Raw genomic sequence first — 144179 nt, 5'->3', positions numbered from 1 at the left:
TTCCTTATTTGCTTTTAAGAAAAGTAATAATGACATTATATTTTCTCCTTTTTTTGCCTTGAAGTATGTCAGTGTCTTAACCAAGCATGATTGTTGGTAGGTAGGCTAGCAAGAACTTGAACTCAGGGATTTTACTGTCATGTAAATCTATTGTTTTTCATTGATTTCTATTAATATATCCAGGTTGGCATCCATTACCTTTTAAGCATTTCACTTTCCCAATTGTGGGCACCCTGACAGCCCTCAACCTTCTGTAAGCACAGACAACTCTATAAGGAACCTGAGGATAAATTTCCCTGTGCATGTCCCCTTGTGAAACTGCTTAAGCACCACCTGGTTTACACACAGGTGGCATTTCTAGATCAAAGTGTGCATGTTTACTTCTTTGACTAAGCACTGCCAGGTGGCTCTTCTGAATAGCTCTACCTGTGGCCAGGATTGTATTATCTAGCTTTCTAACTTTTGCATGTGGAGTAGATACATAGTGGGAGCACACTGTTTTTGTTGGTATTTTTCTTGGTATCTATTCTGATGCTTTTCACTGGGGGATTTTCTCCTGTGAAAATGGGCTTCCTCTGGATGCCTCTGCCCGTTCCTCTACTTGACCTTATTTTCTTCTTTATTTTTAAAATTTTTCAATGTGACTTTTTAATTTTAGTTTTATTAAAGACATTGTCCTTTGCTTGCATAGTCTATACCTAAACACTAATCCTTGCTCCAAGGCCCAGCTTGCTCTCAGCTGCCTCAGGAGGGGAACGGTCTTTGGTGATAGCCAAGAGACACCCCTGTAGGGGGCACAAGTGCTCTGGCCCTCTGGTGTCTTGTCAGCAGTGCTTCCCATGCTCACAGAGGGTTTCAGACATTATAAAATTGAATGAGTTCATTCAGAAATTAGAAGTTCTATTGAAAGATATTTGCATGAGCCAAATAAAACCTATTTCTAGGCATCCTGGTGAAGACAAGGTTTTATCTTTATGTCTATGTTTTTTCTATGTTTTGTTGTTGTTGTTAGAATGAAATTCATATGTTGCCAGACCATTCTAGCAGATGTGTAACTAGATGCCATTTAAATTACCCACTTTTAAATGGTAGACATTTTTTTTAATGAACACTGCCTGTCTGCACCTTTTTTAAAAACAGGACTGGGCTGAGAAGCCCAAATACCAATGGTTAGCTGGAACATATTTTTCATTTGGCCTATCAGTATTCCCTGAGGTCATCTGTGCAATCAGCTTCGTTACTCCTGCTCCCTCACTGGATTTCATAGAAACCATATGCTATGTATGAATCAGAGACACCAATCCCTGATTAGATGCTACCCTACTTTCCAGAAAAGACTGGGCACACCATGAGTTGCACAATGATGGGACCAGGGTCCAAAACCTGCTGAGAGGGAAGGACTGGTTGTGAATGTATTTTTGAAGGCTCCAAGCTGGAACTCTAGAGGCACCAAGCAGGGCAGATGCTGGTGGGGGTATTTGGGTACTTGTTGGTGAACACATGCACACCTGAGATGGGTAGGCATGGAGGAGAAATCAGCAGCCCATAGGGCTTTTGAAAGTGATCTTATGTGAAAAGAGGCTCAGGTATGAGTACAGGAAATGACATCATTGCCTTGACAATGGATCAAACAGAACATGGAACCCTGGTATCCAGGCACCCACTTAAGTGACCGAGCTCATTTGGTTGGAGAAACTGGAGTGAGAAGGATGTTCCCCTGTCCTTGCAAACAATGCCGAGCCTCAGGCTCCCAGGAATCTCAGGGGGGCCAACTAGCCCTTTTGTGGATGCACTGGATGAGGCTTCAACTTAGACGCCAGATCCTCTGGCAATTGTCGCAGAGGAGCTCAAGAGTAACAGTGAGTAGCACAGGGCAGGTGAGCCCAGCAGGCCCTCTAGTCTGATCCCTGATGAATGGCCCAGGACTCCTATTCTGACTGTGTGTGTGTGTGTGTGTGTGTGTGTGGTGTGTGTTTGTACTGATGGGAACTGTCCCATTGTGCTTTGACTCTAGTGTATTGGCACAAGTCATTTTTCTGTTTGTCACCATTTCCATTTTGAACCCACCATTCTTGGTCCCAACCCAGGGTGAAAATGATGAGAACACGGAGGAGCCCTTCAGGGTACAGAGCCTTGAACATTACAGGCAGGACCAGCTTAGGAATGAGCTCCTGCCTGTCATTTGTGGGAGGAACCTACATTTCAGCAGCAACATGGGGTTAATCTCCTGGGATTCCATCCCCACCCAGCAGGTGCTGGATATCTTGTTCCCAAGGTAAGCACCAGACCACCAAGCCCAAGTGTGTAGCCCCCTCATGCCTGGGTCTTGGGGCTGCCATGTACCTCTCAGGGACCCAAAGTTTTGTGATACCTAATGAGATAGAGGACCACACTCATAGTGGAATTTCAGCCCCGAATGTGACGAGTCCTGGAGGTGCCTGCCACAGCCTTGCAAGGGGAGTGAACTTTCCTTCTTAGGCAGAGAAACCATCCTGACTCCAGCTGATCCACAGAGGTCTGTGGAGCAGTCCCCACACACCTGGCACCACAGATCAATGGTGTGCACTGAGCTCATTCCCAGGTGGACTCAGCGAGGCCAGGTGGTCTTTCTGGTGTGATATTGGCTTCTTGAAGAACGTAGATCTGTGCCAGAGGCGTTTCAAAACTCAGGCCTTGGGAAAAGCACTTTTGGGTTAATAAAGACATGTTAGTATACATAGAGGGAAAGAGCGTTCTAGCTGGGACATAGCTGGACAGGGGCTTTGGACATGGCAGCTCCCACACCCAGAGAGATGTGGGAATCAGCAGTTTGGGCTCATTCACTGATGAACATGGAGAAAGCACCCACTGTGAAAACACGTTTCCAGTCACATTTCATAATTCAGTGAAAAATGGAGTGCAAATGACCGCCATTGTGTCCCTTTTCATGGGGGTCAGCCTAAAACCGCAGGTGCCATGAGTACATATCCGACATGTGACTGCATCCCTGACTCCATGAGGCATAACTGCACGTTGTCCTCTTCAGTGACTATGGTGGACCCCTTGACCAACTTCAACATAGAATGGGCTTGGGGTCAAGAGGGTGGGCTCCTGTTTCCAGAATAGGGACCTGCAAGGTGATTTGACTTGGGAAGGCTGAGGAAAGACTGCTCTCCCCAATTCTGTGTTCTGCCTGCAGTGTAAAATGTGGGGCTTCAACAGTAGGAGGGGTAAGGCGGGGAGTTGTAGGTAGTCATGGTCCACTGGGGAAGCCCCTGGAACAATAGATCCCCCCACACCACACCTCCCTGTTCTCCCCCAGGGCCACAGAGATGTGGTCTGCACTCATGGGAAAAGAGAGGTCCACCGCTACTCAGGGGGACTCAGTGAGAGCTCACAGAGAATGAGGTAGCATTGCAGCCCTCGCCAGGGGAGGAGGTGTCTCTTGAGCCCTGAGAAGAGTGGGCAGGAGGACAGACACTCCTGGAAGGTGCATTCCAGTTTGGAGAACACATAGCCAAGAAAAAGAAAAGTGTCAGGCCTGCCCAGATGAGGGGAGAGCTGGTCATATCATGGATCTAACGCTCCTTCGTTGAAGGTTCTTTGCCTGTGGCAACCTGTCCTGTCCCTGCCTGTACAGCCACTGTGTCTGGTCTGAGGTGGACTGGTGTGTTCAGAACCAGGGACAGTTCAGAAGTGTAGGGTCAGAGGTTTTCTCTGGAGGCCATGGCGAAGGCAAGGCCAGGGTTTTGCTGACTCCATACCTGCCTCCCCACAGTGCCTCACCTTCCTTCCTGGGGACCTGGATTAACTTCTACACCGAGGCTTCCCATCAGCCTCCAGGCTCTCTGAGTCTGCAGCAGCTGCTGCCATATATGGGGCTCTTGCTGGTTGGTTTGTACCTGGAGCATCAAACATACCACCTCCTGGCCACAACTGAAGATGGCATATCAAGCCAGGCAGCGCCTGAGAGCCAGGCGGACCAGGGTGAGTACCTAAGGGTATATGAGGAGAGGTCTGACTCTTGTCCCACTGCAGGGAGTCTGTATGCCTGGTGTTGGGCTGGAAATTAGGATAAGCCTTTGTCCATTCAGGAAGTGACCCCAGTCTGCAAAGAGGTCCTGTGTGGGCTAAGGGCCTGAGTTCTTCCTGGCAGCAGGGGTATTGTCTGTCTGTGGGAAGGTCAGGGCAAGGCAGTCATGTTGGCATCTTTTCTCCTCTAGCTACAAGCTCAGTTCCTGTCACGGCTCCTCAGCCAACCCCAGAGCCAGAGCCTTCTTCCAGGGAAAGGGCAGAGCCGGAGTCCAGGACATCAGGGGTCTCCACTCGGTACTCCCCACGGCCCCAGTACAACAGGCGGGTGAGAGGCAGGTGCCTCATTCACGTCTACCTGGAAAATGAAATGACAACACAGTATAGGAGCATCCTGGTGAGTCTTCGAGCAGGGGAGTCTCCTGGGAGCCCACAGTGGGGAAGACCGAGTCAACAGCAAACACCTTGGACTAGGCCTGTCTTCTTGAACTAGAGCTTCTGGAAGGTCAGGAAGGAGAGCATAAAATGAGGAAGAGGGAGGCGGGAGAGCAGCAGCATGCCAGGTCTGGGTGTGAGTGGGCCTGCGTGTTTTGGGGTGTGCAGGTCAGAAGTGCAGGAGTGAGTGCTGGGTTCAGAGGAGGTCAGAGAAATATCGAGGGTACAGGCCATCCTCTACTGACCTTGGTATTGAGGAGGAGTATATTGAACCGTGGAGGTTGAAGCAGAGGAGTTGGCAGTCATTTTCTTGTGTGTGGGAGGGGATATGTTGCTGGTTGAAGGGAAGGGAGCGATTGTAGAATGATTAGGGTGGATAGGTGTGGGTCACAGACAACTGGGGGTCTTGGAAGGGCCCATTAGTGTCCTAGTTTGCATGTATGTGAATAGAGATTTAGCGGCTCTCTCTGCAGAATTTTCCTGGGTGTGGAGTATCCATCATGAGACTCTGGTGTCCACCTCCAGGGGAGCCATGTTGAACCACGGCACCTGCTGAGTCCAAACCTCCTGACACCCCAGCAAGCACTGACACTCTTGAGCCCAGCAGCTTCCATGCCTATCATTAAAGAGTCCTAGTGTGTGTTGTGCCCTGGCTGTCAGGACCAAAACACCTAGGGTTTGTGCCTGGTCCACACAAAAATGCAGCTGCATCCCAGACCAGAGCAGGGATATGGAAGTCCACTGGACCATTCCTCCCATCTTGATGGGAGTAGAGTGTGTCTGTACAAAGCCTTTTGGTCCTTATTCCCTTGTCCCTGTAGGGCATAGCAGGTTGAAGCAAACTCTTGTACCAAGATTGGACTAGAGGCTCATAGGAAGACCCCACATGATCACATGAAGGCCTCAGGTAGCAGGGTAACAAGATGGTGCCCTTGTGTTGAGAGCTCTCTTGTCTCTGATTGTCCTTGAGCACTGTCCTCTGGGTAGCTACTCCCAAATTCCCTCTCTGATGAGCCTTCTCTAACCCTGCTCAGGTGACCTGCCAGGACAGCACTCAAGTCATCATCCGCAGGGCCTTAGATGCACACTTGCTCCAGCAGGAGGATCCAGAAAACTATGAACTTCTGCAAATTGTCTCGAACCATCAGAGTAAGTCGAACCATCAGAGGATAGGGAGCAGTGAGTCACAGTGGGCTCACGATAACTGGGAGCCAAAACACAGTGTGCATTGACCCAATGCCCAGGAAGAGTATGGTGGGACTTGTGCACAAAACAAAGTGTAATGATGGGGCATAAATCTGCAGGTTCTTCATATTCTCCAGGGGCTGTGGACCTGCCTATCATGTGTTCTTTCCTTGGCCTGAGGAGGCATTGCAAAGCTATTATCCACAAGGGGCCAAGAACACAGGCTTCTTTGTCTTGTGTTAAAGAAGACAGACAACCACAGGATGCCTACTTTGGCAGCCTTTCCTGACCTAGACGAGTACATGAGAAAAGCAGTTCAATGAACAATCATTTCTGGCTTCCAATCTTTCTATTCCTTGCAAACTGAGTCCACTTAGGACCAGAGGCCATTTCTAGAGAGAAGTGTGTGGTAGAATAGAACCCTTCACAACTTGTAAACCCTTCTTGGAGAGAGAGAGGGGGGGAGGGAGGGAGGAAAGAAGAAGGAGGAGGAAGAGGATGAGGAGGGGGAGGAAGAGGAGGACGAGAAGGAGGACGAGGAGGAGGACGAGGAGGAGGAGAAGGAGGAATAGAAAAATGAAAATAAGTTGAAGGAAGAGACCATGAATAAGAAGGTCAAGATGACTATTAGAAGAAGCATGAGGAGAAGATGAAGAAGAACAAGAACAACAAGGAGAAACACAAGCCAAACAAGAAGTATAACAATAAATTGATTAAAAATGTGAATGAGAATTATACTCATGAGGAGGAAATGCAGAAGTGGGGAACTCAAGAGAAATATATTGCTCTGGATGGCACAGCCCTGCTGTGGACATCCTCCACCCACGCTCAACACACCTGCAAACCACACCCTCAAATTAGTGTAGCTTTGTATGAGTGGATGAATCCACTGGCAAGGTGGAGGCACCCACCATCAAGTGCTTTTCCCCAAACCCACCTGTGATCATTGCTGCAGTGGGGAGAAAACCTTGAACACATGAGTCTTTGGGGACCAATCCAGATACAAAGTCTAGCTGTTTGTCTTTGGTGGGTCCAACATGAACTAAGAGGGTCTGGGGTACAAGGGGCTATTTCCTTGAAAGGTGTTTCTGTAGTGGACCTCCTGTGCATAGAGGGTCCTCAGGGAGGAATCAGTGGGGAGTCTTTGGTGGAACAGTAGCTGGATTCGGGGGCTCTCAGGTCTGTGTGTGAGATCTGAGCTGGCAGAGGTTCTCAGTTGTGGGGGATGTTGGGTAGTATATTCCTTGATTGTCACCTACCACGCCTCTGTCCCTGCCTCTCCAGAGCTGAGGATCCCTGCTGATGGGAAAGTATATTACGACCTGGATGGAGGAGTGGATTATAACTTTATTCTTCGGGAAACAGCTGCCAGCAAGTCGTTGACGGTCAAGCCAAATGAGGTAAACAGCCACCTTCTTCAGTCTTTATTCCTGGGGCCACTCCACATCCTCCAAGGGGACAAGAACCTCAGGTTCTGGATGGATGTTGTAGAATGCCCACAGAACCAACTGCCAGGCTGGGTGGGGTGCAGTTGCTGGGCTTTGCTGATGTTGTCATCCCCCACAGTTCTTGGAGCCTTCTGTGGCAGTGGCATCCAGGACCCCAGCAGCTATGAGCAGCAGCTCTACAGTGGCTGCAGGATCATTGCCCCAGGCCACCCAAAGCAATGAGTGCTGCATGAGAAAAGTCACCAGTAGCAGCTCCTCACTGCTTCACTCCAGCGAGCAGGTGGAAGACAGCCACTTTGTTCACGTCCTCCTAGAGGGACAGAGCCTGAGGGAGACAAAGTGCATCCTGGTAAGCCCGACAGCAGGGCTGCCTCTGGGTGTCCACACAGTGGAAGGCAGGAGACACAGCCAACCCTGGGACTATGGTGGGAAATAAAGAAGAGAGAGGTCTGTCTTAAGGGCTTGACCTGAGGAGGGAGAGCATCAGCATGCCCAGCTCCAGTGGTGAGTGGGCCTGTGTATTGTGGGTTTTGCATTTGCAGGCCAGAAATGCAGATGGAAGTGCTGTGGACAGATGAAGGCAGATATATGTCTAGGGTGTAGGCTGCAGTGCCTAGAACTTGGTATTCTCAATGAGTGAGGTTGGAGCAGAGGAGGTGGCAGTGATTTGTCACATGTGTAGGAGGGGATGTGTTCCTGGTGGCAGGGAAGAGAACCTCCATAGCATGACTAGGTGTAGGAATTTGGGGTCGGGATCACCTGGGGGGTCATGCCAAAGCTTCAGAATGTTAGCCTGTGCATGTATGTAAATATGGAGCTAAAGGGGTTCTGGGCAGAATTTCTATGGATGTGCAGTAGACACACTAATGCTGCAGGTGTCCAGCTGCAGAGGAGACATGTTCAGTGACTGCCAGTGCTGAGTCAAGTACATCATTACAACCAGACCCGCACCGAGCTTCTAGAGGCCAGGGCCTCTCAAAGCTGTCATGAAGCACTCAAGTGCACACTCTTGTATCTGAGTCTGTTTTGTGTAGTGGCAGTCAGGACCAAAATTTTCAGTGCATCTGCCTCTTTTTCTCCTGAATGTTTGACCACAGTCTTCTGGGTAGCTCCTCTAAAAGCCATTCTCTGATAACATTTGTCCCACCCTGATCCAGGTGACTTGTCAGGAGATGGTGACAAGCCTCATCCGCAGGGCCTTGGACCAAAATTTGTTGCAGCATGAGGATGTGGACAACTTTGAGCTGCTGAGTATGATGTCTGAGGATGAGAGTAAGTAGGACAATCAGACAGTGGGGATACATGATCCACAGTGGGCTCAGGATAACTCACAGCCAAGAGAAAGTGGGCCTTGTCCCCAAAATACCAAAGTGTGGTGGGCCTGGCAGAGACTCTCAGGGGTTGTGGATGTTTAGAGGTATAATCCTTGAGTACCACCTAACAATTCTCTCCACTTCGCTCTGCAGAAATCAAGGTCTCTGACCACTCACTCCTGTGTCTGTCCATGAATCCGGGAATAAAATATTTCATCGTGAGGAAACGCCCCCAGGTCAAGGGAAAGGAGGTAAACACCTACCTTATTCAAGCTGTACTTGTGCTGCCATTCCACTCCCACCTGGGGAAATAAGAAGCCTGAGCACCTGGACATATGTGCTAGAAGCCCATAGAGCCAACTGACAGGCTGGGGTGGCTTTCTGTTTCTGGGTTTGCTGATGTTCCATCCCCCACAGTTCTCAGAATCAACCTGCAAGTCCTCCAGGCTGCTTTCCCACAAGCAGGTGGGAGACACCTGCTTAATTCGTGTTCACTTAGAAACACAAAGTCCAAAGATGGCCAAGACTGTTTTGGTAAGCCTGGGAGCAGGGGTGTCCCCTGGTGCTTACACCTGGGTGGGGAACAGACACTGGTCCAATACCATGGACTACTCATGCCCTCTTAAATTTGGAGCTTCTGGATGATCAGGAGGATAGAGGGGAATCAAGAAAGGAGAGGTCAGTGTGAAGGGCTGGAGCTGAGATGAGGGAGAGCAGCAGCTTGTCCACTGCCATGTCTGAGGGAGTCTGTGTGTCAGGTGGCAGCATGCAGTCCAGAAGGGCAGGGGCAGGTATGGGTGACAGATGAGAATAGGATAGGACCTAGGTTGCAGGTTCCCTTGTATGGGATGCTGACATCTATGGAGGAGGACAGCAGTGTGAGGTTCTGCATGTTCCTTGAACAAGGAGCTGAGAGAATCTCTCTGCAGAGTCGATATGGATGTGGAGCAAGCACACTAAATGTCCAGGTAACTCAATGACCACCCTTGCCGGATGAGGTGCCCTCCTACATCCCAGCCAGCACTGAGCCTCTGGAGGCCAGGAGCTCTTGTGGCTATGTTTCAGCACTCCTGTGTGTGGTCATGTTCCTGGGTCTGTTTTTGGCCCTGGCAATCCAGACCAAAGCCTCTAGGTTTTGTGCCTAGGCCATTCCCAATGCTGCCTGCATCCTCGGGCAGACCTGGGATCTTGGAGGCTATTGTCCCATTCCTCCCAACTTGTGGGATGAGATTGCATCTGTAATCAAGTAGTTGAGTCCTTTCACTTCGAGAGGAGTGCAGCTCCACAAAGAGCAATGGCAAGCCCAGGAAGTCCTATGTACAAGGATTGGGCTAGTAGCCTATGGGAAGAGCCTACACGATGCGCAGGAGGTCACCCTCAGGTAGTAGGGTCATGGATGTTGCCCTTGTATTTAGAGTGGAGGTGCCTCCAGAATGACCCTGCCCACTGCCCTTGAGTAGTCACTTCAAGGCCCATTTCCTGAAGGCCTGTCTCCCATGCTGCTCCAGGTGACCTGCCAGGATAGGGCTCCTGTCGTCATCCGCAGCGCCCTCGACCTACACTTGCTTACTCAGGAGAAACCGGAGGATTATGAGCTGGGCCAAATCATCTCTCACCGTCAGAGTAAGTGAGACAATCAGATGGCAGAGAGTAAGGGTCAGGATGTGGACTCAGGTCAACTCTTAGCACCAAAGAGTAGTCTCTTACCCCCAAGAATACTCCAACAGGGTGTGTTGGGTTCTTGCACAAAGACAACTGCACTTCTGCTGGTGGAAGTTCTTGAGGTCTAATAGTGTACCCCAGTGGATATTGCGGCTCCCCACCAGGTGACCTGCCCAGGACATAAACAAGCATACAAAGCTGACATCATTGAGGAGTGAGGAGGAAAGCCTCTTTCCAGGAGCAGTATACTTTCATGGTCTGGGATAGGAGTGGTTTCAAAGAAACGTGGGAATGCATGGGCTAACGATGGAACTGGCATTTTGTGGACTGAAGCAGGACTATTGAAAGCCTTCTGTGTGACCAGAAATCCACTGCCTGGGCAGAGCATTGCCAGGATTCTAGCAAGCAGTAACAGGATGAAATTGGGAAGAAAACACAGCCTGGGAGACAGCCTGAATCATTTGTTTTTGCATAAATTCCATGGTCTTCCGCACCTGAGTCCACTTGCCAAGGAGTGATCACAATAGCCGTGTTGTGATCCCTAACTAAAGTCAGATGAGGGCTTCCTGAGCACGTAGCCACAGAGCTCATCTGATAATAATGCCAGTGCTTTTTTCTTGGTTGGTTGGTTGGTTTTTGTGAGCCAAACACCACAGCATCCATTATCCCAGCCTATGTACACTGAAGACCACCATCCCAATGAGTTCTAGGATCACTTGTCTCCTATCTTAACCTTCTGTTAGGTTAGTAGAGTCTATGGAAGAGGAAGTCTGTGTGGGGCCTTGGTAGCCTAAGAAATTCATAGCAGAGATCCCCACATCCAACCCAGAAGGGATGGAGAACAGGCTCTAGGTTAGAGGAGGGTGACAGGAAAGAGGTGTTCAGAGGAAGGAGAAGCGGGCTGTTGTATTCCCCCTCTCGGGGTCATGGCACCACTGGGCCATACACCATGTTGGAGGGAAGCAGTCCCTTTGCTGGTCTTTGGAACCATTGTTCTCAGTAGGGCAGCATTTGGAATGTGGCCTCCATTCTCAGAAGCCTGGTTCACATGAAGGCAGGCTCCACCAACACAGAAGCATGGCTCTAATGTGGTATCCATGCTGGTCAGCCTGTCCTCACTGTGGCCATACTTGAGGAAAATAACTCAGAGGAGGAATCCTAGGCCTTTTCTCTGGGTTTCATAGCTTTCTCTTTGGTTGTGCACTGAGGCTGTCCATAAAGCTCTAGTGTGTGGCAGTGGAGAGCTCCTCAGCCCTTGCCACAAAGGCATAGACTGGGAGAGAGAGAATGAGGGTGGCAGAGAGGGAGAGAGAGAAAGATGGAGAGGAGGAGGAGGACCTCTACTTGGAGAATGAGGATTCAGTGGAGCTAACAGGAACAAGGTACTGTTGCCCAGGGCGCAACCCTGTTTAGGTCTTCCTCCAACCATGCTCAACCTTTCTTCCAGTCCCTCCCACCTCCCAGTAGTGTATTCATCTTGAATGAGAATTTCATGTTGACATCAGAGCACTCACCATCCAATGCTTCCCTCCAAACCCACCTATGAAGATGGCTCATGTGGGGACTGAATCTTCGGCACAGGAGCCTTTTGTGGGAGATTTCAGATGTAAATCTAGTGGTGTGCTTTGGCAGATGCAAGAGGACCTGAGATGTTCTGGATTCCAAAGCCTTTGGTAGGACAGACATTAGGTGTGTTGAAGTGCTCTGCCTAGTTCTTCCTCAGGGAGGACTGTGGAGGCTGTCTTGTTGGTATTGGTGCTGAATTGGAGAGCTCTCAGGTGTGTGGCTCTGGCCTTTTCTGGCACAGGCTCTCAGATGTTGGGGTGTCCTAGGGAGCACCTCCTGAGTGCCACCTTCTTTTTGTACACCCCTCTCTCCCCAGAGCTGAGGATTCCAGCGCAGGCCAACGTATTTTATGCCAAGAATCCTCACAAAAAATCCAACTTCGTGCTGAGGAAAAGGAGCCTCTCCCAAAAGAATGATGAATGGATCCAGCCTCAACCTCCCTCTCGTCCTGCAAAGAAGGCTCCAGCCCTCCTGAGGATGCTTGCAAAAATCTGCTGCTGTGTGCCTGGGCAGCGCTGAGGCAGCCCAGGAATATTTACATTGATTACTATTTGCTTCAAAGTTTGAATCTATAGTTTGCCATTGTCTTTGACCTTGTTAGTAACACAGTTGTTACTCTATCCTGTATTTTTTGTTTCCATTAATATATTATTATTTTAAAATATATATGTTTTTGTTACCTAATCTACTCTGATGATTTGAGTATACTAAATGTAGCAGTGTTTCCTAATGGACACATCCAAACCAACAGGAAGGAATGTTTCATTCTATCAGCAAGAACTTCGGTATTTAGGAGTTTGGTAGATGGCATTATCTGAGTCAGTTTTCCAATGGGGGCAATGAAGTATCAGCTATCATGGTACAAACACAAACAAAAACACACAAACACACACAAGAGCGCACACACTCACTGAGAGATAGATAGACAGATGGAGTTGGTTCCTGCTGAAATACTTTGGAGACGTGGTTCTGATTTCTCCTATTTTGGGGTATTTTCAATTGCCCAAGGTATCTTGCAAATGAACCCATGTCTGAGGAAGACATGCATGTGTACTTCACATGCCACTTTTCACATAGCAGAGAGGTCATGTCATGTAATATTTTTCATGCAGCTGTGTTTTGACTGTGAACCATCCCATGAGGTCAGCTGTGGAATTTTCCACTGGTAGCATCACAATGGGGATTCACTCTTTGGATTTGAGGATATTTCCAATTTTCTTGATTCAGATTGGAATATATATATATATATATATATATATATATATATATATATATATATATAGTTTTTGATGAAAATTCTGCATTTGATGGCAATGAATGCCATGCATCTAGGAATCTGTAGACTGCAGACAATGAATGGATGCCTACTATTGCCTGGACTGGTCTGAAAAGTCCTGTAGCATCTGAGCATGTGTGAGGGCTGTACAGGTCTTGCAAAAAGGCCAGGTCAGATGATCCTGCACAAAGCTGAACTCCTAGTGGTCTCCACAACAGTGTAAGGGCCAAGGAGAAACACACTTCCACACAGAAGTTGGGAAGCTACCTTATGAAGGTGATCATAGGTACGGGATCCTCTTGGTAGGACCCATTTTCCATGGGGCCAGAACTGTGCTCTGAATGTGGTTGCTGAGAATTGGAATTTTCTAACTGAAGCAGTTCGTGCAAGCTGCTTCCACTTGCAGGAACAAAGTGTGTTCTCGTTGAGCACTTTAGGCTGTCCCTGGTTGAACTAGAGTGTCAGAAGCACTTGTAATGATTGGCATTCACAGTTTCACATTGAAGCCTCTGTGCCATCTGTAAACCACTGATGGCTGCAAGTGGGGAATGGAAGCCATTTGCTGCAAGCAGTTTTAACTTGCAGGACTAACTTTGTTGTAAGTGAGCACATGGTGTTTTTCCTGTGTGAGCTAGAAGAAAGCAAAACTGCTTCTTACAGGTGACAGGCATACTTTCACATTGAAGCTTTTGTGCAATTGATCTAAAACAGTTCACTCATATGGGCACCTGCACTTCAACTGTATGTGGTAAACAAGTGTGACAAATGGATGTCAGTGAGACTTTGGAGAACGGACCTTCTCAGCTGGTCCTCTTTCCTCCTGCAAGTTGGTGATCTCTTTCTGTCACACTTTGTGTTTCATGCCTGAACTGTGCTCTGAATGTGCTTGATGAGAACAGTTTAGAAGTGCAGAAGTGAGGCTGTTTGCAGAAGCAGCTTCAAGTAGCACAAGCTAACTTGTTCTCAGTGAGCACATAGAGATTTTTCCCTGGTTGAAGCACTGTGAATGAGAATGGCTTCTCAGAGCTGGTAGGCATGTTTGCATTTGGCAAACATTGCCATCTATCACCAAGAGTTCCTTGCATGCAGAAACCTTCTTTTTAAGTGTTCTCAGAAAGGTCTGATGAGTGGATTTCCATGGAATTCTGTGGAATTGATCTTTTCAACAGTCCTCATTGGCTTCTCAAAATTGGTGATCCTGGGCGCAAGGACTCTCTTGCTAGCCAACATTGTATTTTGGGCCTGACCTCGGCTCTGAATGTGCTTGCTGAGAGTAGTTTGGGAGTGCAAAAGTAAAGCAGTCTCTCAGCAGCTTCAACATTCAGGAGCTCATTTTGTTCTCAGTGAGCACATTGGGGTTTGTCACTACTTAAACTAGCATGAAGAACCACCGCTTCTCAGAGGTGGCAGTTTCCCTCTGAACTATCTGTACAGTTGGTCAATGCGAGTTCAATGCAGGCAGGCACTTGGATTTCAAGTGAATTCTGTGACAAACAATTGAGCAATGGATTTCAATCAACCTTGGGCAATTGCTCTTCCCAGTGGGCCCACAGTTCTCCTCCAGTTGCTGAACCTAGGTCCAAGGGCTCTCGTGCTAGCACTCTTTGCATATGGGCTGAAACTGTGCTCTGAGTGTGCTTCCTGAAAATATTTTGGAAGTGCAAAACAGAAGAATTTTTGCAAGCAGCTTTCATATTAGGAAATGACTTTTTTCTCTTCATGCCCATTGAGCTTTGTACCTGGCTGGAGTAGCCTTAAATCCAATGGCTTCTGAGAGCTGGCAGGCCCAGTTTCCATTGGAAGCAACTGTGCTCTTGGTCAATGGCAAGTTGGTTACTGTCAGGTACCTGCAGTTTCAATGAGTTTTTAGAAGAAGGAGACCAAGGGGATAAGATGAAACTTGTGCAATTCATTTCCTAATCAATGTTGGTGATGCTAGACCAGGGTGGACTTTTGCAATGATACTTTCTCATGTTTTTTGCAGGAAATGTGTTCTGAATGTGCATCCTGAGATGCATTTGTAGGGGGCAAACAGAAAAAGTTTGTGCACAAAGTAGATTTGTTCTCAGTGAACACGTGGCGGGTTTTCCTTGGTTGAACATGCAGGAAGCAGAACCTCTTGTCAGAGCTGATGGCACCATTTCACTTGGAACCATCTATGCACTCAATATTAAGCAGAGGTCATTGCAGACAGGCTCATGCAACTTCAAGATAGTTTTCAGAATCCGTTTGAGGAATGGATTCCAAAGAATCTTTGAGGTATTGACCCACCCATCAGTCCTATCACTTCCTCTCTGAGCAAGTGCTCCAAGGTACAAGGGCTCTCCTGCTAGCACACTTTGGATATTGAGCCTGAACTGTTCTCTGAATGTGCTCAATGAGAAGAGTGTGAAGTGCAGAAGAGAAGCAGGGTGTACAAACAGCTTCAATTGCAGGATGTAAATGTGTTTCTAGAGAGCATATTGGGGTTTGGGCTTGGTTGAACTAGTAGGAATTGGAATCCTTCTTAGAGCCAGCAGTTACGGGCTTTACTTAGAAGTTTCTGTGTCTTGTATAAAGCAGAGTTTGTTGCTCATGGGTACCTTCGTTTCCAGTGAGTTTTCAAAAAATTTGAGAAAAATATTTCAATGAAACTCTGGGCCATTAATCTTGTCAACCGTCCAATGTTCCACGTGAATATTGGTGATGTCCCAAGGGATCTCTGGGTAGCACAATTTGCACTTTCACGTCGTCTGAACGTGCTGGCTGAGAAAAGCTTGGAAGTGCAGAACAGAAGCATTTTGTGCAGGCAGCTTCCAATTGAAGGAACCGTCTTGTTCCCTGTAAGCACATTGAGGTTTGTTTCTGGTTGAAGCTGCATGAAGTGGAACCGCTTCTCAGAGCCGGCACTCTCAGTTTCTCTCTGAAGCATCTGTTCCATTGGAAATGTAGATTCCCTTCAATAGGGCCTCATCTAGGGAGCCTGCCCAAGTGTCTCCCACTTGATTCAAACTTCTCCAGTGCACTTGTTGTCAAAGCAGGGACTCTAGGAGAGAGGGGCTCTACATTCTCCACACTGAAATCTCTCAGCAGGGAGGACTCCTCCATGCTTGGATGGCAGGGCTTTGATCACCTGGAAGGTGGAAATAGGAGGCTTCCAGGGGGCTGGTGGTGTTCCTAGCCAGGGTGCTGGTCACTGCAGTGCATTTAATCTATGGATCTCAAGGAGACTTATGCTGCAGATTTGTGTAATTCTGCATCTGTATGCACACAGTTCTTCATGTGGGGAAAAAGCAATGTTCTCAAAGTTTGCTTTACATTATACTCAACTGGTAATTTACAAACCCCAGTGTCCCATCTTAGCCCAGAGCCATTCCATCAGCCCAGGGCCAGTGGGTAGTCCAGTGGTCAGTACTATGCAAAGCTCCCAGGTGGCTCCAGTGTGTAGCTGAATTTGACAGCCAGTGTACTGTAGGATTTGCCCTTGAGGTTAGAATTTATTGACTTCCTCTTATGTCATTTGACTAGTCAGGATGTCTCATTAACTATCTGTGAAATCTTCAAGTTAGCAATCTCTGGTCATTTCTACCCTCTGAGGCACTGGTTCAACAGTTGGTCATGGTCATGGGTAGTCCTGGGTCACAATGAGGGAGAAGAAGACAATAATGTAGAATGGTGGTGTAGAGAGTCAGGGTGGGGCCAGAGCCCACACTGTGGTTTGGGTAGGGAAAGGATCTGAAGAGACTACCTTGAAAGTGAGCTCTGGCTGCAGTTAACCAGGAATCAGGGCCTGGAACTGGAAGCCATGACATGGCTTCTGACTAGAAAGGACACATCTTTCTGGGCTGAGTTGGAGGTCCATCCAGGCAGAGGCAAACAGAGAGGATGCAGGAGAGGGGGATGGTCTAGATCACAGAGCAGCTCCATCATCATATAACACAGAGTGAATTTTTTTCTTCCAGTTGTTGGTAAATGCTGATTTATTCACGTGATACATTCACATCTACCTTGTGCATTGGAAAGGCCGCTCAACCACCACAGGTGATGATATCTTGCTGGATGTGTGCATTCTAAAAGGAGGTGAGGTTGGCGCCAATAGAGTGTGTGGGCACTCAGGCATTGGCAAGCTTGCTTTGGAGAGTGAATCCTCTAAATGTTATTGGGCTGGCTTTTGAGAGCTCCTGTGGTTTGGCTAGACATAGAATTCTTTCACACAATTTAGCATGGTGTATATTTTAGAGAGCATGATCACTGAGGGGCAGCTTGCTGGTTTGAAGCCATGAGCATTAACATCTATCAAGTTTCTCACTTGGAGTTGGCTACCTACAACTGGTGACAGTGTTTTACTACTGCTGAGCAATACTGAACAAGTCTCTGGGCCAGTAATTCATTGCTGAACTACATCACCAACAAAAAGACACTGAGTGAAGGTGAGGACCAGAAGAGCCCGGGAACCACCAGACAGCAGCCTTGAAGTCCTGAGCTCTGGCACATCATATGCCAACTCAACTGGGTATCAACCTCTTCCTGGGCTCATTAGAACTGTGTGCTTCAACCTTCAGAAGCAAATGCAGAATGATAGAATCTTCTCTGAGGACACTTTTCTAAGTCTTGTTTGCAGCACATCTTCTAAGTCTTATTTGCAGCATGTCTTCACTGGAATGAGTAGGCATTCGGCATTCTGTTGTACTTAAAATTCATTCTACCCCTACTTGGTAGGTCGTGTGAAAGTGATTCGGCCTGAATGCATTTTACATGCCAAAATATGGCTTGTCTTTTCTCCTAAACTTATCAGGGCAGTCAGAGCAGCCAAGGAGTACTATAAATTCAGGCATAAAATGGCCAGATAGACTTGGATCACTGTACATCTTTCTAGAATTTTCTTTCATGCTCTGGCTTCCCTGAGTGTGGGGACTCTGTGATCCAGATTTGTTAGCAAGTAGTTTCTTGGAAGGCAATGCTAGAAAACTCCAGGTGGGAACAGGAAGTGATTATGAACTGGAAGACAGGGTGTACCAGCCAGTTGTTGTCACTAAGTGAGTAAACACAGTTCTGATAAGGAGTGCTGGAGGTTCATGTAAATCATGTTATTAATAGAACCCTTCCTACAGGTGAGAGAGCTAGGGGTTCTCCAACCACTCCTGCCAGCCATGGCAGGATTCTGCTGCTGGCCTTCACTGTAAGCAAATGGGCCATGGTGCTGGGAGCTCTAGGTCAGCTGGGGTGTGAAGAAATGGCATAGTGATGGACAATGTCATCCAGCTCTGAATCCCCAGACTGGGATCTTTAGCAGGGCAAGGTCAGAGACTGTACTCAATGCAGCATCTACTTCTCAGCATAGTGCCAGGCACACAGCAGAACTTCATCAATACCCGTGGAATGCGCTGGCTCGCCCCAGCCCTGCTCCAGGCCTCTCTCAGCTCAGCTCTTTCTGCTGGTCCTGTCTGTTCTAGTATATTCAGCTCTTGCTTCTTTGTATTTCACTTTCCTGAATTATGTCCTCCTTTTCCACACTCCTGTGGTCACTCTTTCTCCACACTCCTCTGGTTCCAAATGGCTGTCTGGCGGGGCTGTGGCAGAGAGATCTCATTACTACCAGAGATGGAGTTTTTAAACCAAATAAGACACGTGCTCTGCTGCTTAGGATTGTCTTCAGCATAACGTGAGGTAGAAGGTTTGAAATTAGGATTGTCCTCCCAATCTTAAGGCATGTCATCCCTGTGTGCACACCAGGAAGTACCCTGGGAAGAAAGGCAGGTGTGGGTTTGGAATCAGAGACCAGCATGAGAAGAACACTTTCACTGCTTACTAGACAATGAGCTTGGGCTTGTTCTGTAACCTCTTGGGACCTCAGTGTTTGCATATCTGAAATGGGGATAGTTGTATGCCTGACTTCAGGAGGTGGGTAGAGAGAATCCTAGAAGTAGAGGAAGAAAACACACAGCATATGTGAAACACCCCGCCCCCATCTTTAGTCTTTCCATGATTTTCTAAGCGTATGTTGATTGACTGTTGTTTACAACAGCCTGCAGATCTACCTGAGGTCCCATCTAATCCACACGGAAGGAGAAGCTCACCTTTGCTCAGTTGCCACATTTGCAAGGACACCTTCTAATAGAATCGGATCTAGGAAGCTGGGGTCCCTTTGCAGAACATACAGGATCCACAGCAAAGTTCAAGCCCCTGAGACAGAGGGCTTCTGCTGGTGTCCTCATGTCCTCATGGGCACTGCAATGCCTTTCTCCACAGATGTTCATTGAGAGCCTGGTCCAGGCCAGGCAGGGCTTCCTGCTGAGGATGTGGCAGAGAATGAAGCACATGCCTGGCTGGCTTGTAGGGGAACAGTCGGGGGCAAGACAGGCCAGTGATGGTGAAGACAAGACCAGTTAGTTGACTTGTCCAAAGGTCTTGGAGCCAAGCACTCTTCTAAGCACCTTATCATAAAAGCTTCCTCATCCCTCAATAGTTGCAAGAGGAACAGTGCTTTGGTTGTCCCCATTTTCCATAGGTGACAACTGAGGCACTGAAAGATCAGGTCACTTGGCCAAGGTCATGGAGATAGCACAGGGGGAAGTGTTGGCTGCAAACCCTCCCAGGTGGCTACTGCTTTGGGCTCTTTATCACCTGCAGCCTGCAACCTCTTGGTCATGCTGTGGCCCCTGTGACTGGTCTGTCACCAAACAGTGATTCACTGCAGGGCCTTTCCCGAGTCCTCTTCCATCTCAGAGTGCCTGTGTCTCACAGAGAGTTAACCAATTTCCTGGGCCCCACTGGAGTTCCTGGTTTTGCCAATCTGGTGCGGAGTCTGAGAATGTGTGTTTGTAACAAGGTCTCAGGTGACCCTGAAGATGATGGGTCTCAACACAGGTGACTTTCCCCCTCCCCTTGGGTCATTTTACAATGCCTGGAGACCTTTTATGTTATCACAAGTCAGGGGTGCTGGTGCAAAACTCAGGTAGAGGCCATGGGTGCTGCTGAATGTCTACACTGCACGAGGAAGACCTCTACAGACTAAGAAGGATATGGCCTGATGGGCCAAGGGCGCCCAGGTGAGGAATCCAGTGTGGAGTACAAGCACATGAACTTGGGTGTGTGAAGGTATGGTCTTGGGGCTTGTTTCAAAGATGGCTTCTATCAGTGCAAATCTCCAGCACCTCTGAGTGGCAGCATTTCTGACAAGCTCTGAGTGGGGATGCTGGTGCTGCTGACCAAGCAACCCCACTTTGAGTAGCCAAAGTGAAGTGGAGTTCTTAGGACACCATGAACTTCTCAGAAATGCAAAGGGGACATCTCCTGTGTTAGATCAAAAGAAAAGAAACTCTGAGTTGGAATAAACCCTTTCAACTCACCTAGTTGCAAGTTTGCCCCTAAAGCAGCGCTGAGACAGCGGGGCCAGGTGGGGGACAGAGCTCCACTCCTCTCCTAGCCACAGGCAGAGGCCTGCTAAAAATTAGGAGGGTGCAGAGGTGGGTGAGAACTGCCTTGCTTCAGTCCCCAAGCATCCAGTCAAGTCTATTGTCACCTGGAGTGTTAGCTTCTTCTCCAGGGCCCATGCTAGCATTGGGGTTTGCATCTGCCTGACTTTCAGTTCTGTGAATGGAAGGTGGGAACTGGCTGCTTGAGACATGGTTGCTATTTTGGGAGAGGGTATGGGAGAAATGACAGGACGCCCAGCCCTCCAGAGCCCGCACCCCTGCCCCTGTGATAAATGGCAGCATTAACAAGGTTTGGTTGAGAAGGTCCCCCAGATTTGTGATTTCCCATGTCCGCCAGCAGATGTCACTATGGCTGGCAGAACAGAAGGCCTTTCAAGAGTGAGCTGGGGGGAGCAGAGAGGGGAAAATAATCATCAAATAGAAGGCAGAAGCCAAAAGTACCCTTGGCCTAGCGGGATATGGTCCATAATATCATTTTAGGAATGGGGGACATTCTGCAATAAACCCACTATCAGATCGTGTCATTGAGGTTTAGCTTCTGAGATTTAGGCAGAAACTCTCCAATGAAACACAAAGTTCCTGGCTTCTCTTAACTGAGAAAGTCTCCAGGTTTTGGCTCCTGGCCTATATGTATCAGGAAACATTTTCTTGAAGGAAACAAACACGTTGCACTGAATAAACATATATTTGTTGTAGCTTACCCTGATACATCATATTGACGGGATTTAAAAATTGATTCATTTTACAAATTCAGCAGCTTATTCTGAAGTTACATTGCCCTCAAAATCCCTTATGATTGGCACATTAGCCAACAAGCAGAATTCTCTGAAGCCCCAGCAAGAAAAAAATAAAGTCAAATTCCTATTTGTTGACATTTGAGGAAAACAAGGGAGAAGCAAGGGGCCCCACTCACTGGTGACAAGGTCTGGTTGAACATCTTTTATCTAATGCTAACCAAGAACGGTAGCAGAAACAGCACCGGTTCCTCAAACAGGGCAAGAGAGAGGTTGACACAGATGAAGAAGTACGTGGCCATCCGCATGGCCCAGTGATTATAAAAATTGTAAAGTCTGGAGAGGAAAAACAGTAAAGGTGGTTACAACCACTGAGCAGGAGTTATATAACACTCAAACTTCTGTGCTAAGATGAACAGGGGCCGGGGCTGGGACGGCAGCTCAGTGGTAGAGCAGTACCCAGCACGCACCAGGTCCTGGGTTCCATCCCCAGCACTGCCAAATAAATGGGTAAATAAACAAATAAATAAATAAGACTCTTGATGGGTCACATGCCCTTTAGGTTCTCAGGAGCAGGGGTGATATCACTTTAGCTCAAACTATAAAACACTAACAGAAAACATCAAGACGATGATCATATCTCAAAGCACACTTGGTGGACAGCCAGCTTTGGCACCTTCTTCACGGAGTTGTTGTGACAGTAATAAGAGAACACTCTGAACCAGAGACTGACAAGGTGAACCCTCAGTTACAGTGACCTAATGCCATGTGGGCGTGGCTGAGTCCAATGTGAAAATGTGCACAGCCCGTCTCAACGCGGTATACTCAGGACAGATGTGGCTGCCACACACCAGATCCCTGCAGGGTGGGACAGTCCCCCACTCCTGCTTGGCAGTCTGGGCACATGAGGTGTTTGTTGCTTTTGGAGACCCTGACACCGAGCGCTGATGTAAGAGAGGGTTTTTCCTTACTCTAGCCAAGGGCTTGGTCTTAGTTAAAACTTTAGGGGGAGATAGAAAAGGCTGGATTCCCAGGAAAGGAGAGAATGTGTGGGTAGCATTAGGATGTGACAGAAGGGAAAAGAGAAGCCCTCTTTTGCAGTCCAGGTAACGCTGGCTAGGAAGAAAGGTGGCCATGTGCGTCCAGCTTGGGCACTCCATCTCCTGGCCCTGGTGGTGTCCATTACCCCCGATCTGCTCTTAACTGACCGGATGCTCCCTGCATGTGGGACACTGTGCTCTTAGAACTTAACCCAAACCACCAGGCTCAGGGGCTGGGCTGCATCTCCGTGGTGGAGCGCTTGCCTAGCACAGGCTCGTCTCTGGGTCGGCTCCCAGCACCGCAGAACAAAACACTCTTGGGTTTTACCCAAATTATGTGCCGTACCTAGACCCCTCTGAAAAGTTTCTGTAGAAAGAATGCCTCCAGGTTTGTCTCAACCTCTAGAACTTAAGGTGGACAAGTGGACAGCTAGATGATTAAATTACCTGATAGCCTGAGGGGAAGTTTGGAATGAAACGTTCCTGTTGTACTGGGCATCAGAAACATAGGCAGCTCCAAGAGAAGGTTCTGGAAGGGAGAAAACGTCAGCACAGGAACTAAACTGCTTTTTCCTTGTGGGAATGCATCAGGCACGGAGGGGAGCCCTGCCCCTCCACCTCCAGCCCGGCTCCCTAGAGGTTGCCACCATCAGCAGAGCCATAGGTGCCTTTACTGGTGGGTCCCCTGGGACCAAGGATCCTGCAGCAGAGCTGGCCACGTGCACACTGCATTTTCTAGAACTCAAATACAGGTTCTCATTTGAGGAAGGATAATAAGAAAGCACTGAACAGAATATGTACATGGCTTACGTGGCATATTTACACATAAATAAAGGTTCCGTCTGTCCAAATATACATATGAGTATATGCACACAAACCCAAGTATAGAAACCCCAAATTATATTTAAGCCACTTGGTGGGTGATTGAAGGGATTTTTGAGGTGAAATCTGACAAGTGAATTATCCATGTCTTCCAAATCTACTTAAGGTAGATCTCTATACATACATGGAACTGAAAACCAGTCACAAGGCTTTCATGTAACTCATGGTGGACACATTTCAGCCAATATATTCTGGACTTTACCCCCTGTCAGGACACAGAGTTGTATTCTTCTTAACAAGCAACTTATTCTGATAGTACTCATTTTTTTTCTATTCAAACATAGTTGCATTACATATTCTTATGGAGGTGGGTACAACGGAACTCAGGAAGCTTAGCCACTTTGCAACATCCCCAGTCCCCCCTCCCCCCACCCCCCACCCCCTGCCTTGAGACAGGGGCTTGCTAAGTTGCTGAGGCTGGCTTTGAACTTGCAATCCTCCTACCCCAGCCTCCAAGTGCTGGGATTACAGGCGTGTGCCAATGTGCTCAGCTCAACATTCTTTTGTATATCACACACACACACACACACACACACACACACACACACACACACACACAAGAATATCACACGTGCACACATAAATATCTTGGAGCCCTATGAGTGTTTTTGTAGGATTAAAAAAGTGCATTACTTCTTGATGAAAGAAGACATAGATATCCCACAGGCTTCCAAATGGTATGGGAAAGAAGACTTGTGCAGGTAAGCATGCGCGCGCGCCCAAACACATACACACGTGGGTGCACGTTCTTCTGCTTGTCACTAAGGGTGATGTGATTTTAAACAGTGTCTAACACCGACCAGCCAAAGGGGCTTCTAGAGACTTTTTTTGCCTTTCCTTAGGACCAAGACTGCTGCCTCCCTGTGTGATGATTCACATTCTGATTCTGCATCGATGAGATAAGAACATACACACACTGACCAGCTATTTAGCCCTTTCCATAGACTTCAGAAAGAAAAATAGTCTGATAAGCTAATTGACTGCCTGAGCTATCCACTGTAAACAGAAGCCATCTTCCGGCCTGTTTTGAATGGGTGTCTCTTACTGGTCAGGCAAGTTAATCTTAAAAATGCATCACGTATTCATAGGGTCAAAAGATTGCCAACTGTATGCAGATGGTCAATCATAGTTCTATAAAGCTGTTAAAAATTATCCAAACAGAAAAGAAATGCTTGAATTAAAAGTTGATGCAGAACCACATCCTTAGAGATGGATTCACTGTTGTAAGAATGGATCGCTTTTGGAGTCTCACGCATTCCAGGGCAGGAGGACACTTCACAAGGGCACATTACCAAAACCTAAGATGCACTATCTATGTTTTTGACACATTATACATTTTTCTTTAACATGTCTAATAAAATATTAATAGAAAAACTATTAATATCAATTATTTTTCCATCAAGCATCTTTAATATTGAGCAATAAATAGTTTCCCAGTATACTCTTAGAATTCTGTTTTAGGTAAAAACATCTTGTATCAATAAGAGTTGATTTGTTTCTAGCTTTTTCAGTGCATGCACATCAACTTTAAGAAAATTCTTTGCCTTATATAAATGTTAAAATAGATTCTACTGTCTTTTATGCCTAAAGAAGAAAAAGAAAAAAAAATAAATATATGTTTTAAAAAAATAAAGTCCTATTAAACCTCAGAAAGATCATACTGGGGCAGCAAAGAATTCTGACTTTTTAAAAAAGTATTCACAGCAATATCTTTTTAAAGTTCTGCTGTTCCTGGTTTGAGAAGATGACGCAGGGTTTGGTGTAGAGTGTGTGCTCAGCGTGTACAAAGCCTGGATTTGATTGACACCCAGGAAAAAAAATTTAAAAAATGAAACTATTAACATCCTTATGACTGGACCCTGAGACAGGAGCCCTTTGACACTCACAAGCTTGAGGTAGACCATTCACAGGCCCTCCAGAGGGAGGATGGGGAAAACCACTCCCACCAACCCTGGGAGCCAGGCCAGGGGGTTATCTCCCTGAGACATCACCCAGACACAGACCTTAATGAGACCAGCACAGGTTTCCCTCCAGTGCCCCTGGCCATGCGGACACCCCTGGTTGTCAAGATCTGCTCAGGCTCTGTAACACCAAGCCTGCTCCAGGACAGCCCACAGAAGTGCTCTCGAGGCTTTCCCTGCCTTAAGAGGAGGTACATTTCTGACATCTGTCTCCACTTGCAGTCTCCTCTACTCTACCTTCTGGGCCTACTTCCCTCCTTCCCGTTACTGTGCAACTTCTTTCTCCTGCCCATTTCACTTGGGAGATGTTGTTCTCAGCAGATGAACTGTAGTAAGCATGCTTACTTGTACTAAAGCCATTTGTGTCTTCCCAGAAAACAAATTCTTTTCATCCAACCCAAGAATGTGACCTATCTTAGACACCCCATTCTAATACTTTATACTTTTCAAGTTGATATGGTGTATTAGTTGGCTTTCTGCCACTCTAAGACCTGAGGTTGCTCATTTATAAAGAGAAAAAAGTTTATTTGGCTCACAGTTTCTATATCCAGTTCACATTTGATTGACCCTGTTGCTTTAGACCTGTAGTGAGGCAGCACAGTCTGGCAGGCAGTGCATGGCAGAGCTACCCACTCACCTCACGGCAGCTGGGAAGCAGAAAGAGAAAGCCAGGAAGGGACCAGGGTCCCAACATGCCCTTCAGAGGCACACCCTTAATGACCTAAGATTCCCCAATGGACCCCACCTCTTAAACATTCCACTACCTCCCAGGAGAGTCACAGGCTGAGGATGGAGCCTTTAATATATGGGACTTTGGGGAACATTCTAGATACAAATGATAGCCTTTGGGAACCACTGTCAGTATCTACCATGAAAATGGCAACCACCAAATACAGATGCTCCCCTGGAGGCACCTCCTACAGGCTGCACTAGCCCACAGAGGGCCCTGGTGGACACAGGGGTTCTCAGTCCTCATGGCAGGGGTCCACTCCCTGGGGAGCTCTCAAAGACCCTGGTGCCAAGAACACCCCACACTGGCCATGTCAGACCCCACAGGAGGCGGGACCTGGGATCCGCTTTTTAAAGTTCAAATGTGACTTGACGGTCCAGTGACAGTGGGAAGCAGGGTCTACACTGGCCTTTCCCTGCAGCTTCCCTCCTGAGGTCGGTTCTCACTGCACCGTGAGGGATGCACCTCCCCGACTCCCTTGCCTCCTCTTCTCATAGCTGTGACGTTTCGTCTTCTCGAGATTGAAAACTGGATTTTGAACAGTTGTGTTTTCTCCCTCCCCTCCTGTCCCAACTTTGTAAGCCTTAGAAGGGAGGGGAGAGCACAGAAAGGAGGCACAGATGATTCCAGAGGTTCTCAGGGGAGAGCAAGGACGTTCCTTCCAAACGCCCAGCAGACACCCTCTTTCGTCTCCCCTGCCCTAGGAGTGACCACCGCCAGCCCCAGATTCCATCAGGCAGGCAGGCGACAGGAGCGGGAAATCTGAAGCTGCTGATGGAAGTGCTTTGAAAACACACTAACATGTCTTGATGATATAGATAAGAAAATCAGCAAAACTAGCCCTATCTCAAGGTCAAGAGAAGTCCCCACATGTCTTAACTTACATTCTTCCACTCGGGTTTTTCCTCCCAATGCCAATGCTCCGTCTGTCACTACAAACAGTCTTGCCCCCGTCTTGCCTGACTCCAGTCCTGCCATAAACTCATCCTGCACGTGGATAAACAGAGCAGGCCCCTGTTTCCCAGGGCCCCCTGTGCAAAGCTGCCAGTGACTTTTCTTCCCTTAGAGCTACTCTCCTTTGCCCAGATAACCAAGTGGGAAATCCTTGGCTTGGCCTTTAGGGGCCCCACAATCCCCTCTCTCCAACTTTCTCTCCCTGGCTTTCCCTCCAGGAACAACATTCTCTGGAAAAAACAGATGGGATTCCTTGTCCACTGCCCTCCATGGGCTCCCCCTCCACGCCTGATCTCATGCTCAGGCGCTACCCTCGCACTGTCCTTCCTTGGACTCCATCTCACACTGCAGTCTCTCCAGGAGGACGAGCGATCCCACATTTCCACATGGAGAGACCACCCGGAGAAACTGGGGAAGTGCCCGTGCAGTGCGCACCCCGCACAGACAGCAGCCACAGGTGGAGGGCACCAGCCACTCTGGCAAGAAGGGTGAGTGAGTGAGTGACGGCAAACAGGCATTAGGACAAACACCTCGTGTCCCTCAGCATAGCCACTTGCAAACCAACAACCCACAGGCCAAGTGCAGTCTAAAGGTATGTTTTGTTTGGCCTGTAGAATGTGTTTACAATGTTGGCTACTAAATCAATTTTTTTTAAAAAACTGGAACTTACACAAAAATTTGAAATTATGATTTCTATTTAAAAGATTGATAACATCTGGCAAAGTGGGGCTGTGTTATGGTTAGTTATTGCCGTTTGCCCCAATACTTCATCACCTGAACTTCATATTTTCCCGGGTTCTGTGGGTCAGCTGAGCAGTCCTTTTGGAGTCCACTTAGCTGATTCTGAAGGTCATGAGCACTGGGTGTTCTAGGAGGATCTTGCTCACATCTCTTGGCCATGTGCGTCCAGAGCATCGAGAGAGCAAGCACCAACACTCATGGGCTTCCCACACCTCTGCTTGTGGACATCTGCTAATGTCCCATTGGCTAAAGCAAGTCCCATGGCCAACTGCAGATTCAAGGGCTGCAGAAATGGACCCTAACTGTATGGAAAGGAATGGCAAAGTCACCTTGCAAAGGCGCCTGCATTCAAAAGACTTGGTGAGCATTTTTGCAATCTATGATCAACCCCATGACACAGCTGGAGGTGGGTGACTGTGCTTTTCTTAGGGCAAGGGATATGCCTTCCAGATCATCAGAAGCCCTGTCCCCTCTGTCACTGAATTATTCCCACCTAGCTGGCTGGTTTTATGGTGCTCTTGACGGCACTGCAGATTAAACCCACACTGTTCTCTGGTGAGCCCAGGGAGCCCTGGCCAGCCCTCTGCAGGCTTCTGGAAACTGCCATCTTCCCCTGACATGAACTTCTCTGCAAATGGCTATAAGGTAACACCAGGGACCCAAGAGCTTGAAGACAGAGTAATCACAGACCTGCATGAAAAAGTTGAAGAATGAGAACATTCAAATAGAAGCACACAAAATATCAAGAGGTGACCACAGAGGACAGTTGACAAGAAACAGCATGGGGAACAGGCTCTCATCCCTGGCTGCACCTCAGAATCCCCTAGCAGCCTTAAAGTTACTGGTGACATGAGCCACATCCTGACCAGTAAAATCAGAATCTCAGGGGCAAAGCTGAACAAAGTACCTTCCTAAAAACTTCCCAATGAGTCTGACCAACAGTGAGGTTGGGAATCCATAGCATTGGGATATTTCTATTTCAACTTTGAAAGTGAGGGATGCTGATGCATTTTTCAGGAACTATGCAGTTTCCTGTTCTGTGACCCAAAGCTAACTTACAAAAGATTAACCCAGCCAACTGGCCACCCACCTCCCCTGATCTAGATGTTCTGCCACCTCAGAAAATATGGGGCTCTGCTGAGGACTGTCTGTTGGTACCAGGTGCATTACCCTTAGTACCTGCTGCCTGGAGGAGGTCTCTGAAAGACCTGGAGTGGCAAAATCTCTGGCTTCTGTCGACATGCATTAAACAAAACGGCTCACACTGGAGTCAGCCAGGACTCTGACTTATTTTCTGTTCTTCTATTTGCTAAGTTGCTGAGGCTGGCTTTGAACTTGAGATCCTCCTGCCTCAGCCTCCCTAGCTACTGTGATTTCAGGCCAGTGCCACCATGCCCAGCTGTATTTCTTGATCTCTCAAAGTATTAGTCATTTGCATGTGTCTCTTATCTAGACAAAGAAATATGAAACACACAGAGGAAGGGCATCGAGCATCTCTGGCTAAAATGATTTTCTCTCCACTGAAGGCTCTCATGATCACAACGAAGCCTGTCATTTTGTAGATGCTGGGACTGAGGGCAAGACTGGGAACCAAGAAACCATCTCCTCCTCCTGTCCTTTGCCTGATCACTCATTCATTCACCCACTCACTCACAGAGAGGACTTAGTAGAATCCACCTGTTGGAAGGAGCCTGACTTATGTGGGAGAACAGCAGGCCAGATGAAAAGCCCAATGTTCCTCCCCACAAATAAGGGCGCTGTGGACTCTCTCCAGCAGGCTACTAGCCCACTGGGAAGCAAGGGAGCAGGGGATACCATTCAGCCCAGAGTTGAATGGCAGGGCCAGCCCAGGAAAGATGGGAAGCAGGACTAAAATACTCTGACCTCCTACACACTTGCATGGCCTGAAGGAAATGCCCAGCGTCACTGTGTGCCAGACACTGGGCTGGACCCAACCTGCGTGGTCATCCCACAAAGTGACTGTGATTTACCAATCCCACCTTACAGAGGCTCAAGGAGGAGACCAGCCCGTGATCTGAAAACTGCTCCATCAGAACAGGGGTTCTTGCCTCTCTCTCCACCCTCTATTTCTTATCCCTCCAAAGGACGCAGCCTAAGAGCAGCTGCTTGGAAGCTCCAAGTCATCCAGAAGAGCCTGTCTGTCACAGCAAACACACAGAGCCCACTGTGGAGCTGGGTCCCATAGGCCCAGGAAAAGCCAGGGCTGCAAACCCCATTCTGCGTTGGGACCCTTGGTTGTTTTCCTTGTGGTCCACAGCGCAGTGTGAGGCTCTGGAGCCAGGCCAGCAAGACCTGGAATCAGGTCTCCATGCAATCCAGCTCAGTCCCCGCAGATGGAAGGCCTCTCCTGTGGCACAGGCTTGACAGCTCCACGTGACCCCAACTCAAAGGGCTGCCCTCCAGCCCACTGTGCGCTTCTTGGCTTCGCAGCTCTCCAGAGCAGCCAGGGCTCTCTGGGCGCAGAGGGGCTCCCTGCCTCATGTCCCCACAGAGGCCCTGGTTCGCAGCAGCTGGTGCTGGCTTTTAGCTGGTTCATTTTCTTCCGGGGCTTTTCTCTGGGGAGGTGTCTGGTGCGGGGAGGGCGACTGGACGCGCTGGGATCCGGGCGCCATCGGGCACCAGGGACAGCGTCCCTCACCTTTTGGGCGAGAGGCTAATCGCGGGGCTCCAGACATAAGCGAGTCACTCCAGCGGCTGGGCCGGTCAGGGCATCCCGGCTGCGGTGCACCAGATGCTCCTGTGTCTGGGCCGCGCCAGGGGACTCTGCCCCAGCAGGCTGGCAGAAGGCCCCAGTTGCGCTGGGCTGTCCACGTGACACAGCGAATTGGCCCAGGGGTGAAGGACCTGCTGTGGCGGGAGGATCTGAGGCGGGTTTAATTAAAGGATGACTTATAAAAGGACAGGGGCTCTAGAATAATCTTTAGGGCTAGCCAGGCTGATCTGGAACCCTCCTCAGCCCCTCCCCAGGTCAAAGGGAGAGGGAGACGCTGCTGCTTCCGCAAGGAGGAGCAGGGAGGATGGAGACATGTCTGTGTTCAGAGGGGCCAGAGCAGAGTAAGAAGGCAAAGCCCTCTGTCCAAAAGGCACGGTCACCTGAGAGGTATTACAGTGTCTTCAGGGGTTCCTCCTCCTCCCCTCTTCCTCTCTCGCGTTTTCCGTTCTCCTTCTCTCTCTCTGTCATGTTGCTTTTCATTGACTATTTAGAGTCGCACTCCCTCCAGAGAGGTTACAGACCCTCGCAGGCATCTGCTCTGGATCTTAGCAGACCCTTCCTCCCCACTGCAGGGTTCTGCTGCCTCCAGCCACAGGACTGGGTGAATGGGTCACGCCCCAGCAGGAGGCGAGCAAGTGGAGCCAAGCATCCTCCATTCCCAAGAGCTGCCACCCCAGCCAACATGGCAGGAAAAGCAACCCCCCAGGAATTAAAACCTTCACCCCAGGATGCACCAGGCACCCGCAGGAGCTGGGGAAAAGGCTCAACCCTTCAAGAGGTGCCTATGGAAATGGCCAGGGTGCTGCCGACTTGTGGGATGGTGGAGAACGGCCACAGCCATGCCCCAGGTGTGGGCACCCTACCCTAACCCCCCATGCACCCACACCTTACCTGGGGGGTAGCATGGCAGCAGTTGCTGCACCAGGGGAGAAGGGAAGGCCATGTGAGGCCAGGGCACTCAGTGGGAAAGCAGGTGGCTGAGAGCCCACCTTGGGAGATGGGCCTCTCCTGAGGCAAGGCTCCAGGTCCTGGCACATGCTCTGCTATCCCGATTGAACTTCCTTTAAAATGCAAACTCAAAGCAAATTATTAAGAATTTCAGGATGGCCACTGCAGAGCCAGGGCCATTCTGAATGTGGGACCCTGTGTAGCTGTGCCAGTCCTACACCTATGAAGCCATCCCTGAGAGGAGAGGGACAAGACCAGCTGGAGATGACACCCTAGAAAGGCAGTCAGGGAATAAGACCCCACCTTCGCTTTCCTCCCCATTTCTGGGTGGGTCTCTTCAATGGGAGAACCCAGATGCCAGCCAGAAGGCAAGATTGCCAGTGGAACAGAATCCACAGAGGTCAGCCTCCTGGGGCCGATGGAAGGACCAACGATGTGGAGAGTCTAATCCCACCCAGTCTGCACCTTCGCGCCTCAATATTCACTCTTTAATATGGGTGGGAAAAAGCTACCATATCACTGGAAGCTAATGTCAGCTTGGTCATTGGTATAGTCTGAATGATTGTGTCCCCCAGATTCATGTGTGGATCCCTAACCCCCCATATGATGGTCTTAAGAGGTGAAGCCTCAGTGACATGAGGGTGGGGCTTTCAGGAATGCAACTGGTGTCCTTATAAATTTCCATTGTTTATAAGCTACCCTACCTATGGTAGTTTGTTACAGTCAAACTCCCACCTGAAACAGAAAGGGAGCCACCAGCGACATCCTCTATATAAAGTAGTGGGACTGCAGGCAACAATGAAGTAACAGCAGCATGACTGCAGAAACCCTGCTTCTGTAGCTGGTCCCAGGACCCACGGGGTAATGACATCCCTTCACCTGCTCCATGATCCCCTCAGCCTTTGCTAAACAGGGATCTTTAGCTGGCAGAGTGATCCCACCTTCCTCTCCTATGGGAACTCCACTGGCAGTCCCGTCTTACTTGGGTTGCTATAGTTTTTTCCATAAACTTGTACAGTGGGACATGGAAATATAATAAGAGATGTCCAATGCACCTCCAAGACTCCAGACCTGGCTCTCCCTGCCCCACTGTAGAGCAGATCTTCCCTTGGCCATTGGGACTGCTAGCATAGGCAACATAGCACCCCTCCCCGTGCATGTGGTTTGGCAGCACGAGGAGCCCAGAATAGGCAGGGATATTCCACTTGCAGTGCTTTGGTACCTGGTAGAGAGAGTCTCCCTTAAGTTCCAACACTGCTTTGGTTTGGAAGAGTGTATCCCTCAGGTCCATGAGTTGGAAGATGGGTCTGCAGGGTGATGCTATGGGGAGGTCCTACGGGCCTTTAGGAAGTAGGGCCTAGGTCACTGAAAAAGCACCCCAAGGTACATTCTGGGACCTCATGCCCATCCTCTCTTTTTCTTTGCTTCCTAGCTCATGATGTCAGCAGTTTGTTCCATTGTGCACTCCAAAGCCCCAAAGTAGTGGGGGAGTCACAAGGTCTAGGGATGGATCCCCCAGAACCATGAGCCCAAATAAGCCTTTGGGCTATTATTACCTTCTATCCCTGGCTAAAGGACCACCTTGCACAGCTCCGTGTGGGAGGAGCCTGGAAGTAGCGCCCTGGAGGCGGGGCTGCAGCTCCGGGTGTGGTGGGTCAGGCTCCTGGGATCCAGGAGCTGAGAAGGTGAGCTGACCCAGAGCGGCCCCGATCTAGGCGCCCACACGAGGGTGGGACCCGGGAGGACTCTGCCGCCACCCTGGAGCCTCCGTCCCGGGCTGCCTGTCCCCTGGAGCCGCCGGGGCGGTCCCCACAGCGCCCACCGCCCGACCCTGCTGTCCCGGTTCTCACCTGAGGGCTCTCCTCAGCGGAGCTGCTGGTCACAGCGGGTGGGTTTTGATTTGCAGGGTCCTGTTCAGGATGCGGTGGCCTCAGCAGTGTGGCCTGCGCCGTGGACCTCAGAGAAGAGGTGGCCTGACCCGCAGGCCCCCTGGAGAGGGGAGGGCGACGGAGGAGCCCAGGTGACCTGGGGGCAGGAGGCGGCTTAAAAGACAGACCCGCCCAGGTATTTCAGGTGTCACTGACTCTGTGTCCTTTTGTTTTCCTGTCGCACCTGTGGATTCTGGGGTTTAAGTCCTCGCTTTAAAAACCCTCTCCTGGTTCCTTCTGTGTACCTGACCCATCATTTTAAACTATGTTCCAAGGTCACTTTTTGGTGTATGTGTGGTTCTGGGGATTGAACCCAGGTCCTTGAGCCTGTTAGGCAAGTGACCTACCTGAGCTCCACCCTCAGAGACCCTTGTAATTTTTTCCCCCTTGGCCACAAGGTCTAATTGCCAAGGCTGACCTCAAAGGTTCCTCTTCCTCAGCCTCCCTGGTGGCTGGCATGACAGGCATGCACCTGGGACTGCCACACTCTAGCCTGTGATGGGAACTCATGTGCCTCTGTCCAGGGCTGAGCATGGTTCTGCAGAGCTGTGCTCCAGGCTCCCTGCAGGGCTGTGGAGGCTTCTGCTGCCCAGCAGCCCTGGTGCCATGGCCAATGCTCCTCCCAGCCTGGGGCATCAGCTGCCCATTGCTGTAGGCTAACCGTATTTTCTTCTTATGGCACTCGTACATTCTCTGGAGTATGTTGGATGGTTTGTCCATTAGGAGTCTAAAGTTTAACAGTCCACTGTTTTAATGAGTGTCTAGTGGGAGTATAGTTACATTGCTGGTAAGAGAATTAAATTGATTTAACACATAAGAAGGTTAGTTTGGTAACACTGATTAGTAATGCAAACACACTGACCCAACAATTCTGATTCTGGATATTTACCCTCCAGTATCCTGCAAATATGTATTCATAAGCTGTGGCATGCACTAGATAATCTTTGTGCATACATAATTAGACATAAAAATGTTAGATGATGAAACACTGTCATGAGAACGAGATAAGCCATAGACTGGGAAAAAATATTTGCAAAAGAAATGTGATGTGTCAATATTGGATCATTGATTTCAACAAGTGCAAGACTCTGATGTGTGCGATATTGATGGCATAGGGGTTTTGTGTATGTGAAAGGGTCTATGTCAGTGTGGTAGCCATCTTGGGATGCCATAGCAAAATGCCACAGACTGGACGGCTTAACCAACAAACTTTTTCTTCCCAGGTTTGAAGGCTTGGGGGACTAAGATCAAAGTGCTGGCCAATTCAGTTCCTGATGAAGGCCCTTTTTCAAATGGGTATCTTCTTGCTGTGTCCTCACACAGGAGAGAGAAAATGGAGGAGGAGGACATTCATTCAGTCCATGGCAGGGAACCCTGTTTACATTCCATTTAGTTTTGCTGTGACCCTAAAACTTCCCTACAAAATTAAAAAAAAATGGTGATGACAATGAAGAGACCATCAGGGTGACAAGGTAGAGTGTGCTGATGGAATGAGTGGGCTTCTTGTCTACTATGAGATAACTAACTGTCTTGATGTGAATTTGTCTCTGTGTCTTCTATTCTATACCATTGCCCTACATGTCTGTTTTGGTGCTAATATCATGCCATTTTTTGTTACTATAGCTTTGTAGTATAGTTTAAGGCCCGGTATTGTGTTGTCTCCTACTTCACTCTTCTTGCTAAGGATTGCTTTGGCTATTCTGGGTCTTTTATTTTTTTAAATGAATGTCATGATTGCTTTTTCTATTTCTATAAGGAATGATAGGATTTTAATTGGAATTACATTGAATCTGAATAGCACTTTGGGTAGTATGGCCATTTTGACAATATTAATTTTGCATTTCAAAGAGCATGGAGATTGTTCCATCTTCTAAGGTGTTCTTCAATTTCTTTTTTTAGTGTTCTGTAGTTTTCATTGTACAGGTCTTTCACCTCTTTTGTTGATTCCCAAGGTTTTTTTTTTTTTTGAGGTTATTGTGAATGGAGTAGTTTTTCTAATTTCGTTTTCAGAAGATTCATCACTGATGTATAGAAATGCATTTGATTTATGGGTATTGATTTTATATCCTGCTATTTTGCTGAATTCATTTATTAATTATAGAAGTTTTCTGGTGGAGTTTCTTGGTTCCTCTATAGAATCATGTTGTCAGCAAATAATGATAGTTTGAGTTCTTCTTTTCCTATTTCCTATTTTCATATTTCTTTAATTTCTTTCATCTGTCTAATTGCTCTGGCTAGAATTTAAGGACAATGTTGAATAGGAGTGGTGAAAGAGAGCATCCCTGTATTGTTCCAGTTTTTAGAGAGAGTGCTTCCAATTTTTATTATAATTCTTGGAATTGAGTAGATTAGTTCCTCTGCTTTATTTGCAAAATTATTTTAGTTTGGGTTAGTTAGCTGCTCAGCACATGCTGAGTGTGTGTGTATACACACACACACACACACACACACACACACAGAGAAGAAAAAGTAGTTTTGGTTATTCTAATTCCTTTGCCTTTTAAAATAAAATTTACAGAAACAATCTTGACAGGCCTTTGATAGAATTGTGTGAAACCTGTGTGTCAGTTTGGAGGAGAATTGCCATCTGAACTATTTTGAATATTCCAATCTGTGAACATGATATGTCTCTCCATTTATTTAAGTCTTTTTTAGTTTTTCACATCAACATTGAAAACTTTTCTCCATATCAATCCTGATATATTTTGTTGGATTTGCATTCATGCATTTCACTGTTTTTTTGAGTGATTGTAGTTTTAATTTCTATGTGTAAATCTTCATTGCTAATCTATGGAAATATGATTAATTTTTGTTTATCTTATGTCTTTCAAACTTACTTGGAATATCAAGAATTGTTTTTGTTCTTGTTTTATTCCATGGGATTTTCTATATATGCTATTATATCATCTGTAAATTGAGGGAGTTTTACTCCTTCCTTTCTAATCTGTATTTTTTTATTCTTTTGCATTCCTTAATACAGTGACTAGAATTTCTAGTATTCTGTTGAATAAGAGTGGTGAGAGTGGAAATCCTTGCCTATTCTTGTTCTTAGTGGGGAAGAATTCAGTCTCTTACTATGTTGCTAAAATCATAGCTGTAGACTTTCTGTGGATGGTCTTTCTCAAGTTCACATAAACTCTTTGCTCTTTTTAATTGAAGAGAGACTTTGTTTTGTTTTAATCATGTATGAGTGTTAGGTTTTATAAATACATTTTCTGTGTCAACTGAAAAGATGTGGTTTTTCTTCTTTAGTTTATTGACATGGTGGATTGCACTAGTTGATTTTTAAATGTTGAACCACCTTTGCATACCTGGAAAAAATCCTACTTGGTCATAATTTTTATACATTATTAGATTTGGATTACTAATATTTTATTGATTTTTTTGCACCTAAGTTTGTAAAAACACTTATGCAAGTTATTTTTGTTTGGGTTGGGGCTGTATCTCAGTGGTAGAGAATTTGCCTAGCACATACAAGACTCTGTGTTCAATCTCCAGCATTGTAAACAAACAAACAAAATATAAATTATCTTTGTCTGGTTTTGCCATCAGGGTAATACTAGCCTCATAAAATAAGTTGGAAAGTTTTCTTTCCTCTTCTATGTATTGAAATAGTGTGTGTAAAGTTTGTGTTAATTCTTCTGTAAATGTTTGATAGCATTCTCTAGTGAAACCACCTGGGTCTGAAGACTTAATTTTTGAGGGCTTTTAAAGTATATAATTGAAGTATATTAATGAATAAATTATATTAATACTTAATTTTTATTATATGAAATGTAGCCTTACATTTATACAGCTTCAAATTTCCAAAATTTTTTTAAAAATTTTCCCAGAGGAAGGATGTCAGAGGAGACCATGCTTCACCCTCCTGTCCCACCCCCACCCCCACATGGCCTTTTTCCTTTCCATCTCTTTGATGATTTCAAAGTGAGAAATTATGAGGTCAGGAAGCCTCCTTGTGGGTGCCCCAGGTGTTTCCTCATAGGGCTGACTGTGGCTAGTACGTGTGAGATGAAGGTGTATCACTAGTGTTCTACATTAGAGAAGAGGCAAGGGAATCAGATGGGGTGTCCCCAGAAGCCGCCTGGCCCCATTTCTTTGTGGTAAGAGGGCTTGATAACAAACAGCAGGTGCCAATATGGAGATAGGCACAGAGGGCCCCAGCTGTCCCCTCACTTCACTGTGCTGTTGATGTTATCACTGTGATTATAACAACAAAGAGAAGCAGGTGTTGAGCATTAAAATAGGAGCATGTAAAATGGAGAAGAGAGGATTTCAGTAGAGGGTCAAGATCACTCTGGGGTTACCTGCAAGGTTACGCTTTGGGGTACCCAAAGTACTTATGAGAGTAGATTCAGCTTCACAGGCTTCTTTCATTCTGAGCAAACCATTCTGGGTGTACCACACACATCTATGTGAGCAGATACTTATGTCCCAGGTTGGCTCATGGCCTTGCAATTGCCCTGGGGTGGAGTCTCTAAGATGGCTTAGCACCTCTTATGACTGGACTCACTTCATAGCTGACCCGAGCCTGCACTCCCCACCTGGAGCTGATGGCCCATTTTGCACTGTTAGAGGTCATAAAGGGATGTGCTTCCATACCAAATGTTGGCATGAGCAGGAGAGGAATATGACAAGAAGCTGGCAAGAGCCTGCATGGGTTTGCCACAAAGGAGTGGGAGGCTCAGGTTAATTCAAGTTGCTTAAGGTGACATAGCACATGACTGCATCAAAGCCTGGAATAAGGGCCTGTCATAAGCAATGTCATTCATATATAAGGAATTCAAATAGCAAAACAAACAAAACACCCAAATAATCTGATTGAAAAAAATGGATAATAGATCTAAATAGACATTTATTTTTAAAAAGACACACAAATGGCTAACAAGTATATGAAAAATGTTCAATATCATTAATCATAAGGTAAATGCAAATCAAAACCACAATGATTTAACACCTCACCCCAGTAAGAGTGACTTATCAGGGTTGGGTTGTAGCTCAATGGCAGAATGCTTGCCTAGCATGTTTAAGACTCTGGGTTTAATTTCCAGGACAGACCAAAAACAAATGTCTATTATCAAAGAGATTAAAGATAACAAGTACTGACAAGTATGGGAATATTTGCACACTATTGTTAGGAATATAAATTAATATAGTGACTATTGAAAACTGGAGCTTTCTCAAAAAATTAAAAAATAAGACTACCATATGATCCAGCAATCATACTACTGGGTATATATCCAAAGGAAATGAAATCAGTATGTTGAAGAGATATCTACATCCCTGTGTTCATTGCAGCACTATTCACAATAGACAAGAGATGGAAATAACCTAAATGATTAATTTATAAAAAGACAAAACTGTGGTACATGTACAGTGGAATACTGTTTGTCCATAAAAAAGATGAAATTATTTCATTTGCAACATCGTGGATGTAACTGGAGGATATTACATTAAATGAAACCAGGCAGAATCAGAGATATTACATGATCTCATTCAGATGTGGGATCCCAAAACGTGGATCTCATAGAGATTTAGAACAGAGTGGTGATTACCAGAGCATGGGGGGAGTAGGAGAGAGGGAGGGAAGAGGAAACAGTTTGGCCAACAGGTACTAAATTATATTTAGATTTGAGAAATTCTGATATTCTGAATGGCAGCTATTATGAAGACAACAACCATAAGTGTAGGGGAGGATGTAGGGGAAAAGGCACACTCATACATTGCTGGTGGGACTGCAAATTGGTGCAGCCAATATGGAAAGCAGTATGGAGATTCCTTGGAAATCTGGGAATGGAACCACCATTTGACCCAGCTATCTCTCTCCTCTGGCTATACCCAAAGGACTTAAAATCAGCATACTACAGGGACATAGCCACATCAATGTTTATAGCAGCACAATTCATAATAGCTAAACTGTGGAGCCAACCTAGATGTCCTTCAGTGGATGAATGGATATAAAAAAAAATGTGGCATATATACTCAATGGAATTTTACTCAGCAATATGAAAGAATAAAATCATGGTATTTGCAGGTAAATGGATGGTGTTGGAGAAGATGATACTAAGTGAAATTAGCCAATTCCCCCCCAAAAAATGCCGAATGTTTTCTCTGATGTAAGGAGGTTGACTCATAATGGGGTAGGGAAGAGGAGCATGGGAGGAATAGATGAATTCTAGATAGGAAAGAGGGGTGAAAAGGTAAGAGAGGGGGCAGGGGATTATCAAGGATGGTGGAAATGATGGACATCATTAACCAAAGTACATGTATGAAGACACAAATTGGGTGTCAATATACTTTATATACAAACAGAGATATGAAAAATTGTGATATATATGTGTAATAAGAATTTTACTATATAAAGACATGAATTGGTGTGAAAAAAAATTCTGATATTGCACAGTAGAGTGAGTATAGATAATGTATTAGATATTTCTAAAAGGTTGGAAGAAAGGACTTTGGATGTTTTTTCCCCACAAAGCAATAATACATGTTTGAGGAGATAGATACTGATTTGAACATTAGACAATATGTGTGTGTATCAAAGCACCATGTGGTAGGTGTACCATAAATATGTACAATTTTTATATGTTTGTTAAAATAAGTACATACATATCATGCCTATATAATAGGGTTTGGTTTTCTCATTTGTATAGTGGATGAACCAATGGTCCTTATTCCCAGTAGGGTAATGAGGATTAAAAGAACAATCTAGCACATAGCTTAATAGAATATAAGATCTTGCTTAAGATTACCTATTATTATTGTTAATATGCCTTTTTATCACAAAGGCAGAATTATAACTATGGTAGCCAAAACTTAGCATTAACACAAGTATGATAAAATTGGAGTTGTCATCATTCATAAACCTGTGTGGCCTTTCACTGGATGCTACCAGTCTGAAGCTGTGGCATTCCCCCATGTCAGCCACCCCTCAGCCTTCCTCTCTGCCTTCACTCAGATGGAGTGGCCAGTCTGCCTGCCCCTCAGATCCTCTCTGTGAACTCAACCAACATAAAGCATCTCTTGACATGGAGCCCAGTAATCCTGCCTGGAGAAACAGTACACTGTTCTGTTGAGTATCAGGGGTGAGTGATTGGTTTTTGTTTGAATAATTTTTCCTCCCTCAGACAGCAATTAGTTTCTGGAGGCACAGCCCCTTCCTTCTTGGCTCAAGGAGGCCTTGTGAGCCCAGGGATAGATTATCTCCAATGATCTGCCCCCTCTGTGTGAGTGGGCATTGAAAGAGTCAAGAAAGAAAGGAACTGCCCTTTGGTTTTGACAGTGAACTCTCTAGAAACATGAATGTGTAGACATACATTTTGTTGTGGCTTCTTTTCAACAGTGAGTCAGCTGTCCAAAGAGTTTGACCCTGACTTGAGATGGACAAATCATTGGAGACCCAGATCCTTTGGGAGGAGAGAGAGATCTCAGTTTTCTTGACTATATATAGTCTTGTACTTAGAAGCCAAAACAAATATTCACCCTAAAGATCAGCTGGCCCTGGGGCCTACCAGGCTCTAGTCTTCTCCAGGAATTTGCAACTGTTGAGTAGTGACAGCAGCAGAGAAAGTGCTCAATGTATTTCATTGGCAGTAAATACAAACTGATCACATTATTTAGAAGTGTGTAAGTATTGTAGGCTCAAGACACAGCTGACAACATTTCTGGATATAGGGAACTTAATATATGAAGGAGGAGATGGGCAGAAAATATACTAGGTCCATTCTTTTTCAATATGGTATCCTTTAGCTACAGGGAGTTATTTAAGTTTAAATTAATTTAAATTAAACTCAAATATCTGCTTCCCAGTCACACCGGTCACATTTTGGATGCTCCAGGGCCATATGTGGCTAGTGGCTGCCATATTGAGCACTACCAGTACTGAACATTTCCATCAATTCAGAAAGTTCTACTGGGTAGCAATACTTGAGGCAATTTCAGAGAGTGATTTGTGCTAGAACAACTGTAAGGCTGAGGCAAAAGGGCTGACTCTGCAGCTGCTTTATAATAGGTGGTTGGAAAGGCCTCTCTGCGGTGGTGATCCTTACATCAGATCTGCAAGGAACCATCCCTGTGAACAGCAGGGACAGATCATTTGAGAGAGTGAACAGCTGGTCAAAGGTCCTTTGGAATTAAGAGATCAGCATTCTGGGAGAAATGACCAGGAGGTCAGTGTGGCAAGAATATCTCTCTTCTGAGCAGGGTGAGAGAGAAGGCCAGAATCTTATAGCAATGGGGATGAGTTTGGATTCCATTCTAAGTGCTGTAAACAGCCATGGAAGACAGAAATGTCATGGTATGCTGAGGGTGGTGAATGGCTTGAAGAACAGCAAGAGCGGAGGCTGGAAGACCTCAGCAAGGCAGGACATGAGGGTGGCTGAGATAAGGGTGCTGACTGTGGACATGGAGAGAAATACACAGATTGGGGTTCATGCCTAGGTTTCCCTTGGCTGGTGACAAAAGGAGTGAAGAATGGATGGTTGGTCAGGGAAGAGAGTGGAGGAGCTGGGGGTGGGGAGCAAATGCTATGAAGAGTGGGAGAATGGAGACAGTTCCCATCACCTTTGCGCCTGGGTCAAGGGGTTGGTGTGACACTGCATCTTCTTTTCTTTTGCCAGAGAGTACGAGAGCCTGTACATAAGCTGGATCTGGATCCCCACCAGCTGGTGCACAGTCATTGAAGAACCCAAGTGTGACGTCACGGATGACATCACTGCCACAGTCCCTTACAAACTCCGCGTCAGGGCCACATTGGGCTCCCAGACTTCTGCCTGGAGCACCCTGAAGCACCCCTTTAATCAAAACTCAAGTAAGGCACTTTTTTCCTTACTCTCTGCTCTACCATGCTCCCCTTCTCATGTTCACCAAGACTTTCAGGATCCTTTTTATCATCAAAATAATCTTGCAAAGCCAGAGTATGGTGGATGTAAACCACTCTTACTGATACATTTTTGAAAAATATTTTTAGTTATAGATGGACATGATACCTTTGTTTTTATTTGTTTGTTGATTTATTTAATGAGGTGCTGAGGATCAAACCCAGTGCCTCACATGGGCTAGGCAAGCGCGCAACCACTGAGCTAAACTCCCAGCTCGCTGATATATTTTTAAAATTGCTGATCACTTCCCTCTCTTTGGTTCTTTGACTTTGGATGTATTTGCTGACTGTCTTGGTCAGGGTTTGTGGATGGTGGAGACCCTGGCATTGGGAACCTGGCTATTCCGGAAATAGGGAGATAGCTCTAAGATTGCCTCTGATTACACCACTCGTACCTCCATAAATCTTATACTGCCTCCCTTCTGGTGCCTCCTGAATTCCATATTTACTGACTGTAAGCAACTTTGTTGTTTAAAAAGATCTATTTCTTTAATGGCCATGAGAATTAGTACCCTTCTGTGGTTGCTGGGAAATGACTCTTCTAATTGCTATAGTACCTGGAAAATGATTGAAAAAGAAGACAAGAATCCGGGTAGGTGTTCACATATAGCTGAGTGCAAGCAATGGCCAGAGTATGACAGGATGTGCAGAGGTGGAAAACAGTAGAAGCCAGGACTTGATGGATGGCAGGGGGTAGAGAAGCAGCTATCCATGTGGCTTTGATATGAAGCTTGTCAAGTCAACAGAAGGTAGCCATGAAAGAGAGAGTGTCTAGGCAAGGTCTGTCTCACAGCACAATCCTTCTGGCTGCTGTGTGGAAAGTGACCTGGAATGAACAAGCCTGTCCAGAGCAGCGGAAGAGCGAGGAGAGGGTTGTAACACTCCAGCTGATTCAAGATGGAGCCCAGTCCCAAGCATGGAGGAGGAGGAGGAAAGGATGAATTCAAGAGACATGATGAGTTAGAAAGGACGGGGCTTGGAGACCAGTTATTAGGGGATAGGGCTGGGAGAGATGGTGATGGTGTCCAGCTTCTGATCAGAGTCAGAGAGAATGCCATCCAAAGCAGAGACACTGGGAGAAGCAACTGGTCTTGAGCAATGAGAGACATCTGTGTCTCTGTGCCCTTTGTGATGGAGATTCCAGCAGAATAGCATGCCATGGATGCCTGACTGGCAGCTGGACATCAGGATCTGGGCCTCAGAGAGGTCAAAGCCAGAGACACACAACACCAGAGTTGGTAGCTAAAGATTTGGGAGAGTATAAGATTATCCAGGGAGAAGATATGGGAGACAAAGAGATCCTGGGGTCTTGGGGAACCTCAGGGTTTAACATGTCTATGGAGAGAAGATGGATGGGCTGGAAGGTCATGGAGAGAGAAAAGGCTGAAGGAGGCCGCTGCACGGGTCCTCAAGAAAGTGACCTCATGGAATGGAGGGGATGACAGTGTGGTTGCCGGGGTGGAAGACTAATGGAGGTGGGAAGCAACAGGGCAGCTCTTCCCCTAAGCAGGTGTGGGTGAGAATGCAGATGGTTGAAAGCAGCAGGAAGTACAAGGGCAAGGGCCTTTGGTAGCCTTTTATTCAGAGGTGGCAGAAGATTCTCTGCTGTGAGTGAGGGCAGAGGAAGTAATGGGACAAGGTCAGGGTGGTCAAGGAACTTGTGACATTGGGTGGACCTTAGAAGGTGGGGGCTTAGAAGGTGGGGGCATCCAAGCAAGAGGCTGAGGAAGATGAAGACAGCTTTGAAAGGGAAGTTGGCTCCATGGAACTTGAGGGATGTGGTTCAAATCCCAGTTCAGTCACTTGATGCTTTGGTCCCTGCCTTTTCCTCTGTAAAAGGGGCAACAGGTTGCTTCACTGGATAGTTGTAGGGACCACATGAGAAGAAATGTGTAAATTACTCAGCGGAGTGCTATCCTACCATAGCACTCAACTGTGGGTAGGTGTTATCACTTTTTGCTCTAGGGATGCCTGGAGTCGAGAGCCAGAGAACAGAGGAGTGCAGGGGTGGGGCAGGAACAGGATTGTTGGAATGAAATACCAGTAGGAATTGTGGTGCCAAAAATGGATTCCTCCCTCTGGCCTCCTTCCCAGGCAATGGGAGGACTTAGTGGAAATGGCAGGATCCTAGGCACTGGGGGAGGGCACTGCAGCTCTGCCTCTGCCTGCAGTATCCTGGTAGCACCCAGCACCACCTCCCTCTGGCACCTGGGAGATGCCAAGACTATTGCTGGGGATTGGCAGCTGTTGGAAGGAAGACTGGGGTCAAATAGATAAGGGAGTGCCTTCCAAACTATGTGGGCAGGGCTGTGCTGTCAAACATGGGCTGAGAAGGCCAGAATAAACAGGAAAAGGTCTTGTTGCAGGGGAAGCTGAAGAAAGGAGCCTGTACTTGCATCAGAAGGTTGAAGATGTGTTCTTGAGCTATCCCTGCACAGTGGAATCAGCAACTGGGCTGGGTGGCTTGGTGATCTCTTAAAGGCATTCCATCTGTCCTTTTCTGTTTGTAAAAGGCCACTCTGACTTTTCCCCAGGAATGTGAAAGATCCTTCTTTAAGGCTCCCCTATAGAGGATCTTCTACCCTTAACCTTGTTGGGAGCAGAGGTGCTTAGCCTCAACTGCATGCTGGAGTCGAGGAGGAGCTTGAGAACCACACTCCTGGGGCCCATTTCTGGAGGGTCTGATTTGACTGATTTGTGTGCATCCTGGTCATTGGGAGTTCAAAATTCTTCCTAGTTATTTTAATTATAGCTGGACTTGGGATTGCCTAGTACAAAGAATAAACACCCCTCATGGGGGAGCTAGAAACATAGACATGGGCTCAAATTCTGGTCATTAACTGTGATTCTGGGAAAGTCCCTTAACATTTCCATACAAACAGAATAATATGTACCCTCTTAGGTTTCCTGGGTGGATTAAATGAGACAAGTATGCAGAATGCTTAGACAGAGGTTCCTGGCCCAACACTGTCAAAAAATTCTTCTCTGAACTTTGGGTCATTTTCTCTAATAATATCTATCCTCCATAAAGATGGAGGTCAGAGGACCTGGATCTGCAAGGCACATATGGATTCATCATCAGTAGTGAAGGGGTGGGAGCTGCCTCTGTGACCCCTTCTGTTCTTGGCCTGCTGGTGGGGATTCCTCTCTCTTTGGGATCCAAGTAATGTAAAAGATGATATTTATATTTAAATTGTAATTTCTAGAGTCAATGTTAAAATTTGTAAAAAGCCTTTGACTTGCCAATAATATCCCTCTGTCAGGATGTGAGATGAGGCCTAGAACAGAATAGCTAACCTATCCACAGGCCTCTGGTGGTTTGCAGATGTCTGAAAGTATTCAGATGCCTGTACATGCTACTGTCTATGAGAACTATAGGGGTGCACATGCCCTGCTAGGTATGTTCATTCCTAAGGGGAAAAGATGGGGCCCAGCTATGCTCCACATAGATCCAAGTTCAGGCAGGTGTTTGACAAGCATTAAGAAACGGCATCTGCTCATTAGATGAGCCAAGGTGAAGAGCAATGTCTACTAAAATATTAGGTTAGTGGAACCTGGAGCACACAATTTTAGAAGGGAAAGTAATAATGTCTACTTGAGTATGTAATCCCTTTTCCTCTTTTCTTGAGTATATATATTTCTGGAAAAGAATAGAAGACTTTATCGAAGTTAAGAGGCCAAAAAAAAAAACAGAATCATAATAAATCTTTGCCATTTGGGTTTCATTCATTCATCATTAAAAAAGTGGTCCTGCCTGGGACTGGCTTTGATTCTGCCCTTGTCTTGCCAACAGCCATCCTCACCCCACCCAGGATGGAGGTGTCCAAGGATGGCTTCCACCTGGTCATTGAACTGGAAGACCTGGGGCCACAGTTTGAGTTCCTCGTGGCCTACTGGATGAGGGAGCCTGGTGCCAAGGTGAGTCGGGCTTTGCGGGGAGATGGCACAGCTCTCTGAGGGTGGGTGAGGAGAGCCAGGTCCTGCAGTGCTCACTGTCTGGGCAGCCTGAGAATGAGCAGCTCTGGGTGAAGCCTGTGGAGGGAGAGATGACTAGATGCTGACCATTCCGTGGGCCTCTTTAAAAAATAAAAATGCCTTAGTCCACGTTGGTCTTGGCTGGGAACATTTTCAGGCAGATCTGCTGAAGTTTGGGGGACAGCCTCATGCCCCAAACCAAGCTAGATTGACCTGGAACATCTTTTGAATGGACTTTTCCCCTCTCTCATCAGCTGATCTCCTCTGCCAGTTAAGGGAAGCAGGCCAGGGTGTTCCAGATCAACTGGATGATTTCAAGAGCCTACAAGGCTGGTACAAGCCTCTTGAGGGTGTGGATCTTGGCAGGGAACAGAAGGGGGCAGCCAGCCAGGAGCTGGCTTATGAATAAGCCCATTTAATTAGGAGCAGGTAGGCCATGCAGAAAGCCCGGGAGGGAGCTGCCCCTCCCCGTGGGAAGGCTGCTGTAGTCCAGGTGAGTGGAGTCCAGCCCTCACAAAACAGCAGCAGCAGAAGGGGTGGGGCATCAATGGAAAGTGAGGGGACACTCAAATCCATGGAGCCCCTGTCCAAGCTTAGAGGGAGACAGGGCCTAGAGGCCCGCTCCCATCAGCACCAGGAAGTAATGGGCTTTCTCAGAGTATTAATATGAGCTCTCACAGAATCCCTGAACAGAGCTGGCAGAGTCTCCTTTCTCCAGGGACCCCAACCTGTGGTGACCTTGCTTCCTTCTGCTGAGTCCTCTTCCTGTGGCTCCCTGCCCAGCTTACTCCCAGGCCCTGCCCTTCATCACACCTTCCAACATACGCCTCTGATGGTGCCTTCCCAGCCACTCAAGGCCTCTGAGCCTGAGGCCTCTCACAGTATCCTCTCCCCTTTATCCCTACTTCCAGATCTAGGTATTCAGTTTCCCAAGACCAAAGTCTTTGGAGAGGAATCCCATTGTTCATGCTCATCGGGCCAAGCTTAGTGGTTGCAGGGAGCTAGTTGGTCTCTGATAGGACCCTTCTCAGACCGGAGGTATCCCAGATCACTTAGTGGTGTCTGAGTGCAGTGCATATGCCCTGCCACACACTCAATAGGGGCTTTAGGTTGGGAAGTGTCCCCTGGAAGGTGGGTGGGGGCAGGTAGGGCAGGCAATAATACCAGCCCTTATCCCCATGAGGTCAGAGCCAACTGATAGGACATGGCATTGCCAACCAGACAGGTGGAGTGGTGCTGGGGACAGGGTCAGCACCTGGAAGGAGGCAGCACACAGCTCCCTCAGATTCTTTGGGACAGAGTGGCTCCCCACCCTTGTAACTGGCAGGGCCAGTGCTCAGAGAAGTATGTGCTCTGAGTCACCTAGGCTCAGCCTACACAAGCCTCTGCAGGCTCAGATGCAGAGCACAGGCCCGGGGCAGGCGGTAGATGTGGAAAGGTGGACAGCGGAGTGCATAGACAGAAGGATGGATGGGCAAGTGGGGAGGCATGGCCCACAAGCTCTCTGATTTTATGCACTGATCTCTGTGGCAGCAGTGACCATGCCAAATCCTTGCCCAGTCAGATTTACAAATTTCCAGTCTCTGCTCAAGTATCATCCTTTCAGAAAGGTTTCCGCTAACCACATTGTCTAAACTAGTGCCTCCCTGTCACTCTCTAGCCCTTTGCCTTTTCTCTGCACAGCTTTTATGGCCACCTGACATGTATGTATATATTGTTGGTCTTCCCCACGAAAGCTCTACAACAGCAGAGACTTTGCCTCCTTTGTTGTATGCTCTGTCCCTGTTCCTGGAACAGTGCCTGATACTTATTAGGTGCCTAATAAACGTGAGTGGATAAAAGAGCAAGTGAGTGCAAACATGCGTGAGTTAACAGGAAACATTCTGTACGTACCCCAGATAGGAAATTTCTGCAGTGTTCCCTTCCTGGCTCTCCTCAACCTTTCCAGTCCTGCTACCCTCAGAGAATAACTGTGTTTTCTATTCTCCCAAAGGAACAGACCAAAGTGGTGAGGAGTAGGGGCGTTCCTGTGCACCTGGAAACCATGGACCCAGGAGCCACATACTGTGTGAAGGCCCAGTCTCTGGTGAAAGTCATCGGGAGGCACAGTGCCTTCAACCAGGCAGAGTGTGTGGAGGTGTAAGGTAAAGAAGATCTGCCTGTCCCTTGGGCCCCTGCAGAGGTGACAGCCCCTCTCGGTGCATGCTCAGGTGCCTTTGATTCTGAGCCTTCCCTTGATTTCACAGACCTGGGTGGGTTCTGGTGGTGAATGTGTGCAGGAGGCCATCCTAGTGCTGGGTGGGGATTTTTAAGCAGCTGTCACTCTCCCCGTGAGAGCTTCCTCCTCCCTGGGCCAGATGTGTCAAGGCTGATGAATACTGCCTGTGATTAGAGGTGGCTGCAGGAGAGGCCACCAGGTTCCTTGGCGAGCCTGGGAAAGAGGTCATACACCATACAATGCCACAGTTTCTTTTATTGGAAGGGGCTTTATGGAGTGTCTCCAGAAGCCTCTTTTTTTTTCCCCCCTTGACACTAAAAAAAAAAAATTTTTTTTTTTTTTTTAGTTGTAGATGGACACAATACCTTTAATTAATTAATTAATTTTTTTATGTGGTGCTAAGGATTGAACTCATTGCCTCACAGGTGCGAGGCAAGTTTTCTACCACTGAGCTACACCTCCAGACCCCCCTTGAAATGTTATGGTCTAAAAACTTGAATAACTTGAAAACCATTTTGGAAAAAATAAACCCAACAAAATTCTACATCCTATGATCCTACAATTCAAATATCACCACTTGTGTGTGTGTGTGAATGATCTTTTAGTGTTGAATATATAGTACATTCATATGGTGCAAAAAATATAAGAGACACATGGAAATTTTATTTTCCATATCCATTTTCCCCACCCATAAAATTCCTATACCCTCTACCATAGATACGGACTTCTTGCATATACTTCTGAAGACTTTTTAATGCATATACAAATAAATGAGAATATGTTTACATATATTGCCTTTCCTTTTCTTTGTAAGGTGGGTAATAGGGATTGAACTCAGGGGCACTTGACCCCTGAGCCACATCCCTAGCCCTATTTTGTATTTTATTTAGAGTCAGGGGTCTGTCTGAGTTGCTTAGCATCTCTCTGTTGCTGAGGCTAGCAAAAATGGTGGCATGTTCTATACATTTTTCTGGATCTTGTCTTTTTCATTTTATGTATCTTATAGATTTTGCCATATTAATAAAGTAGTTCCTTTATCCTTCTTTATTGCTACATAATATTTCATTATATGTATATGAAATAACTGATTTAACTGGTCCCCTATTAATGGGCACTTAGTTTTTTCAAAAATATTTTGCTATTACAGCCAATGCTCTGATTAATTTCCGCTAATACATTGATTATTTTGCCAGGCATGGGTGTGTAGCTCAGTGGTAGAGGGCTTGTCTAGCATGCATAAGACCTTAAGTTTGACCCTCCCAACATTGTGAGAAAAAAAAAAGATAATTTTTCTGGTATACATTTATTTGAAGAATAAATTATTCGAGGTAGATTGACTTGGTTGAAGATATAGACCTTTAATTTTGATTACTGTTTTCAAATTGCCCTCCAAAGGAGCGTAGCCTTCAGTCATTACCTACACGTCGGAGTTCTATAGCATATAAACACTGTGCCTATTTTTCTGTTTTTCCCCAATAACTAACATATATATAACTGTTCCCATGTAAATGTTCTAATTATTATTTTATTCACTTTCAAAAAAATCATGTCTTGTTTAAAAAATCCAATCAACACAGAAATTTTAAAAAGGGTCAGAGTTAAATATTGTCCACTCTTCCCCATATACCACTCAGGAGGTTTCCTTTGGTGAGTCTGGCATTTAATCCTCCCAGTACTGTCTGTGTGATTCCAGTGCTCACACACACAAAGGGGCCTATCCCATACCTAGTGTTCTGTGCCTGGCTCGTCTTCACTTGGCAATATATCATGAGCATCATTTTATGTCGGTATCTTTGGGTCCACCTCAGTTTTTTTAAATGCTGCATAGTAAACCAGTATATTTAATATCTCCTTATTAATGAGAATATTTTGTGTTTTCTAGTCCTTTGCCACTATAAACCATGCTGTAGTAACCAAGTGTGTATCTGTCCCAATTCTCATTTTAATAGCTGAATGACTAGCCTACCATTCTGGTGAATCCCCTTTATTGGGTATTTGAATCACTTCTGTTTGCTTTTGGGGGGAGGGGAGGTACCAGGGATTGAACTTAGGGTCACACAACCACTGAGTCATGTCTCCAGTCCTATTTTACATTTTACTTAGAGACAGGGTCTTACTGAGTTGCTTAGCACCTTGCTTTTACTGAGGCTGGCTTTGAACTTGTGATTCTCCTGCATCAGCCTCCCGATCCACTGGGATTACAGGCAGGCGCCACCACACCCAGCTTTCATTTGCTTTTGAAGATGATATTCATTCTTTTATTAAATGAATATTTACTGAGTATTCACTGTGTGCCAAATCCTGGCCTGTGCACTTGGATACAGCAGGGAAATCCCTGCTCTCAAGAACCTCCCCTCTAGTGGAGACAGACTCCCAACAAGCAAAAGATGGGATGGTATCAGTGGGTTCCATGAGAAAAATCTACCAGAAGATGCCTGGAGGGGTGGGAGGGGCAGGGACCACTCTGGGCAGAGAAGGGGGTTCTGTTGCTGTATTCCAGAAGTTTCCATGAACAGACCAATGCATATAATTGTTTCCTTTCTTGGAATTATTTTTTTGGAATTGAAATCATAGGAGTGGATTGAAAGGGTATGAACATTTGTGTATCTCTCAATGTACACTGCTAAAATAATTTTCAAAATCTTTGAAACAATATGCATGGTCCCAGCCACTTGTGTGACTACCAGCTTCTCCACAACCTCCCTGGCTAAGTTACCCTTCACATTGTGAGCTAACTACCCGACCGGGGGGGGGCTTAAATAAGCTACTCCAGGTTACACAGAACAGAGATGGGAAAATACTGCATTCCCCTTCTGCATCTCCAGATGCCCAGATCTGGTCCTTTCTGCTACATTTACAATTACAATAATTATGGGCTTTGGAGCTAACCCTATCTGTGTGACCTGGGATAAATTGCCTATCCATTCTGAGCATAGAATCATCTTATAAAAGCAGAGAAACAGGGATTTACCACCCAGCCCCCAGCATAGAGCTGGAAGGAGGAGCCACATAACAGGGGCTTGATATATCATAGTTATTATGTGACTGTTTTCCGGACTTAATATTCTCCTCCATAAGATGGATCAGTGCCAAGAGCAAATTGCAAAACACTTTGTTTTCGGTTACCACCCAGCCAGTTCTGGGGCATGGCTGGGTGCCTTCCTCTGGCAGCTGTGCCAGGTATGTGCTAACACCACTCTTGCCTTCACACACAATGCTCCTCCCTTCCCCTTCCTGAGAAAGATATTTTAATCTTTTCTGGAGCTTTCTGGAAAGCATACCTTAATCTAGATTTTCTAGATTAAATCTAAAATTCAGATTTTAGAAAAATGGCGGCAATTTTGGTCACCAGGGCACATTATCAAATCTCAGATTTCTGGCTTCTGCTGTCTTGATTGACATTCGGCGTCAACTCCAGGGGTCAGGGGAGGCCTGGGTTTGGAGGCTTCCCCTTCATTGTGGTTTCTAAGCGTCTTCTTGTCTTTCTGTCTCCAGAAGAGGCTCTCCCGCTGGCCCTGGCCCTGTTTGCCTTCCTTGGCTTCATGCTGATCCTCGTGATTGTGCCGTTCTCCATCTGGAAAATGGGTCAGCTGCTCCAGTACTCCTGCTGCCCTGTAGTGGTCCTCCCAGACACCTTGGTAAATAAGCTTCCTCTTTCCTTGCAGCATGACGCTGATCAGAGGGCTGTACCTTAGGCCTTAGGTGGGCATGGCATGCTTTTTGTGGGTTTTTTGTTTTTGGAGAAGAGCACTGTCTCAGTCTGTATTGCTAGAATAGAATATCACAGATTGGGTAATTCATAAACAATAGAAGTTCATTTGGTTCTGAGAAAAATATGACCTTTGACCTTTGGGTTTGACTTATTTTGCTTAACATAATATTCTTAAGTTCCATTCTTTATGACTGGCTGAAACTCCATTGTGTATATATACCACATTTTCTTTATCCATTCATCCATCGAAGGACACCTAGGCTGGTTCCACAGTTTGGCTATTGTGAATTGTACTGCTATAAACATGGATGTGCATGGATCACTACAGTATAACAACTAATTCTTCAGGATAAATACTGAGGAGTGGTATAGCTGGGTCATATGGTGGTTACATTCTTAGTCTTTTGAGGAATCTCCATGCTGATTTCCATAGTGGCTGTAGTAATATACAATCCTACAAACAGTATAGAAGTGTTCCTTTCTCTCCATGTCCTCTTCAGCATTTATTATTGTTTGTGTGCTTGATGTTGCCATTCTAACTGGAGTGAGATGAAATCTCATTTTAGTTTTGGTTTGCATTTCTCCAATTGCTAATTATGTTGAACATTTTTTAATGTATTTGTTGGCCATTTGCATTTCTTCATTTGAGACATCTGTTTAATTCATTTGCTCATTAATAAATTGAGGGTTTTTTTTGGGGGGGGGAATACCAGGGATTGAACTCAGGGACACTCAACCACTGAGCCACATCCCCAGCCCTGTTTTGCATTTTATTTAGAGACAGGGTCTCACTGAGTTGCTTCACACCATGCTTTTGCTGAGCTGGCTTTAAACTTGGGATCCTTCTGCCTCAGCATTCCCAGCTGCTGGGATTACAGGCGTGCACCACAGACCCTGGCTGAGTTTTTTTGATGCTGAATTTTTTGAGTTCTTTATATATTCTGGCTATTAATCCTCTGTCAGAAGAAGCAGCACAGTTTTTCTCCTATTCTGTAGGTTCTTTCTTCCCATTCTCAAGTCCTTTTACGATCTACATCAATCCATTGGTGAAAGTAGAGCCCTAAGCTAATCATCTCTCAAAGGTCCCACCTTAAGGCTGTTGCCTCGGGAATTCAGTTTGCAATACATGCTTTTGGGAGAACATATTCAAATCACAGCAATTTCTAATCAGAGGGTCTAGGAGAGATCTCCCTTCTCCAGGGTATAGGCACCTCCCTGAGGCCACCTCTGCTTTCTCCCAGGACCTGGCATGAACAAAACCTGGTGTTTGCCCAGCCCAGGATGCTTGCCATTTCAGGAGTCATACACAGTTTTTCTCTTCTGAACTGTCCTGCTGAACCTTCTTGGTCCCTTTCTACAGTTCCAACAGTGGCTACATTCAATAACATACTCCAACACAATATATTCAACTGATCTGCTAAGGGCATCAGGGTAAAGAGCATGTGTGGGAACATGGGAAGTCTGGACTATGCTTTGTCTTTGGTGGGGATGGCGTGGGGACATGGGGGGCAATTTGGACTTCATAGTGACTCCCAAAGACTAGGGGTCCCTGCCTGTGTTCCTAGCTCTGCACTAGCCTAGGATTCTTATTCTACTCCAGGGAACACAGAGCACAGGAGTGAGTGTGCCCGGGGCCATGGTGGGGAGAAGCAGAAGCCAGCAGTTCCCACACGGTGCATCTGGCCACCTCTCTAGATGCCTCCCTGGATATTCCAACTTCTATTCTGTTTTCTCCCCTGGATTTCTAAAGTGGACAAATTCTCTGAGTCAATGCATTTCCCCACGGTGCTGTGTGAGAGATAGATCATTAGTGTCCATTAAATCCCAAACACATTCTGGAGCCAGGTGTCACTACCACCATCCCCCTTCTCTCAGCAGAGCCTAGCTTCTCTGACAGTTGCATTGTTTATACATAATCCTCCAAACTGTTAAAAAAAAAGCGATTTCCAGCCAGCCTTGCAAAATCCACTCATCTTGCCAATTAAACTGTAGAAAATTACCAATCGGAAATCCTTGGCAATTCTCCAAAATGTCCTTCCAGGTTTGTGCTTATTTTATCTGTGTGGGTAAAATGTTACATGTCTATATCTACAATTTTACAATTGGGATGGCTGCACTCTGAAATGTGCCATGAAGAATTCCTTTCCATTAAAGTTTATATCACCATGTAACAGTCAAAGCAAAAGTACCAATGCAAGGACAATCATGTTAATTCGGTCCAGTGTATATTCTCTATTTAAAAATATAATTTTTCCCCATGTCTTTCATCCATAGTTGCTTCCCAGGGATGGGGCTTTGGTGCTAAAGGGTCTTTCTTTCCTTTCTGTGACTGACTTCATTCTTTCTTTTCTTGCTGTCATATTCTACTATAAGGTGGGTGGCAAGCATAGAGATGGCCTCAAGTTAGTAACAATGGACCACCCCAAATGTGGCCTTGTGTGCTTCACAGAAAGTGGCATTTGTGAGTTCAGATGCTTTTGGGGATCAAATAGGTACTGGAAAAAAATGTCAATGCAGTACAATGACCATCACTCAATGAGAAGAGGTGATGGACCCAGGGAAAATCATTCCATCTAAAGAAAGCAGCTGCTTTTTAGTTCCAGAAGGTTGCCACAAAGGTTTGAGCCAGTGCTGCCAGACCTCCAAGATTCATTTATTTATTTTTTGCAGTGCTGGCAATCAAACCCAACTAGACATGCATTTTCCCACCAAGCTACACCCCAGTCTGAGATCTCCAAGTTGTAAATAGGAAACCTCAAAGTCCAGATCCTTATGAGAAATCTCATGATTTTTAAATATTGAAAACATATTTTGGAGGACCTGGGTTGTGGCTCAGTGATAGAGCACTCGCCTAGCATGCATAAGGCACTGGGTTTGATCTGGCACCACATAAAAATAAAAACAAATAAAATAAATAAAATACAACTAAATTAAAAAAAAATGATAACACATATTTTTAAAATATCATTGGAACCTTGCTTGAAAGTTAGTTCTAATTGTGCAACAATGTTTAATTTTTTTTTTGAGGGGTACCGGAGACTGAACTCAGTGGCACTTGACCACTGAGCCACATCCCCAGCCCTATTTTGAATTTTATTTAGAGTCAGATTCTCCCTTAGTTGCTTAGCACACTGCTTTTGCTGAGGCTGGCCTTGAACTCGCAATCCTCCTGCTTCAGCCTTCTGAGCTGCTGGGATTATTTAATTTAAATGTTTTAGAATTGTGCTGTCCTTTAAAGTCATATGTGATAGATTGGGAGGAAAGTACAAAAGATTTGAAAAATTTTAGTAATTTTTTACTGCATGTTAAATGACAATATTTTGGTGTATCTGTTAAATAAAGTATATCACTAACAATAACTCCACCTATTTCTTTTTACTTTTTAAAATGTGCTGCTAGATTTTAAAAATTGCATATGCGGCTCTCATTGCTTTCACTGGACAGCACTGCTCTAGGATTTAAAAATAATCAAGCAAACCACTACAGGTTTGGCAGTCAGGGTCCTGAGAATCTGACTAGGACCAGCAGCAGTGAATTAATGGCCGCTCCAGGCTAACACTCCTGCTCAGAGAGCCCTTCTTATGTGATATCTTTTCTTATTGTCAGTTGGACACCAAGAGTAAACCCCTGAAGCTGCCTCTTTAGAAACAGGATCAAGGGTGATTGGCTGGATGATGCTGATGTCTAGGGGACCAAGGTGGTGGAAACCATCATGCCTGTTCATTTGTGTGCATGTACTTTAGGAGTGATGACCAGGAGGTTAGTGGAAGGTAACTATAGAAGAACACAGAGAATTTGTGGAGGTGAGCATACTAGCAATGAAGTCCCTTTGAATAAATGGGTATCTGCATGTTTGCAACTAGCAATGATTATGCACCAGGGTCTCAGGAAAAAAAAATATGACTAAGAAAGAGACTGCATTTATGAGCACCTTCTCTGGACTTGGCACTGTGATAGTTGCTGTTCATGAAGCATCTTAGACTAGTTCATTGTTCTTCAGCTCTTGGTGGAAAATGGTTAGTTCCCCCCACCCCTGCCCCCCGAATTCTGGAATTTTGGAGCACTGACGCATCAGGGCCTTGAGGGAATAGCTTGGCAGTTAACTGGGAGATGACCTCAGCAAATGCTGGAAGTCACTGATCTAGGGGTTGGAATTGTCTTTGGGATTTTTTTAACAGCTTGAAATTTCATCAAATAATTGGGATTTTTGTGACATTCTTTACTCTCACTACTTTCTACTAGTTACATCTAATCATCGATGAAAATTAATTTTCAGAAAGTAACCAATTCACCCCAGAAGTTAATCAGCTGCAGAAGGGAAGAGGTGGATGTCTGTGCCACAACTGTGCTGTCTTCTGAGGAACTCTTCAAGGCCTGGATCTAGACCTGAGGAAGGGCCCACAGACTGGCCTGCAGGACACAGGACTCATGAGGGGTGAGGCTGTGTTCCTGTTTTCCTCCACGGATGAAGGACAAGAGAAGTCTGAAGAGCCTGCAGTGTCCATGTGCGGGAGCAACTGTCAGAGGCTGAGTGTCGTGCCAGTGGCACTGGTGAGAGTTCAGGAGATGTGACTTCCAGACCCAGAGCTGACATTTGCTAGCTGAGTGACCCTGGGGAAAGTGACTTCATCCCTCTGGTTCTCAGGTTTCTCTTCTGCAATGGGGATTAACTACGCACCTGTCTCTGCTCTCTGTCTCTCTTTCTATGTATGTAAATACATTCAGCCCTCGCAGATCTGTGGGGGTGGCATTCATGCCGGGAAAGGCCAGCGCTTCTGGAGAGCAGGATATAAATGTGGAGTAAGAAGGACCAAAGGCCATACGTGAGTTGGCTTGGGCTCCCTGCTTTCCCAGAGGAAATGGAAGAGGAAAGGAAGGATGGGAGCAAGTGTTGATCTCACTTCAAGCCAAATGCTTATGCAGAGGTGGAGGGCTCAGCAAGCCATGGTGGGTGACCTGGAAGGCCACAGCCCCCCAACGTAGGCAGTGCACCAGTGCTGGGGATCCACAGAACCCCATCAAGTGTGGACTGAGTGCACATCCTGAGGACGGCCGGTAAAATGTGTGTGTGGTGTGATGAGAGGGCAGGAGGTGGTCGGTTCCAAGTGTAACGTTTGCAGCGTCTGTTTTTCCTGTGGCATTGTCAAAGTGCAGAAGTAAAAATCAAAAGGGGTGGTCTTTTTGGTTCCTGCAAAAAAAGTGGGCTTTGGGGTTTTAGTTACATCACCAGCCTTGGGTCCAGAGAAGCGTAAAATACACACAGTTCTGTCTTCATGCTTCAGCCCATAGTCACAGGCTGCCTGCTTTGGGGACAGCTTTTGCTGCACAAGAGCTCCAACTGACTCAGGTGGCAACAAGATCACCTGACCAGGGCGCTCTTGGTTTTTCCCAGAGGCCCCTTTCCATAGGATTTATGTGGGGACTTCCTTTTCCTTTAGGCATTCTACTCAGAGATCCAGACTCTGCCTCTTCTACTCTGCTTTTCCTGTTCTCAACTCTGGAAGCCACTACTCTCTCCTCTCCCCAACCAGGTGAGAGAGCCTAAGACTAGAGAAGGAGTGGAGGGAGGAAGTTTCTTGAGGAGTGAAGGATTGATTGTTGATCAAGACCTGTACCTTTTTATTCCCCACTCCCTCCCAGGTCTGGAGCCTCTGAGTGGGTTCCTCTCTACCCCCACTTCCTGGCCCTTCCAGCCAACCTGTGGTGGGGACAGTCTAACTGCCTCAACTAGTTGTCTTCCCCTTTGTAACACCACCACCCCACCATCCTCTCTCCACCTGGCAGGGTCTCAAGTAGATTGGGGAGGGCTGTGTCCAAGAGTGAGATATCCTAAGTGCTTTGCCTTTATGTTCTTCTTGTTGGTTTGACTCCTTTATGGAGAGTATGTGTGAATTTTATACTGTGCCTGAACTGGAATCATGTTCATTTTATAAAAAATAAAGACCACATGACTACATGGGTCATACTTGATCCTTCCTCTTCCCTGCCTCTTTAATCTGTATCGTTCCTCCATCACCTGACCAAGCCCAGAACCAAGAAATGACCCCTGACCTCCTCTGCTTGAATCTCTCACAGGATTCCATCCATTTTTGCTAGTCTGTATAGGTACATGGAAATTTCTCTCAATTCTTTGTTGTCTCCCCATGTCCCCAACACATGTGTTTATTGAGCCCCAACCATGCACCAGGCACTGAACTAGTTCTTGATCATAGAGGGGCTGCCTCCTCTGTAGCTGAAGATTTCCTCCCTCCTGGAGCCTCTCCCTTCAACTAATTTATGCCTGTCACTTGGTCCTTTAAGTTAGGACGTTCTAATAAGTGGACGTGGAGTGCATTTAATGATAACAGGACAAGAGCTATCAACTGGGATTACTCTGGTGAGCCAGGAGTGAGGTCACCCTAGTTATAAGGCATAGGTCTGACTTCATGCTTCTTCTGGAAGCTTTAGCCTTCCAGATGCTCAGTTACCATGCCCAGGAGCAGGCTCAGCACTAATGCTGGCTTTCCTCTCACAGCTGTCATTGAGACCTACAGACTTCTGGGGAAGAGTTGGAGGGCACTGGGTGTCTGTGAGTAGCCCAGGGTGGCTTCTTTGGTTTCAGTGATGTCTCTTGCAGCTTTTGCCACTGCCCTCCTAGGAGCTGTCCCTAGGATGCCCCAGAGTCAAGCCTAGCTGTCCTGATTTTGCCTTCAGGGAACATCTTCTAGTGTCCAATGAAGAAACCCTATTCCATGAGGCTTATGTTCCAACAGGACAAGGGAAGAATACTAATAATGCGATAATAAAGAAGTATATTATTTAGTGAATTAGTATATTGGGAGTTTATGAGGCTTATGGAAAAATGAAAGGTAGAGTAGAAAATGGGGCCTGGCAGCCGGTTGAAGCTTTCTCAAAATGAAAGTGAACTCAAACAATGGAACCTAAGATATCTGTTGGGTAAGTTTTTTTCATAGCCATACAGTGTGACAAATTACCAGTGATTCAATAACAAAGCAATTTGGCAACAAATGTTTGGAGGTATGTAGACTAATGCAAAAATGTTGTTCAGTATTTACATTGTTAATATTATTGATAGTTCATTTAAAAATGTTATTCTCCTAAATTATCAGTTAGAGCAAGAAATAATTGTTTATTTTGTTGGGAACCAAGCTTTCAGGATTAGTGAAAAGGAGGGCCAGTTGTTGATCTCACAGTTTGAAAAAGAACTGTATGTGGTTATGACTGAATCAAACAGGTTAATATGTAGTCATGCTTGCTTAAAACAGTAAATCAAACGTATTTTGGCTTTTTATTCCCCACTGAAACAGCCCGTTAGAAATGTCACTGCCAAAATGCACCAAAACCCAGATTTTTGGTTTCCGATGCTATTTTTCTACAAGTCTGGGGACTGAAAGGTACAAGGTAATTCTAGAACACCTATAATTTGTTGGATCATAAAACAAAGCTTTAAATGATTGAGTCATTCAAACTTATCCACAACCCATCTATACAAAATGCTCCTACTAGCTAAAGGTTTGGCAGTGGGAACATCAGGAGAGGGTTGGCTGGCATCAATTGGTACAATACATTTGAATTCATCAGTCCCTAATAATATCCAACAAGAGCTGACAAGATAAATTTTCAAAAAAATAATTGAATAGAATGTATTTCAGTTGGGTTGGGCTTATTAACTCATTTATTGTGTCAATAAAAACTACTAGTAAATGTAAATGCACAATTCAGAACGTGTTTTCTCCTTCACCACCAATCTCTGGCCCCAGTCACTGCCCTCTTCCACCTGAAGGTCTGTACAGCCTCTCCAGAGGCCATCTCTAGTCTGCCCACGCCTACATCGTGTCCTGCCAAGAGGTTCTATGGCAAAGTTCTTTTGAGTTCCTTTTGTAGACACTCTCTGCCACTCCTCCCCATCTCTTTAAAAAGGGTGTCTTTTCTTATTTCCTCCATGCCTTATTTCATCCTTTGGCCTTTGACTATGTAAGTGCTGATCTCTTTGAGTTTCCAGCGTCAGCTTCTGGGGCCACCTGGACGGGAGGACCTCATGACGTCCATGGGTGTCTGGCGCCACTTTGTGGTGAGTCCTGGAAAATTCCTTCTGCTGTTCCCAAGCGCAGTGAAACTCCCTGGGCCTCCAGGATAAAGGAAGACTGACTATTTTTCCAAATGAGGACTCAGTTGGAAAACTCCCACGGGCTCTGCCTTTAACAAACTTCCATTGTCAGTTGTGGAATTGAGACGTTAGTGGCCTATCTCTTCCCTCTGTGTCTGTGTTCTATCTGTCCCTGGCACATTGGTGGCTTCACAGAGTGCCTGGCTCACCCTCTGTACTGTGACCATTCCCAACTTCTTTAAAAAAGAAGAAGAAGGAGGAAAAATAAGACTTCTTTTGATGTCTTTCTTGCTGTGTGTCCTATTTCCAACCATCCTGGGCCAGGCTGACTTTCTTGGGGGTGTTCCTCTGGCTACGGATCACTAGGGGGCGCCACTGTGACACCTAGTCTGTGAAATTGGGACCAGAAACATCAGAGCTGATCCCAAACTATGGCCTTCTTTTTCTGGATCCTGGGACCTTCAGGTCCTCAAATCCTGGACAAACCAAGTGAGCCTGGAAAACCCACGCCTGCCTGAGGTGGAGAATGAGGCTCGCAACTGGAGGACAGCGCTTCCTCTCTGCCTCCTTCAGTGAGAGGCTGGAAAAACTGAGCAGGCTGCCCTCTCCCGCATCTAGAAGCGAAGTCCACGCCCCCAGGCTGTGGAGGAGGTTCCTGGTCTCTCCACTGCACCCCATGGAGGACAATTTTAAAACGACTTTTGAAAAACCTGGAACCTTGGAATAAGGAGTGCCCCAGCAGACCTCATTAGGTCCTGCATTTTGCTCTTGTACTGAAGACTGCTCATCCACCAAGAGGCCACGTGCCTCCAAATACCACTGGCGACACCAGCTGAGTCTTTCATCAAATCGCCTCAGTGTAAGATGACGCCCACAAACTATGTGCAGGCCTTGGTTAGATGCCTGGCACCTCAAAACCAAACCAAACCAAACCACCACCAACAACAACCCAAAACAACAGTAAAAAAGATTAAGCCTAGGAAACATGCTCTCGGATCTCCAGCCTTAGGAGATCACATCCCGGAAAGGGGTCCCTGGTGGGGTGACACCTACTTCCAACCTACCAACTACGTCATCCTGAGGGCTTTCGGATTATGGGGGGATAATGAAGGTATTAAATATATAAATAAATAGATTTTGCTGTACCAGAGAATGAACTCAGGGATGCTCTACCACCCAGCTACATCCCCAGTCTTTTATATATTTTATTTTGAGATTGGGTCAACACTAAATTGCTGAGACTGGTCTCAAATTTGCCACCTTCCTGCCTCAACCTTCCAAGTCACTAGGATTATAGGCTTGGGCCACTGAGCCTGGTGCAATTATTGTATTTTAATGCGTGAAGAGTTTTAATTTAGCATATGGTAGCAAGTAATGCTGAAATTTAAATATAAATATAACTTTAAGTTCAGCTTTAGTTTACGAGGTAATCTCTTTTTCAGATAAAAGGATTTTTTTACTTACAAAAAATTTGCAGGTTCTTAGCACTTGAAATTTACTAAATTAAAATTAATATTAAGAGACATCAGGGAATCATCTGCTTGGAAATATGCCCTCCCAGCAAACGGTGAGGCTGTAAGTGTAAAAAGTCTGAAATGTGTTGAATTTGCTTTTGTTTACCTTATTGATTATGGATTATTGCTCTTTAGCCCTATAGACTGATTGTGCATGTCTGTGTGGGATTAAACAGCATATACAAACTGCACCTGGGGTTGTCCAGAGTTGCTTAACCACTGAGCCACATCTTTTAGTTTTTTATTTTGAGACAAGTCTCACTAAGTTCTTTAGGACCTCACTAAATAGCTGAGGCTGGCTTTGAACTTGTGATCCTTCTGCCTCAGCCTCCTCAGCTGCTGGGATTACAGGTGAGCACCACCACTCCTGGCTACAAATTGCACTGTTTTGAAACAAGTAATTCTCTGCCTTTTCTTTTTTCTCTCCTCCTCTCCTGCCTGTCTACCTCCCTCCATCCCTCTCTTCTTTTACTCTCAAGTTTTTTTCCTTTTCTAAGAGTTTTGAAGTCTGGAGCAGTTTGACTTTGAGTTGACCAGAAGCCTCACAATGAAGAACTGATGGCCTGAGGTGTGGTTCTAAACATGCTGCTGAAAATCAAAAGCTGAATTTTGGGGGAGTGGTGGTGAGGGACATGAGGAAGAGGGGCCCATTCTTTTCTTGGCTAATGACTCATTTATTTTTAAATTTATTTTTAATTTTAATTATTTATTTTTAGTTTTTAGCGGACACAATATCTTTGTTTGTATGTGGTGCTGAGGATCGAACCCAGGCCGCACGCATGCCAGGTGAGTGCGCTACCGCTTGAGCCACATCCCCAGCCCCCTCATTACTCATTTAAATAGTCATTTCCCACCTAAATGATTTATTGCAAAATTGGGATTTTTGGGGAACTAAATCCTAATTTAAACTTTAAAAAGGCATGATATATGAATAATTAAAACCAGATGACATTAATTTGCTTCTAGTTCAAAGAAGATGATTTTATGGTTTTCTTTAAAATCACAGATGCAGCTCCTACAGAATGCTAAGTCAGGAATTTGGGGTCTGCCATAATTTATTCCAGGGAAGTATTTGGATTTCTCCACTAATACTAAATAGCTACAGCTGTGGTCTGATGGTGTGTGCTATGATTTTAAACACTGGGGTCTTTTATGAGCTGGTTCTGTTAGAACTCACATAATCTGGATGTTGTAGGATTCTATAGAAAAGCTTCCATTTTAACTTTCTGAAATGATGTAAAGGTGAAATAATCTGATACATTTTTCAGTTGATGAAAAAATTCATCATGATATAATTTGATATATCTGGTTATATATTTTTTCATTTAAACTTTAAATGTAACTAGTTATATTTTATGACATTCTTATTTGGCTTTGGGAACTTTGAATTTTCTATAAAATTAAGGTGATTGGTAATTGTGCTTTCCAAAGACTTCTGAGAATATACATTCTGCACACTGTTGATCTCTATGATCAAAATAAGGACAAAATGAAACATATATAAAGCTAAGTCTGAATTTTGATTTATAACAAAAACATCTTAGTATATTGCACTTAAAGTACATTTTTGAGCTAATTATAAAGAATATGATCTCCCTATGAGAAAATTGAAAACTTTGACTAGTTTTGGGTTCAAGATACTACTCCTAGGTGCAGTGGTGCATGCCTGTAATCCCAGTGGCTTGGAAGCCTAAACAGTAGGATCATGAGTTCAAAGCCAGCCTCAGCAAAAGTGAGGCACTAAGCAACTCAGTGAGATCCTGTCTTCAAATAAAATACAAAATAGGGCTGGGGATGTGGCTCAGTAGTTGAGTGCCCCTGGGTTTAATTCTTGGCAATCCCCCTCCCCCAAAGCTACTAATTGGGAGAACCTTTCAATTTTTCGCAATGGACCTTGATGTAACCATGCACAATACAATGTACTGGTTTATTAAGTTGAATATTACAACCGGTGGGGGAGTTTATAGTTTACAAAAGAAGCAAGATAAATTTAAAAAATTGGAAAATAAGAACAGTCCTTTAAAAAAAAAAAGACATCCCCCTCAACATGTGAAAGTAACAAAGGAAAAGATAGATTAGGTGGGGAGTGGGCAGAATTGTTCATTCAGCTAGATATTGTGTGAGCCAATCCTGATCTTATCTCTGTGTATTAGCCCCTGATGATGGACAAATGAAGTTCAATCACCATGGCAGAATTTTGGCCATTGTTCTGTTGGAGGTTTCTCTACTATCTTGCAGTAGGTAGAGTGTCCACCTTCTAAGAGCTTTGGTTGGCTAACCATTCTGATGCCAGGGCCCTCAAACTTCAATCACCAGAAAACAGTTAAACCAAATCTTGGTACCAAAGACTCATAGAGCCAGAGAATGAGAGATGATGAGTGACTCTAGGGCAAAGAGAGTTTTTCCAAATCTTTAGTAGAGTGCAGTCTGAAAACCAACAAAAATAAGAATTAGAAGAGTTGAACTTTATTTGATAACTGGAACATTTATTGGATTGTTGGGTGATGTTATCATGCTATCTTAGAACTATTTTCTTTTCAGATGATAAAGATAAATAAATAATTATGTTTACTTGGTTAGAAGTCTAGATTTTTTTTAACATAAGAGAAAAGGAACTACAATTGTAGAATGAAGAGTTTGAGTTTTTTTTTTCTTTTTTTTTAGAACTGGACTGGAAAAATCAATATGAACTCATGCTTTTAAGAGAACAAAAATAGTTCATTAAAAGCACATTGTTTTTTTTTTCCTCTTTGTCTATTGAAATGACCAGGGAGCTGTGTCACTCACAATCCATTGTGGCTCCCATCTTCTTTTCTTCCACATTCTTTCCCACTGGAAGTACCTTGGGAGAAATGGAAGTTTCCACATAATGAGATGGAAGTGAAAGGTGAACATGAACAGTGAACAAGAAGGCTAAAAATCAATAAATTAGTGAAATGCACAGGGCACAGGAGCCAGTCTAAAAGGGGGTCCTGCTGGCCAGAGTCGAGACAACTTGAGTGTCAGAAATCAAGCACTGGCTGAAGTCAACTAGCATACGGTAAATCTGAAAAGTCATGAGTCCAAAATGGTGCATGGAAAGAGAGCAAGTTGACATCAAGTATTCTAAGAGAAGGTGGGGGTGTATTTGGTGAGTCTCTTATCAATATTGGTATTACAAACTCAACCACTGTATAAATGAATAAAACAGAAACTGGAAACACAAATACAAGGGGAATATAAGTGGACCAACTTTGTAAGCTGTGACTTGGAGACAGACAGTGGGGTTGGGGATAGAGATCCGTGGTAGAGCTCACACTTGCCATGCATGTGTGAGGCCCTGGGTTCCATCCCCAGCACTGAGGATGGAGTGGAGAAAGATAGAGCAATGCCTCATAAAACATTAAAATTCAATTGGGATATATTTGATCAGACTCGTACATTAAGAAAACCCATAAAATTAATGGTTAGGGGCTGGGATTGTGGCTCAGAGGTAGAGCACTTGCCTAGCATACGTGAGGCACTTGGTTCAAACCTCAGCACCACATAAATATAAAAAAAAGACATTGTGTCCACCTATAACTAAAAAATAAATATTAAAAAAAAATAAAACTAATGCTTAGGAGTTGAGGTTCAATGGATCCTGGCTTCTGACTGGAGATCAGTCACCGTCCTTTTTTCTGTATATGAAAGACAATGAGTATCAGCAAAAGTTCTGTTGAAAACAATTTTTTGTCTGTCTCATGTCCACACCATGGATCAAAACAGAAGTTTTCTCCCAAGAAACAAGTGAATACAAACCTCATAATAAGTCCCACAAAATGACAAACTGGGTAATGAATGTCATTAGTTCAAAGAATGTTTAAATCTTTAGCTTCAGTCAGAGCACACACACATGCTAAGAATGCGAAGTGCCTTGAATACTTGCAGTAGACTTGTAAAGAAAATTTTTTAAAGGTTTTTTTTTCCTCCAAATTTGATAACAATTCTAAAAGTGTACATGATATAACCAATGTCTACTGTGGAAATAAGAGGAACTTGTCTAAGCTATCAGTATCAAATGGCAAATTTTCATCAACTAGGTTTAGAGGGAAGATTAAATTACCTTTTCATCTAAAAACAGTGACTACAGAGTCCATATATGAAGAGATCAGAAAGTGCTGTCTGGTATCAGAAAACTGATACTACAGAGGTGTGTCAAATAGTGCATCTGTACCATTATGATTTACTTTTGTATTTCTAACTAAATATTCACTTTTGAAACTAGATTTGGATCCAGCTCCCCCTGCAGGGGTGCCCTACCACTGAGCTACATCCCCAGCCTTTTTTGTTTTTTATTTTGAGACAGGTCTTGCTAAATTGCTGAGGCTGGCCTTGAACTTTCTATCCTCCTACCTTGGCCTCCCAAGTCCCTGGGATTATAGACATGTGCCACCACACCCTGCTGCATTCTTTTTCAACTTTCCTTCTCACAGGACATGGGACAGCCCTGCCTGCTGCCTTGGGTAGCCAGAGCAGCTGTGTCCTCTCTCTGTGTCCTTGTGGCCTGTCCTCTCTGTTGCTTCTTCCCTCTCTAGGACTGATTCTTTGTTCTTTCTCAGCACCTCCCAAGGCCTTCACGGACCCCTCCCAGCCTAGCTCCTGACTTTCTCAGTTTCAGGGACCATCCATGACCAAATTCCAGATCTGGGTCCTTTGGTTCAAATTCTTTTGAAAGAGAATCTGTCTGAGCCAGTGCATGGGTTGGGTGTCCATCCTGGGTCATGGGGATTTGGCTTAGGTAGGACCATGTGGGGTAACCAAGGCATGAGGGCCAGCTCCACCATGAGAGGGGGTGAGGAATCTGGAAGTATCTCTCCCAGGGAGCCCCAAGCCCCACGGTCCAGGGGAGGCAATACGAAGTGGGCAGGATGCAGCCACTTGTCCTGACCCTTCTCAGCTGTGTCGGTGCTCTCTTGGTCCTCTGGAGCAGACAGGAGGCTGAGCAGCAGCCCATGGTGGATGGGCAGGGTGGCCCCAATCAGGCTGGGCCTTAGATTCCAGGACAAGGATTACCCTAGATTCAGCTGGCAGCAGAGCCATGGACTGGAGGGGTGACCCGAGGAAGGGAGAGTGTCCGGTGGCTGCCACCATTCAGGCAAGGTGTCCCGGAGAAGTGTGGTCAGGGGCACCTTCACAGATATGTGCCAGTGTGGACCTGAGTCAGGAGGCCTCTTTCCCTCTGCAGTTCAATGCTCTTTGGTGGCTGTTTTGATATTCTTAACACTTTTACCTTTTTATTGTGTTTTCTAAGAGAAGTCCCTCATGCTCATGCCTGGGCCTGCAGCCTCAGCTCATGTGGGGTCCCCCCTGCACTGCCTCCCTGGCACAGGTTCTCAGCTCCACCCGAACCTGTCTCTTGTCCTCTTCCAACTGGCCTCCCCTTTCCTCCTTCACCCCAGAACCACCAAGGTTATCTCCACAGGGACCTCTGGGTATGGGCCTAGCAAGGGTTTGCTGGTCACACATTTGTGTCTTGGGGCATGACGATGGCATTACCATAAAGTGTCTGAACCTCTTACCACCCATGATCCAGGTACCAAGGGCCTCCCACATGGAGGTTTAGAGGTCAGATCATTCATCTGCTGTGGGTTGGGGCCTGGTCCACCAGAAGGGGAAATGCCTAGTTTGACTTTCCTTAACCCCACACCCAGGTGAGTTGAGTGGGCTAGCAGGCTGGCAGGTTGGACTGCATTAGGACAGAGCCCTTAGGTACCTGTGGCTGGGAATTCTCCCTTGCTAGTCATGCTTGGGGGAATCCTCCCTTCCTCCTTCCATACTTCCTGAATCTGCCTTGTTTTTGCCTCTGGCCAGCTCCTAGCACCCCACAGGGACAAGCCATGAAATAAGAATTGTGTGATTCCCATGGTTCTGCACACCTGCTAAATGCTCTGATGTTTGATTTCAAAATTGAAACTGCACAATGTAAAGATGAGCAGTAAAATTATTACCAGTAACTAAAAAATTCCTCTTTTTCACTTAGAACACTATAAAATATCAAATAAAAATCATGGTGACTAGCTTAGAAAGAGACCACAAAAGGAAGGGAAAACCATTCTCCAGACCTGTGGTGACACTTTTTCCACCTCATGCATGGAGGGGCTCACAAATTATCTAGTTGGTCCTGCTTTTGGTTGACATGTCAGGGAAGGAGCTGGAGCAGCCCAGGGTCGTGGGGACAAAGATGATGAGTTCATTTTGGGATGTGATTGGGGATGCGTTTTGGTTTTGCAGTACTGGGTGTCCAGAGGCGACAGCAGTAGGGGTGTGAGGACACTGGGGGTTGTCAGGGTGCTGGGTTTGCCAGGAGAGTGGTACCAACCAATGGAGGGCAGCTGAGTGTCCACTGCAGGAAGCTCTGAAGGGCTGGGGTAGTGAGGAGTGGGGTGTGTGTGGGGGGGTGACAGATAACTCCTTCCAAAACATGTACAGGAGGAAAGAACCAAAGAGAAAGTCAAGGGCAGATGAGATGGCATGGCAGAGTCACCTCGGAATGTTAAGAAGGACAGGTGCCCACACTTCACTCCAAAAACACTTCAAGTGCTTGGGGAAGGCTCTGCTAGAAGGTGTGGTAGTCTGACGTTAGAAAAAAGGGAATAAGAAGCAGCTCTGAGCTTCACAGTAGGTGTTGTCTGGGCATGGAAACACTAAAGGGCTGCTCCTGTGTAGAGATGCATCTGGTGCAGCTGGATTTTTGCAGTGTGAACGTGGGCACCTCAATGTCCCTTGTCTTACACCGGGTTCTTGCCCCAGGGAACAGAGGAGCTTGGGCCAGGTGTATGGGAGGGTCCTCCTGCTTGGACTCTGGGGTTGGGGGTCTCTTTCTCCTGGGCTGCAGGTCTTTCTCCACTCCTCCCACTGCCTGGGAGGTGTGGCCCAGAGATGGTCAGGCTCTTTCCCACCCAGAACAGCACACACCTCTCATGGGAGCCATGCAGGGTGGACCAGCTCAAGATCCTGGAGAGTCACAGAGCCACAGGCAGCAGAGCAGAGGGACTAAGAGTGCTGCTTATGGGCTCAGACTCCTGTGTTTTGAGTTCTGACTCTACCATTAAAAGCTGTGTGATCTTGGGCAAGTTATTTAACCTCTCTCTGAGCTTTAATTCCTCATCTGGAAGAGGGACTAATAATAATACCTCCTACATCAGAATGGCTAGAGGTTAAATGAGATAATATATGTAAAGTGATTAGTGCAGTGGCTGGTGTATGGTCTGTACTTGATGATTCCAATGGGTGGAACTTTCTGCTGATTGGCCAGCTGCTCTGCTTTCACATGGGGTGACCTGTGGGGTGTGGCTACATGGGCTGCTCCTGTGTCAAGCAGTACAGTTCCCGAGGCATTCATGTTGCCTCTCTGGGTCTAGGCGCCCCATTTTTCCTCTTCCTGCCCCCTGCTCCCCTGATTGGTTGTTGGGGCTTCAGGGTCTGGGCTGATGGTGCAACCAAAGGAGGGATCAAGAGCTGGTGAGCAGCACCTTTGAGGCCCAGGGCCTTCTGAGCCTGTTGGAGGAGGGTTTAGCCTGGGGGACATCAGCGTTTGCACCTGATGTTTTTATCTGAAAGTCCTGGCTCAGGTTGTTTGCTGTGAGAGCAAGGGTCTGAAGAGGGCCTGGCACTGTGGCTTTTCAGGATACTGAGCCAATTTGTCCTGTATCAGCTTTCCTGGGGAGGGAGGTCAGGCCAGGGAGGGAGCCTTTCTGCCCAAACCACTCTTGACAAATTCCTCCCAGAGCCATTGATGGAGGGGAAATGCTGGTGCTTTAGAAATGGGCTTGTCCACTCTGTGGGAAGACTGTGAAGACCTGGGCCCAGGCCACACATCTTGCTTGTCTAGCGCAGCAGTCTCAGACATGAATGGAAGACATCTGACCAGGACCGGGGAGTGGGCATGCACCCCAACCCTCTCTGTAATATCCTCCAAACCCTGAGAAATGACAGATCTCCCCCCCACCCCATACTCTTTGTATTAAGACTTAAAAATGGACCTAGGGGGTAAGCTGGTGAAGAATTGAATTACGGAACAATAAAATTTTATTATGGGGGCTGGGGTTGTGGCTCAGCAGTAGAGCAGTCACCTAGCATGTGGGAGTCCCTGGGTTCAGTCCTCAGCACCACATATAAATAAACAAAATAAAGCTATTGTGTCCAACTACAACTAAATAATATTTTTTAAAAAGTTATATTATGTACAACTGAGTTACATTGCTTGAAAAGTGTGGGTTTCTTTTTTTTTGGGGGGTCAGTACTAGGGATTGAATCCAGAAGCACGGCTACCACTGAGCTACACCCCAGCTCTTTTTATTTTTATGTTGAGACAGGGTTTCCCTAAGGTGTCCAGGCTGGCCTTGAACTTGTGATCTCCTACCTCAGCCTTCAGAGTCCTTGGGATTACAGGTGAGCACCACCACACCTGGCAATGTTTTATCTAGATTAATATATAGTGCTTTTTCTTTCTTGCTATTTCAAATACTGCGGCAGGGACTGTCTCACGAGCTTTGTGAGTATGTGTAGGACTCAATCCTGGGTCAGGGGCATGCGCGCTGGGAAGCTGAATCCAGCTTATGCTTTTGATTCTATTCCTTCCTTACCTCTTCTTCATGCCCTGGCTTTATCCTGAGACGGATTGAAGAGTTTTGACTTCATTTCTCTCCCCCCTTGCCAAGTTCATATACTTAAACATGAAGTATTGGTTCGTCTAGCCCTAAAGAGCTGGTGAATCTCAACATTTATCTCCCTTCTCTCCTCTTTTGGAATATTTGCAACCTCTGGACCAGTGGGAGTTTGACTCTTCCCAGCGCAGAATCAGCTGTCGTTCTCGGAGCGTCCACTAGGTGTCAGTGGAAGTCTGGGTTGGTGCCGGCTCCGGGCTATGGTTGACTTGGCTCATCCCCGTGGAGCCTCTGTGTCCTCTCGCGCAAAATAACAAATGTCCGTGGCGCAGGGCACTTTCTTCTGGAAGTTCTCCAGGGAGCTCAGGAGTTTGCATATGAAGCCGAGGGAGCGAGAGACTTCTGATATTCAGCGTGGAGCAGAGCCGGGTCTCTCCCAGCTTTGATATATGAGATTATTATGGCGAGGCAATGCAGGCCAGGTGACTCTCGCTGGGCATGCTGCTGAGGGTATGGAGTCCTGTGTGGGTTGCGACACCTGGCACAACAGAGATGTCGCTGCACGGCGGCGCGGATGCGGGGTTGGAGAGAGGAGTGAGGTGGGGACCTCCAGGGACCAGGACCGCAGGCTGGAAGGAGGCTCCTAAGGAGCCATTCCACCCCCCCCCACGCCCCCACGCCCAAGTTTTGCCAAACGTCCTCCAACTGTCCACTCTATTTAGACTGGAAAAACAAAAACAAACAACCCCCCCTCTCCCCTTTTTTGGTTTATTTTTCAGAATCAGCATTCTAACGTTTGAATCACATCGCAAGTTTGGAATAAAAATTCCAAACTTTTGCTTTGATGTTTACCTTACCTGTGCAAGTACCCACGGGCTTTTAATACTGGGTCAGGAGAATCACCTCTTAAGGCCTCCATACCCTGTACGTGCTCTTCCTAAACCACAGATGGTCTCCCCTGGGCACCAGTGTGGTCACTGCCACAAGGGCTGATCCTGATCCCTGCCAAAGTCTGGTCTTGGATGGGTAAATATTTCTACTCTGCGGAGTGAATTGTCAGCTAGTATCGATGTTATGTAAGCAGCTATTACTCTCAGAGCCCAGCACAAGCCCCAGCCAAGCACCCTGTTAGATTTAATTCTCCCAAATCCTCAGACCCCAGATACTCTGTTGCAGCCTGAGTCCCCACCCCACCTTAGGCTTCCCTGCCTCCAGGCCTGTCTATCCTGACAGCTTTCCTAGCCTCAAGTCTGGATCTTAATAAACTTGTTACTCCTGCAAGGCTTGAGCTGCCCCTGCAAACTGTCTACCTCTTTTCTGAGCTCAGCAGTTCTAGGAGTCTCGGGGCAGGAACATGTCTTCACAGCACAACAAAATCATGTGACAGTCCTCCAGGGCATCAATGATAAGGGATTGTTCACCTATGTCCCCGAGGGCCTCTGCATCATCTACTGAAATATATAAATATACATATTTACATAAAATGTGTAGCCTTAACTGGCATAACTAATAAGGATCTCCAAGGGTCCCAAGATGACATGCTGTCCTTACCACATTGACAGAGTCAGCCAATATAATTTACTAGCTATTGGACTCACTTTTGGACCTACTTACAGTAAACTGTTTATCTTTGTGTTTGCAGATGCTCAAAGAAAAATCTCTAAACATTGGTTCTTTATTTGTTGATTTTTATGGAAAGGCACATAGGAGGCAATTGATGTCGGTTTTTAAATTCACAAATGCAGGGTGTTTTGTCTGTGCTCTGTAGAAGAACTGGCTGGCAGCTTGACAGGCTTGGTGGGCGGATGATGGTGCTCTTGTTCATCCCTTTCACCTTCTCCCACCATCTCTCCCTCTCATCCTTTGCCCTCTCTAAACCGGAGCATTCAGTCTGTTTGGGGGGCCTTTTTGTTGGTTTCCTTGTCCTGATTTCTTAGTGTTATTTGCTGCTACTATCAACAGTGAAGAGGTCTTTAAACTTATGTTGAGAAGAAGAATTGTCATTTGGGTCCAGAGCAAAACATGGGCACCCTGGCACAGTCTGCATGATACCATTTACTATGCTGCCAACAGCAGAGGGCTAGGAAGGGGATTTGTGGGTGTGTGTGTGTGGGGGGGGATGCAGGAGCTTTTGACTGAATCATTTTATGCTCCATGTTCTGGAGAAGGCAACATAGCAACATAACTAAGGGTTCACCAGTGGGTGGAGAGTCAGCTGTGCATGGGAGCAGCAGAGGGTGGGGGATGGGGAGAGCTGGGAACACAAAGAGTTCTGGGCTGAGAAGAACTCTGTGGTCTGGATTGAGCTCTGGGAAGTGACTAAGACTCTCTCCTAGTGTCCACTCCTGTCTAGGACTCTAAAAACTGATCTCTGTTTATAGGGGGTCAAGTCTGGAGGTGGAGCACAGGAGGCCATTAGAGCGAAAGCCTAGTGCAGCCAGGAGAAGAACCCACAGAGAGAGAGAGAGCCCAGGGGAGGGAGTGGGGCGCTGAGTCTCCTCCCTTGGATTTCTGTTGTTTGAAATTTAAGCTGTCAGCTGCACTCTCTTGGGGCAAGTGATGAGCCAGAACACTCCCAGCCTCTACTGAGGCTTCCTGTTGCTTAGGAGGCCGGCCCTGCCAGTCTCACCTCCTGTCCCGGTTTCCTAACATGTGCCTTGTGCTCTTTCCTCTCAGTATCAGTGCTCATCAGGCATTTGGCCTTTTCTCAGGCCAGAAGGGTCAGCAGATCAGGGAGGATGGTAGAGGGGGCCAGATGCCAGGATCTAGTCTGGATGAGACTCACATCCAGTTCCCTGGGCACTGGGAGGCCCTGGAGGTGAGGGAGCCTGGTGAGGGTAAAATGGCAGTGGGTGGTCATGGGGTAGCCAGGGAGGAGTGGCAAGGGGGAGAGCCTCTGGTGTGAGGGTGCAGACAGATACTGCCCCAGGGATTAGCCCTGGCCAGAGCCAGTTACTGCAGCTGCAGTATCTGTGGGTCTGGCCTAACCATAACTGCGGAGAATGCATTTTCTCTTTATCTCTCATAATTTTTCTAGCACCAGATAACCGAGGACCTTTCCCATTTCCATTTCATTTAATCCACGTCTCCACAGCCTGGAGAACAGGTTTGGGGAACGAGGAACAGAAGTTTTTTGTGACTTGCCAGGGACCCATTGCCAGCAGGGAGCCCAGATATCCTGTTCAAAAGCCATCACTCCTGAAAATGCCTCAGCGGGTTCTTGGTGTTCGGAGAAGCCAGAGAGTCACAGCCGGGGGGGCAGCCCAGGAGGAGCCCAAATGGCCGGCTCCCCAAAACCAGTGCAGGAGAACGGGGAGAAAGAAGCAGAGAGTTGGCCCCTATCTCAGAGCATGCAGGCAGCTGCCCACCTTCCAGGGCAGCATCAGGGGTCTTTTGTGGGGTCTGTGCTCAGAAACCTCAGTGCTGATGCTTACGGTTGAGAGGTCTGGAGGAGCCTCATGTGGATGGGTGGACAGGAAGGCCCGCAGAGGTCAACCCTCAGAGCTGCTGGGAGGACCAGACAGAGTGCTGCCAGAGGGCACCACAAGCTCCCTTCAATGATAATGACTCCTGTTTGTTCTTCCAACAGGTGTCTATGGAGCACCTGCCATGCCATGGTATAGGTGCCTGGACCTCTGCAAAGACAAGTCAAAGGTGAGCTCCCAGCAACCAGAGGACAATAACCACAGCGCAGTTGGTGCCCCAGCCTGTAAATCCCCAGGCCATTTGTTACTCTTGGGGTCACTCCTCCTTTTAGTCCTAACACTGACCCAGTTCCTGACCTCTGGCCTGAGTTGGTGGGTGGTAAATGCTGCTTTTGAGTGGGCTCCCCCCGGAGTAGAACAATGGCTCACGGGGCCTAGACAGGTGGCGTGTTCTGTGGCCCAGGCAAGGCTGGGCCTCCTGCCTTTGCTGCTGAGAGTCACTGGTGTGGGTGGGGCTCCTCTAGGAGACCCCTCCCGCCCGCCGCTTGCAGCCAGTTAAATGTCAGGCACGGGGCGGGGCTGGTGGTGAGCTCTGCTGGGCTGGCATGTCTGGGCAGCAGAGCAACCTTCCTAACAGTTGATGCCATTACCTCCTGGTTCCGAGAAAGGGTCTGGAGTCCCTGGGTGTTTCACCTGGCTGTTCAGCTCAGCTTGGTTTGGGTTTGGATCTTCCTAGGTCACTGATTCTCTGGGAAGACTGCCATTCTGGGCCCAGCTCCTCCTTCTTAGGGCACCTGAAACAGAGTGTAACCGGAGTTAGGTCTGCCATGGACCCATGCCATGACCTTGAGCAAGGCACTTCGCATCTTGAACTGTGAAGTGGGGGTAGAAATATCCATTGGGCCTGTGTCAGCATCAACTACCATCCACACTGCCATCACCACCAACAACCCCCTCAGCCAAGTGGGAATCTGCCGTGTGTGGTGCTGGGCAAGCTCTTCTGGAAGTAGCTATTAATCCTCCTCGAATTCTATGGTGCCCATGTGAGCGGTACTCTTCATTGAGCCATGAAATTCGGTGGGGATGGGCAGAAATTTGGACCCTGCAGGCTGACTCCAGGTTGAAACTCTTCCTCAGCCTTCTTGCTGCTACCTGGGAAACTGGATTCCCTTTCAGTTAACGTATCTGGAGAAGCACAGAGACATCTCTTCCAGTTGCCAACTCCAACTCTTTCCAGGCAAGCCCGGGAACGGCCACAGGATCGCGTCCAACTTAGGCCCATACCTGGCTCTCTGTGTATCAAGTAGCACGGAGGGTCATGACTGGGCCTGAGAACAGGAGACAGCAGCTTGTGGAATGAGCTCAATTTGTGCACTTTCCCAGGGCCTGGGGGAGGCAAGGACAGCAACTGTGGCCTGGGAATTGCTGATGGTGGCCTGGTATCTTGGGAATGTACTCAGACGACCAGGGGATGTTTTTCTAGCCTCTCCTCCTCCTCCCCATTCCTGGGATGGTACTTTGGACACCACCACTATTCCCAGGCACAAAGAGAAGCCTGAACCTGTTGTTTTTTAGTGGTTTTGGTGCTGATCTCATCTCACAAAGCTTTACCTCTGTGGCGGTGTGTGCCTGATTCAATGCTGCTGTTCCACACGATGATAGGCCCCAGCACTCTTATGAGGGAGCTATGATGACATTTATTTTATAAATAAGGGGACTGACATTCAGAGAGGTGAAGAAATGTCCCCAGGACTGTACAGGTGGAAGGGAAATCATGAAACCGGGATCCAGATACAAGATCTGGATTCTTACCATGTTACAGGACCGTGCTCACAGAGAGTGCCATCTTGGTGGGCCCACTTTGCTTCTTCTGGACTGCACAAGGCTCTGTGCATGCTTCTGTCACCTTGGTGCATGACTCAGGCCAAGTCGCTAGGCCTCTTATGTCCCCTTACAGCACCGTGCTCATTCCAGCCAGGGCCACTGTGAGAACAAATCAAAGCAAGTGGAGAAATCCACTTTCAACTCACCAGAAATGTGTACAGCTCCAACCATTGCTGTTGCTTAGTACTGAAGGGGATCACAACTCAGACCCAGAACTCCAGGGACTGCAGGCTCAGGGAACCAGCAGTGTGAGCTTAGTGGCCCAGAGCTGAGGGCATGCATCTTGAATACAGACAGGCAGGAGAGGTCAAGGAGGAAATAATCCAACACTGGCAAATATTTGGAGAAGATGGGCTTTGAAAGACCTTGAGAGACCATTGGCAGAATGATGAGGTACTTCTAGAAGATTGCACTGTGGGAATAACCTGGTTCCAGAGCAGGAGTGGGGATGTGAAGGGGCTGGGCCTGTTCAGGCGGGGCATCTGTCTTTCTGGGGTTGCATTTGAGGAGGGGTGGCCAGTGTCTTAGTCTGCTTGGGACACTTTAACCAAATGTACAGGACAGCTTATAAACAACATGTTTATTTCTCACTGTTCTAGAGGCTTTGGGAGGACCTACTTTCTGGATAACACCTTTTTGCTGTGTCCTCGAGTGATGGAAGGGCGAGGGTCCTGTGGGGTCTCTTTATGGGGCATTCATGCCAATCACAGTGCCTCTACCCTCTGGACCTAATCACCTCCCCAAAGGCACCATCTTTCAAGGCCTTGGGGGTTAGGATGTCAACATGTAAATTTGGGGGTGCACATTCAGATGATGGCACCTGTCTTTGAAGGTTTTTCAAGCCATGGGGAAGACTTCGTCATATCTTCTCTGAGCAAGGAGAAGCTCCTGCTGATTTTGAACAGGGAAATGACTGGACACCTGGTGCTAGACAGGGTCCTCACAGGGCTGGACCAGAGGGGCTGGGGGAACCCAGAAGAGGGCAATGAGGGGGTAAAAATACAGGCAACAGGTGATGAGGGGCTGGCCTGGGGCACTCACAGAGCACGTGAGGAGGATGTGGGGCATACCAGGGACAATAAGGAAGGTCACTGCACATGTCTCCAGTGGAGGAGACAGAGAGGACTTCCTCCCACTGCAGCACAGCTGCCCCACGCCCTGGACACATGCTGCTTCCCCACACACCTGGGGGAGCCTGGCAGAAGGCACGCTGATGCCTCTATTTGCTGGCTGTCTAGCTTGGCCAAGAGACACAGAGGCCTCACTTCCTCTGCCTTCCTGCATTTGGGTGATCTTCCTCCCAATGACTATCATAGTCATAACTATAATAATCATAGTGGCAATAACATGATTCTGAATGGATTGAGACTCTTTTTTCTGAGAATGCTAATATGTGTGAGGTGGGGATGGGAGGGGTCCTGCAGACGCAGGATGAGGCCCAACTGGCTGGAAAACCACTCCTGACCGTGCAGAGAGGACCTAGCCCAGAGGGATGTGTTTCCATGCTCTGGAGCACAGAATCAGGCCCAGATTAGGGCACAAGTCCCCCTCAGATGACGGAGGGCACAGTGGCCCCTGCTGCCTGGTACACGTCCACCGGACTCAGCCTGGCTGGTAGTGATGGAGAAAGATGCTTCAGAGCTTCAAACCCTTCTCACCTCTAAGGAGCCTTGCCAGGGTCTCAGTGGACAGTGACCCTCCCTTCCTGCTCCAGGCTCCCTTCTGGCTAACTACACAACTAGCCTATAACAATATACACCATCTCACAGCATTTTATGAAGAGAATGCCTGTCTGTGTTCATTATCTCATTCAGTCCTCCCCACCACACTGATAGCATTAATGTTATCATTCAAGCTTGTTCTGCAAACTTACATGGAGCAGATAGTATTAAATACTGTGAAAATAAGGTCTGCTTGGGGTCAGTTGGGCACCCAAACAAGGGACTCAGGGGTTAAGTGGCTAGGTCTCTATGCTGCACTCAAACTCAGGTCTTCCCTAAGTTGTGTACCTTTCCCCGATCCACAAGGCACTGTATTATTATTATTATTATTATTACTATTATTATTATTATTGCTGGGGATGGAACCAGGGCCTCGTGCCTGCTAGATAAACACTCTACCACTGAAATATGTCCCAGCTCCCTGCCACCTTATTTTTTTTAACATGCAGACTACCAAATTTCAGCACGTTACTTCTGCAGGTTATGAATATTCATTTTTCTCATCCCCCAGGAAAAATCTATGAAAGGACTCTACACTTACAATTTATTACTATTAGTACCCATTTATGGCAAGTTGTGTGAAAGTTGTTTTAAAAAACCCTGTTAGGCTTAGCAACATGGTTAGGCATACAGTATTGTAGCTAATCAAAAAATATCTGTAAATGAGGTCTTGACTCCCAGCCTTAGCTGACTTCCTCTCAAAACAAGAATATCTAAGCTCATCTTTAAAAGTCTTCTATACCCTTCACTTCTCAAACATTTGGAATTAAAAAAAATATTTTGCAGCTGTTTTTTAAATGATGTCCAATATTTAAGGAGATTACTGATGAGTCTATTATAAAGAGGCAACACCTGGGCCCAGTAGGGACAATTTAAAAGCTTACCCTCCTTTCCAGTGGTGTGAAGGGGGACTTCATTGCATTTAGATTCTTTAGGTAGATATGGAAGGATGAGAAGCCGGAAATGCCTCCAGGCTGACAGTTCCTCTGCTTGTTCTTTGGTGGGGACCCAGACAGAGGAACTCTCTTTTGACTGTGCACATGCTGCCACCTTCCGGTGAAACTTGGCATCTTCTGTTCTTTTTAATATTATTATTATTATTATTATTTTATTCTAATTTGTTATATATGACAGCAGAATGCATTACAATTCATATTACACATATACAGCACAATTTTTCATACCTCTGGTTGCACACAAATTAGAGTCACACCATTCATGACTTCATACATGTAGTTAGAATAATGATGTCCATCTCATTCCACCATCTTTCCTATTTCATTTCCCTGTCCCTCCCTCCCTCCCTTTTCCCTACCTATAGTTTGTCTAATCCTCCCAAGCTACTCACCCAACCCCATTATAAATCAGCATCCTTATATCAGAGAAATCCTTATGTCAGAGAAAACATTCAGCATTTGTTTTTTGGGGACTGGCTAACTTCACTTACCATTATATTCTCAACTCCATCCATTTACCTGCAAATGCCATGATTTTATTCTCTTTTAATGCTGAATAGTATGTGTGTGTGTGTGTGTGTGTGTGTGTGTGTGTGTGTGTATCACAGTTTCTTTAACTGTTCATCAACCGAAGGACATCTATGTTGGTCCTACAGTTTAGCTATTGTAAATTGTGCTGCTATAAACGTTGATATAGCTGCGTCCCTGTAGTATGCTGTTTTTAAGTCCTTTGGGTATAGACCGAGGAGAGGGATAGCTGGGTCAAATAGTGGTTCCATTCCAAGTTTTCCAAAGAATCTCCACGCTGCTTTCCATTTTGGCTGCACCAATTTGCAAGTCCCACCAGCAATGTATGAGTGTACTTTTTTCCTCACATCCTCGCCAACACTTATTGTTATATCTTCATAATAGCTGCCATTCTGACTGGAGTGAGATGAACTCTTAGAGTAGTTGTGATTTGCATTTCTCTAATTGCTAGAGATGTTGAACATTTTTTCATATATTTGTTGATTAATTGTATATCATCTTCTAAGAAGAGTCAGTTCAATTTCTTGGCCCATTTATTGATTGGGTTATTTGTTTTTTTGGTGTTAATATTTTTGAGTTCTTAATATATCCTAGAGATTAGTGCTTTATCTGATGTGCATGTGGGAAAACTTTGCTCCCCAAATCTAGGCTCTCTATTCACTTCACTGATTGTTTCTTTGAAGAAGCTTTTTAGTTTGAATCCATCACATTTATTGATTCTGGATTTTAATTCTTATGCTATAGAAGTTTTATTAAGGAAGCTGGGGCCTAATCAGACATGATGGAGATTTGGGCCTACTTTTTATTCTAAAAGGCACAGTGTCTCTAGTTTAATTCCTAGGTCCTTGATCCATTTTGAGTTGAGTTTTGTGCATGGTGAGAGATAGGGGTTTAATTTCATTTTGTTGCATATGGATTTCCAGTTCTCCCAGCACTATTTGTTGAAGAGGCTATCTTTTCTCCAATGCATGTTTTTGGCCCCTTTGTCTAATATAAGATAACTGTAGCTTGTTTCTGTGTCCTCTATTCTGTACCATTGTTCTACCAGTCTGTTTTGGTGCCAATACCATTTTGTTTTTGTTACTATTGCTCTATAGCATAGTTTAAGGTCTGGTATAGTGATGCCACCTACTTCACTCTTCTTGCTAAAGATTGCTTTAGCTATTCTGGGTCTCTTATTTTTCTAGATGAGAAATAGATCTTCTGGTCTTTTCTATTCACTTAGTGAACACAGGTTCTACTCCTGGATCCCATATGCTGGGGATACAAGTGAAATTCTGGGGGGCGGTGGGAAGTGATATGAAAAATAAGTACCTACACACAGAAAAAGGCAAGATAACTTCCTTACCTAGTGCTAAATGTTATGAAAATAAAGCATGAAGCACAAATAAAGCAAAAAAATTCACTGGAGCAACTGCTGAGGAAACACTTCAGCCAGGTGTCACTGAAGGCCTCCTGAGAAGGGTGTTTAATCCCAGAACTGACCGAGGAGTGGGAATCAGGCCCCAGATAGGAGGTCCCCAGGAGCAGGGGGGATGGGAGGGAGCCCCTAGGCTACAATAGGAGAGACGGTCAAGACATGCAGAGCCTTCTAGAACATTCCATGTACAGTGGAATCCACTGGAAGATTTTAGTCTTAAACGTTCTTTGAGACTTTGTGTCTGGACTTTTCACTAAATTCTTCATGCAGGTGCAAGGAGTCATGATGATAGAGCCCCAGAAACTAAACACTCACACTGCGGAGCTGCACGTTTGGGTCACCTGGGGAATTTATGAAATCCTGGTGCCTCAGCAACTCAATCCTAATTGTGGATGGGGTCCAGAACTCGTACTTGGTCCAATATTTGTGAGTGATTTAGTGCACCACCAGAGCTGAGGACTGCCAAGCGTGTGGGAAACGTGGCCTCAGCTGAGGGTGGTCAGGGAGAGCCTGACTCTCAGGGCGAGGGTTCCAGAAATTCCGGGGTAGTACGAGAGCGCTGATTTGGGGGTGGGCGGGCTGACTTTTGCTCTGGTGGGCTGTGAAGGGAGAAGGAGAAAGCAGACTGCAAAGTGCTGGGTATTATGAGAAAGAGCTGGCTGGGTTTGAAAAGCGACACACGGGAAGGAACACAGAACTGTTTTTATTACTTTGGAGGAAAAGGAGGTACAGAAAAGGTCAGAGGGGAGTCAGGGTGGAGGCCTGATCTGCGGAGGCGGATCTGGAGCTTTGGGAGGCTCACTCTGGTGGCCCCTCATGGACCTGTCCTGCCTTCAGGCATCCCACTCTACCTGGCCTCTTAGCTACCTCTCTTCCAGAAGCTTCCAGGAGAAGCAGCTGCCTACACCCTGAGGCCAAGGGAGAGGCTCCTGCGTCTCGCCAGCTGCCTTCCATGGGCACCCCCTGGCAGGTGCCAGGCTTCCTGTGGGTGAATCTGCACCGCAAATCCAACCCCAAACCGCTCAGGCCGGAGGGAATTTATAGGCTCAAATGGCAGAAGAGTTTAGGGGTGTGGTTTCTGGTGGTCTAGTTCCTGAAGCCAATCGCTGTGGGAGGGGAATACAGGGCTCTGATTGGTCGAACCAGAGTCACATTGGACCAATGGGAGCAGTGGCTGGTGTGGTGGGGGTGTCATACAAAGAGAAGAGCTCAACCCAGAGACAGTAGCAGTTCACCAGAAGACAGTCATCACGGACTGTAACACCCAAGTGAGGGCCAAGGGTGCTGGCGTGACCCAAGCCAGCCAACATGCCCTGCGAGGTCTCGTCATACCCAGGAAGAGCGCAGAGCTGACCATATTCCTTGTCCCGTTGGTGGATTTGAGTAGCTGTGGGTTGAGCTTGAAGATTTCGAGGAGCACTGTGGCCACCGCCTCAGGTTGGTTGAGGGACGGCCAACGATGCTTGTTGTAGGGTGAAGGTGACCCAACTTCTCCAGTGACACGCATACTAGAAAATGCCTGGCTGTCTCGCTTGCTTTCCCCGTGAAGCCTCCTCCTCCAGGTGAGTCCTTGCTCCAAGGTAGGCCCATCCTAGTGACAAGGAGTAAAAGGTGATTTGTAGACATTTCTTTTTTCCCCTTCAACATGGATTTTCTTTTCCAGAGAAGTTTTACATTCAGCAAATTTGAGCAAAGAGTACAGACTTCCCACAGGATCCCTGCCCCACCAACTCCCCCACAGGAGGTTACATGTGTTAGGATTGATGAACCTACAGCGATGCATTGTTACCACCCAAAGTTCATGGTTCGCATTACGGTCCATGACGGTGGCACTCTGAGGGCTTAGGTAGACCCAGGATGGCAGGCATCACCATTATAGTATCACAAAAGAGTGGTTTCCACTGCCCTCAAAATCCTCTGTGCCCTCTTTACCCTGTCTGTTCCTCCAGAGGGCTCTCCCCTTTCCCTCTGGCAACCATTGGAACTTTTTTTTTTAACTGTCTCCACAGTTTTGCCTTTTAGTTGAAATGCAGTATATAGTCTTAAGATTTGCTTCATTCACTTAACAATGTGCACTTAAACTTCATCCACCTCTTTTTGTGGCCTCTTTTTAGTACTAAGGAATATTTTATTGTCTAGATGAACCACAGTTTACTTATCCTGAGGACATCTTGTTAGCTTTCAAGTTTTGGCAATTATGAATAAAGTTGCGAACATCATTTTCAGGTTTTTATGTAGATACACATTTTAACCCCTCTAGGTCAATACCAAAGAGTGCAATTGCTGGATTGTACAGTAAGAATATGTTTAGTTTTGTAAGAAACTGCCCAACCGCCTGTCTACTAGTTTGCAGTTTGCCCCAGGAATTAATACAAGAGAGTTCTGGCTGCTCCACAGCTCCATCAGTACTTTGTACTGTCAGCGTTCTGGGTTTTGACCATTCTAATAGGTGCCCAGTGATGTCTCTTTATTGTTTTAATTTGTAATTCTCTGATGAAATCTGATGTGGATCATCTTTTAATATGCTTGTTTGCCATTTTTAGTGAGTTATCTGATCAGGCCTTTGACCCACAGGCTGCACCAAAAGGTTTGTTTTCTTACCAAGTTCATTTTAAGAATTCTCTCCATATTCTGAGTAGCAATCCTTTATTAAAATGTCTTTTGCAAAGTTTTCTCAATCTGTGGCTTGTCTTCATTCTCTTGAAGCAGACAGTTGAGCTAGTGCCTTTCTCTTGGTCCTAAACAGTAGAAATCTTTGTCTCCAGGGCTAGAGTGATGGCCATGTGGTGCGAACACCAATGGAGAGCCCCGGCACTGGACTGGCTAATGGTGGGTTTTTATTGAGCTAGCAAGAAGAGGAGGCAAGGCTCAGCAACTAGAATCACCAGATGAGAGTGCACTCAAGGTCGTGAGCAGGGAGCAGCTTCTGGAGGTGACAGTACCACGGACGTGGGCTGGGCAGGTCTGGATGGCTGTAAGAATGTCCAGTCGGGGCTGATCATTAAAGGCTCAAGCTGTCATTATTGATAAAGCCCTTACTGCTGGAATCTCTCTGATTGGAATCAATGGGCTCAGATTGGAAAGAAAAATGCTGAATTCTTTTTTTTCTGCTAATATTTGTGAATCCAGATCTGTGATCAAATATCAAGAAAAAATTGAGAGATTTCAACTTGGATCAGACAGCATCATGAACAAGCCGCCTTATTGAGCCTCCTCAGTTCTGAGTTTCAAGCCAAATATAAAAGGAAGAGAGGGGGGAAAGACAGTGACAGAAAGAAGGATGGGAAGAGAGTAAAAAGAGAAAGGCGAGAAGGGGAAATCAAGCAAGCAGGGAAGCAGGAAATGAGGAAAGTTTGCTATTATGGGCTTTCCAGATGGCTTAAAATTGAAGACATGCTGGGGTGGAGCTCAGCAGCAGAGCACTTGCCTACCATGCTTGGGGCCCTGGGGTTCCACCCCAAGGCCTGCAAAAGAAAAAAAAATGAAGAAGGCAATCACAGCAGGAAAAACTTAGCCGGCTCCTTCTCACCTCCTCCCTGCCTGCTTGGCTCGAAGTCATGCCCCACCTCATTGCCTGAGGAAGAGCAAGAGGCCTGGGCAGCCGGGACCTTGTCCAGGATCACACTGTGAGCTCAGGACATTGTGCCTCTTCTACCTAAAAGCTTAGAGAATTGGCTTCTTGGGCATGATATAATTAGAACCTCATATAGAAAGCAAAAGTCATTAACAGCAGAACGAAGATGACTGCAAATGGACCTACAGAATCGGGGAAAGAGGGAGCTGGAAGCAGGTGACTTCATTTCCACAATGCAGGCAACAGGGCAGTTTCACAACCACCCTGACATCCTGGAAGGCTTGTGGAGGAGAACTAACCCTCAAGGCACAGGAGCTCCCAAGGGAAAGAAAAAACAGAACGAATGAGAATATAATCTTACGTTTATAAAAAGCAGTACCTTTTTCAAAACAATCATGGGTGTAAAGCTACTGTCCTTGCCAATTTGTCTCAGGTTGGGAAAGAAGTACAGGACACAAGTAGAGCTGGCAGAGGGGCTGATGGACCTTGGCCCTTGCCAGGTGCCCTCCTCATGCTGTCTGTCCCTTCAGAAGGGCCTCCACAGACATCTTTCCCCACTGTTTATTCTCCACTGGTGCCGGCCCTGCCTCTCTCATGGCCCTCAGCATCAGGAAGGATCCCTTTCCCCAGCAACTGTACCTTCTAAGTCAACATTTTTCATGCCTGACTTGTTGGTCCCCAGCCTTGCTGCTGGGAAGAGCCATCTGAAAACCTGGCCCTGGATCCCTGTGCTCACTGGGGGCACCCAGGTGGTGAACTTTAAAAAGTCACAAGGTCATTCTGATGTATGCTGAGGGCTGAGAACTTTCCTGGCCCTGTGAGAGGGCCTATTCTATAATTCACAGTTGCCAGAGTTCAAGAATATTGAGGTTTCCTCAGGACTTTGTATGAAGAGGTACTTTAAAAAAGTTAAATACCATTAAATAGGGATGAGAGGGGGGAGGGAAATGGAGAGAGAAGGGAATCTGCAGGGAAAGGGAAGGTGATCCTCAGGGTTTTATAAAATTACATACAAGAGGAAGTAAGGGGTAAGGAAGAAGTACACAAGTGGAATAGATGTTTTACAGTAGAGGTGGTCGAGAGAGAAGAGGGGAGGGGAGGGGAGGGGTGGGGGGATAGTAGATGATAGGTTAGAGAGCAGAATTCATCAGACACTAGAATGGCAATGTGTAAATCAATGGAAATGTAACTGATGTAACCGATGTGATTCAGCAATCTGTATACGGGGTAATAATGGAAGTTCATAACCATTCTGAATCAAATTGTGAAACATGATATATTAAGAAAGATGTAATGTTTTGAAAGACCAACAATAAAAAAATTAAGAGTTTGAAAAAAAAAAGAAATTTAGGTGACTTCTAAAAAAAAAAAGTTAAATACATTTTTAATTGCTATATAATCATTGTACATATTTATGAGGTACTTCAATATATGCATACAAATATGCACAGAACAGATCAGGGTACTTGGCGTATCTATTACCTCAGACATTTACTTTTCCTAGGACCATTCAAACTCTCCTTTACTAGCTGTTTTTCCCCCCCAGACACATGCACATATTTAGCTCAGTCACTTTGCAGCAGGTGTGGGGGTACGCACCTGTAATCCTAGAAACTCACAGGCAGCCTGAGAAAATTAGCACCATCCTATCCCAAAATTTAAAAACTGAAAAAGCCCTAAAGATGCAGCTTGGTAGGAGAATGCCACTGGACTCCAGTACCACAAAAAGGGAACAAAACAAAACCAGAGAGAAATTTGTCACATTGCCAAGAGAGTGGATTAATATGATTGTCAATTCTTGAGTTTTAGCTATTTAAGAATGTATTTGCATCTGAGAGTATAGGAAAGAAAACAGTGTCAGAGGGTGAATTCAATTTATAACAGTCAACATTTGTTAGATAAGCAAAAGACAATGCTGGATGATAGCTTGACCACATACTCTGAATTTCATTATAGTATATTTGAATTGGAGTAGTAAAATTCATACATTGAAAGTATATGACTTGATGTTTTAAAATAAACATAGGAAGGATTTGTAGGAAAAAATTATATAAAATATCTTCATCATCACGTAACATTTTTACAATGTAGGTTCAGTTCCCTTTCCTCGTTCTTGACCTCAGGCAACCACTAATTGAACTGCTAGATTTTCATACAAATGTTAACTTACAATGTAAACTCTTTTGTCAATTAACATGCTTTTGCGATTTTTTGATGTTATATTCACCTGTAGTTTGTCCTCTCTTATTGGCAAGTAGTATTCCACTGAGTGTATAGACCATATTAATTTATCCATTTACTAGTTTATGGTCACTTAGGTTATTTCCATTTTTTTTTCTACTGCAAAAAATCTATGACTAAAATATTCACACACACAAAGTTTTATGAGAGTATATTTTTGTTCGCTTGGGAAAATACATAACAGTGTGATTCCTGGGTCACTAGCTGTTTTGAAATATTCGGTTTGTTGTTGCCAACCATAGTTACCCCACTGTGCTGCAAACACTGGAATTATTCCTCCTACCCGTGCGTATTCCAGAAGAACCCCGTGGCCATCAGCCCCCTGTCTCCATCCCCTTCTCACCCAGGCTCTGGTGACTACTCTCCCACTCTTCTCTTCTCCAAGACCAATGTTTCAGCTTCCATATGTGAAGGAGATGTGCGGTATGTGTATTGCATACTTTACTTATGTCACCTAATGTCCTCCAGTTCGTCCACTCTGCTGCAAATGAGAGGACTTTCTTTTTGTGGCTAATATTGTGTATGTACAACATGCTTTCCTGACCTGTCCATCTGCCAGTGAGCGCCTAGGTTGATTCCACATCTTGGCTGTGGTGACGAGTTCTGCAGTAAACACAGGACACCTTCTTGAGTTACACCCCAGGGTCTCATGCGGATGGGCTGAGGACTCCCTGCCTCTCACTGGGAGTTCTACTGAGAGCTCCTGGAGGTGGAAGCTGGGCATTGTTTTTGGTGGTTTCCTCGTCTTTTGCAGATGTGGTCAGAGTGCAGTATCAAGTTCTGCCACACACACACAAATGAACCTGCAAACAAAGAAAATGCGTTGTTAAATAACTTCATCATCACAAATTAAAAGAACAAGGCACCAAACTCTCCGGAGATGATAGATAGACCAGAAATAAAACTAGCAACCAGAGAGCATGCAGGGAAGGCTAAAACAGGTAGCATTAATAAAGAAAAAGAAAAATACAATCCTACATGGAACACCTAACCAAGTAATTAAAATTGTTAGAAAATCAACAAATCAGTCAGCCCTTGCAAAAAAAATAATAATAATTGTACCAGTAAAAAAAAAAAATGGAAACAGAAAGAAACATGAGCCCAAGAATGGAAACCAAGATTTGATTCTTTATTTAAAAGCATGACTGAAATAGTCTGGCTTGACCAACCAACAAAAGAGAAAGAGTATTATGAGAATATTAACTTGTTTTAAAAAGGCAATTATCATCATTTAAAAAGGCAGTCACCACATAGAAAAAACATTTTTTTTCTTAATGTTATCTACTAGTTCGTGTAGCTGTAACTGCTAAGAATGATTGTGCAAATTAAATAAGCCACTTGAGAATCCAGACTGTTGGGAAGTCTGGCCTTGTGTCATCAAAGGCACACTCTCCAGACCTTGAGGTGTGGGAGCAGGGAGACCAGAGCCTGGGACCCTGGTGCCACTGCCACTCCCCTCCTGCTGGCTATTCTCCGGCTTCCTGTCCAGTGGCTGCTGTGGCCTAGGGCCCCATGCTCTGAAAGAGGGTGGCCCAGTTGTGACCATGCCCACACAGTGCTGCTTCCAACAGTGGGCCGAGAGGACCAAGCCTCAACTCGTGGGCTTTTGGAGTGGACACCTACTCAAGCCAGAGCACTCGTCAGGGGAGTCCAGATTTCGTTGTCTTCTTTTAGAGAGTAGTGGGCTTTATTAATTTACTGGTGTGTAGACTGGATCTCACTGTAGACTTCAGGGCAGGTCTGGAATTTTTCTTAGTTTCTAGTTGGAGAAAACCTTACTCTTAAAATCATGGCCTTTTGGGGGGGGATCTAAATTAAATGCCCAGGATGATTAGCAAGATCTCTTCCTTCTAAATGGTCAGAATATCAAACTCTCCCAAAATGTGTGATCTCTGGGATCTCTGGCCAGCTCACAATGCTGTCCCCATCCCCGGTAGCTATTCTCTGCCAGGATTTTAGAATTTGGCCAAGATTCAAGGTGAATTAAAATGCAGTTTTCTGGGGATATTTCTCGGTCAGTTCTATCTGTCATATCTGCTTCCTCATTTCAAACAGAGCACTATGCCCTGGGCTGAACTCCTAGAGCTGCATTTTGGAAAACGACCCTAAGCAGGAACATGGGGTGGATGGAAGACTTACATTGAGTGTTTTTTTTTTCTTTCTTTCTAGGATCACATTCCTCTATTGTCTGCTGCCCGGTGCCTGAAGAAGAGTTGCTTTAGCATCTTGTTCAATTTTATCGTTGATCAGGGAAGTAAGGTATGCTTGGCACCTTTCACCCCACTCTAGCAGGAACCAGAGAACTTGCTCCCAAGTCTCTTTATCACACATGTACAGTTATGCTCTCATAGAGATGGTAATTTTATCTGTTGGATGAGAATTCTGCCTTTTTACCTCTTTCTACAGAGGCTGGGTAAGGGATAGAAATTAGGAAAGAGGCTTGGATGGGGATTTTGTATGGGAAGGCATGTGCCTGGGCCAAGCACTACCTGGTTGTCCGCCCTATGGAAATGCTACCGTACTAGTTAGGCACCAGGTGCTGCATTGCCAGCTCCCACTCTATACACATAATTCCCAAATAGCAGTGCCTCCTGTCTTGAGATTCCCCTGAGGTCTGTTTCCTTCGTGGACCCAGATATACAGTGATCACCATTGGCTTATACCAATTGGAGATGAGGACTCTCCAGGGCTGTACACTACCATCTAGTGGTCTGACAGTAACTGGGAAACAGCATTCCTCCCGGGGCTGCCCTTTGCTCTTTTAGGGAGACATAGGCCATGCATGGCTCATGCAGAAGAGCACAGCTCTGACCTGTGGGAGCGCCACTTCATTGTGGATCAGCAATAGCACTGAGGCTATTTAGACTGATTCCTTAGCCTTAGTCCTTGTTTTCTGAGTTCAATGTGATCGTCACCCATGTGTTAATGCTGCCAGCATTTTTTTTTAGTGATGGCCATTCTCTTCCTTGCTGTTTCTAATTTCTACATTGATTACGTGGGCTCTCAAGTTCCCCCCTTAGAATGGCATATTTGCATATTCTGTTTTATGTGCTTATCTTTGAGCTCCTGTCTCTGTGAACTAAGTTCTTATTCATTTACCTTAGCACCTAAGCTGGATCTGAAGGCATTCCTTCAGTTGTTTGTGGCATTATCATCAGGGATGATTCGCCCCTGGAGCACACTGCCTTGACCCACAGGACCGACAGGAGCCAGAAAAGAAATGTTTTTATTTCTTTCAAAGTCAGAAAAATAAATAATACCAAAAATATGACATTGAATCTACACTGGTGTTATATTAATATTTGTGCCAATGAGATCATAAAATATACTTTGAACACCATTTTTATGGAGGAAGGACATTTTTATGTAGGAAGGAGTTCAAAAAGACAAAAATTCCCTGTGACCACAAAAGTCATAATGTGACCCTGATTATTTTTCTTAACAAATTAACATGAATTCCTTGGTATCACTTATCACCTGGATCCTAACTGAATGTCCCTGGCTGTGTTGGAGTTATCGTTTCTAGCTGGTTTGTGGGGTTAACACCTTGTGCTTGGCTGGCAAGACTGTTGAGTCTCTAGGGTGCCCCTTCTTCCCCTGAGCCCCACGCTGACGCTGATGACCTTTTGCAGAAACGTTAGTTGCCTAGCCACTCTGGTTGTCTATAGCTACCTGTTTGATTCTTTGTAGTGGCATTTATCTTCTTTCTCCATTTTCTACGTTGCTTGTTAGGGCAGTTAGTTGTTCAGGCTTCGTATCTGCATGTTGAATGTTCAGGGCAAGGATATGTCAAAGGCAGGATCGTATTGCTTTGTGTCTTGTTATTACAGAGGTGCCTAACGGCTGATGCCCCAACTATAGTGACGCTAAGATCAGCAAAGACATTCAGGTGGTGATGGATGATAATTAAATGCTTCAACTTTGCTGCTGGAGAATGCTCTTGTCTGGTCTTGAAAACCGTGATTTTCCTACTTTGTTCATTCTTGTTGTAGCAGTGTCCTCAACACTTGGGAAGATTTGTTCAGATGCTTCATACAGAAAAATCAGGATAAATGCTTATTTTTTCCTTTACACTGCTGACTTTCATATTAAGCAGTTGGTGAACTGGTTGCTTTTATTGCTGTTCAATGAACCTGAGTGTTTTCCTCTTTCTGCTGAAAACAGAAGCAATACAACCCAACAGCCATGCCTGTGCCAGAACCCAGGCACCCTGAGCAATCATCTCCAGGAGAGGAGCCGAGATTCCTTAAAGGGACGGTTCCAGGTCTGGGGCAGGAAGTACACAGGACAATGCCCAGACAACTTTCATGCCAGAAAGCTAGAAGTTATCAGAGTATGGACTCGAGTTGAAAGGACATAGGGTCTTACCACAGCAGACAGAAGGAACATCAGAAAAGACCTATGTAAAATGTTTTTCTGTGTACCAGAGATTGAACCCAGGGGTGCTTAACCACTGAGCTACATCTCCGGAACTTTTGGTTTTTATTTTATGACAGGGTCTTGCTAAGTTGCTTAGGGCCTTGCTAAGTGGCTGAGGCTGATCTCACACTTGCCTCAACCTCAGCCTCCTGATTTGCTGGAATTACAGACAAAATGAAGTATTGATTAAAATAAACCAACCATATGAAATCTATGTGCTCACTATAGGGAGGGAGGGAGAGAGAGAGTAGAGGGAGAATAAAAAGTGCATATGCAACATTTTAGTTGTCGCCAAACTTCCTCTGCAGAAGCTTCTATATCACTTCCAGAATTGTGTAAGCGGTGCTGTTTTCAAACAGATTCACCAACAGAATACACCAGTGAACTTGGAGGAAAGTGATACCATCATGGTGTAGTTTTTATTTTTACTTGTCTCATTTTGAGCCCTATTGAAAAATTTTTCTCAATTCAAAGGTTTTTTTCAATTATTTTCCTATGAACTTTCTGTGCATATATCTTTTAAATTTACTCAATGGCTACTTGGCCTGTTTCCTCCTAAATTTCTAAGAGTTATTTGTATATTAGGGACAGTAGTCCTTTTCTGTAATATAGGTTGCAAATACACTTTCCCACTTTCTCATTTTTTGATTGATTGTAGTCATTTTTGTTTGTTTGCCATGAAAAAATTTTTATTTTGTTTTTCATTAATGCAATTGAATGTATTCGTCTTTTAAAATTGCTTCTGGATGTTGTGTCATTAAATGTGTGATGTCTTGGATTTTTTTTTCAATACATAGAATATTGTATTTACATAGAGTACAGTAAATATAAAAGATTGGAATATGAGCTGGGTGTGGTGGCAGTCGCCTGTATTCCCAGCCCCTCAGGAGGCTGAGGCAGGAGAACAGCAAGTTCAAAGCCAGCCTCAGAAACTTAGGCCTAAGCTACTCAGCCAGACCCTGTCTCAAAATAAACTATAAAAAGGGCTGGGGATGTGGCTTAGTGGTTGGGTGTCCCTGAGTTCAATCCGAGGTACCAAAAAAAAAAGAAGATGAAATTAAACTATTTCCCCTTTTTATTGGTTCTTTTTAGTTACACATAACATTAAGGTTCATTTTGATGTAACTATAAAAGCTCAGAAGGTAGTTTGCTATAACTCAGTCCCTGCTTCTCTCCTCTCCCCCATCCTCTCCGGGCTCCCCCCTCCCGTCCCCCTCCCCCCTCCTGTCCCCCTCCCCCCTCCTGTCCCCCTTCCTCCTCCCCCTCCTCTCTCCTCTTCCCCCTTCCCCTCCCCTCCTCTCTCCTCTTCCCCCTTCCCCTCCCTTCCCCTCCCCCTCTTCCCTTTCCTCTGCTCCACTGATCTATTTACTTTTAGCTTTTTGCTAGTAGTCCCAAAAGCTAAAAGTAAATAGACTTTTCTGTTTACTTTTGGACTTCTTGATTCCCTGCCCCCACACACCAGTGCATCTGTTGAGCCACCTGATGAAGACCAGGCATTTTGTGATCCCAGAGAAACAGGCAGCTGATGGCTGAGCTGGTCTGGCCTTGGGCTGCCTGGCGCCCACCCGGGGCCTGCGAGTCCTCCTGCCGGACAGACAATTCCCCAGAACATCTACAATGGAGGAGACCGCTTTGTGCCCAAACCTAAGACCAAGGAAGACCACTCCGTGGTGGCTGCGGGGCGCCGAGAAAGCAGGCCCAGCTCAGATCTCAGGAGTGACCACCACACGGGCTCCGCCGCCGACTGCAGCTCCTCGCCTTTCACACGCCCCCCGCCCCCCCCCCCGCCCCAATCAGGTTATGAGGATGCCCATCGAGGATCACCTGCTTCCCACACTCTCATAGGCCCCCAGTCCTGAGGCTCCTGTCCTTTCCGGCTCTTAGTGAGACCCCGGGTTCCCCTGCCCACTCCACTTGCACTGCCCTGTTCTGGTAGCCCAGGGGGCCGGGGAGTCCCAGGGGAAGGAGCAGGGCGGGGGTCCGAGTGCAGGTTCCAGGCTGCCAGGTGTGAGCCGAGGCACCCGGGCTTTGGCGTACCTTCCTAAATCCAGGTGTGGCTCTGAATCTGGCAGAGAAGGTCCACCCCAAAGCCTCTCCGATCTGTTCCCACTCATCCCTAGTGTCCCTTTCCACCAGGCATCAGCCAGGAGAAGACCCCAGGGAGGCCTGCAGGGCCCATTTGCTCTGCCCACGTCCGGTGCCCTAGGGAAAATCCTACAGACTTGGGGTGGGCGTGGAGGGGGGGTCTGCCAGCCGGGTGGTCGCCCAGCACCGCTGCCCCTCTGTTTGTTCCACTTGGAGTCCCCAGTTTCTTGACGTTTTTGTGTATTTATGTCCCTTTCCCTTTTTGATTGCTGTGAGTCAAGTTTTTATTGGTTTTAAATGTTGGCTCTCTAATTTTGTCAGCGCTGGGGAGGGGAATTCTGCAGTCTTGCCGCTTTCTGGTAAAGAAGGTGTCTCCGTCCCCCACCAGCTTCCTCCCTTAAAACACTCGGTGAGTAATCCTCTTCTTTACCTTTTCTGGAGATCCTGCAAGCTCTCATTTCTTTTCAGGTGATCATTTTGGCAACAAACGTCATTTTCCCCCCTGCTAATGTATACTTCTTCCAGGTATTAAAACAGAATCAGGCTCTTGGTTGAATAAAGGAAATAAAAAATACCAGAAATTCATGGCAAAGGCATCTTCCTTTCACCTAGTATGTAAGTTGGGGCTTACTGCAGTGGTGACCTGGGGTCATTCCTCAGAGTTTATGTCCATGCTACTCAATGTCCCATGTCAATGGGGAACTTTGCTCAGTGAATGGGCAGCCCTATTTATAAAGGATTTTGTCATTGTCTTAAACAAAATTGTTTCCCCAGTGTCTTAGTCTGCTTTGTGCTGCTATAACAGAATACCACAGGCGGGGTGATTTATAAAGGAGAAATTTATGTTCTCACAGTTCTGAAGGCTGGGACTTCAAGGTCAAGGGGCCACAGGTTCCGAGTCAGGTAAGGGCCCCCTATTTGCTTCCAAGGTGGCATCCTGATGCTGTGTCTTCACAGAACAGTGGGCAGGTGAACCCACTCCCAAAAGCCTTTTGCACAGGGCATGAATTCATTCACAAAGACACATGACCTGGATGCCACAGAGGCCCTGCCTCCCAATGTGGCTGCAGTAGGGATTAAGTTTCCCACAGGTGGATCTGGGGACACATTCAAACCACAGGACCAGTCAGTTCTCCTCTGAACTGTTCTCCACCACCATGTTAGGTATGTCTGTGCACCTTCTCCAACGGCCCCCAGCTGGCTGTCTCAGCTTAGGCTTCTCTTGGTTAAGCACTTGCAGCGACTCTCTCTGGCCTCTCCATAGCAAGAAAAACACTCTATGTGGAGACCCGTGGTCCATAGTGTGCCATTCAGAACTGCAGTGACCAGGGACGTCAGGGGCATGAGTTTAGGAATTCTGCTCACCACCAGCCAACTGTTGGCTCACACAAGCTTGTGGTAGTTAAAATACGGACCTGATTCTCCTTATTTATGCTGGTACATTTAAATTTTTTTTATATCCAATGTCGGATACTTCCAATTAGCCTAGTTCCATGGGTGGTAAGTTCTGGGAGGATCCGTACTGGATGATCATGGCAGAACTTAGCCCTGTGATCAAATAAGAAATAACTCTGCAGACACTTTCTGTATTGTTTCCACGCCCACCCCCTACCCCTTCTCCTGGGCAGCTGAACAGAGTGGTCCTGGGGGGTGTGGCCTTGACCATGCTGAGCTCAGGAGCAGAACACTCAGGCCCATAAGTCTCAGGCCCTTTCTGTCTCTCTTACAGCCCTGAGAAAGGAACCAGGGTGAGCGCTGACCACCCTCATCTCTCTCCTACTTGTCTCTTCCCTTCTGAGCCCTCTGTCTCTGCTGAACTCAGGGCTGGGGGCACCCTGTACGCTCAGAACCCACAGCTGGGCAGTCCCTTCAGGAAGTTGGAACTCTGGTGGGGCACGCCTGCCCCCTGCTGCCGTGTAGGAGGAAGCGCAGCCTGCGCTGGGGAGGGCTCCCAGTTCTCCAGAGGATGCTGTCTCAGTACATGTGTGCTGCTATGGCGGACAGCCACACTCTAATGACTTTGTAAAGAAGAAGGATTCCTTTCTTATGGTCTTGGAGCCTGGGAAGTCCAAGATCGGCAGGCTTGGTGTCTGGGGACAGTCCCATCTGCGTTTCCAAGACAGCCTTGAACTCTGCAGACTCCAGAGTTCTGTGTCCTCCTATGACAGAAGGTGGGAAGCAGAGGGCGAAGCTCTACCTGTCAGGCCCTTGGGTGAGGGCACTTCATCCCGCTCACGAAGGCAGAGTCCTCATGGCCAGTCGTCCACCTCTTCACACCATGAACAACACACTCAACCAAAGAAGCTGCTCCTGAAACCACAAACTGTGGCTAATGCCAGTGAGAGAGGAGCTGGGGGTCTGGGAGGCTTGAGGATGTACGGCTCGTGTTCCTTTCCTCGGGGCAAAGGCATTCATTACTTGGAATGGAAGAAGAGAAAAACGAAAAATTGCATCATGAGCCAAGGGCTTCAATGATGTCACAATGCATAAAAACAACATCTGTATGTATAAGCACCTCGAGGATGGAAGAGGTCACCAGTCTTGGCTCTTGGTTAGAAACGAACTTCAACTGTGGGCTGAGCTTCTTTACCCAGTGCTCATCACATTGCACAAGTGTTATCCTGCTCAGGGGTTCACTCATCAGCAAAAATCTATTATGGTTAACCGTGCTCCATGTACTGGGAAGGTGTTTAGGGCGGTTGAAGGGAGGAAATAGAAACTTTAGTAACACAGTCTCTGTCCTAAGCAGCTCACAGGATGGAGGGACCTGACAAGGCAGAGTTCACAGAGGGTCAGACCATGGAAAGCGTTCACTCAAGGCCAGCTCTCTCCCATCCCTCTCTGGTCCCCCGAGTGTCCCCCTGTGCGGTACCACCTGTACTGCTTTCCTACCTTGCTTCTCATGATTCTCAGCTTAGGGGCTATTTCTCTGGGCAGTCTTCAGCTTTCAAGTTCACTGAAATGTATTTCTGGGTTACTGTGTCCTCACCACACTGGGTTTCCAAATGCCTGGTCCACAAGTTTGTTCCTTCAGCAGATCCTCAGCTGTGCTCATTGATGAAATTCAGGGCTTCACGCAAGATGTAGCCTATAAATAGCCACTGAAGGAATTGTGGCTACTCAGCTTGGAGAAGAGAGCCAACAGGACAGAGACGATCAGACTTGTGAAGGTCTGTCTTGGGCTCTGTGTCAAAGGCAGAACTGACTGATTGATAGAAGAGAAAGACTGTGGCTTCAAACCAGTAATGTTGCCCAAACCAGAGCCAGCCCAAAGTAGGATGCCCTGCTTTTGGATCCTTGGTTACTAATTTTTCCTTTATGTAAGTGTGAAGGCTCACGTGTGACACAATTCAAGAAAGTTCAGAGGAGAAAAGATTGGGTTGTGAGAGTCTTAACCCCATCAGTGAATTCATCCCCTGATAGGGATCAACTGAGTGGTAACTGAAGTGGTGAGTGTGGCTGGAGGAGGGGGGAATTAGGGTTTTGTGTGTGTGTGTGTGTGTGTGTGTGTGTGTGTGTGTCTGGCAAGTGGAAATCCTTCTCTGCTTCTTGATCACCATGATGTGAGCTGCTTCCCTCTGCCACACACTCTGCCATGATGTTCAGCCTCACCTTGAGCCCCAAGAAATGGAGCCAATCTTCTATGGCCTAGGACTTCTGAAAATATGAGCACTCAAACTTTTCCTCCTCTAAAGTAGATCTGGTTGAATCCTTTAGTCACAGCTGCAAAAAAAAAAAAAAAAAAAAAAAAAAAAAAGCTGACTGAAACAGTAAGTAATGCTGAGATGAAAAGATTCTGTCAGCTTCTAATCATTTTTGAATAAATATCATATAAGTAACCCTATCAGAAAATGTTGCAGTCATAATTAGCTAATGCAAAGTTTCAAGAGATTTTAGTTCTACTTACAGCATTCGTTCTGAAGTACTTTCTATAGGAGGTAGGCAGTCAGCATTCGTTACTCCTTAGTTTTTGATTAATTGACTTTCTCTGACTTTGACAGGAGAAAGGGAAAATCTAGGATTCCTTTGCACGGCATGGTCAGATGCAAGTGCAGGGTAGGAGTGCCCTCTAGCTGCCACATTTAAATCAAGAGAAATAAATTACAATCGCAGCCATGTAACGATCGCACGTCCCCCTCTAGTGGCTGAAGTGGATACATGCAGCGTTTCCAGTCCCAAAGAGACTAGTGCTGCTCACTATGCCCTTGAGGTCTCAGGAAATGAAGAAATAGGTGGAGCCTCAGAGATGGCGAGGTTCAGTTTCTTCATTTGCAAAAGAAAGGGAAAAAACCCCTACGTTCAGAATAGGGAAGTGACTTGCCCAAAGCCAGGCGTTGCAAACAGCCTAGAATAGATCCTTGGCTTCCTGATGCTGGAAGAATGTTTCCTGCGGGCCAGGTCTAGCCTGGATGCTGCAACTCTTGGTTTCCTGCCCACACATGCTCCCCTGACCGCGGGCATGTGTGGGCAGGAAGGTGGGCACCAGGAGTCCTTCCTCTTGGATAGTCTGAGCTCCATACGAACAAGCTGCTACCCTCAGATGGCACCACAGGTTTCCCTTCCTCAACCCGCCCCAGCGTGAGCCTGGCTCAGTGTCCCTCCCGCTGTACTGGCGCCATGACACCTAGCCTGCAAGCGAGTGTTGCACAGCCTGAGAGTCTGTCCCTGGAGGCTGACCTGGAGCGCCCTGGGCGAGCAGATGGGGGCTCTCCGTATTGCCTCTCTTTACCGGGGCTGGGAGGGGCTGCTCCGGGCAGGTCTCTCAGGGCTAGGCCAGCGGTCCACCACTGCTCCTTCCCGGCCAGCCTCAAACCTCAAGGGAGGTGCGGCTCAGCCCAGTCATTCTCAACAGAGATGGATTCTGCCCCACAGACAATGCTCTCGAATGACAGGTTTTAAACTTTGTGGTGGTGTGAACGAACATGAATTTAATGCATCTGCTTCCAATTTTGACTTTTGATCTTTCCCCGGCTTCGGCGGGATACTCTCCAGGGCCAGCATCAGCGGGTCCCCGCTAGGGAGTCACCTGGGGAGACTCCCTAACTGCCTGGCCAGTATTTTTTGGCGATTGCGTTTTCTCATCTCATCATGTCCATACAACTCCCCTTCGCGCGTAGACGAGCCACCCAGTGCTTCTGTATGGACTGTCCCCTGTCGTGGTTGTGCCCTACTGCGCAGACCAGGAAGGCTCTCAGCGCGCTGGAGAAGGTGGGGCTCAGCCGCGGTGCCCGCAGGTCAGGCGTATTCTGTGCACCTCCTCTCCCGGTATGGTCAGCCCGGGAGGGGTTATGATCATGATGACATTATGATAATAATGATCCTCTGAGGAGGGAGCTTCTGTAAATGACAATAAGTCGTATGGGGGCCTTTGCCCAGGTCGGTTTCCTTGGAGAATGGCAGAGCTGAGGTTAATTCCGGGATCCCTGGTGGGTTCCTGTACAGGTAGACCCAGCTCAGGACCACCCCTGACGGTCATAGTGACATAGGTCACACATGTCAGCTATAGGGACAAAGAAAACTGAGAGGGACTGAAGAGGGATTCCGGGTCTCTAATATTTAAGGGGCAGTAAGAACACAATGCACACAGTAAAAGAGAGGAAGAGAAAGGAGGTAGTCGGAGGAGAATTGAGAGAGGAGACATGCAGGAGGGGCAGCGTTCTCAGAAGGAAGTGGGCAGCAGTGTCCACCCCCGGAAGAGCCCCGAGATAGAGTCAGGACGACGATGCTGGCAATGGCTGGCCATGCTGATTTGCTGATGCTGGTTTTGCAGCTTCGGTGAGTGATGAGGACCGAAGTCAGGTCTTAACTGACTGAGGAGGAAGAGGGTACCAAGAAGGGGAGTCCTGGGCGTGGGCAGCTCTTCCAAAGCCAAATACAAAGGGAGGGAGAGAGAGAAGTGTGGTGGCCAAAGGGAACTAGAAGCTGGAGGCCAGGCCATGATGATGATGATGATGATGACGAGGACTGCAGGAAGCTCAGAGATGGTAGGTTGTGGTCATTGGAAACCACAAAGTAAAGCAGCATTCAGGAGCGCACATGTGGCCCACAGTTAACAGAGTCCCTGCAGCCACTTGAACCTGGAAGCTGAGAAGAGACACCCGTGTCACTTCATCAGAGGGGTGACTGCCAGCACCTGTGGAGTGGCTTGTCCTGTGATCACACAGCCACTCAAACTCATGCTTCTCTGTCTGAAGGGAAGCACAGGAATCGCCCCAGGCTGAGCTCTGGGCATGTCACTCGCAGACCTATGGTTTCCCCAGATCCTTCTCTGGCCAATCAGCATCATCAGCAATATCCCTGTCCCTGCTCCAGTCCCATCAGTGTCCCTAGGATCTGTAGTGATGTCCTCTCCTTCATCTGATATTAGCAGTTAGTGTCTGGTCTCTCTCTCTCTTTAGTGATCCTGGCTATAGGCTAATCAATTTTATTAATATTTTAAATATTTATTGATATTTTAATCAGTTTTTTGTCTTGTTGATATTTTCTATTGATTACCTGTTTTAAATTTCACTGATGTCTAATTCTTTAAATTATTTTCATTATATCTGGCTTACTTTAGATATAAGTTGTTTTTCCCCCCCAGTTTTTCTACTGTGGAATATTAATGACTTTAGATGTTTCCTTATTTGTCATATATGCAATCAGTTATTCAGATGTGCTTTATGACCCAGGATATGGTATATGTTGGTGGATGTCCCATGTGCATTTAAGAAGAACTTATAATCTCTGATTATTGCATGAAGCAGTATACAGATGCCAATCATATGCAATTGGTGGATTGTGATATTGAGTTCAATTATGTCTACTTATTTTCCTACGTACCTGCTAAATCTCTCCATCTCTCATAGAGGACTGTTGGAGTCTACAGCTCTAAGAGTAGATTCATTTACTTGACCTTGCATTTCCTATGTTTTTTGCCTTGTTCTGACTCTCTACTATTAGGTGCATACACATACATGCATACACATACATCGAGAATTATTTTTTCTTTGAGAGTTGACTCCTGTGTAATTATGTAATGATTCATTATCCCTGGCCATTTTTCTTTCTCTGAAGTGTGCTCTGTTTGGAATTAATGTAATCCTTACAACTTTGTTTTTTAGCTAGCAAGATCTGTCTTTCTCTATCCATTTACTTTTAGTCTATATCTTCTAACATTTAGGTTGGGTTTCTAATAGACAACACACGGTTGGGCCTTGTTCCTTGAATCATTTTGACAGTCTGTTTTTTAATTGATAAATTTAGATATTTGACACCTAAAGTGATTATTGATGTAGTGGAATGCATTTTTATGATATTTGTCATTGTTTTCAATTTGTGCTCTTAGCTTTTGCTCATTTATTTTCTGTCATATTTCTTCCTTTTGTAATATTAATTAAACTTTTTATATGATTGTCTTTTCTTTCCCTTATTAGCATATAACATATTTTTATTTACTTCTTTTAGTGGTTTCCCTAAATTTGCATGTACTTCTAAGTCCATTTTCAATAAAAATTATACTGCTTCAGGGATAATAAGGAAAGTGTAATAAAATTAGTTCTAAATTCTTCTTCCTGCCCTTCATATTATTGCTGTCATCCATTTCACTTAAGTAAAAGAATACACAAACCATGTTCCCCTATGTGACAGTTTCCCTATTATATCACTTGCAGGCTAATCCTAGTTTTCTAGAATTCTTGGTCTTATAATTCCAAAGGTCTTTCCCTATCTGACTCCAGTTCTTATACATGTTTTGTGTCTTCAAACTATGTGTGTGTGGGGGGGGAGGGGCGGTGTAAGATTGTTTAATATATTTCTTGAAAATGGACATGATGTCCTAGTTAAAAGGAAACCCCATAAACCGGCCTTGGATAATGCAGTGGAGGGGTGTGGAGATGGTGCATTCTTTGTCCACATGATTAGTTCTCAGTCCACCCTGAGTCTGCGCCTGTGGACCGTGATGCTTACTGGCTGCCTCTCAGGAGCCCCTTCCCTGTCGGTATAGAAGATGGAGAGATGGAGCTTGAGGAGAGCACCTCCCTTTCTTATTGAAAGACCTGGGATGAGTGTTTTCTTCCCTCAGACAGGAGAGTGAAGAAATCCTGGAGGGTAAGGTCATGGTGAAATTGCCTGTCGCCCGAGGACAGGCCTTGTTAACAGGAACAGAATGCTCTGAACAAGTTAGAATGGTTAACTTTCCCGTTTCCTGCTAGAAGCAAAATGGGACATATTCTGTCAGGATCTGCTGGGACTCCTAGAGTGAAACCCACAGACTGGGCCCCTGGACTCAGTTCTCCTGGGTTTGACTCTCACACTGGGTCACGCTGAACCACCAGCAAGTTGCCAGGTACAGTTTGTTTTTCTCACCTTGTACTGATCCTCACAGACGTGTCTGCTCAGGGATTCTGCCCTGTGACTTGTGTGTTGTGTACAATCCCATCTATCTGTCCAAGTTTGGAGGTGGCAGTTGCTCTGTGACCTTGCTTCTCTGACAGGTTGAAGAGTTGCTGAAGCCCCCGGCTGCTCATCTTCCATGTGCTGAGGTACAGTGTGACCTCGAAGCTCCTAGTATTCTGCACCACCAAGGTCCTGAGTTCTATTTTAACATTGATATCATGTTCTTGGTGACAAAGTTTTGACTAAGTCTCCTTCTCCCCTTTCTGCTTCTCTCCTTGGGAGACCATTACCACCATCAGCAGAATGTAAAGAAAAACAAAAAGAGAGACAGACAGAAAAGCGAGCATCATGTAGGGGCAAAGTAAAAGGGGCTTCTCATCTAAGCTGCCAGCTTTATTTATATCCATAAGTTACATTAGGTCATTGACATCATTGGTACATATTGCTCATTGTATAAAGTTACTGTTACGTGGGCAGGTTTAGGCACAGTGACACATTGGTGTTGTCTAAGAGAATTCCTTTATTTCCAGAACTGAGTGTCTGAGATTAAGGCCGAGCCTGGTAAGACACTAGCATAGAGCCTCCTCTTGAAGGACATTACCATAGCAGCTAGGCATTGAGCATGTATTAGTCATCTTACTAGTTCCAGAGATTAACTGTAGAATATTCCAAATGTGGATAACAGGGTGGCTCTTACCCTCCAGGAACTTGCTCACCAGAGGAACACTGCCTTATACATATCAACAGTCAGTATCCTTACAGCAGAACCTGCAGGACAGAGACTGGTGACAGAGTCCGCAATCCCCTGACATGCTGCCTAGAGAAACCAGGCTACTCATCCATGCCCTAGTGTGTGGGTCAACTCTGCATCTCAATGGTGCCCACTTGGTGTTGGCAGTTAAATGTCTAGACCACAGATTGTACTTTCCAGCCAAGAGTGTGCAGGTAATGACATGGTTAATTATTAACACCAACAGGTTAGTAAAGCCACCATTCCAGGACCCTCTTTAGAGACTAGAAACTCCCAACTGTACCCTTAAGGAAGGGGTCTTGGTTCAGTTCCTTGCTCCTAAAGACCCTATGTAGCCCTGTAGGGACATACAGGAAAAAGAAGGGGGCAGGTGAAAGAAGTTATCTCTCATTCAGACAAAATTTTGATAATTGTTATGATAATTATGATAATTATCATAGCAAGCTATTAAGAACAAGTTGACTCTGAAAGTTACACGAAAATTTCATGAACAAATAAATTAGAAATATCTAACAAGGGGCTGGGGTGGTGGCTCAGTTGTAGAGCGCCTGCCTACCATGTGCCAGGCACTGGGTTCAATTCTTAGCACAGCATATAAATAAATAAAATAAAGGTCCATTGACGACTAAAAATTCTAAAATATATATATTTAACAAAAAATGTATAGAACTGCAATAGCACAAAGGGAGTGAAAATATATTTCATATTCCTTGATACATTTTTTTTACTATAACAGTATATTACAGAAGAATAAGAATATTTTGTATTGAATAAATTGGTTTTAAAAACATGAACTGAATCATCATGTGGGTTTTTTGTTTTAGACCAGATCATGCGGTGAGAATTATCTTTCCTTTTTTTAAAATTTATTTTTTATTCTAATTTGTTATATGTGACTGCAGAATACATTACATTCATATTACACATATAGAGAACAATTGTTCATATCTCTGGTTGTACATAAAGTGTATTCACACTATTCATGTCTTCATACATGTACTTAGGGTAATGATGTCCATCTCATTCCACCATCTTTTTGACCCCCATGCTCCCTCATGTCCCCTCTCACCCCTTCCCCTATCTAGAGTTTATCTAATCCTCCCATGCTCCCTCTATCAAACCCACTATGAATCAGCCTCCTCATATCAGAGAAGTCATTCAGCATTTTGTTTTTTGGGGATTGGCTAACTTCACTTATCTTCTCTAACTCCATCCATTTACCTGCAAATGCCTTGATTTTATTCTCTTTATAGCTCAGTAATATCCCATTGTGTATATATATACCACATTTTCTTTTTATCCATTCATCTACTGAAGGGCATCTAGGTTGGTTCCACAGTTTAGCTATTGTGAATTGTACTGCTATAAACATCGATATGGCTGTGTCCCTGTTGTATGGTGTTTTAAGTCCTTTGGGTATAGACTAAGGAGAGGATAGCTGGGTTAAATGGTGGATCCATTCCCAGCTTTCCAAGGAATCTCCATACTACTTTCCATATTGTTTGCTCCATTTTGCATTCCCACCAGCAATGTATGAGTATACCTTTTCCTCTACATCCTTGCCAACATTTATTGTTGTTTGTGTTCTCAATACAAACAACAAACTGACTGGAGTGAGATGAATCAGAGTAGTTTTTATTTGCATTTCTCTAATTGCTAGAGATGTTGAACAGTTTTTCATTATTTGTTTGAATGTATATCCTCTTCTGAGAAGTGTCTTTCACGTCTTGGCCCATTTATTGATTGGGCTATTTGTTTTTTTGGTGTTTAGCTTTTTGATTCTTTATATACCCTAGAGATTAGTGCTCTATCTGATGTGTGAGGGGTAAAAATTTCCTCCCAGGATGTAGGCTCTCTGTTCACCTCACAGATTGTTTCTTTTGCTGAGAAGAAACTTTTTAGTTTGAATCCATCCAATTTATTGATTCTTGGTTTTAATTCTTGTGCTATAGGAGTCTTATTAAGGAATTTGGGGCTAATCCACATGATGAAGATTAGGGCCTACTTTTTCTTCTATTAGGCACAGTGTCTCTGATTTAATTCCTAGGTCCTTGATTCACTTTGAGTTGAGTTTTGTGCATGGTGAGAGATAGGGGTTTAACTTCATTTTGTTGTATATGGATTTCCAGTTTTCCCAGCACCATTTGTTGAAGAGGCTATCTTTTCTCCAATGCATGTTTTTGTACCATTGGTCTCCCAGTCTGTTTTTGGTGCCAATACCATGCTGTTTTTGTTACTATTGCTCTGTAGTATAGTTTAGTCTGGTATAGTGATGCCACCTGCTTCACTTTGCATGCTAAGGATTGCTTTAGCTATTCTGGGTCTCTTATTCTTCCAGATGAATTTAATGACTCTTTTTTGTTTTACTATGAGGAATGCCATAATTTCATTTTATTGGAATTACATTAAATCTGTATAGTACTTTTGGTAGTATGGTCATTTTGACAATATTAATTTTGCCTATCCAAGAACAAGGGAGAGCATTCTATCTTCTAAGTTCTTCTTTAAATTATCTCTTTAGCATTTTGTACTTTTCATTTTTTAAAAATTGATTTAAAAAATAAATGACTGTTGAATGCATTGCAGTTTTTATTACATGTATACAGCTCAAATTTTTCATATCTCTTTTGTATATAAAGTATGTTGTGTCTTCATACATATACTTTGGATAATTATATCTATCACATTCCATCATCCTTGCTAATCCCCTGCCCCCTCCCTTTCCCTCCCACCCCTCTGCCCTATCTAGAATTCATCTATTCCTCCCATGATCTATACAATGAAATCCATAAAGAAAGAAATCAAAGAATACCTTAGAAGATGGAAAGATCTACCTTGCTTTTGGATGGGCAAAATTAATATTATACAAATGACCATACTTCCAAAAGCGCTATACAGATTTAAAGCAATTCTAATCAAAATCCCAATGGCATTCCTCATAGAAATAGAAAAAGCAATCATGAAATTCATCTGGAAAAATAAGAGACCCAGAATAGCGAAAGCAATCCTTAGCAGGAAGAGAGAAGCAAGTGGCATCACTAAACCAGACCTTAAACTGTACCAGTGTTACAGAATAGAGGACACAGAATTACAATTATCTCATATTACAAAATTACAATTATCTCATATTAGAAAAAGGTGCCAAAAACATGCATTGGAGAAAAGATAGCCTCTTTAAAAAATGGTGCTGGGAAAACTGGAAATCCATATGCAACAAAATTAAATTAAACCCCTCTCTCTCACCATGAGCAAAACTCAACTTGAAGTGGATCAAGGGCCTAGGAATTAAACCAGATACTCTGCGTCTAATAGAAGAAAAAGTAGGCCCTAATCTTCATCCTGTGGGATTAGGCCCCAGCTTCCTTAATAAGACTCCTATAGTGCAAGAATTAAAACCAAGAATCAATAAATGGGATGGAATCAAACTAAAAAGTTTCTTCTCAGCAAATGAAAAAAAAATCTGTGAAGTGAACAGACAGCCTACATCCTGGGAGGAAATTTTTACCCCTCACACATCAGATAGAGCACTAATGTCTAGGGTATATAAAGAACTCAAAAAGCTAAGAACACACACACACACACACACACACACACATAAAAACAATCAACAAATGGGCCAAGGATCTGAATAGTCACTTCTCAGAAGAGGATATACAATCAATCAACAAATATATGAAGAAATGTTTATTGTCTTTAGCAATTAGAGAAATGCAAATCAAAACTACTCGAAAATATCATCTCACTCCAGTCAGAATGGCAGCTATTATGAAGACAAACAACAATAAGTGTTAGCGAGGATGTGGGGGAAAAGATACACTCATACACTGCTAGTGGGACTATAAATTGGTGCAGCCAATATGGAAAGCAGTATGGAGATTCCTTGGAAAGCTGGGAATGCAATGGCCATTTGACCCAGCTATCACTCTCCTCGTTCTATACCCCAAAGACTTAAAAACAGCATACTGAAGGGACATAGCCTCAACAATTTTTATAGCAGCACAATTCACAATAGCTAAACTGTGGAGCCAAACTAGGTGCACTTCAGTGGATGAATGGATAAAAAAAAATGTGGCATATATACACAATGGAATTTTATTCAGCAATAAAATAGAACAAAATCATAGCATTTGCAGGTGAATGGATGACATTGGAGAAGATAATGCTAAGTTAGCCAATTCCCTCCCCCAAAAAACAAATACCAAATGTTTTTTCTGATATAAGGAGGATGACTTATAGAATTCTGTACTTTTCATCGTAGAGGTCTTTTACATCTCTTGTAAGGTTGATTCTCAAGTATTTTATTTTATTTTTTTAAGGTTATTGTAGATAGGGAAAGTTTTCCTCATTTCCCTTTTAGAGGATTTGTCACTAATATACAGACATGCCTTTGATTTATGGATGTTGATTTTGTATCCTGCTACTTTGCTGAATTCATTTACTAGTTCTAGAAGTTTTCGGGTGAAATTTTTTGGGTCTTCTAGGTGTAGAATCAAATCATCAGCAAATAGTGCTAATTTGAGTTCTTCTTTTCCTATCCATATCCCTTTAATTTCTTTAGTTTGTCTAATTGCTCTGGCCACTATTTCAAGAACTATGTTGAATAGAAGTGGTGGAAGAGGGCATCCCAGTCTTGTTTCAGTTTTTAGAGGGAATGCTTTCAATTTTTCTCCATTTATAATGATTTTGGCCTGGGGCTTAGCATAGATAGCTTTTATGATGTTGAGATATGTTCCTGTTATCCCTAGTTTTTCTAGTGTTTTGAACATGTGTGGGTGCTGTATTTTGTTGAATGCTTTTTCTGCATATATTGAGATGATCATATGATTCTTTAAGTCTATTGATGTGGGCTGGGGTTGTGGCTCAGTGATAGAGGGCTTGCCTTGCACACATGAAGCACTGGGTTTAATCCCCACACCACATAAAAATTAATAAATAAAATAAGATGTGGTGTCCATCTGCAACTAAAAAAAATAAAAAATAAAATAAAAAAGAGTCTATTGATGTGATGAATTGTGGGGAGCCACTCTGAATGACCCATGCCTTCCAGTCCTGAAGCAAGAAGCTGTGACCAATTAACTACATTTTGCGGTGATGTGGGCATTGTCCCAGCTCTAGAAGTATAAGGCGTGTCTTCAGATGTAGGTGTCAGCCTGAGGTTGAATTACACTCATCTATCCCTTGTAACCCTGCCCCTTCTGGCCTTTTTTGGATAGAACTTTCTAAAGAACAAGAGTTTCCCCAATAAAAGCCCACTTCTGAATGTGCTTGCTTGCTTTCTCCAGACTCTCATGACTTTCTCTTGCTCTCCCTTTTGGAGAGCCTGAGGCCGAGAGCGGAGGAGCCCTCCTGAAGCTTGCTCAAAGGTAAAGTGTGTCTGTGTTTTATTTGGTGTCCCTGGAAATTCACACAAGCGACCTTAAGTTCAGCTGCCCACGCAGGTCGGGGGCGGCAATGAATTACATTTTTTGATTTCCATATGTTGAATTAACCTTGCCTTCCTGGCATGACCCCTATTTGATTGTGGTGCACTATATTTTTGATATTTTTTTTTAATTTGATTTGCCAGAATTTTATTGAGAACTTTTGCATCTGTGTTCATTAGCGATATTGGTCTGAAGCTGTATTTCTCTGATGTGTCTTTGCCTGGTTTTGGAATCAAGGTGATATTAGCCTCATAGAATGAGTTTGGAAGTGCTCCTTTTTTTTTACTATTTAATGAAATAATTTGAAGAGTATGAGCATTAGTTCTTCTTTATAGGTCTTGTAGAACTCAGCGGTGTATCCATCTGGTCTTGAGTTTTTCCTGGTTGGTAGGATTCTGACGCCTTCTTTTATTTCCTTGCTTGAAATTAATCTATATAAATTGTGTATATCATCCTGATTCAATTTGTGTGAATCATATAAATCTAGAAATTTGTTGATATCTTCAGTATTCTCTATTTTATTGTAATACAATTTTTCAAAATAATTTCTGGTTATCTTCTGTATTTCTGTAGTGTCTATTTTGATATTTCCTTTTTATCATGTATGCTAGTCATTTAAGTTTTATCACTCCTTGTTAGCATGGCTAAGGGTTTATCAATTTTATTTATTTTTTTGAAGAGCCAACTTTTTGTTTTGTCAATTTTCCCAATTGTTTTAATTTCATTGATTTCAGCTCTGATTTTAATTATTTCCTCTCTTGTACTTCTTTTAATTGTTGATTTGTTCTTCTTTTTCTAGGGTTTTGAGATGTAATGTTAGGTCATTTTTTGTTGACTTTTTATTCTTTTAATGAATAAACTCCATGCAATGAACTTTCCTCTTAGTACTGCTTCATAGTGTCCCAGAGCTTTTGTTCTCATTTACCTGTAAGAATTTTTTAATCACCTCCTTGATTTCTTTTGCAACTCCATTGTTCATTCAGTAGAATATTATTTAGTCTCCAGGTATTGTAGTAGTTTTTATTTTTTATTTTATCCTTGATCTCTAATTTCATTCCATTGTGATCTGGTAGAATGCAGGGTAATATATCTACTTTTTTGTATTTGTTAAGAGTTGCTTTGTGGCATAATATATGGTCTACTTTAGAGAAAGTTTCATGTGCTGCTGAGAAGAAAGTGTATTCACTTGTTGAAGAATAAAATATTCTATTTATGTCAGTTCAGTCTAAGTTGTTGATTGTATTGAGTTCTATAGTTTCTTGGTTCAATTTTGTTTGGAAGATCTATCCAGTGGTGAAAGAGCCATGTTAAAGTAACCCAGCATTATTGTGTTATGGTCAATTTGACACTTGAACTTGAGAAGAGTTTGTTTGATGAATATAGATGCTCCATTGTTTGGGGCTTATATATTTATAATTGTTCTGTCTTTTGATGAATTGTTCCCTTAAGCAGTATGAAATGTCCTTCTTTATTCCTTTTGAGTAACTTTATCTTAAATTTTACTTTATCTGATACAAGAATGGAAACCCCTTCTTGCTTCTGCAGTCCATGTGAATGGTATGATTTTCCCTAACCTTTCACCTTCAATCTGTGAATGTCTTTTTCTGTGAGATGAGTCTCTTGGAGGCAGCATATTGTTGGTTTTTTTTTTTTTGATCCAATCAGTAAGTTTATGTCTTTTAATTGGTGACATTAGGCCATTAACATTCAGAGTTATTATTGAGACATAATTTGTATTCCCATCCATTTTTGTTATTTAACTTGACTTGGTTTCTCCTTTGATTAGTTTTTTTCTTTAGTATAATACCTCCCTCCATTGATTTTCCTTGTTATTTTTCATTTCCTCTTCATGGAATATTATGCTGAGGATGTTCTACAGTGAAGGTTTTTTTTTTTTAGCTGTAAATTATTTTTAACTTTCGTTTATCATGGAAGGCTTTTATTTCATCATCAAATCTAAAGCTTAATTTTGCTGGATACAAGATTCTTGATTGGCATCCATTTTCTTTCAGAGCTTGATATATATTGTTCCAGGATCTTCTAGATTTCAGGGTCTGGGTTGAAAATCTGCACAGAATCTAAATTGTTTTCCCCTATATGTAATCTTCTCTTGTGGCTTTTAAAATTCTCTCCTTATGCTGTAGGCTAGGCATTTTCATTATAAGGTGCTTTGGTGTGGATCTGTTATGATTTTGTACATTTGGTAAACTGTAAGCCTCTTGAATTTGGTTTTCCATTTGTTCTTCATGTTTGAAAAATTTTCTGATATTATTTCATTGAAGAGATTGTTCACTCCTTTGGTTCAGAACTCTGTGCTTTCTTCTATCCCAATAACTCTTAAATTTGGTCTTTTGGGGCTGGGGATGTGGCTCAAGCCGTAGCGCGCTCGCCTGGCATACGTGCGGCTCGGGTTCCATCCTCAGCACCACATACAAACAAAGATGTTGTGTCCGCTGAAAAAAACTGAAAAATAAATATTAAAAAATTCTCTCTCTCTCTCAAAAAAAATTAAGTCTTTTTATGCTATCCCACATTTCTTGAATGTTCTGATTGCTTATGGTTTCTTATCATTTTCACTGTGTGGCCTATATTTTTTTCAAGATTATATATTTTGTCTTCATTGTCTAAGGTCCTGTATTCCAAGTGGTCTAACCTATTAGTGATGCTTTCAATTTGGTTTATTGTTTCTTTCATTTCAAGGATTTCTGTTTGGTTTTTCTTTAGAACCTCTAGCTCCCTATTGAAGTAATCTTTTGCTTCCTGTATTTGCTTATGTATCTCTTTGTCAAAATGATATTTAGCTGCCTGTATTTGCTCTCTTATGTCATCCTTTAATCATTTTATCTGCTGTGCTGGCCATGGATTCTAATAATGTGATATCTTGATTTGTTTGGGGCACTTTCTTCCTTTGTTTTTTCATGTTGCTTGTGTGTCTTCCTTTCTAGCTCTGTGGATCCAAGGCATTATCATTTTACCCTATAGACTTATAGAGCCCCTGTAGGATTCCAATACCTCTCCTTTGAGGGGAAGGACAATGTTAATAGATCCCAATATAAAAATATTGGGATCTATTTATCTAAAAATAAATAGTTGCTATTAAGATGTTTACAGTTTGGTCACAATGTGCAGAAATGGTGAATTCAATTATTATCTACAATACAATCAGTAGGTTTGTAAAAGGATCTACAGTTTCTGATGGTGGACAAAGAACCAGGAATGAGGTGTAGGAAGGTATGATGAGGAGGTACGAGATGAGGACATAATGTTATTATATCTTAGGAAGTGTGAAAGAGAAACCTAAAGAAGAAAGTTAGTAGCAGGAGAATAGAGAGGTAGTAATTTTGGGTAGATAAGTAAGAGGGAAGACAGTAGAGTACATAAAACAAACACACATATATATTAAGAAAAATAAAAATGTTAAAATAGTAAAAATTGGAGATAAAAAAGAAAACAGAGAAAAAAAAGAATATACAATGCAGCTATAATATACCATTCATTCATCTCAGTCCTAAATATCCTAATTTATGCAAAGCACTTGGTTACATATATTGGCGATGGGAGGGTGGGAGAATAAAGAGGGAGAAGAAAGAAAAAAATCTTGAAGGAAGAAACATGAATTGTTTTGGTTGGAGATCAGTGTCTTTCTGCTTCTCTTCTTCTCCTATAGGTGGGGTTGTCTGTTCTTAGTTGGTATCTCCGCCCTCAGGATGGTGGGGCTTACCAGGGTATGAGGGTTGGTCTTGGGTGCAGGACACTTGGAAGTGTGGTATGGCACCCCTGGTCCTGATGGGAGACCGCACCTCAAGGATCTCCTTTGGGGTCTGCTCCTGTGATGTGGGCACCTGATCTTATCTCCTCATCTCGCCTGTAGACCTCACAGTTCCTGGCCTCTGCATTAGTCTGTAAAGTGTGTCTCCCTCACTCTCTCCTTTTCTCCTTCCTAATCAGGAACCTTGCTCTCCGGGGGTCTTGTGTGTTGCACTCTGGTGGTTGCACACCTGTCCCAGAGGGCTGTTTTGATTTGAGCAGTCATTCTGGCGAGTTAGCAGCTGCTGGGGATTAGGAGGAATTAGAAAACTATGGGTACCTGGCTATCTGGTGCTCCAAACTGGTCTTTGCCCCGACTAAAGATGATGATAGATGTGACCCAAGATGGAGGCAGCTGTTTTCAGCAATGGGGTGTCAGGTCAGATGGGGGGAGATGGGTGATGGCCTTGTGCCATGCGTTCAGAGATGAGCTCTGTAGCATGCAGTGTTGCGGCTCTCAGCTGTGTTCAGAGCCTGAGATGACCCAGGTGCAGGCAAGCTACTGTGAGTAGGGGATTCTGGCAGTGGCTGCCAAGATGATGGTAAATGGAGGTTCACATGAGAGTGGTGGCCAGGGTTTCTGAGTATGAGTAGCCACTGAGAACCCTGCATGGGAGCAGCATCTGGAAATTCTGCACCAGTGCTGATGCCAGTGGTCCCTTAAGGCACCTGCGAGACCTGTGTGGATGAGTAGTTGGGAGTCCTTTCCTAAAGCTGAGGCCTGGGGCCCTGTGTGGGCATGGCAGCCCATGACTTCTGTGAGGGAGCAGCTGCTGAGGGGTCCTCTATCATTCTCAGAAAAGCAGTATTCCCACTAGTTGAGACCCAGGTCACAGAGTAACACAGAATTCTGCCTCCCTCTTGGATCCACTCCCCTCCATCTTGGATTCACTCCCCTCCCACCCCAGAATCATCTTTCTATATCTTTATAAAAGTTCATTAACTTTAATATTAAGATATGAAAAAATAGCATAAAAGGAAAATGCAAACCATTTCATTCAGAACTATAAATTCATAAACAGAAAGTGCATGTTAAGATTTCTTCCATATATTAAAGTATGATGTGACAATATATTTTAATATAGTAAATTGCAGCAATATTAAGAACTTGCAAGAATGCAAAAACACATCAGTACTAAGAAGTTTATATATAGTAAATAAAAGTGCTTTTTGTTTGATACAATATGACATGAAATTGGAGATAGAGTGTGGTGAGCCGTTTCTGCGGACCATTACAATATGGCGCTGGCTGCCACTGTGGTCAGTGATAAACAACTCCTTATTAGGGAGAGTTGGCGCATTTTGAGATAACACCCCATGAGAAAGATCCACGTGGCAGCTTTGCATTGGGGCTTAGGATGCTTTATTAAGGCTAGGAGGCACGGGTGGAGGAGGAGAAGCTTGAAGATACATTTTGAATAAAGGCCTGAATAAACTGCTGAAAGAAGAATCCTGTGTTGCGTCTCCTTTGCCGGCCGGGGGACGCAACAATAGAGTATTGGGAACTGTGCAGGGGGTGCTTTGGGAAGGCTGAGATCCATACATAGTCCTCATCACTTATGCAAAATGTAATTACAGGAACTTCTCATAGGCTGGTCCTATGAGAATACTATTGCAGTGTAGTGTGATTAAAATTCCTCTGAAGACTGTGGCTGGACCTCAGGAAGACTGACAGCCACCTGTCACGACCCCCTTGCCCGCAAGGAAGACGCGACTCAGGAATCTTCTTTCAGCAGTTTATTCAGGCCCTTGATATTCTTCTAATGATTCTTCTACTACCCGGAATAATAATTGGATGCCCCTCCCAGCCTTAATAAAGCACCTCGAACCCCAATGCAAAGCTGCCACGTGTACCCTTCTCACAGGGTGCTAGAAAATGACACGCCAACTTTCTCTGATAAGGAGCTGGGAACACGCCAACTCTCTTTGATATGGAGTTGTCCTTCACAGACCACAACGGAGCCAGCGCCATCATGTAATGGCGACCACAGTCCGCAGGAACGGCTCACCACAGCTCCCCCTTTTTGTTTCACTAAGACAATACAGGCGAGAGTAGAGGTCCTATCCCACTGTGCAAAAGTGGCTGCATAGTATGGGCCAGCCCCAGGGGGCGCCTTCCCCAGACCTGACACCATATCAGCCGACGCCTTTTTTCGTGGGGCGGGGCGGAGACACGTCAAACCCGCATGCAATAGGACATGCTCCCCTTGAGGTCCCTCTTCTCAATGGATCACTCAAGTGCAGTGCCTTGCCTCGCATCCTGTATCGTGACGATGGTGAGTAAGAGGGAATACCTGAGGTTGAACTGTGGCCATGCAGAGGTACAACTACAAACAAGTTGGCAGCACCCTGAAAGAAAGGCACGGACTTTAAAGTGATAGATAAAGACCAGTGTGGAAACCCTTCTGCGTGCAATGGCAACAAGACCCGCAGAGTGCAAGGGCTTTCCAGCACTAAGAGAAAGACAAAAGAAGGACATGTCGTACCCAGTGCAATGTTATAATAACTTGGGGTGCAACGACCATGTCAAAGGCACTAGTGTAGAAACCCATCTGCGTGCAATGGTAGCAAGACCGGCAGAGTGCAAGGGCTTTCTGACACTAAGAGAATAACGAGGAAAGACATGTCAATCCCAGTGCAATGTTATAATAACTTGGGGTGCAATGACCATGTCAAAAGTTTAGTGCTTAAGATGCGCAAGCCAGACCTATGGTGAGTTGCCAGTTTCTAAAGCAGCAAGAGCTTGTATGATCATAGCCTTATCTTGAGCACTACGAGCCTTAAGGCGACAGAGAAACCACAAACAGAGGAACATACCAAAACAACACAGTGCACCAAAAATGCCTACTCCCACCCACTCTTTAAAAAAGGAAAAAGCAGAAGATATCCAATTGGTGAATTGACCCAGAGTCACGGGATCGACACGGGTACTATTCAAGACAGCTATCTGGGTTAGTTGAGACTGGATCATGTCTTCCGCTTCCATGGACCAATTTCCAGCCAGATATCCACCAATGATGTGGGAAGCATTCCTGGAATCATTAAATCTGACAGAGGTTATACATAAATGTGCACGTTGGTCAATGCAGCCTAAAAGTACTAGGTCAGCCAATTCTTCTACCTGAGCTTGAAGAAAATCTATTCTTTGGTTGGTAGCTAAAATCCCTGACAAAATATGTTGATTAATCGCATTTTGCGATTTAAGTATAGTGGACGTTTGTTGAACAACTTGATTAATAGTGGCAGCAGTTTGTACTTGACTGGCCATGGCTACTCCGGCCGTAACTGCTGCAGCAGCAGATGCCGCCACGGCTGTCACTATAGCTGCTGTGATTCCAAAATCTCTGCGGACTCTAAGTAGCTCTACAATAGGAAATTTATCTGGATCCGCAGTGACTGGTATTGGGACAAAAGTTGGAATTTTCATAATTACTGCTACAGTCCAAGAACCATTCCAACACTCAGATAAGAAACAGGTAATAATAGAACAATCCAGCATCCCCAATGAGGTGTGATTAGCTAAAAGGAACAGGAACGGGGATTGGATACAGACCATTGCAGGAGGCAATGTGGCATAATGTAACAGAGAGTTGAACGAAACAGATGTAAGCCTATTACCTCGTTCACTCTCCTTAGTAGTGCCAGAAACATTAGCCAGCCAACTTTTGGCTTCTAGTAATTGAGCCAATGCGGAAATATTGGCTGAAGCCCCCTTCTCATTGGAAATTAGCCATTGAAACCAGGACCAACCTGTTCCTGTAGAGGAGTTGGCATTGTTGTTAAAGTTATAAACATATCTCTTTAGAGGGGGGGAAAAGGAGAAACCTTTAGCAACTTGATGTTTCTCCCAAGAATGATCCTGACAAGGCGTAAATGTCGGAGGAAAACCAAAATTAGGGGTACAGTAAGGAGAGGCCTTGAAATGAGTGGCATTGCAAGTACTATTAGAAGAAGGAGGCATTGGGATCAATACCTCGGAGATAATAGCTAAAGTAGTTATGTTTAAAACAGAGCTAGTTGCGGGGGTCCCTGAGCCTGATTGCTTCCCTGAAACTACTTGGCTCAATACAGCACTGAGAATACTCCCTGAGACTCGACTGGACCGCAATGGGTCCTCCCAGTTAGTCAAATTTTTGGTCTTAAGGCTAATACAATTAGTGTTCCCAAGACTGAAACAAAAAACTCCTGTGAGATTAACTTGAGACTGATTAAAAATATTTTCCATGTCCCCTCTAGGAGAGGTACAAGGAGCAGACATCTCACATGAGGTAGAAAAAAGAGTGGGGAGGACACTAGAATTACTATGAACTGGCATTGGCATTGGCCATGCCCGTGCCACTGCCCACCACTGCATTGGTGCCATCTGTACCGTTGGCACCAGCATCAGAGCCAGAGCACTCATCAGAATGAAGCTCCTCATCATGGGGCTGTTGTGGCACCTCCTGCTGCTAGTTAGTAGATCTCGAGACTCTTCTTGTCAGGCGTTCAGGGATCCACAGCGGCTCCGTGCGATCCTGGGGAAAAACACATACAGATCCTCGTGCCCATGTCAGCACGGGGTCAGGGCCGTTCCATTGGCCCATAAGAACATCCTTCCACTTAACATAGCCAGTCACAGAGGGCTGAGGGGACACATGTCTATCGGCCGCAGAGCGGCCATGAATATCCAAATTCAAAAAATTAATGGTAAAAAGAGCTAAGGACAGGCGTTCTTTAGGAGTGTGGTCAACTCCTATTCCCCCTTTTTGTTTTTCTAAAGTTTCTTTTAAGGTGCGGTGGGCACATTTAACAATGTCTTGCCCTTGAGGATTGTAAGGCAACCCATGAGCAAGTTGTACTCCCATAGTAGAACAAAAGGATGTAAACTGTCTGCCAGTATAAGCAGGTCCATTATCAGTCTTAAGGGATGCAGGTGCACCCCATGCTGCCCATGCCTCTAAGCAATGAGCAATAACATTACGTGCCTTTTCTCCCGATAAAGCAGAAGCATGAATAATTCCAGAGTATGTGTCAATAGAAACATGTACATATTTGAGGTTACCAAAGTCAGGCACGTGAGTTACGTCCATTTGCCAGACGACCAATGGCTTCAATCCTCGTGGGTTTACACCATAAGTAGGAGGATGAAGAAATATGACACAATGGGGACATTGTAATACTATCTGACGAGCATCTGCTCTGGAGATGGAAAAACGTCTACGCAGTGTCATAGCATTGACATGAAAATTGTGATGAAACAATTTAGCTTTTTCTAAGGAGGAGGCCAAGCATACCAACTGGCTTCTAGTTGCCGAGTCAGCACAGGCATTACCCTGTGATAACGGGCCAGGAAGAGAGGTGTGAGCCCGAATGTGCATTGGATAGAAAGGGGCAGTACGGCTACGGATAAGCTGTTGAAGCTGATTAAAGTAAGCAGACACAGCATGGGTGTCACTAATAGCTCCTACAGCCTCCAAAATTTTGAGTGCCTGCACCACATAGATGGAGTCCGAAATGAGATTGAAAGGAAAAGAACACTGTTTAAAAACTTCAATGACAATTTGCAGTTCTACCCATTGTGGATTTCCAGGAGCAAATTGATGCTGGACAGGGGGAGAGTCATTAATCACATAAGCTCCCATTCCAGACTTAGAGTCATCAGTAAAAATATTAACAGCCCCCGGAATTGGAGTGGGTGAAGTTACTTTAGGGAAAATGATAGGATGCTCTTTAACAAAATGGAGTAATGGATGAGAAGGGTAATGATTATCAATATCCCCCTGAAACGAGCAACATAGAATGGCCCAGTTGTCCAGAGTAGCACACAAAACATTAAGTTGAACTTTAGAATAGGGTATGATAAGAGAAAAAGGTGCTTGTCCAAAAAATTGAATGCTCTGTTGAATCCCTCTAAGTGCTAACGCTGCAACAGCATCAGGATAGTATTCTAAAGATTTTCCTGGGGATACATGTGGGTGGATCCATAGTAAAGGCCCATCTTGCCACAGTACTCCAGTAGGCTGCCGCATAGTGGCAAGCACACATAACTGGAAAGGTTTATCACTCTGGAGCCTGCATAGAGTGGCATGTTGTATAGCTTCTTCTACTTTTATAAGGGCCGCTCTGGCCTCTTTAGTGAGGGTATGAGGGGAAGTAAGATCTGGATCACCCTTAAGAATAGCATACAAAGGCTGGAGCACGATATTAGGAATATGTAAATAACCTCTTATCCAATTAATATCTCCCAACAGTTTTTGAAAATCATTTAGAGTTTGGAGATCTTGAGTTCTTATAGTAACCTTTTGTGGTTTTAATATGTCATATCCAATCGTTGCTCCCAAATACTGAATAGAATCCCCTGTTTAAACCTTCTCAGGTGCAATATGTAATCCATACTGAGCTAACAACTTCACCAAGTCTTTATAGGCCTCATAAACTGACTGTTGTAATTTGGCTGCCAATAATACATCATCCATATAATGAATAATCTTGATGGAAGGATATTGTTGTCTGAGAGGTGCGAGTGCCTTCCCCACATACATCTGACAAATCGTAGGACTGTTAGACATTCCCTGTGGTAAAACAACCCACTCAAACCTTTGATCTGGTTCCTCGTGATTACACGAGGGAAGGGTGAAGGCAAAACGCTGTGAGTCCTTAGGATGCAAAGGAATAGAAAAGAAACAGTCTTTAATGTCAATAGCAATGATATGCCAGCCCTGAGGAACAGAGGAAAGCAGCGGCAGCCTGAAACACCCCCGCCATACGGAGGCGGATCGGGAGGCCGCCCGTTCTTGAGCCCTTGCTTATCTCTGTTCCCTGTACCTAAACTCCCTAACTGCCGGGACAGCGTTCTTATCTCCTCCTCCTCAGCGTCTTTTGCCTCTGACCCACTTTCGCATGGGGGCGTGCGCAGCACACTGAGATCTGGATACAGTCTCCTCCCGTTCTTCACGCCCCGCACACTCCCCTCTTCCTGAGACACTTCGCTCTCTGTTGTTTCTGATTTTTCTTCATGCAATTGTTCTAAAACCTCCTGCCCTTTAACAAGCGCTTCTTGGCATCGGCCATCCGTAAGACAACTACGGACCATCTTCCAGAGGGGTATCACCCCGCCCTCTAGCATGCCCTGCTCACGAGCAAAGTCAAGGTCTTTGCCTAATTTATCCCAGCTGGGTGTAGTGAGGCTGCCTGAAAATGCAAACCACGGTGCAGCGACATCTACTCTCTGTAAAAATTTCTCTAAGGTACTGCGTTTCACCTCCAGTCCCTTGGAACGTAAAAGGACATCGAGGGCTAGAAGGAGTGGACTTGAAGTCACAGCACCCATAACGCAACACAAGAAAACACAGAAATCGAAAGTGAAAGTACACAAAACAAAACGAACATACACAGAAAACAAAACAAAAATACAGAGTGCAATTGCTATGAGATGTAACGCCCTCTCTTTTTACAGAGGAGCAGGTACCTTTTAATGCTCCCTCTTTATGTATAGAGGAGCCTCCGCTTTTTAACAGCGGGTCCCACCTTACCTGGGACTTACCGGCGCGCCTCCCTGACTGCTGAAAGTTCTGGTTCCTGGGTGTTTCTTTGTTTCTTTTCTCCCGGGTCTCGGCACCACTTGTCACGACCCCCTTGCCCGCAAGGAAGACGCGACTCAGGAATCTTCTTTCAGCAGTTTATTCAGGCCCTTGATATTCTTCTAATGATTCTTCTACTACCCGGAATAATAATTGGATGCCCCTCCCAGCCTTAATAAAGCACCTCGAACCCCAATGCAAAGCTGCCACGTGTACCCTTCTCACAGGGTGCTAGAAAATGACACGCCAACTTTCTCTGATAAGGAGCTGGGAACACGCCAACTCTCATTGATATGGAGTTGTCCTTCACAGACCACAACGGAGCCAGCGCCATCATGTAATGGCGACCACAGTCCGCAGGAACGGCTCACCACAGCCACCTGCTTGGAAATTGCAGGGAACAAAGGAGCATCCCAGGAGATTTCCAAAAGGAGGGGAGACACATGAAGGTCTAGATGTTAAGAAAAAACAGGAAAGGTTGAGCACTTGCCTAGTGTGTGTGAAGCATTGGGTTTGATTCTCAGAATCACATAAAAGTAAATTAAATAAAAGTCCATCAACAACTCAAAAAGATTTTAATAAGACAAAGACAAAACAGGAAAAATGCACTCCTCACAGACACACCCACAAACCAGGTTTTACAAAGCAAGACTCAAATTAATTATTACTGTGTCTTGTACTAGCAGTGGAGGGTGGTTTGAAATTCAGCTGCTTCCTGGGTGAGATACTCTTTTAAGGAGCTACTGGAAATTGCATTTTTACCCATAGTAATGATGATGCCCAGGAACTCTAGTGAGTCCAGGATGTTTATTAATGTCACCAAATATAATGATAGGTAACAGAAGAAGATGAAAATCAGTCATATTAATAGATGATAAAATATTTGTTAATTTTACATGTAAGACTTTCAGTTAAGAAATATCTCAGTGTACTTGGAAGAAGGAGAATCAGAATATATAGTGGTCACAAAATTTTATGTGAGGATAGAAAGGCAGAGCTGTTAATAATTACACTGGAACCCTCTCAGGCAAAGAAGACAGTCTTACCCCAAGACAGTGTAGTAAGAGAAAGTGAGAGAAATAGGAGAAATAATATAGAAAATGAGAAAAAGTTAAGAAGCAAAATGCATGATATCCAAAGTAAAGGATCACACTGGCTATGGGAAGATGTTCCATAATCTGAGTCTCTTCTGGTGCACAGCGCCCCCAATTGGTATGCCATGGACTTGCTCCAGGACATCCTCTCTCCAGGGCACCTAGCATCTCCTCTACACTATGGAGCCATTTTTTTTCATAGCCACCTATATAAGAGGATATTCCATGGAATTCTAGAAGGACAATTACATGTTCATATTAAGAATTAAGTTATGGGATCAGATAGCTTCCCCCACCCTCTGTCTTAGAAGGAAGAGGCCCTATTCTAATTACAAACTCTCATACCCTGAGGACAAAGAAGGACCACAAAAATTAGAGGTGTTTTCATTTCACTGGCCAAGAAGAAACTCCTCTGGGACTGTATGTGGAAGTCAGCTGGAACTGACCCCCAGGCTGTCGGCCCTGCAGCTGCCAGACCAGGCCTGCTCCACCCTTGCTGATTTGCATGTTTCCCCAGAGCCAATTTCTGCTTCTCAGAGTCCTCGTGAAAAGGCTGCTTGGTGAGCCTGGGCAGCAGGAGCCTCAGGCAGGGCCAGACTGAGCATGGGTGACCTGGCTGCACTCATTTGCCTTCTGCTGCTCTGGAGTCCAGGTGAGGAGGGAGCACAGGGGACAGCCTGAGGAATAGCCTCTTCTAATATGAGGGCTCTGTGCGTCAATGGCCCACAGTGCTCTCAGGTTACAGGACCAGGACAGCCAGGTCTGCTGGGGGAAATGGAGTTAAAACAGGAATGCTCTCTTTCTTCCCAGGTGCCAGTGGGAGCCCAGGGCTGACACAGTCACCAGACTCCCTGACTGTGTCTGGAGGAGAGAGCGCCTCCATAACCTGCATTGCCAATGAGAGCATCAGTGACTATCTAACCTGGTACCAGCAGAAACCAGGCCAGGCTCCCAAGATTCTCATCTATGATGCTGATAATCTATGGTCTGGCGTCTCAGACCGTTTTTCTGGGAAACAGTCCGGGACAGATTTCATTCTCAAAATCAGCAGGGTAGAGGCTGAGGATGCTGCCAGCTATTACTGCCAGCAGGACTATGCAGTCCCTCCCACACAGTCACAGCCCTGTACACAAACCCTCCTCCCAGGGATGGTACAGGGAGTCACATGGTGTCACCAGCTGCTCTCTGCCATGGGGCATACTCAGAGGCACTGGGTCTGGTGGGAAGCACTGGCCGGGCTTATGGTAAAGGCCTGAAAGGGACTTCAGACTTCTGAAAGCAGGCCGTCCCATTACCACCACCACGAGGGACACTGACCAGCAGCGCACACTCCACAGCCAGTGGCCAGGGACTGAGATTTGGAGATTGCTGGGTGTTGAAACCACACTAAGGGCTCAGGTGTCTGGTGTGACTGGCCTCTAGTAATCCTGTACAGATGTGGCTTTGGAGGTTCTCAGAGCTCAGCTTGCTTCCTGTGTCTGCAGGAGGAGATGGAAACCGACTCTGAGGCTCTGGCTTAGTAACTCCCACTCATGCCTTCATTTAAAGCCAGATGCAATTAAATCCAGAAAAGCACAGGTGTTCCAGTAAGTGAATGTAAAGTGACCAGCTGGGTGGACATGAACTTCCTACACCCCTTAGCCACTGCCCCGTGGGGGATACAGATGTTCCAGCCCCTCACAGGCCCTCCTGCTCCTCCCACTCACTCACCACCTCCGCTTCCCATCAACATAGGTCAGATCTCCTGGAACTTTCTGTCAGTGGACCTCCTGGACACTGCATTTGGCATCTTGCTCTTTTAAAAAAGTTAATTCATTTATTTGTTTCAATTAGTTATACATGACACTAGAATGTATTTATGCACTTTGATACATATAGATGGGATATAATTTCTCATTTTTCTGAATGTGCACTTTGTAGAATCATATTGGATGCAGATATATATATATATATATATATATATATATATATATATATATATTCATAATGTCTGTTTCATTCTATTATCTTTCCTATCCCCAATCCTCTTCCCTCTCCCCCATCACTTCCCTCTACTTAATCTAAGGTAGTGTTATTTTTTTCCTAGTGCCTCTCACCTTATTGTAAATTAGCATCTGCATATTAGAGAAAACATTTGGCCTTTGTTTTTTTGGAATTGGTTTATTTTGCTTAGCATGATATTCTCTTAATTCCAATCATTGACTGGCAAATGCCATAATCTCACTCTTCTTTAAAGCTGAACAATATTCCTTTCAGTATATAAACATAGCACATTTTCTTTATCCATTTATCTATGGAAGGACACCTAGTTTGGTTCCATAGTTTAGCTATTGTGAATTGAGCTACTATAAACATTGATGTGGTTGCATCACTGCAGTATGCTGATTTTAAGTCCTTTGTAATAAATCGAGGAGTGGGATAGCTGGGTCAAATGGTAGTTCCACTCCAAGTTTTCTGAGGAATCTCCATACTGCTTTCCATAGTGGTTGCACCAGTTTGCAGTCCCATCAGCAATGTATGAGTGAACCTTTCTCCCCACACCCTTGCCAACATTTATTATGGCCTATATTCTTGATGATTGCCATTCTGACAGGAGTGAGATGAAATTTTAGAGTAGTTCTGATTTGCATTTCTGTAATTGCTAGAGATGTTGAATACTTTTTCATATATTAGTTGATTGATTGTATTTCTTCTTCTGTGAAGTGTCTGTTCAGTTCCTTAGCCCATTTATCTATTGGGTTATTTGTTTTTTGAGGTTAAGTTTTTTGAGTACTATATATATCCTAGAGATTAATGCTTTATCAGAGGTGCATGTGGTAAAGATTTTCTCCCAACCTGTAGTCTCTCTCCTCACATTATTAATTATTTCCTTTGCTGAGAAGTTGTTTTCTAATTTGAATCAATATCATTTATTGATTCTTGATTTTACTTCTTGCACTTTAGGAGTCTTGTTAAGGAAGTCAGACCCTAGAGTGACATAGTGAAGATTTGGGCCTATTTTTCTTCCATTAGGCACAGGGTCTCTGTTCTAGTGTCTGTAAATTTGATCCACTTTAAGTTGATTTTTGTGCAGGGTGAGAGATAGAGGTTTAATTTCATTTTGCTACATATGGATTTCCAGTTTTGCCAGTACCATTTGGTAAATAGGCCATTTTTCTCCAGTGAATGTTTTTGGCACCTTTGTCTAGTATAACATAACCGTTTTATGTGGGTTTGTCTCTGGGTCCTCTATTCTGTACCATTGCTCTACAAGTGTATTTTGATGCCAATAACATGCCATTTTTGTTACTGTAAATGTGCAGTATAGTTTAAGGTCTGGTATTGTGATACCTCCTGCTTCACTTTTTTTTTTTTTTTTTTTTTTTGCTAAGGATTGCTTTAGCTATTCTGAGGCTCTTATTTTTCCAAATAAATTTAATGATTGCTTTTTCTATTTCTATGAAGAATGCCATTCAAATTTAATAGGAATTGTATGAAATCTGTATAACATTTTTGGTAATATGGGCATTTTGACAATATTAATTCTGCCTATCCAGGAGCAGGGGAGATCTTTCCATCTTCTGAGGTTTTCTTCAGTTACTTTCTTTAGTGTTTTGTAGTTTTTGTTGTAGAAGTCTTTCACCTCTTTTGTTAGATCGATTCCCAGTTTTTTTTAGGCTATTTTGAATGAGATAGTTTTCCTAATTTCTCTTTCAGTGGATTCATTGCTGATGTATAGGAATGCATTTGATTAATAGGTGTTGATTTTATATCCAGCTAGTTTGCTGAATTTATTTTTTAGTTCTAGAAGTTTTTTGGTGGAATTTTTTATATCTTCAGATATAGAATCAGGTCACCAGAAAATGGTGATAGTTTGAGTTCTTCTTTACCTATCTGTACACCTTTAATTTCTTTCTTTTGTCTAATTGCTGTGGCTGGAGTTTCAAGAAGGGAATGCTTTCAATTTTTCTCCATTTTGAATAATGCTGGCCTTGGGTTTAGCATAGATAGCTTTTACAATGTTGAGCTATGTTCCTACTATCCCTAGTTTTTCAAGTGTTTTGAACATGAAGTTGTGCTATATTTTGTCAAATGCTTTTTCTGAATCTGTTGAGATGATCACAAGATCCTTGTTTCTAAGTCTATTAATATGATGAATTACATTTATTCATTTCCATATGTTGAACCAACCCTGCATCCTTGGGATAAAGCCCATTTGATCATGTGCACTATCTTTTTAATGTTTTTGTATGTGATTTGCCAGAATTTTGTTGAGAATTTTTGCATCTATGTTTATGAGGGATATTGATCTCAAGTTTTCTTTCCTTGATGTGTCTTTGTCTGGTTTTGGTATCAGGGTCATATTAGCCTCATAGAATGAGTTTGGAAGAGTTCCCTCCTTTTCTATTTCATGGAATACTTTGAGAAGTATTGATGTTAATTCTACTTTAAAAGTATTGTAGAACTCAGCTGAGAATCCCTCTGCTCCTGGGTTTTTCTTCATTGGTAGGCTTTTCATGGCATTTTCTATTTCATTACTTAAAATTGATCTGTTTAAATCATGTATTACCTCCTCATTCAGTTTGGGTAGGTCGTATGTCTCTAGAAATTTGTCAATGTCTTCAATATGTTTTATTTTATTGGAATATAAATTTTCAAAATAGTTTCTAAATATCTTCTGTATTTCAGACATGTTCATTGTGATATTTCCTTTTTCATTTTGTATTTTCATAATTTGAATTTTCTCTTCATTAGAATGGTGAGGGGTTTACCTATTTTATATATATATTTTTCAAAGAACCAATTTTTTTGCCAATTTTTTTTCAATTATTTCTTTTGTTTCAATTTCAGCTCTGATTTAATTATTTTCTGTCTTCTACTGCTTTTGGGGTTGATTTGTTCTTCTTTTTCTAGGGCTTTTTTCTTTTAAAGAATGAACTTCATGCAATGAACTTTCCTCTTAGTGTCTCAGAGATTTTGATATACTGTATCAGTGTTCTCTTTTACCTCTAAGAATTTTTTATTTCATCCTTGATTTCTTCTACCATCCATTTATCATTCAATAGTGTATTATTTAGTCTCCATTTGTTACAATAGCTTGTATTTTTTATTTTATTATTTATTTCTAATTTCATTCCATTGTGTTCTAATAGAATGCAGGGTATTATCTCTGTTATTTTGTATTTACCAAGAGTTATTTTGTGACATAATATATGGCCTATTTTAGAAAAGGAGCCATTTGCTGCTGTAAAGAAAGTATATTTGCTGGTTGATGGATAAAATATTCTATATATGTCTGTTAAGTCTAAATTATTGATTGTATCATTTAGTTCTATAATTTCCTTATTTAGTTTTTGTTTGGGAGATCTGTCCAGTAGTGAGAGAACTGTGTTAAAGTCACCCAGTATTATTGTATTGTGGTTTATTTGGTTCTTGAAATTGAGAAGGGTTTGTTTGATGTACATAGATGTTCCATTGTTTAGGGCATAAATATCCATAACTTTTATGTTCTGCTTATATACTTCCCTTAAGAAGTATGAAATGTCCTCCTTTATCTCTTCTGATTAACTTTGGTTTGAAGTCTACTTTATCTGATATGAAGATGGAAACCTCTGCTTGTTGACATAATCCATATAAATGATAAGTTTTCCACATCCTTTCACCTTCAGCCTGTGGATGTCTTTGCCATGAGGTGAGTCTCTTGAATACAGGATATTGCTGGGTCTAGATATTTAATCCAATCTACTAGTCTATGTCTTTTGATTGATGAGTTTAGGCTGTTAACATTCAAGGTTATTACTGAGATATGGTTTGTATGCTTTGTCATTTTGATTTATTTCTGGTTTTTGATTTGTCTTAGTTTCTCATTTCTTTGGATGTCCCTTTAGTGTAGATCCTCCCTTTGTTGGTTTTCACTTTTTTTCTTCACTTCATCCTCATTGAATATTTTGTTGAGAATGCTCTCTAGGGTAGGCTTTCTTATTGTGAATTCTTTTAATATATATATTTTTATCATGGAAGGTTTTCATTTCATCTTCAAATCTGAAACTTAATTTTGCTGGCCACAAATGCTGCTGCCATACCCAGAGGTCTCTTCTCTGGGCACCTTCTTGGCTACCTCAGATGCTACTCTGTGGTCACTGTCGCTGAACCCAAGGTATCCTGTCAATAAACTCCACCTGCACAGCTATTCCATCACTGCTGCCTTTGATTCTACTGCTGCTAGCCTGAGGTCACCTGGATATCTTCTTTCTGGGTGATGCTGCCCTTACAGCTGCAACCCTCTGTTGCTGCCCCAGATTCACCTGAAGCTGACACTGCTTCTGACCCCAGAGATTGCCTGGTGATGCTGACCCCAAAGCTTTAGTTGCAGCTACCACTGATGCTGACAACAACCACCACCCTACTGCTGCTACAATGGCCTAGAGGACTGTTATAGGGAGACTCCAGGTTTGGTTGCACATGGCTACAGTGATTTTGGGACACCAGCCAGGGCCTGGGATCTGGGTGTTACCAGCACAAGAGCCTCTGTCTTGGGACTCCAGTTGGGACTGCAGGTCCAATGTGGGGGTGCCTGTGGGTTTGGAGGAGCCTGGGGTCTTCCTGCTAAGAGTGGTGGTGGCCCTTACTTGCTGTTGCATCTCATGGTTGCTCCTTTTCATGAGTGTATCCCTGGTGGCCTCTCTGCAAAAAGGAGCAGCACTGAGATATTGGGCAAGCAGGTGACTGAGCCTGAGGTATCTGAAGCCCAGATTGGTGGAATAGTGACTGGGTTTTCAATGGCTGATGTGGTTTGGTGATTTTGAGAGATGTCAGAGACAGGGCTGAGACATTGTTGAACACTGACAGAGACAGGTCGACTTTCCAGCAAAATTTATTTTATTTTATTTTATTTTTTGATTCATTAATATCTCTACCATATTTAGAACAGATTTTTTAAGCACCAGTGTGTGGAGGACAATGATATATGAAAGGTGTTTTGTATTTTCATTGTATTCTTATGTCTTTAATTTTTTGTCTTTGTTCCTATTCTTCTACTCTCTTGTCTATTTTCTTTCTAACTTTTCTCCAACCAATAGCCAATCTCTATCAACTCCTCTTCCTTTCTTCCTGTGAATTTTTACTTCTAGCTTCTCTCTTCCTTTCTCTCAAATATTGTGTACTACACTACCTCTGTTCTCTCATTCACCATTTGAAATTGTAAACCATTTTAACAAATTTCCTATTTATACTATAGATAGTTATTGAACTCATCATTTTGGTTTAATGCTAGAAAGCAATAGACACCTTAGTGGGAGTATTAGGTTTAAGGATATATATTATCTACATTGGGGGTGCTGTTGATATTGGTCTCATCATTAAAAGTGAGGCACTAGAAACTTTCAGGATCACTACAGGTCTACAGGGTAGAAATTTATGCTGCCTTAAATTCATACTTCTAGATGGCAAAACACACTAACAACATATAAAAATAAAAGGGGGAATAAAGTGTCCCAAACAAACCAAGATGCTTCAACAACAGATGCCACTGATAAAACAGTAGAATAATGTCTAAGAAGGAGTTCAGATTGTACACAGTTAAATTGACATGTGAAGTAAAGAATAGTATAAGGAGTGAAATCAAAGAAAATATACAGGAAGTGAAAAATCAATAAAGAGTTAGAGATTGTGGGGAAAAAATCAGAAATCCTCAAAATGAAGGAATCAGTAAACCAAATTATACATTCAATAGAAAGCATCACCAACAGACTAGACCACTTGGAACACAGAATCACAGACAATGAAGACAAAATATATAATCTTGAAAGTAGGGTTGACTGTGCAGAAAAGTTGGTAAGAAGCCATGAAAAGAACATCCAAGAATTATGGGATAACATGAAAAGACTAAATTTAAGAGAGGTATCAGAATAGATGAAGGAGCAGAGATACAAACCAAAGGAATGCACAATCTTTTCAAAGATATAATAGCAGAAAATTTCCCATACCTAAATAATAGAATGGAAAATCAAATACAAGAGGCTTACAGGACCCAAACTATACAAAATTATAGCAGACCCACACCAAGACACATTACAATGAGAGTGACTAACACAGAATAAAGATAAAATCTTAAAGGCTGTGAGAGGAAAATTAAAATTTCATATAGGAAGAAACTAATTTGGATCTCAACTGATTTCTCAAGCCAGATCCTCAAAGCTAGGCAGTCCTGGAATGATATATTTCAAGCTCTGAAAGAAAATTAATGCCATCCAAGAATTTTATATCTGACATCTTGCTCTTTTTGATAAACATGTTCTTCAAAATTCACCTGTGTGGTGGGTATGGTAGAAGTTTGTTCCCTTTAATTAAGGATAATTTCCTATTATATGAACATGTCAGTCAATCTTCATGTTAACAAGTTGGCATAGGTTTGAGACTTTTGTTAATGTTTTAGGGACATTCTTGCAACATCCTTTGTAGACGTGTGCATTCACTTGTCTTGAGTATATTCCTAGGTATGAAAGTGGTGAGTCAGAGTTTTTCTGTGCAGTTTAGCTTCAGTGAACACTAAAATAATAGAGTGATGTTTTCTAAAATAGTGAGCATGTTTGCAGTCTACCAACCTGTACCATACAGAAAGGTACTAGTTGCTATAAAACTTCCTGAATAATATTTGATATTGTTAACTTTGTGAAATTGTATCCATATTGGTACATCTTAAAATGGTATTTATTTGATGAGCAATGAAATTGAGCATTTTGATATTTTCCCTTAGGAACAGCTAGTGATCAAATCAAATCATTCTCACCTTTATGCTTTTCTCCATTTTTATATTTTCCCTTAGGAACACAGCACACTTCTGGGTGTGACTGTGAAGGTATTTCAAGAAATTATTGGCAAGTTGAGGGAAGTGAGTCAAAGACTCAGCCTGAATGTGAGCAAAATAGTAGGAGAGACCATCATCTCTTCTCTCTCCACTTCCCCACTTGACCAAGTGCGCTGACCCACTTGACAACTGTTCCCCGTGAGTGCCAAATACTAGGTTTCTTAGATTTTGAATGTGAACTTGCACCAGTGAACCTTCAGGGACTTTCAGACCTAAGGATACAAACAGGGAGCATATGGTGCATTTTCTACCCCACAACCCCCACCTTCTTGTACTGAGTAACTACCAGTTTTTTTTGGTTCTCCTGAGTGAAAATAGTCATTGGTGAACATTTCAGCCTATGTGACCTTGTGACTGAATCTATTTTTCTACTATACCTAAATATTAGAGATATGTATATAGACATGTACTTGTGTGCATGTATATATGTATGTGTTCTGTTTCTCTGGAGAACATCAAACTTGTACACTGATAAAAAATTCTTTCTAAGATATATATAAAACCCAAAGAACTTAAAAACATCATACCACAGGGACACAGCCACATCAATGTTTATAGAAGCACAATTCATAATAGCTAAATTGTGGAACCAATCTTGATGCCCTTCAGTAGATAAATGGATAAAGAAAATGTGGTGTGTATACACAATGGAATATTACTCAGCAATAAAAGAGAATTAGCATTCTTTAGTCCAGTCCAGGTGACAGCAAAATTGACTATCACAGCTAGAAATATGCATTGGAATATCTTTTCTAAGTTGATATCTTGCCAATTTGCTTTCTGTTTTTGAATTTTAATATATTTTTTGAAAAACAAATCAAAAATTTGCATTCATGAGTTCTGCATCTTTGGATTCAATCAATAATAAATTGAACATATTTCAGAAAAAAATGTATCTGTACTGAATATAACAGACTCTTTCCATGACATTATTCTCTAAATAATATAGTAGAACAAAACCACATAAAGAGATGATTTAAAGCATATGAGGGATGGAATTTTCTACATCAGACTAATTAGTCCATCAGCTTTAAATTCAGTGTCATAGAAAGTCTCAATTCACATACCACATGCCTGTAATCCCAGCAGTTCAGGAGGTTGAGGCAGGAGGATGGAGTTCAAAGACAGCCTCAGCAAAAGTGAGGTGCTAAGCAACTCATGAGACCCTGTCTCTAAATAAAATCAAAATAGGAGTGGGGATGTGGCCCTGTGGTTAAGTGCCCCTGAATTCAAATCCCTGGAACAGAGACTTCCTCCTCTGAAAACACATGAGCCCAGTCTTTACTGTCCACAGTTCCATTGGCATTCTGGTCTGTGAGTTTTCATCAGAATCACCTATTAAACTCTGCTCACAACAACCTAAAGATTTTCCAACTTGCATTCCTAATCTTTTCAAAATTGTGCCCACAAGTTCCAAAAAGAATCTGAAACATGTGGTTAGGTTAGTTACAGCAACCACGGTACTTCTTGGTATGAATTTTTGTTTTAGTCAACTTTTCAGAATACCAGAGAAGAAAACACAGAGGAGGAAAAGTATTTTTTGGCTCATGGATTCAGATGTCTCTGACTACAGATGGCTGACTCCATAGCACTGAGGACATCATGGTGGAAAGACATAGAGGAGGAAAGCAGCTCAGGACATGGCAACAAGCAAGCAGAGAGAGTTTCTCCAACCAGGGACAAAATGTAAACCCAAAGAGACACCCTCAGTGACCTACCTCCTTCAGTTACACCTTGTCTACCTACAGTTGCCACCATTTAATCTGCATTGGTGGATTCATTCACTGACTAGGATAAAACTTTCATAATCCCATCATTTCACCTGGAATATCCTGGAACAACATTTTTCAAACACTGAAAGATAATGGGTGCCAACCAAGAATATTGTATCCAGCAAAACTAAGCTTCAGGTTTGACAATGAAATAAAAATCTTCCATGATAAACAAAAGTTAAAAGAATTCACAGCCAGAAAACCAACACTGCAAAGCATTTTGAGCAAAACACTACACGAAGAGGAAATGAAAAACAACAACAAAAACTAACAGTGGGAAGTACCTCAGTAAAGAGGTGGGGGATAAAAAACTAATCAAAGAGAAAAAACAAGCCAAAATTTTTAAAAAATAATTAAATAAATAAACAAACATTATTGGAAGTACAAAGCATATTCAATAGTAACCCTAAAAGTTAATGGCTTAAACTCACCAATTAAGCAACATAGGCTAGTAACCTGGAATAAAAAAGCAGATCCAACAATATGCTGCCTTCAGGAGACTCATCTGATAGGAAAAGACATACACAGGCTGAAGGTGAAGGGTTGGGAAAAATCATACAACACACATGGACCTTGGAAGCAAGCAGGTGTGGCTATACTCATATCAAATAAAATTGACTTCAAGTCTAAATTAATCAAAAGGGATAAAGAAGGACACTATATATTGTTAAAGGGAACCATTCACCAATAAGACATAACAATTATCAATTTATATGCCCCAAACAATGGTGCTGCTGTGTTCATAAAACAAACTCTCCTCAAGTTCAAGGGACAAATTGACTACAACACAATAATTATGGGTGACTTCAACACACCTCTCTCACCACTGGACAGATATTCCAAACAAAAGTTGAATAAAGAAACTATAGAACTCAATTACACAATTAATAACCTAGACTTAACTGACTTATATAGAATATATCAACCATTAGCAAGCAGATATACTTTTTTCTCAGCAGCACATGGATACTTCTCAAAAATAGACCATATATTATGCCATAGGGTAACTCTTAGCAATTATAAGGAGTAGAGATAATACCATGCATCTTTTCTGATCATAATGGAATGAAATTGAAAATCAACAATAAAAGAAGAAGGGAAAAATCCTTCAACCCTTGGAGATTGAACAATATGTTACTGAATGATCAATGGGTTACAGTAGACATCAAGGAGGAAATTAAAAAATTCATAGAGACAAATGAAAACACAGACACAACATATCAGAATCTATGGGACACAATGAAAGCAGTTGTAAGAGGAAAATTCATTGCTTGTAGTTCATTCCTCAGAAAAAGGAAAAACCAACAAATAAATTATCTCACACTTCATCTCAAAGCCCTTGAAAACAAAGAGCAAAGTAACAGCAAATGTAGTAGAAGGCAAGAAATAATTAAAATCACAGCTGAAATTAATGCAATTGAAACAAAAGAAACAACTGAAAAAATTGACAAAACTAAAAGTTATTTTTTCAAAAATAAATAAGATTGATAGACCCTTAGCCATGCTAACAAAGAGAAGAAGAGAGGGAACTCAAATTACTAGCATACAGGATCAAAAAGGCAATATCACAATATACAGATAATAACTAGAAATTATTTTAAAATCTTATATGCCAATAAAATAGAATATAGTGAAGGCATCAATAAATTTCTTAAGTCATATGATCTGCCCAGATTGAGTCAGGAGGATATACACAACTTAAACAGAATAATATCAATTGAGGAAATAGAAGAAGCTATCAAAAGATTACCAATCAAGAAAAGCCCAGGACTGGATGGGTATACAGCAGAGTTTTACAAAACCTTTAAAGAAGAACTAATACCAATACTTTTAAAGCTATTTCACAAAACAGAAAAAGAGGGAGTACTTCCAAATTCATTCTACTAGGCCAACATCACCCTGATTCCTAAACCAGATAAACACACTTCAAAGAAAGAAAACTACAGACCAATATCTCTAATGAACATAGATGCAAAAATCCTCAATAAAATTCTGGCAAATCAGATACAAAAACATCAAAAAGATTGTGCACCATGATCAAGTAGGATTCATACCTGGGATGCAAGGCTGGTTCAATATACAGAAATCAATAAATGTAATCCACCACATCAATAGACTTAAAGATAAGAACCATATGAACATCTCAAGAGATGCTGAAAAAGCATTCAACAAAATACAGCATCCCTTTATGTTCAAAACATTAGAAAAACTAGAGATAACAGGAACTTACCTCAACATTGTAAAAGCTATTTATGCTAAGGCTCAGGCTAGCATCATTCTAAATGGAGAAAAAATGAAGACATTCCCTCTAAAATCTGGAACAAGACAGGGATGCCCTCTCTCACACTCCTATTCAACATAGTTCTCGAAACACTGGCCAGAGCAATTAGATAGATGAAAGAAATTAAAGGCATAAAAATAGGAGAAGAAGAACTGAAATTAGCACCATTTGTGGATGACATGATCCTATACCTAATGGACCCAAAATGTTCTACCAAGAAACTTCTAGAACTAGTAAATGAATTTAGCAAAGTGGCAGGATATAAAATCAACACTCAAGTCTAAGGCATTCCTGTATATCAGTGACAAACCCTCTGAAAGGGAAATCAGACAACCACCCCCTTCACAATACCCTAAAAAAAATACTTAGGAATCAACCTAACAAAAGAGGTGAAAGACCTTTACAATGGAAACTACAGAACCCTAAAGAGAGAAATAGAAGAAGACCTTAGAAGATGGAAAGACATACCTTGTTCATGGATAGACAGAATTAATATCATTAAAATGGCCACATTACCAAAAGTACCCTATAGGTTCAATGCAATGCCAATCAAAAGACCACGGCATTCCTTACAGAAATAGAAAAAGCAATCATGAAATTCATATGGAGAAATAAAAGATCCAGAATAGCTAAAGCAATTCTAAGCAGGAAGTGTGAATCAGGAGGTGTAGCAACACCAGATTTCAAACTGTACTACAGAGCAATAGTAACAAAAACAGCATGGTACTGGTACCAAAACAGGCGGGTGGACCAATGGTACAGAATAGAGGACACAGAGACCAACCGACAAAATTACAACCATCTTATATTTGATAAAGGGGCTAAAAGCATGCAATGGAGGGAGGATAGCATCTTCAACAAATGGTACAGGGAAAACTGGAAATCCATATGCAACAAAATGAAATTGAATCCCTTTCTCTCACCATGCACAAAAATTAACTCAAAATGGATCAAGGAGCTAGGAATGAAACAAGAGACTCTGCATCTAACAGAAGAAAAAGTTGGCCCTAGTCTCCATCTTGTGGGGACGGGCTCCAAATCTTTCATAGGACACCTATAGCACAAGAGTTAAAATTAAGAATCAACAAATGGGATGTATTCAAACTAAAAAGCTTTTTTCTCAGCAAGAGAATAAGTGAGGTAAATAGGGAGCCTACACCTGGGAACAAATTTTTACCCCTCACACTTCAGATAGAGCACTAATCTCCAGAATATACAAAGAACTCAAAAAGTTATAAAACAAACAAACAAACAAACAAAAAACATAACCCAATCAACAAATGGGCCAATGATCTAAACAGACACTTCACAGAGGAGGACATACAATCAATCAACAAATACACGAAAAAGTGGTCACCATCTCTAGCAGTCAGAGAAATGCAAATTAAAACCACTCTAAGATACCATCTCACTCCAGTAAGAATGGCAGCCATTATGAAGTTAAACAACAACAAGTGCTGGTGAGGATGTGGGGAAAAGGGTACAATTGTACATTACCGGTGGGACTGCAAATTGGTGCAGCCAATTTGGAGGGCAGTATGGAGATTCCCTGGAAAGCTGGGAATGGAACCACCATTTGACCCAGCTATTCCCCTTCTAGGACTATACCCAAAAGACCTAAAAAGAGCATACTACAGGGACATAGGTACATCAATGTTCATAGCAGCACAAATCACAATAGATAGATTGTGGAACCAACCTAGATGCCCTTCAACAGATGAATGGATAAAAAATGTGGCATTTATACACAATGGAATATTACTCAGCACTAAAAAATAACAAATCATGGAATTTGCAGGGAAATGGATGGCATTAGAGCAGATTATGTTAAGCAAAGTTAGCCAATCCCTAAAAAAAAATGCCGAATGTCTTCTCTGATATAAGGGAGGTGGCTCAAAACAGAGTAGGGAGGAAGACCATGAGAAGAAGATTACCATGAAATAAGGAAAAGAAATGGTAGAGAATGGGAGGGAGAAGGGGAATTGCATGGAAGATGGAAGGAGACCCTCATGGTTACACAAAATACATATACGCTAGTGTGAGGGGGAAGGGAAGAAAATAAAAAGAGAGAGATAAGTGTCACAGTAGAATGGGTAGAGAGAGGTGATGGGAGGGGAGGGGAGGGGGGATAGGGAGGACAGCAGAATACAACTGACACTAAGATTGCTGTATGTATACACATAGATGTATAACCAGTGTGATCCTGCAATTCGTATATGTGGAAAATTGAGAATTCATAACTTATTTGAATCAAATGTATGATATGTCAAGATCATTGTAATGTCTTGAACAACTAATGATATAAAAAAGAATATTTGGAGTTCCAGAAAGAGAGAGCAGAAAAAATTGGGCAGAAAGAACATTCAAACACATGTTGTTTGAAAACCCAAAATAATTAGTAATCATCCGAAGGGTTTAAAATAAATAGAATGTAATCCTGGATAGAAATATGAAGCTGGAAAGAGGACACATATGTATAAATGAGGATTAGCCTTGGCTGCATGTAAGAGCCAGAGCAATATCATGTAATTTGAGGTGCATACATAAGAGCAATGTGAGAGAAATTAACAAAAAGGGGATGTGATTGGAATTAAAAGACCTAGTAGTTTTAGAAAACAGGCATCATGTGATGTTAGGTAGGTAAGGAAATCTCTTGTAAGTGAATCCGTAATTACCAATTTAATGTAACAGAAGTTTGACACTATGAATGTACAGTGCACAGCATAATTTAAATCTGTGAAGATTTAAATCTGATGTGCTCATAAATTGCATGTGGTTGTGTACATTGGAAAAAAAATATCATGAAAAGTGTTCGCTATGCCCAAGTTTTATAAGAGCATCAGTAAATTCCAAGGATTATAACCAAGATATACAAGTGAATATGTCCACAAAGAGATACGTAGATGACTGTGCATAAAAGATCTAACTTTATGGCCGATTTTTGGATACAATCTAACTGACTTAATTACAAATGTATGGACTGTGGAATATTCACAGAACAACTGTATATAACAACTAGAACATTTACTATTTTGCAGCAGGAATCCACTGTATCTCAAACAGAAAGATAAGGGAAAGATGCTAGAAACGAAAGTATGCTTACTTCAGTGTACATGATGTTCCAATCCAGGAACAAGAAAACTATTGGACAATCTGCAGAGTAACAATTTCCTTGCTAGAGGTTAGAGACAAATGTTGACTTGGAAGACATACAAAGGAAGTTTGGAGAGCTCTATATCTTGATCTGAAAGATGAATATACAAAAAATTCTTGTTTGTACAATTCATATTTCTTCAATTTATACAGTGTGCCTTTTCTGTGTTTGAAGACCAAACTATGCCCTTATGTTATATGAACATCTACTAAAGGTGGCATATTTACAGACATACTACTTTTAAAGAAGCATAAAATGTACCCAGAAAAATGCTAAAAGCCTTGAAAACTGGGAGGGGAAATAGTTCAGTAAAACTATATTTCAAATAATTAGAAGTATAAATATAAGATGTATGTATAAATTATATGTATAAATATAAGAGACTATAACAGGAGACATGCAATGTTTGAAATATCTGTTGAAGAAGACACAACAGTTGCTCTAAATAGTGGAAGACTGTTTAGCTGGAGCAGAAAGCTGGAGACCTATCAGAATGAGGTGAAATACAACATGAAAAAAATCATTAGAAAGTTCAAGACTTGATAGAATTATGAAAATTCTACAAGGTATGAGATTGACATATGGAGAGGATATTGAGAATGCTAAGGAGAAATGAGTCAAAAGGAACAAAAAGAATTAGCAATTTCATCCATGTGACTTACAAATACTTTCTCCCATTCAGTGGGTTGCCTTTTCACTCTGTTGATAAGAGTTTTTGAGACTCTCTGATGCACGTATGTTTTTAACTAATTTTTACTCTTAATGATGCTGGTTTTAGTGTCAATCCAAGAAATAACTGCCAAATCCAATGTCATGAAACATTTCCCTGTATTTTCTTTTCCAGTTTTTGCTCTTACTCTTAGGTCAATGATTTTTTTGTATGATTTTGAGTTATTTGTTTATTCATGGATCAAGTTAAGTATTCAACTTAATTCATTTTTAGTATCTGATTTTCCCTACACACTTTACTGAAAAGATTGTCCTCTCTCCCATTCAACTGTGTCCCTGGCTGAGCATCATTAAACCTTAAATGTGAAGTTTTCTTTGTGAACTCTGGATCTTACAGCTGGGTGTCTGTGTTTATGCCAATACTGTGAAGATGGAATCTTTTAATTTTTAATTTGTTTTATTGATGTATAATTCACAAGTATATTTTTTTGGTCATTTTCATAATTTTTAGTTGGATTAATGATTTTTGTTTTGCTTTCTTTTTTGTTGTCTATGTAGTTGTGTTAGTTCCTCATATATTTTGGATATTAACCCATTATTAGTTATATGGTTTACAAATATTTTCTACCATTCCATGGGCTGTCCTTTTATTCTGTCAATAGCTTCTTTTCTGTGATGAAGGATCCTAGGTTGCTGCAGTCCCATTTGGTTATATTTTGGAGAGAGAGAGAGAGACAGAGAGAGAGAGAGAGAGAGAATTTTTTAATATTTATTTTTTAGTTTTCGGCAGACACATCTTTGTTTGTGTGTGGTGCTGAGGATCCAACCCAGGCCGAACGCATGCCAGGCGAGCACACTACCACTTGAGCCACATCCCCAGCCCCTCATTTGCTTATTTTTGATTTTGTTATTTTACCTTTTGATGTGACATAAAAAACAATTATTACTAATACCAACATGATAGAGATTTCCCACATGCTTTCTCTAGGAGCATGCCTGCATATGTTATTTTATATGTATTGCTGATTCTTCATAATTATTTTGCTTGGAGGTGTTTTGATGAGCCAGCGTTCAAATATCTAGATCCTCTGAAGGTTGAAGGTAGTTGACGCTTTGAAATGCATTTCAACATTGGGTTATTCTTAGCTCTTGAACAGGAAACACAAGGGAAAGTGAAGTTCACTACTGTGAGGTCTGGTTCCTTAAGGCAGAGGGTCACCCTCCAGCAGTTGTGCTGCATTGATTGTTATCATAAGACAAAAATTAGGCACTAAATAATTCATTCATTTCTTGTATCTTTCTTGCTCTTAATTTTTGTTTTTTTCTTACTATGGAAAAAAAGGAAGGAAACATTTGATTGACAAATAATATTAAATGGATGAATTTTATCTTAAGTTTCCTGAGTATCTTGAATTTCCCTTATTGAAAATTCATACAACTCTTTTGTTGATTCTTGGACTTCAGTATGAAAGGAGAAGGAATAAGTATGAAAATGTTCATGTTACAGTCTCAATGTCTTATCTAAAATAAAAAAGCAAAACCTTTTTCTTTTATCTTCTTGGTATATTCTATAAATTTTTATGAGGAAAACTTAAAAGAAGCTTTAAGTACAGTTTAAAACATTGAAATTCACAGTCTTCAAAATCTTTTTGGGTTCTCTATTCCTCATCTCACAAGTGAACCATATTTATAGACACCTTCTTTGGAGGACAGAGGCCTGTGTCCTCAAAAATGTAAACTGACATGGAATCTTAGGAGACCAGGAAGAGAACTTGTAAGACACTGAATAATTACGTGGTAAATGGAATATTGCTTCACTGCAGTTTGGTGTGGGTGAGCTAGGCTTAGCAGAGAGATTAATATCTACAGAAGAAAATCCATATTCTTCCCATGATGTCTAACCTTAAAGGTAAATATTATTTTTTGTCAATTATCTGTTCGAGCCTTGTTAAAGAGTCTTAGTTTGGTACATTTTCCCAAAATATATTAAAAACAATCTTCATTTTTGTGAAATCATGTGTACAATTTCATTTGTTTGTTTGTTTTAGCGATTGAATATGACTTTGGGTTAAATTATCTAAGATTACTTTGTGGTTCTAACTCATCTTTCCATTTCCCAGGATTTATTTTTTTCTTCCAGGATTGTGACTCCCCTTTTTATGTAGAAGCCATTTTCCATGACCTGTTGAATTCAATATTAAGTGTATCGATAACAAATGATAAAAGGTGAAGTTGCTTCCCTATTGAGGTGACTAGCCACATGGTAGAATGATCCCTGAGCAGGCACTGTTTTTAAATGAAGGCCTAGGAAAATGTCAGTGCTGGCACAGGGTGCCCCAAGACACTACTGCCTAGGATGCAATTGTTGTTCTTTTCTTACAGGGAATCTCCCTTGCATCTTGATTTAAGGCTGTTGCTCCCCAGACAGGCCAGAGGAGAGATGAGTGACCTCACACAGTGACAAGGAGCAGAATCCTGAAGGACCTGGTTCTGCAGGACCAGATAGAATGTAAGACTGTTACCAGAGTTTTTCTTAACACCACTTATTTAAAAAACTTTTTTTCTTTGATTTTTCATTCTGTACCAGTAAATTGAGAAGTTCTTTTACTAATAAACACCTGTGGGTTATCTGTTATTTGTTAAGGAAGTTATGATGGGAAATACATCAAATCGTAACAACTCACCACAAGGAATTTCATATCTATTACCTAAGGCATGGAATTATATCTTCTTTTCCTCTTACTTAAATGGGGCTTTCAGCTTTCGATGTGCAAGAGACAGACTCATGCTTTTATCCTTTTCATGACCTTCAAAAGAATGGTTTTGTGGATTTTAGGTTCCATGGAAAGCAGCTTCCAAAACCTGTATCTAACATTCTCCAGCACTGTAGCTGGGATGCAGATGAAAGAATCTTCAACTGGCTCAAGACCACCTTTGCATCTGGAGGCTTCCCCCATCAGACTTGTGGGTATGAGAGCTGTGTCCTTTTCCACATTACCTGGGAACAAAACAAGCTGGACAGCATTCAGCTCTCAGATTAATCCTAGACACCCTGCACTGTCTGGGACTTGCTGTCTTAGAGTGGCAGCTCCAAAATCATGTGACCATGTTCTAACCAGGTGCTGTCACATGGTTCTTCCATATTTCCACAAACAAACTGACTTAATCTGTATCTGTGTACCAGCAAGAGATGTTTTATGTCACCTTGTACACAGAGGAGGGCCTGTCCTGCTTTCTCCTCCCATTTCATCCAGCAGGTTGTCTCACCCCACTGCACCCACCATGGGATTTGCATACTGTCCCACAGGAAGGCTCTTTCTTACAAATCTGAGAAAACGCTCAGCTCTAATCTGGCCTTGGCTCACCAGGGCTGCTCAACTTAACCTTCTGCTGTGCCCTGCTCAGCTCCTGGGGCTGCTGATGCTCTGGGTCCCTGCTGAGGCTGAGGGATTTAGGAAAGGAGAATGGGGTAGAAGGGTCCCATTTCTTGTCATATTTATTCTTTCCTTGCAGTAGAGGCAAGTATTTTGTGTTCCATGGAATGGTATTTCATACTTTTCCTGTTAGAATTAGGATCCACTTAACAATGACCAATGCCCTAATGGAGATCTTGGATAACACAGAACACATTGTGACTTATATATAAAATAGCAAATTATTTCTTACAGGTTTATGTTTTCTTGGTATGAATCAGAAAATTATTTGATATTTTTAGCATTAGCATCCACTCAACAATAACCAGTGTTCTAATGAAAATCATGAATAACAAATAGCACTTTGTGACTTATATATAAATAAAATAGCAAATTATTTTTGTAGGTTTATTTTTTCCTGGCATGCATCAGAAAATATTGAAATAAGTAGCAGACTGAAAATAATGAATATTGATCACAGTATTGGTACGTAACCTTGCTTTTCTGTCATCTTTTCAGGATCCAGTGGCAATGTTGTTATGACCCAGACTCCTGTCTCCAAGCCTGTCACCCCTGGACAGCCCCCTGCCATCTCCTACATAGTAATGGAAACACCTATTTGTGTTAGTTTCTTCAGAAGCCAGGCAAGTCTCCAAAGCTTCTCATCTACAAAGTTTCCAACCAATTCTCTAGGGTCCCAGATGAGTTCAGCGTTAGTGGGTCAGGGACAGATTTTGCACTGAGAATCAGCAGGGAGGAGGCTGAGGACGCTGGAGTGTATTACTGCAGGCAAGGTACACAAGCTCCTCCCACATTGTGCAGCCCCAAACAAAAATCTCTTTGCTATGGTGACTCAGCAAATATACTTTATGTCCCCAACAGGAAGCAGGATCTGGGGTTTTTATTACTGCATTCTTTCTATCACACTGTGTTCTGACATGTGACTGATATGGCCCCGTATTATATCAGATGCAAATTTGGAATACTACTTTAAACAGATCTGTTGAAAGCTATATGTGCTGCTTGTCTAACAACAGTTTTTTTTTGAGTCTGCGTGAGAGGAAGATGCTGAGGAACTCAGGGAACAGGCTGACAGCTCATGATTCACATATTCAGGCTTCTTCCTCATTTGCCCACATTGTTGAGAAATTACTCCACATGACAAGCAGGTCATTGGTGCACATCAATGGAACAGGAGTCCAGTACCTGCTGGAAATGAATGGTGGGCTGTTATTTTTCACATATTTAGTAATATTCAGAAATTCCATTTTCTCACTGACCTAATTTCTCACATCAACTTTACCATCTACCCTTTTGATGAACATGTTTAGGAAATCATATGATATACCAACCCTTAGAGAAGGAAGAAGTGGATTATTTATAGCAATGTTTGCCTTTTGAGCACAATCAAGGCAGATATAGATCCTAATCCAACATATTTTATTTGCCCCAGTTACTGTTCACTGATTGAAAAGGCAGTTCACCCCATTCTTATTGTGAGTTTTGAAAATAAAGGGCAGAAACTGAATAATGAAGAACAAGTATACACCATGTAGCACAGGAAAAATAGAGGTTTTTATTTTTTACCTCAAATTTTAGGAATTTTATAAATATCTTCAACAGTTTTCAAGATGAGAATTTTAATCTTTTGCTAAAAGAAAATATAAAAGTGGATTATTTTCATGACATCATCATTACATGGAATTGAATTTAATTTTATTTTACTTGTAAATGGATACAGATGGTTTGCTTTCAACAGGTCTATTTGAAGAAGTGCTCCAAATTTACATCTGATGTAACAATGGGTCATTTCAGTCACATGTCAGAACACAGTGTGATACACAGAATGCAGCGATAGAAACCTAAGATCTTGCTTCCCATTGGGGACAGAAAGTATATTTGAAATGATTTTATATCAAGAGTTTGGATCATGGCAAGTCCATTTAAAATCCTAATGGTTCATATCCATTAGGTTTAAAAATTGTGTAAGGGTATCTGTATGAATTTCTTGTGAAATGTTAGTCTTCTCTCCTTAACTTGTTCCACAAATCATTTGCATTTCCTACAGAATCCTGCCCAGTGACAGATGGAAGAAGATCATCTTCAGGAATGTGAAAGAGAGCTGGGGATGTGGCTCAAAAGAAGAACGCTCACCTTGAATGTGGAAGGCACTGAGTTCGATCCTCAGCACCACATAAAGATAAAATAAAGATATCGTGTCTAGCTACAGATAAAAGTATTTTTAAAAATGTGAAAGAAGGAATCCACAGTCAAGACACTGGGTCCACAGACCCAAAATCCCACACGTTGTTGTGACATCTACCTGCCATGAGAATGCGAACAAATTTGACTTTTAAAATAAAGCCCAGAGGCCAGATCTCAGAAGCCCTGAGGAAGTATCTATGTCCTGCCCAGGAGGGACCCTAAATCTTGGGAGCTGTGCCCAGCTCTCAGGCCCAGGACTGCTGGGGCTCTGTACTCACTGGGCCAAGTCTCCCCATCAGCAATTTATGAGCATTTTTAATTTCACTTTGTGATCTGCAATGACCACAACCTGGCAATGATGACAGTTCCCTGAGGACTCATGGAGTGGGGTCAGAACTAAGGGTCAGCAGTGGGCCAGGATGTGCGAGAGGGCAGGGCCACAGCTCTGAGGACTGTGCAGCCCTGTGTGCAGTGACGGTGACTTGCCTGGTGAATTCAGAGGAGGCGCCACTGAGTGATGTGCCCTCAGATGGGGTCCTGTGAGTCTTAACCCTACTTCCAATACAAAATACCAAGAAACCCAAGCACATAGACAAGAGTCTCCTCCTTGCTCAAGTGCTGTGGGTTCCCCTTTAGTGTAATCAAGGGGCTTTGCCCATGAGATTGTCTTCCTAAGAAAAACTCTGGGGATAGCTCTTCTTCAGTGAAACTGTATCTGTCTCTTGTCAAAACCAACACCAGGTGACAAAAACATGGAGACACTGGGAGCAGAGAGGACAGCCACCCACTCAGGGATGGCAAGGCCCTCTCTCTCCTCCTGAGTTGCCTGCAGCTGTTGCAACATATCCCAGGACCTCTCGGGCTCCACACAGCACACAAGGAGCCCACAGTTCTGGAGGTCACAGGCTCTCTCAGGCGGTGTTCTATCTGGAGGTTCCCGAGGAGAGAATCTTAGTCTGCCTTTCCTCCTCCAAGATGCTCCCAATCCCTGATCCTTGCCCCTTCCTCCATCACGGCACCATCCTCCTCATTGTCACTTCCCCTTCTGAGTTGACTGTCACAAGGCCAATCTATAAAGAGACTAGAATAAAATGTGACTCGGGGTCCTCTGGCTTGAGGATTTAAAAGCTGGTGATTTGATTACACTGGCCCTCATGTTGCACAGATATTTGATAAAGGCTGCCTTGATCTTGGACAAACAGAAAGGAATCACTCCATAAATCCAATCTAGGAGACATTGGCAAAAGAAAATAAATATTTCTGGAATTTTCTTAATAATAGAGGAGGAGAGGTGAGATCTCGGACCAGGGATGCCCTGCAGGAATAGGATCTGTTTCTCTCCTGGGTTGTGTCCCAGGACAAAGAGGACTATGCAGTCACTCCATTACGAGCCACACTGCTGAGGATGGTGGCAGCTCAAGCCCACATGGAAACAGAGAAAATGCCCCTGGTGACGCCAGCTGAGCTGAGGGGCTGGGATGTGTGCCTCTCCTGCCATTTCCCTCTGGAACTGTCCTGGGAATGGTCAGCCCAGGCCCTGTGTCTGCCTTGTGTGCAGCACAGCTGCCTCCTGAGCCTCAGAGAGCAGACTGAGCATAGGTGTCTCTAGGGAATCAGCACAAACACAGTGTGGCATCAAAGGACAATGCACCAGCAAGGACTGCCAATAAAGTCAGAAAAATGGGGAAAGACTTTCAAACTTGAACAGAGCTTGTTGGAATTGGCTCTGCCTGGGCTGCTTTCTAGCAAGGCTCCCTGTAGTTCAGGCCCCTGGAAAGGCAGCAGGTGTGTGCTCAGCCCATGGTACTGAAGCCAGACCCCTCAGCCTGTATTCAGCAGGGAGACCCCTGGTCCCCAGCTGCCAGGGTGTGGATGCTGAAGACACAGCTGGCTCCACTTCCCCTGCTGCTGAGCTGGGATGGACGTCTAAAGCAAAGGCACAGAGGTGACACAGGAGCTGTTTGAATCTGTGCCCAAGTTCACCTGGGTCCAATTTCTCCTCCATGGGCATCTGTGCTTGCTGCACAGGAGGCTGAGAATCTCCTGGAGAGGCCCACAGGAGGTGGAGCCTGGGTCAGGATGAGCTGCCCCTCACTGCTGCAGGGAAGAGCAGAAGGGGGCATCCATGGTGCATATCAGGGAAATGCACTGGCTAGCAGTGGCTGTCACTTAGTTACCAGGCCTGGCCTCAATAACCAGCCCTTTGTGATGGTGATCTCTGGGAAGCAATGCCACATGTCAGAAAGGGACAGAATAGGGGAGAGCCCAAGTCAAGGATGAGCTGCAGCCATTCAGCCCCCGAGCTCCAAAGAGATCTGCAGCTATAGGTGACAGGGACGGCGAGTGACACACTCACCAAGAGTCATGTTTGAGCATCTGCTGGACTTTTCACTGGCCCTCATAATGAATGACAGCTATTTCAAATAGCTTTTAATGCACTGAACATGTTTCTGAAAAATTATCTAATTTAAAGAGAAGAAACCACTTTAAAGTCACAGATATGCACAGACAACACAGAGTTCTTACCAATCAGGGTCATTTTGGAGTAAGTTAAAGCCCCACCAGCTCTCTGCCAAGACT

The 144179-nt window shown here is 44.1% G+C and overlaps 2 protein-coding genes, 2 long non-coding RNA genes and 1 pseudogene across 8 annotated transcripts in view; all 5 read left to right on the top strand.

The window, feature by feature from the left end:
- Positions 1 to 12299, top strand: part of LOC144372078 (uncharacterized) — a 161591-nt gene extending 149292 nt beyond the window's left edge. The window contains exons 10-12 of the mRNA XM_078035494.1: positions 8810 to 8926; positions 9901 to 10015; positions 11937 to 12299. Coding sequence (XP_077891620.1) covers positions 8810 to 8926; positions 9901 to 10015; positions 11937 to 12139 — 435 coding nt within the window. The 3' untranslated portion in view covers positions 12140 to 12299. The remainder of the gene's footprint in view (positions 1 to 8809; positions 8927 to 9900; positions 10016 to 11936) is intronic.
- LOC144372131 (uncharacterized) lies at positions 3855 to 7515 on the top strand. Its single transcript, XM_078035540.1, has 4 exons — positions 3855 to 3869; positions 5481 to 5595; positions 6916 to 7031; positions 7198 to 7515. Exons 1-4 carry the CDS (start codon positions 3855 to 3857, stop codon positions 7513 to 7515), a joined length of 564 nt encoding a protein of 187 aa, XP_077891666.1.
- A 24504-nt stretch (positions 12300 to 36803) lies between the features above and the next one.
- LOC144371883 (interleukin-20 receptor subunit beta-like) lies at positions 36804 to 57719 on the top strand (annotated as a pseudogene). Its single transcript, XR_013431975.1, has 8 exons — positions 36804 to 36890; positions 39891 to 40051; positions 41585 to 41775; positions 45638 to 45762; positions 47813 to 47963; positions 51533 to 51675; positions 56026 to 57280; positions 57390 to 57719. The product of XR_013431975.1 is annotated as an interleukin-20 receptor subunit beta-like (transcript).
- A 4186-nt stretch (positions 57720 to 61905) lies between these two features.
- On the top strand, positions 61906 to 64597 carry LOC144372075 (uncharacterized). Its single transcript, XR_013432128.1, has 3 exons — positions 61906 to 61938; positions 62087 to 62156; positions 64035 to 64597. It is a non-coding gene; the product is annotated as an uncharacterized LOC144372075 (long non-coding RNA).
- Positions 64598 to 69759: 5162 nt separating this feature from the next.
- LOC144372074 (uncharacterized) lies at positions 69760 to 142377 on the top strand. 4 transcript variants are annotated; one of them, XR_013432127.1, is made up of 6 exons: positions 69760 to 69782; positions 73587 to 73651; positions 138364 to 138490; positions 138818 to 138949; positions 139914 to 140038; positions 141463 to 142377. It is a non-coding gene; the product is annotated as an uncharacterized LOC144372074 (long non-coding RNA). The 4 variants fall into 4 exon arrangements; XR_013432125.1 differs by lacking the exon at positions 69760 to 69782 and having other exon boundaries at positions 73262 to 73651; XR_013432126.1 differs by lacking the exons at positions 69760 to 69782; positions 73587 to 73651 and adding an exon at positions 106668 to 106740.
- Positions 142378 to 144179: the final 1802 nt, after the last annotated feature.

The sequence above is a fragment of the Ictidomys tridecemlineatus genome, chromosome Y, assembly GCF_052094955.1.
Source record: "Ictidomys tridecemlineatus isolate mIctTri1 chromosome Y, mIctTri1.hap1, whole genome shotgun sequence".
NCBI classification, from domain to species: Eukaryota; Metazoa; Chordata; class Mammalia; order Rodentia; family Sciuridae; genus Ictidomys; species Ictidomys tridecemlineatus.
The sequence above is the reverse complement of the archived record's forward strand: the minus strand, read 5'-3'. Positions and strand labels throughout refer to the sequence as shown.

Excerpts from the sequence above, each read along its gene's own strand:
- LOC144372131 (XM_078035540.1), top strand. Across the intron at positions 5,596-6,915 it reads AATTGTCTCGAACCATCAGA|AGCTGAGGATCCCTGCTGAT; the intron begins GTAAGTCGAACC and ends CTGCCTCTCCAG. Across the intron at positions 7,032-7,197 it reads TGACGGTCAAGCCAAATGAG|TTCTTGGAGCCTTCTGTGGC; the intron begins GTAAACAGCCAC and ends CATCCCCCACAG.